Source organism: Rhea pennata, chromosome 1 (genome assembly GCF_028389875.1).
Source record: "Rhea pennata isolate bPtePen1 chromosome 1, bPtePen1.pri, whole genome shotgun sequence".
NCBI classification, from domain to species: Eukaryota; Metazoa; Chordata; class Aves; order Rheiformes; family Rheidae; genus Rhea; species Rhea pennata.
The window spans coordinates 187,174,355-187,318,533 of NC_084663.1; the positions used below are offsets into that span (position 1 = coordinate 187,174,355).

At 40.3% G+C, this 144,179-nt stretch overlaps 2 protein-coding genes across 3 annotated transcripts in view; one reads left to right on the forward strand and one right to left on the reverse strand.

The window, feature by feature from the left end:
- Positions 1-44,831: 44,831 nt before the first annotated feature.
- RNASEH2B (ribonuclease H2 subunit B) lies at positions 44,832-91,031 on the forward strand. 2 transcript variants are annotated; one of them, XM_062567055.1, is made up of 11 exons: positions 44,832-44,956; positions 57,435-57,506; positions 60,488-60,595; positions 63,525-63,601; positions 66,206-66,323; positions 72,070-72,134; positions 73,496-73,601; positions 76,743-76,821; positions 78,288-78,330; positions 82,984-83,064; positions 85,076-85,199. In XM_062567055.1, exons 1-11 carry the CDS (start codon positions 44,893-44,895, stop codon positions 85,181-85,183), a joined length of 921 nt encoding a protein of 306 aa, XP_062423039.1. In that variant the 5' UTR covers positions 44,832-44,892; the 3' UTR covers positions 85,184-85,199. The 2 variants fall into 2 exon arrangements, with proteins under 2 accessions (XP_062423039.1, XP_062423040.1); XM_062567056.1 differs by lacking the exons at positions 82,984-83,064; positions 85,076-85,199 and adding an exon at positions 89,124-91,031.
- A 48,351-nt stretch (positions 91,032-139,382) lies between these two features.
- The window catches only part of C1H13orf42 (chromosome 1 C13orf42 homolog), a 5,537-nt gene continuing 740 nt past the window's right edge, over positions 139,383-144,179 (reverse strand). Inside the window, exons 2-3 of the mRNA XM_062576545.1 lie at positions 140,974-141,121; positions 139,383-139,624 (exon numbers count right to left, since the gene is read on the reverse strand). Of these exons, the coding sequence (XP_062432529.1) occupies positions 139,383-139,624; positions 140,974-141,121 (390 nt within the window). The remainder of the gene's footprint in view (positions 139,625-140,973; positions 141,122-144,179) is intronic.

Consider the following 144,179-nt stretch of genomic DNA (forward strand, 5'->3'; position numbering starts at 1 on the left):
AATGTGTTAAAAATACTCAATTTCTAGCTGTGGTGGTCCAACAGATTGCACACAGAGCCTGGCATCGATCTAGAACCAAATATTTGGAGCTGTCTGTGAAGGAAACACTATAATGTTTGAAAAACAAGCAGCCATGAAGTAGGAGCAATTTGAAGCTGCTCAGCAATTTGGAATGCTAAAGCAGTTTCAGAAATACAGATTCATGAGCGCAGGTGTGCTGCTTTAAGGTGAATGACAGGTATAATTTATTGAAGGGATATTAAAATGTTACCTAGATGATAGGACTGGCCAAACCCCAAAATAACACCTTCTGGAAAAATGTTCCAGATTTCTTTTCAATTTTAAATCTCATTTTCAAGCAGCTGAAATAAAATGCAAGGCGGTTGGTGTACAGTTTATTAAGGAAAACAATTAATGAAAAATCATTAACTTTTTTTGTAATTGATTTTTTCAGTCTTGAATTTTCATCAATATTTATATTTTGGAAATAAAATTCAAGTAGCTCTACATATGTAGTAAAAGAAGGTGTATAATAAAAGGGTTTTTTATTACCATACTACATACATTTTCTGTTTTCCTGGAGTACTTTGCCACATTTGTTAACCTGAGCCTCACTTGCTGATAATACAAAAATCCATTTATCAGATAGAATTGCTGATACAGTCATGATCCAGGTTTCTTTGCTGGTTCAGATTCTTATACACTAACTTTCTGATGTAGCCAGTGTATCCTGTGCTTTGAACCTGGTATACTGGTGGGGAACACCTTTATCCTTTAGATATCCTTGTGAGGAGACCCACTGCAAGCAACAGAGTATGCATTCAAACAAGGACTGCTCACCTGAGTAAGGATTGGAGTCGTCAGAGCCCACAGCACTGTTGAAGAGGAGGAAGCTGTTCATCAGAAGCCCTGGCAGCAGAGGATCTAAGTCCATAACTCAGCCACACAGGCAGATTTTGTGGCTCTTAGGCAGAGCAGCTCTGCTAAATCAGGTGATGCTGTTTGCAGAGCTTAACAGAAAAGATGCATATGGAGAGCTTTGAGACACTGCTGCTCTGGAGCCAAATGCCAGGATGGGTATATGAAATCACAGAGGTGCCATCAGAACCCAAAGTGAAGTATTTTAGCATGGAAAAATTCAGCTTTGGAGGCTGCTTCCGTGACAGCAGTGCGTGTAATGTGTGAGCTGAGCAACCACTGCTGAGCAAGAGCAGCTCGGTCTGGGTGGCAGGTTCCCTTGCACATCAGGCAGCCCTTCCTTCCTGTGTCAGAGGCAGGAAGGGGCATTTTGAGTCATTCTCTCCGATGCTCTGAATTTTGTCTATTGGCCAGCAAACACGATGCTCCACACAATACAGCCTGCACCCCTGCTCAAGGGCTGTTTGCCACGACAAAGGTCCATCAGCACACGGGCCACAACATGAGGCTAGCTGAGGTTCCCACAGCTGGGGCGTGTTGGATGCTAAAATCTTTCTCTAACTTAATCTCAATTACAGTATGATTAAACAAGACCTCGAACCTCAAACATGCTAATGGATAACTTGATATCCATATGCAAGTGCGTTGATCTCCTGGAAACGGATGAGCTGCACGTTTTACAATTAGGATGATCTAATTGTAAGGCAGTTGAGGCAGTTGCCACACCTCAGCTGTTGGGTGGTAACTTATTAAACCACAGTAATGTGAGCACGTTGAGTCATGAAACCATACCCAAACTGCAGATTCAGGGCTTGAGAAACCATTGCCCTCTGATTCAGTTGCACAGCCATCCTGAAGACACGAAAAAGAATTAGAAACCTGTGCTATGTAATCAAATGTAGGATGAAGTTTCCCAAGGGATTCTTAAATATCTAGCCAGAATTTCAATGAATTTAACAATGTTTTCTTTTTAAGTGACCTTGACTCAAAATATTCATTTTAAGTGGGAATGTTTGGGAAAGAAAGAGTTCTGGAAATTTTCAACATAAACAGTAATTCTTGTAAAAGACAGGAAAGGTCATGTTCAGAAGGCTTAAATTTCCCCTAAGTCCATGGGTCTACGTTTTTCACCTGCTAGAGATCTCTGCAGGCCTAGAGCCATCTAGCAGGGAAGCTTTCTAATTTGATGGAACTGTGGCTGGAGTATTTTTTTAGATGTAATGTACTTTTAAGCTGTAGCATTTCGTAGTTTCTTAGAAGCTTGAAGAGAAAACTACCTGCCAAATGCTTTCATTTCTCTGCACTTGGTCATTAATTTTCTGTAAATATGCATGTGACTGTGCAAAGGGAGTTGAGATCTTGTTGTTAGTTGTTCTTTTTCAGAGCCTTCATGATGCCATTCCTGTTAGCAACACCAATGATGTGAGATTTGACCTTGAGAGCATAGATCAAATTCTGGCTCTAGTGAAGACAATGGAAATTTTGCTATTATTTTTTTGAGACCAGGTTTTCAATGCACTGAATTGGGTGAAAATGAGTGGTGTAGAATCCTTGGGGAAGCTTTACTTTTAAATGACTTTTTAATGAAATTGGAGATGAAAACATTTGTGTTCAGGGCTAGTGTCCTGCAGTAACTGTAACACAAACACTGTAATATTGTCCTTGTTTGTGAGAGTGGATTGAGTGGGACTGGCAGAAACAACTGTGGAAACTCAGAAAAGGAACTGCCTAAATGATGGAGAATAAAGAAACATTGCTCTCACGGCCGTGCTGGAGGAGAGACAGACAGCGCCAACTGGGCTCCAGTGGGTGACTGGCACACCAAGGTGGGGGCACAGTGGCATCACTTTGGAGAGCGCAAAGTGGGAGGATGTCAGGGCTGCAGCCTCCTCCAGCACCTCCACCCCAGCTGCCTTCACCCAGGTATTGCCCCCTGGCCTCTCTGCTGCCCACAGGTCTTTCCTTCAAGGGGACAGCATTAAAAAAATCACCTAAGGACATACTTCACAGAACTTCTTCAGGCTTCTGTCCCTTTGCTATGAAGGGTGGTGCCAATTGCAGTATATGTATATATATGTATATATGTATATGTATATATATGTGTATATATATATACATACTCATAAATACTTACAGAGGGATGCATATAACACCTTTGTGTGAATCCAGCCTAGAGAGATCCTTCGTTTGTTTGCTGTCTGCCTTTCAGCTCAGCGTTGCCCTGGAGATGACAACATTTTGGCAAACACCACTGTATTCTGCTATCAATGTAGCCCTTTTCCCCACCTCCCTTTAAGGAGGGAGGCACCCTTAAAACAAAACCAAAAAAGAGATATCTGGTTTTGGCCAAGTCTTCATGGATTTTCTTCCCATTTCTAAATGAATTCTAACCTGAGACACCCCAGGCAAGATTTCAACTTAGGGCACTTGTCTGCAATCACAGTAAGAACCAGTGAATAAGTGTTTTGAGGTAGCCTTAATTACAGCTGTGAGAATGACACCAGTGTAATATTTAAAGTGTGAACATAAAATATGGCAAATCAATCAGAATATGGAACCACACTCGGAAAGAATTCAGCTGATGATGTTCATGATTACACATAAAAAAAAAAAAAAAAAAAAAGAAGAAGAAGAAGAAAAATCACATGTGGAAATTCACTCCTCCAGCCAATGGAAAGAGATACTTTTCTATCTCATAGTCTACAAAATTCCCTCACCTACTACCCAAATCACAGTTAAAAGGAGCTTAATTTATCCTTCTGAAAAAAAAAATTAACAAGCCGTTATTGCTGCTCAGCAATCACACAGACATTAAATCTTATTGCAAAAAAAGTGGGGGGAATGCCTCTTTTCAGCATTACAGCTGCAGCTGTTTGACAGAAGTGAGTGACTTCATAAACTCTCCTGATTTGGCAGTAGGAGAGCAGGATTTTATGCTGTCTGCTACACAGTTACAGAGGCTGAGAAAGCTCTGCAAAGCAATCTTCACAAATGTTTCACCTCAGTTTATAAATACCTTTCCTTCACTGTGTTAATGCCCTTTTTGCTTTGCTTTCCAGTCCCCTCCACTGGATCATCTACCAAGACCTTTTATTGCTTTAAAGCAATTGATCCCACTGGTCCCACATATTTCTTTTTTTTTTCTTTTAGAGCAGAAGATCATACACTTTCACCTTTCCATTGATTTGTTGGTTTACTACAGTAAAATGTGGTGCAGAGTTAGCAGTCTATCTTTATTTGTGCTATAATCAGGCTGTATACCTTGTGTGTCTTCTCATGAAAGGGCCTACACTTAAGTGCTATATTTTTTCTGTCTTTCTCAAGTGTGCACTCCATAAGGAATTGCTTGAAAACACATTTTCCCAAGCTGTGATGAAAATAGACAGATTTCTGATGGTTGTATTCTCAGTTTCCTCCTTTTTGTTTTCATTTTGAGACTTTATTTAAGAATGCATTCTTGTTCCTCTAGAACAACTTCTTGAGATGATTCCAGCTCCCATTAATACGACTTTGATATGAGTAAGATATGAGAAGGCTATTCTGTACTTTGCAGGAATGTCATCTCCATTAGGAAATCTTCACTGATGTAAAGTCAGCAGGATTCTTGCTATAGTAAGATCTTCAGGATTCACCTTTCAAGTTATTTGTTATTTTTATAGGACCATTACAGCTTTTATGGATTCCTAGTGCCTTCGCCAAATATCCTTCTGTTTTAAATTGCCCGGAGATTTTGTAGGATTTGTCTCAGAGCAGATCGTACTGGGATATAAGACTGAGGGAAAAATTGCCAGTGAACAAATGAATTTCTCAATGATGATCTTCAAACACTAGTGGGCTTCATATAAGTCTCTATCAAGTTGCTGTCCTTCTTTTTGTAAAGCCATATGACTACAGATGTTTCTAAACTCAGTGCTATCTTAAAGCAAGCAAAAAGAAGTGAGTGAAAAATAATGTTTCTCAAGTTTTCTAAGCACAGTTTTCTAGGCAGAAATTTCCTAGCCTGAAAGTTCATCTCTGATTTAGTGCGAAACAACTTTGGTTTTGAGATATATGTGATGTAACTATTAAATACTGCTGCAAACTGTCTTGATAGGAATTCTTGGGTGACAGTTTCACCTGCTCACATTTAAAGGTCACCTGCCTTCCCCAGACATCAGCAATTATTTTTTTTTAATCCTGTTTCTACCAGACAGAACTTTTGTGGTTGTCCTCAGCAATTTAATGGCTCCAACCCTGACATGAAAGGGTGGGACCTCAGGCAAATGTTGTATTCCAGATGTCTCAGAAGAGCTCTCAGTGGCTTCCAAGGTGACTTCATCTGTGGCTGTGACCCTTGCTGAAGCATCACTTCTGTGTGGGGTCCCTCATCTGTGAGGTGACTGAAATCACCAGTGAGGGAGGTGACCTCAACAGCTCTAACGGTTACACAACATGATGAAGCATGAAGACTTCCTGGTCCCTTGGATATATCCCTTGGTATAGCCTGCAGCATGTGACAAGTGCTGCTCTGAGGCCTGTGTGTGGTAGAGAAATGCACTGAGCGAGGCAAATGTATTCATATAACCCATTCCAACCAATGTCACACTTTGCAATTTGTCAAAACCCCTGTCTGCTGCATTTGAAAAAAGCTAAGTGGAGCCTGTTCATCCCAAAGAACCCTCTAATGCTGCTGGCTGTAGGACCTTGTCTACAGCAGGGGCAACCTTCTGCCTGCCATTGAGCTGGGCCAGTACAGTTTCATGAGCCTTGTAATGTGGTGCAGGCTGACACATCTACTAAAATAAAAATGTCTTTCTCTACCCCATCTGCTCCTACTTCTGCCTTAAAAACGGATGGAAGCAGATGGCAGCAGTGGAGTATTAACCCATGAGGGTCGCATGGCCTGGTTCACTCTACAAAAGGGCTGTGTCAGCACAGAGGAAGGAGCATCTCAGTGGTCAGAATGAACAGCTGGATGTGAAGAAGATAGGACATCTTGTTCCGGCAGCAGAGTCCGCTTCTGCCAGCCTAAAGTTAATGTGTGAGTGTGGTCTTAGTGACAACCTATACCTTTGCAAACTCCCTCGTGCAATGGACGCTTCTGGAAAAACTGTAGGGGATGAGGGAGCCCTATTCCATAGCATGTCGCACACATGAGATTTTGGCATCTGTTACCTCCTTCAGGTGATGTGTTTACACTTTAGTAGCAGCCTGTGCTTTTGGCTGAGAGGAAATTGAGTTCCAATGTTATTCTTAAAAAAAGTCAAGTTCAGACTTCTTACGGGTTTTACCCTTGTTATTAAAACAAACAAAGAAATGAGTTTTTAAAACTCCATTTCACTTAGACAAGCTGAGCTCCATAACAGTAAAAGCAAAAAGGATTTGCAATTGAAGCGTTAGAATGTGTGTTAACACTGAATCTTGTCCCAGATGACTGCCTCAACGGGCAAATAGAAGGCATTCAGCATGGAAATAACTGAACTAACCATCCAACACTGTTCTTGGGCCCTTAACTGCTGTATGATAGCAGTTGTGGGTCTGCTGTGGGCAAGGCAAACTCATCACTCTGGTACGCCCTGGCATTGAAAAGCCAGGGAGTCTTGAGTCAGAAGGTTAGCTGAAAAGCAGCTTTTTTTCACATAAATTTCCAAAGTTTCCCTTTTCAGAAAGATTTTGATGTTTCCTTTGAAGGTCACCTTTCAAATCTCTTCTGTAAAGTTGCCTTAGGTATAAAATCCTTACTCAAATATATTAAAAGGTCAAATAAATTGCTCTAAGTAAACAAGCTAGCTTTGCTAGCTTTTGCAGGTGTCCAGCACATGGGAGCTTTAGGATACATGACAGAGAATAAAAACTTGACTTATCTCTCTCCTTTCAGTAAAACTGAGCGGTAACTTACTGAAGCAGAAGAAAAAATTTCAGACTAGAAATTTTTTCCGTTTTAACTTCAGGAAATAGGGCCCTCGTGAGCTGAGCTGATAGAGAGCCACAGTTCATGTGGTATTTTGCCATTTAAGAGGAGCTAACAGGAATATCTGCAGTGATTTGATTTTAAGTATTTTCAGTTGCAGGACAGTAGCATATCCTCCCTGCAGCTTCATTTGTCAAGATCCTTATGTTTAGATAGATGAGTTAATAAAGAACCTCCCCTAGAATAAAAACAGCATCGCCTACTAGTTTCAAGGCTCTTTAATTTATGGCTTAAAATTTTCCACTGCTCTGGGTCTCTTTCATGCAGTTGTCACTCAGTGGTAGGCTGAAGTTTCAGGATGTTTCTGATGGCTCAGCCTTTATTTTTGAACCTTAACATAAAATTGATATTATCCACCAAGTTGCTTTGAGTTTATGAAGAGGGCACTTTCATAAAGACTCCCTCAGAGAAGATACAGACCACTTTTCCATCTTTTACTTTACTCTGAAATGCCAACCTGACCCATCAAACAGATTCCTACAGCTGGCTCTTACAGACAGTTGCCTTTTTCTTTACTATGCTCAAATTTTAGACTTGGCCTGCTGCCAACACTCAACATTTTTTCTTAATCTCGCTGTGCCCTGGTAAACAAAATTTCCACTGAAGGCAGAGTGGCAGTGGTGATGCCTTGGCTCAGAGACTGACGCTTCCCGCAGCCAATGGGCCAAAATTTGGGAGGTATGGTTGAAGTGCCAAAGTTCCTAATGTCCATTCCTAGTAACTCAGCACCCCCACCTCCCCAACCACTTTCATATTATAAATATAAATATATTAATTTATATATTCAATTATATATATATATATATATATAATTATTTTAATATACACTTTTTCCCTAAGAATTTCTCAGGATGACTGAACTTCTGGAGGAATACAATGGTGATTTAGAAAGAGATTCCTGTGGCATCACTTGGGCACATAGTAGTCTAAGCCTTAGCTTCCTCCATCTAAGCCTTAGTTTCCTCCATGAGTCTTTCCATGTGGTCAGTAAGGAGCAATTGGGGCAGTTTATCTGACCCATCATAAATACCTGTTTTAGGAAGAACTAGTGCTTCCTTCTCTCTGATTACTCTAAATGGAGCCTAGCTTGAGTAGCTTGGACCCAGCTAATGCCAGAAAGCCTCCACAGGGCAGACGAGCCCCACCTCAAGTCTGTATCCATCACTCATCCCCTGGCTTCTGAAATAGTTGTGTTTGGAAGATTTCTCCTAAGAGTTGCATCTCCAAGAATGGTGGAATTATTAATAATTCCTTGTAAAGTCACTATTTCTGTGGAAAAAAAAAAAAAAAGGACCTAAACCTCTACTGTAGCTCATTCTGCGGTTTTCTGTCGTAAAGCCTCTTTCTAACACAGCAGGTGTGGATGCATGCAGAGTGCAGCACTAGAATATTATTAAATTGGAACCTCCTAAGCATATTTCCCCCATGCTTCCATAAAGATCTTGGAGACAATTCCTCACTTGAAGAACTTCAAATTGTCCGTTTGTCAGTATTTTAAAAATATCCACACAAACTAGTATTAATGTCTACAGCTTGCAAATAACTTTATGGAGGGTGAGACAATTTTTTCCAGGATCACTCTTCATATTAATTACTTTTAAAAATGAACATTCAAAGCTATTAGGTCCAGGAATAACTTCATAATATCAGTGGCTGCAAAATGAAGAACATGTATGCTGGCACATTTGTTTAATCCATGGTGGCAAGCAAGGATTCTGCTGCTATTTTATACGAATTTTAATGAAGGAAATTTATCTCATTTCCATCACCCTCTACGCCATTATTTATGAATCAGTCTTCAGATCTCTTGCATAAGGAAGAATTTTGGTAGTGGAAACCAATCTCCGATTTGTGCCAGAAAATCAGCAATCAGAAAACAAACCTACTAAGTACCATTAGAAATGTCATCTAGCAACATGGTTCCATATTCCTCCCCATAAAATATGCAAATCCCGTGGGCGCAGAGCTCTGTGCTTATGCTGTGCTGAGCAGCTGGCAGAGACGTCTGGCTATAGCAGCCCTTGCTGTCTGCTTCAGGATCTGCCGTGGAGAAGGACCTCTCCAGGTCTCCAGTTTGCACGCAGCCTAAGTCAGTGATGCCCAACGGTGAGATGCTGCTTCCTTGCCCGTTGTTTGGCTTGCATGAACTTTGTTCCCCAGGCATGAGTCTCAAAATAGCAGGAAAACGAAACCTCCAGCTGGCACTGCTGTGGGCAGTTTCAGCAGAGGGAATATGCCATGCCCCTGGTTCTGCCTGCCTGCGGGAAGTCCAGCACGGCCGCCCTGATGCCGCTACTGGAGTCTTGATGAAGTGACTCACTCTTGATACCAATTAAGTGCCCCCGGACTGATTTCACAGGAGCTGCACTGTTACCCCAAAATGAGGTCTAGGACAAGGAGGCTACAGGTAGATGTACAGGTCTGCTGAGGCTGACCCTCTCCGTTAGGAGTACAGAGTCTGCCACCCTGACTTTCTCCTTTCCCCATACCAAGCAGAGCAGGGGCACTGTAGCACAGGGGCAGGAGAAACTTGCAGAATCAGAAGTTTTTTTATTATCCCACCCTGCCAATCTGGCACCTTTTATGGCCACTATTTTCTTTTCCCCTTTAAAGAAAATACCATGATTTTTTTTTGCAAATGGGATGGCTATTTTAACTTCTTAGCATGATTTATATTCCATTCCCTGCTGGCTGCCATCAAGGTTGGCCCAGTCCAATCTGCTACACACTTCTGATTTAGTACCATTCTAGCGACCCCTCAGTAACTCCAGTGAAGGAGACAGGATGTTATCAAAAAGCCGGAGAAATGCATAGCTGCACCTGAGCAGAACCAGGGCAAGCCGCACACAGCTATTTTGGGACGCTTTATACCTTTTATTTTTCCTTTTCAAATGCACTCAAACTGCTGCTTAAAATACAGGATCTCTCTCCGTTAAAAAAAAAGGCCAATCTGTTTGCCTCAGCAGTGCATAATTATGGGAGAGAGAAATGTAGACATTATTACAGGGCGTCTTTGTGGAGTCAGAAGGTACTAGGAGTTTGCCTGTGGGTGACAATGCCAGTAAACAGCTGGTTAGCCATGGGGTGATGTCTGGGTCCCAGGCTAGGGGGGAAGAAAGGCCCCTCACTTTTCTCCATCTTCTCATGGACCCTTTGGCTAAGGAGTTGTACTGTCTGCAAAATCAATGGCACTCTTGCTGTCATTTAAAAAGGATTCACTCCAGGTTCGTGCAAGGATGTCCCTTTCCAACATCCTCCTTTTAGTTGTTGTGGACCATCATTGTCTAATGTGCACTGCTACTTAGCAAAAAACATTCTTTCTAGTATCTACAGGGCCTGCACTACATGTTTTACCCTTCCAGTTCCTTGAATCTATTTTTTATTCAAGCCTTCATATGTCTATTTTGGGCTGTTTTATAGAGTGACTTTTCAAACCAGTTCAGCCTATAAACCAGTAAAAAGAAAATAAAGAACAATCCCTAAACAAATCAGAAACAGGAAAGCTAGGATTGTCAGGATAGAGTTAAAAGAGACTACATTGTAGCAAGAAATCAGAGTAAGTGTCGAATACTGACTACCAGCATCTGTTGAGTATCTCTGAGACATAAAATGAGTTAGAGCTTTCCTTCAAAACCACTGACTAGAGGGACATGCTACCAAGGGTGGCCATTTCGGAGGGGTTTTGGCCAAAATCATTGGCTTAGTGTTATTTTTAAAGGCTTGTTCATCTGAATTTCCCAATGGGTTGTAAAATAAATCTTGGAATCCAAATTACTTAAAAATCATTTCTGCAGCAGTGAAATTGCTCACCGCTAAAGGGGCTGGTTATCAGTGATGCAGATTCTGCAGAAACCTAGTGCAGAATTTATGTAACCTCGCTGTAAAAAAGAAGGCTTAGAAGTCCCAGAGCCCCACTGGTCATGATAATGGGTTTGCAGTGAAAAAAGATCAAACTTTCCTTCATGTAGAATACGAAAATCAGATTCCAAAGTAAACTGTATTCCCAATGGCATCTAAACACATACTTTCACACAGACATATATTAAAGCAGTTCTGGGAAAGAGGAGGAAGAAAATAAAACCTGGTTGCATTTGGTCGAGCTAGCATTTGTTTGTACAAAAAACCAAATGCCATTGGTCTTGCTTATTTTAAATTATGAGCAATGAAGAAGTCTTACTGGAAAACTGGTTTTACTGAAGTTCTGTCCATCACAGTACTCTCATTTTTCAAAAGTAATATCTAACAATTTTAGCTGATTTTTATCTTGTTCTTTTCATATCATGCACAGCGTCCAACATTGTCCTTTCTATTTCTAGGTGAGTTTATTCCTAGTAAACTCTTTGACTGCTATTCCTGGAGACTAAATCTGGATCCAAATTTTCAAAGATCATATCTAATTTTTGGTGATTGAGTTTGTAAGGGAGTTTTATCTTAACTTGAGGTAACCTGGATTTGTTTCTTCACAAATTGCAAGCAATCACAAACCCAGCTGGATTCAATACATTGATCTAGCATTCTCAAAATGATGACCTTGCAATATCTCAGATTCATCACTCAGACACTGAGAAACCTGTGGTCAAATCAAAATTTTGTTCCCAAGTATTTAGCAAACTGATGAGACTGTAAGGGGCTACAACTTTGCTGTTCCAGTCTTCCTAAACATCCCACATGGTGCTGGTCTGTGCTGGGAAGGTCAGGCTGCAAATAAAAGGGTAGCTTCTAGTTTTAGCTCAATTGGTCTGGCAATTGGTGCCAACCAGTAACAGTGTTTCTGTGATCTACACCTTTGCTACTAAAAATGGATGAGGGCTGCCGTCTTGTTCCACATGGTATACCCCCAAACTTATCGCAAGATAACAGCTTTTGGTCAATGCTAAGGACCAAAGTTCTAAGTTGGCATGAGAGATGTTGGACTCCTTAACCAACGATGAAACTCATGAGTTGCAAGCCCATGCCTAGACTTGTCCTTGTCTATAAAAGGGGCAACAAGAGTTCTTCCTGGGGTACTACCAGTAATCATTATATTTATCAGAAAATGGAAGAGTTCTTTATTATATATTCATTGGGACTCACACACCGGGTATTATAGTGTCATTACAGAACAGCCATGGGCTCAGTTGGTCCTTCAAGTCTCATGAGTTACTGGTCATCTCTGCATTTCGTCTTGTCTTTGGCTCTTTTAGAGTTGCAGAATAGCAATTTAAGACTTTGTATATATAAATTTATAGAAATTTAGACACATAAAACTAACTTCTGAGAAAGCTCTAAATAATCTTTCCAGGCTCTGTGGCATGTGAGTAAACCTTCATTCTGCCAAAAGCACTTTTATCTCCCAAACCCTTGTGATGCCGATACGGTCAATATTTTGCAGACTATGCACGATTACTTAAATTCCCCAGGCTGGGGAAGAGCTTGCTCCCCGCTTGCTGCTTCCCCGTGAGGCTTTTCCCCCAGGGCTTTTCTGTCTGCCTCCAGCCCCCAGGTCCAGCATGACCCGCATGCCTCTCCCAGGCCATGCCGAGATCCATCAGACGTTTGGAGGAGCTGCAGGGTCTGGAGACCCTCCAGCTGGTGACTGATGAAGGCCAGCAAAGCCGCCCGTCCCGCCATGGCCCCGCTGCCTCTGCTCCCTCAGCCTCTTCCCTCCCGCGCTCCCGGCCACTCTGCTCCCGCTGCGGGTGGCCACTCCTGGCTCCCTGGCCCCCGGCGCACCATGCAGTGGGCGATTCCCCCCTCCACACGTTCCTTGGCCCCAAGCGCCGGCCCGGCGGCGGCAGCGCGTTTTTGCACAGGGCGGTGTAAATCCCCTCCCGCGGCCCCCGCGGGGATGGGGCTGCCCTCGACAGCGGCCGTCAGACGGCAGTGCTGCAGGGCCCGCTGCTGCAGGCTTTGCAGCCTGCTTCGACGAGTAATTTAAATGGAGAGCAAGGGCCCCGGCACCAAACTGTTGCCTTCAAACCACCCCCTGCGGGCTTAAAATCCTGCCAGACCCGAGCAGAGGTGGCCCATGGGTTTCGACCAACAAGCTACAATTGTTAAGTTAAAACTTCCCAAAGTTACAAGTTCCCAACATCTCCTTGTTTTCTATTATTATTAATGACCCCAAAATGCACCAAATGCATCCAGACCTGTCAGTTTGACAGTACAGCTTTTGGAGCATGGAAAAAAAAAAGAAAAAAAAAAGACTCAAGTAGGAAAACAGTGGGTTGGAAACGGGAAGGTTGAATGAGCCCCACCTGAAATAACTCCAAAAAAAGGCATTTCTGGCTTTGGCAAGGCAGCCAGAAGGATCCTATATGTTTTTGTATATGGTTCCCAGAGGATTTAAAACTGTAAGATTTGATGCTAAACCTATTTCTGTGCTGTGAAACCAGGGACAGCTGTACAAATATTTGCTGTTTTTAATTAAACCTAACATTGCTACTTCCTTGATTTAAGTTAGGTCAAAGGACTGGCAATTTTATGCTTTGATAGATGAAGAAAAACAGTCGTGGGTGTTGTGTTTTAGAAATATGTTATAAAATAAGAAATCTGAGGGAAAAGGCCTCAGAGGCTATAATAGCTCTCCTCTTGTGCTTTCTTCTCAGAGATATTTTACTTGTCAAATATTTTGCCTTATCCATATAGCAACTGTTTCTGCAGTAATTCTGCTTATTATTTTTCCTAGAAAGACTTTTACCTAAACTTTCCATTTGCTGTCCAGTTAAACTTTAGATAGCATTTTCTCAGTTTTGTGTTCTTTATGAATTTAAATAAATTTGCTTTGTTAAGGAGAAGTGAGGAGGAAAGTGCCCAGTCCCACCTCTTTGGACCCCTAGACGTCACCTGAACCACTCAGCAAAATATCTCACAGAAATTTTCTCAGGAGAATTGCCAGTCTTCGCTGCCACTCCTCAGGACACGGTTTTACTACCACAGTCTCTTCCAAAATCAGATATATCTATTCTGTCTCAGTGCTAGAACTAAACTATCACCTCAGAGGCCCATTTTTTTGTCACATAGCAAAGAAGTCAGAGCATCAACCCAGGACTCAGGAGAGTAAAGTTCTCATTTCAGCTCTATGGTTGATTTGCTACTTGTCCTGAGGTAAGTGCCTTGGTCTTCCACTATGGGAAATGAGGACAATCATACTGACTCCCATAGCAAGGCGGTTTGGAATCTGTACAGTAAAAAAGCCATATATTATAGTTTCTCAGTCTTTTAGAGGTCAAAGACAACTTCAAATTAAGCAGGAATTTTCCCCCAAACTCTCCTTTTGTCAAAAAAATCCCAATTTATCAATATAGATTGTCTGTTGTAAAACATCCTTTTTCATCATCTTTTGTTTTAAAAATGAGGAAAAGGTTGCTAGAAAGATATTCATTTAAAATGCATTTAAAAATCTAACAATATAGTATATGATTTTTTAATACAATTTTTTTTTCAGTCTACATTTAAGCCAAGCTAAAGACAAAAGACTTCAAGGAGGAGTTAGATAAATGTTTTGCTTGTCCTGACCCATATTTTGCTTTTTTAAAAATTATTATTATTTGTAGGGTGTGATTTCTTTTAGATTTTGATTGATAAAGATTTTTGAGATTTCAACTTTAATCCTCAGTGAAAATCTCATTTTTCATTTCTGTGGAAGAAGTTATCCATTTCTTCCCCTTTGGTACATATAACAGAAAGAGTGGTTGGATTGTCCCTACTACCTAGTATAATGTTATTTCTACTTTAATATTCACATTTCCCACTGTGTTAAATTTTCACTTAAGTGAAAACTAAGTTTTACTTAGTATTATAGAACCTAAAGATACTTCAATATAATTTCAGTAAAGTTCTTTGTTATTATCATCAAAATTATTATTATATTACTACTACTGCTAATTTTATTGCCACTGTTGCTGTAGTGCCCAATGTTAGTATTGATTTTAAAGGATATTTTGCTCCTTTTCTAAAGATGTAGCCCCCATAATAGATAGATAGATCTCTCTTCCTATAGCGGATGATCAGACTAGACCAGCACTAGTGCAGGACCCACACCACGCACTCAACAACTCAAACCCAACTCAACTCAGCAACTCAACCCAAAACAACTACAACTGAGGTAAAAGAGCAGAGAAGCGTGTGTAAGAGAGTGGAGATGAACAGATGCATTTGCTGAGTTTATCAGCTTGCTCACATCCTAAGTACTACAAATACGGCTTCCATAATGGTGCAAAGTTTTCATAGAATCATAGAATCAGTAAGGTTGGAAGGGACCTCTGGAGATCATCTAGTGCAACCTCCCTGCTCAGCAGGGTCACCTAGAGCATGGTAGACAGGGTTGCATCCAGACGGGCCTTGAAGATCTCCAGAGAAGGAGACTCCACAACCTCTCTGGGCAACCTGTGCCAGTGCTCCGTCACTCTCACAGGGAAGAAATCCCCCCTCACGTTCAAACAGAACTTCCTGTGCAAGGTGGAGGTTGGGGTGGAATAATATTCTACAAAATTTTTTGTATAAAAACCTAAAAAACTCCAAACTCTCTAATAAGCCCTTATCAGGAATTTTGTTAGAGAAACATTATATTGGGACCATAGAAAAAATGAAGAGTGTAATTCAGTCTTTGTTTCCAGCATCTACCTCCCTGTCTGTTTATTGTTTGTTTATGTACCATGTGGCATCCTAAAGACACTGAGCTATCAATCAAGGAGAGAGTAAACCAAGAAGAGATACTTCATGAATTGATGTTAAAGAAATCATATAGTGTGACAGCTATCTTTGTTACCGTTAGTACCTCTCACCTCAGAACTAAAACTATGGCAAGATGGGTCTATTGCCTGCTTTTAACAAGGTTCTGGTGTGTATTCATAAATCCAGAGGTTCTCTTCCTGACACTGATTCTGGCCTATCTGCTTTTCAGCATATGTGCAAAGGGACAGGAACAAATGTAGGAGATTCTACCCCTTAATCCAATCTGTACAAGGAAATGCCAGGTTTGTCCCTACTGTGCTTGTGCTATGTATTTTTTATAGTCAATTACTTTTTCTCAATGAGTTAACCATCCTTTCAAAAGAATAAGATGAATAGCTACTTATTTTAATCTGGCAGCACTTTGAGCAAATACAGCATTTTCTTCTGTCTCAAATAGCTCAAGGATAAAAACCCAAAGAGCAAGAAAACTGCTCTTTCTCTCCCTCTTTCCAAATGAAAGTCAAGGTTTTGTGGGATTCGGCAAAATCCATGGGATTTATGCTGCACCTGTTGAATTCTCACAAGAAAAATCAATTAAAGTATTGTAACTTTGGAAGAAACATAGGAAATCTGCTGGGAGACTAGCTCCATGGATTTTCTGCACCTGCAGCTCTCTGCAGTCCCAGCTCAGTGCCTCTCGGGTAAGGAGGGGCTCTTGGGCCAATGCCACATGCCACTCGTTTTCCCTCGGCACACAGGGAAAAGCCCACTTCTCTGATCTGCTCCTTGTTTGCTCTCTCTTGTTTGAGTTGGCATCTGCTGATGGTGTATGGATGATGAGGCCTTCCAGATGCAGCATTAGAGCATTTGGTCGTGCAGCTTTGGGACTCTGTAGTGGATGTGGCTGGCAGTTGTAAGAGGGTTTCACTGCTCTTGAGTGTCTGGCCAGCAAGGGAGGAGCCAAGAGGCTGAGATCTTGTAGCAGTTAGCTCCAAAACCTAACTAAACCTGATAATAATTTTTAAAAAGCTTGAATGGCAGTGAGCCCGTAAGCCTTCATCCCCAGCTGGCTACAGTGGGATTCATCAGGAATGCTTGGGGCATTGCCGCTGGTTATTACTATTGCTATTTGCAAGTTAGAGTACTCATGGGATGGCACTGGGAGAGCAGGGACATAGGGACTGTATAGTTTTGGAAGAGAGTGTATGTCCAGGAAATATGCTACATATGTTCCCCGAATGCATTGATCTAATTTGTATATAAACAATAAGTAGCAAACAGGAATATATATCTGACTGTCCTAATCGTGTCTTTTTTTTTTTTTTTTTTTTTTTTTTTATGTGAATGTTATTAAGGAGAACTCTAGACTGTTATAGAGATAAAATGAACATTCATAAAAGACATAAGCCCACCAGCTTCAGCACAAAATCCAACCAAGAACTCATGAGGATTAGGAAGAACTTTGTCTCTGAGGAGAAGAAAATTCCATGTTGTCTCTTTATAGTATGTCTTGCACTTTTCTTTTCTAGTGCACATTATGGTCAAGGAAGGAGGCATAGTCCCATCCAGGTGGCTCAGGCCAGGCTCACTAAAGGATCTGGGTTTATAAGGCTCATTGCTACAGTTAATAGTTTATAGAGCAACCCATACTGTTAGTACATGAACAGTTTCAACCTTCATCTCTCACAAGTGTGACGTTCCTATGAGCTGGTAAGATATTTGGGGAAATAATGTTCTATCTCTTCATGCTGTATGAGAAAAGGATTCAATGCCTACCTGGAGAAAGAGGAGAAGGGAATGTGGTTTTTTAGCCTAAAGAAGGGAACATGATATTGTATGTAGTCTTGCCATTCTGGGAAGAGTGGGTGCGGGATTCCAGTCTATATGCTAGGTGTCTGGACCCTCCCTATATATTGCCCTTCCTGTGCCCTAGCTGATTGCCACAAACACTTTGCTCCCCACTCATACTGGTTTCTGGAGTGGGAAAATATTTCCAGCAATGCAGCATTGTCAGATGGAAGGAGAAGGACTGGTGCAAGGTTTTGGGGTGCACACTCGCAGGAGCCCTCGCAAGGGCAAAGCAAGAGGGACATCCCCACTGTGCCTCCCTCCAATGGGGCAGGGGGCACAGACAGGAGAGGGCAAATATGCCTGAGCTCTGTTGTAGCTGCTGCAAGATGGAGGGATGGACAGCGAGAATAAGCATTTCATTTATTCCTGCATTATGGGAAGGAGTTAAAATCCCCTCATCTGGAGGACTTACTGAAACCCTAGTCCCTCTCTTTCCTGATGAGGATATTTACAACCAGACTACAAGAGGGTAGAGGAGGAACCCTCTGGATCAACACTGTAAACAAAAGAGGGCCAAGGAGGCCTTCTGCACTGCTGAACTGCCAATTTGGTCCCTCCTCAGTAGCAGCTTTGCTGTGAAACCAGCCAAGTAGCAACCATTTTTCCCCACCATGATACAAAGGAGTGTGGAAGCTACTGCTGTCCCAGTGTGGAGGCCAGGCCTGCTGGAGGAAGCTTTGCTGCTGCACCACTGCCCACAGGGACAAGCTGCATGGGTATTTAGGCAGGGAAATACCTGGATACTGGATATTAATGGAGCTTAGGAATAAGCCAGACACTGAGCAACTGCAGATGCTCAAGAAACTTTCAGACACCTGTGTAAAATACTCATTGCTAGCAGGCAGAGGTTTTTAGGAGCACAGTTTTGAGCACAGGCATGTATGTAAATTCTCCTGTTTAATTGTGAATTGTGACCGGATGATGAACCTCAGAACACCTGTAGTGGTTTAGATCAGTGTACACCTAGTCTATATTTTGCCTCCAAAAGTAGCAGGAGATGCTCCCATGCTTTTTCCTGAGTGATGCTCATCCCCTCCACTCCGCATGTGCTGACTCCACACCTGCCTCCAAAGCAGGCAATTTGCCTGTCCAGATTGTGGACAGGGTGCAGGCAATGGCAAACCATGTTCATACTCCCTCCTGGAGAAAAGGAAACCAGTGAACACAACTGGATGCCTGATGATGAATGAGGAAAGGCAAGTAAGCTGTAGAATTTTTCTACCTAGTATTTCCACAGCCTTGGACCCTTATAAGCTAGGGGTATTTTTGTGCTTGTGGTGGTTTCTTTGTTTAGTAACCCATACTGGGTCACTCCTCCAAGTGATTGTCAATACTCCCTTTAAATCCATGTAAAACCGTTGTAGCCCCAAAGTCTTTTGGCAAGGAGGCTCACAAGTATACCTACTTATTGCTTGAAGAAACACTTCCTTCCATTTGTTTTCAGCCTGGCTCCCTTATGACCAATATTTTTGTAAAAGAAACTGAGTAGTCAGTTCTCCACGGCAGCCAGAGTTTTGCAGATTTCTATCATATTTCCCCTAAATTACCACTTTTCCAGGCTGGACAACCATGGCCTACTCGGTCACGGAAGATACTTCATAACTTTGATTATCCTGGTTGTTCTTCTTTGAGCCTCCACCTTTCTGAGGAAAGGACAGCAGAAGAGCAGGCAGGAATCAAGCTGCCCCAGATTTAAACACATTCACTGCTGAAACAGCCCTTGAGATGTTACTGCTCCTTCCTGGCTTCTTCCCATTCTCCTGCTGGAGGTTATTGCCCCTACAGAGGGCCAGATGGGAATATCGTTTGTCCCAAAAGTATGAAGTCAGCTAGGTTGAAGACAAAAATATTTTCATGCTTGAACATGTTCAAGGGAGACATTTTGCCCTTAGAACCGACCTTAACAGCAACTAAATACACGTTTCATCTAAGTGGAGATACTTTGTTAGAAATAAATATGCTTATAAGCATTTGGAAGCATAAAGGTGATATTTATAAAGCAATCAGAACACCCACCATGTGCTGCATAAGCCAGTGAAAATAACAGCTGCTGAGTTTTATCAGCTTTAGAGGAACACAGGAGCAGCACACGGACCGGTTAATCTGTGATGTGCCGGTGCTGAGCCCAGCTGACTAATGTACTGCTGTGGCTAAAGACAGACTGATCATATGTAGACTATAAGTAGATGATAAAATGAGATGTAGTTTTGTGGCTTTTCAAATGCTTCCTCCTAATATGCACATCTGTACTGTATTTGTGAGAGTAAAAGCAATGAAAATTCCTGCAGGTCAAAATAACTTTATTCTTAAGAGTATACCTAGGGTGTTGTCTTCCCTCCACCCAGTGGTAAACATGTTGATGTTGGAGTAAAGAAAGGGCTGGTATTTTTCCTAGGCAAGTGAAGTACAGCTTTATCATTCTGCATTAACTCTTTCAGGTGCTGTATATACTTTTTAAACTGTTGAACTGTCCTCTGACTGTTTATAATTCATAAAATGCTTTTTTTGATTTCTGAAACCACCAAGATCAGAGTAAAATCTGACAGGAACTGGAGAAGATATAACTACCTGAAGTGAAAGTCTTACTCTCAGAACAGACTCCACCATGGAATGGCATTATTTTTTTAATTTTCTAGATCTTTGGAAGAGATGGGACTTGCTTTTTCCTTAAGGGCAAACCTTCAGGTAAACTAATTGGTGCTGCAGTTTAATAGATGCTGCAGATCAGTTTGAAGCGACATCAGTGCTGAGAGATAGTCCCAGACTGGGGAAATATGGCGATTACTTTTCTTAGCAGCAATATTAGCTTTTTTTTTTTTATTAGCTGTGGTGTTCTTCAGGCTGCTACTACAGCTAATGTAACAGTAACAAAAATTAATTTCAGCCAGGAATAACCATGAATTGTTATTTATTTATAAAAACTACAAATAAATATAATTCTATATGTTTAAAGCAGGGATAACAGAATGGTTCTTCTAAAAATCTAAATACACATTATTTGGCATGAAGTGACTTGCCATGGGCTCAGTCTCACCTGAGTTAGCTACAGTTCACTTTGCAGATGTGCTGAGGGATGGTTCGTGTGTTAAGAGCAAGTGACTCATAATTGGACCTTCTGGGAAACATTACGGGTCACCTAAAATCAGCAAGGAGTTTGGGGAGAGGAAATCAAGCTTAAAAGAGCTGAGAGACTTGAGCTTGCACTGCACACGGGATATCAGGTGGCAGGAGGAGGAACTGCCTCTGACCAGAGGGGATTGGAAACAAGCTTGTCTTGGTAGGGACAGACCTGAGAGCCTCCCAGCAAGCATGTGAACTGGCTAGGGAGGTGGGAGGGTGTCTCTGGATAATTTTGAACATTATGTTAATAAACCTGGTTTCCAAAGCAGGAAAGTTCTTGGGAAAACAGGAAGAGAAAAAGGTTGAGGCAGAGCCAAAATTAGAGGGAGAGCCAAAATTAGACTGGGTGAACAACAGGATTCATAAATCTGCGTGCAGTTTTCACCTGCTCTTAAAGAATCCCAGCCACAAAAGAAACTCAACATTTCTCATTTGCAATCTGCATAGCAGCATGTGAGCAGTTTATATGGGTGAATGCTCAGCTGAGCATCCAAATGGGAGACTGAATGTTGGTCAAAGAGTTACAGACTGCAAAACAGAGCTGTTTTTGTAACTGAGGAAAAATGGCATACAAATGTCTTGTTAAAGAAAAAAGGTCAGGTCCGATAAATCAGGTAGATAAGACATACTGTTCAGCTAATGAAAGATGCTGAGTTTGGCCGTTGAATTAAGACGGGGATGAAGGTGCATATAAACATTCACACTAATAAATCTCTCTGTCAGTATTGTACCCTGGCTTGCTGTTACGTGTGTAAGTTGGGTAAGTGGCCTGCTAAGTACACATGTAGTGGCAGACTGATATTTCCTAATTTTAGCTCTGTAAAACCTAGGTGTCCCCGTATAGAGTCCTCTACATTTTCCCTTCTGTCAACGGAGAGAGAGAAGCAACCCCGGAGGATGATTCACTCCATTGCAGAACAGATATGAAGCTTCCTTTAAATGATGTTCCTAAATGAATGGCTTAGACCAGGAATGTATTTTCTACATAGTTGAAGTCAGGTAGGTGAATCCCAGCTGTAGAAGCTAATTTGCTTTTCATAGTCATTGTGGAAGTCTTCAAAATGCAAAACTCCCATGTCTGAGAAGCTGAATGTAACTTGCAGTCACAAATATTGATCTGTAAGTACATTTCCATCTTCCCCAAATTATTTATTCCTGGATCCACAACATCATCTACATTTATGATGGCAGCTCCCCCTAGATTTGACCAAAGAAGTATTGTTTTGCCATTGAGGCTCCCATGATACATGAGTTCATCAGTGTACTGTTTGAAACAAGCATACGAGGGGCCAACTCATGGAGCACAATTTATTCCAGATCTTTGAGAAAATATACGATGCTCTTGAGCCCATACAGATGTGTAGCCAATAGGGAGCTGTCTGGCTACACAAGTTTTTTATATATTTTTCAACTAAATCAGAAATCCAAATGCAAAAGTCAGCACTCAGGGATGTCTACATGGATTTGTGACTCTCCTGCCTCAGTTTTAAGGCTATAAACCAATGAAGGGATTAAACTCATACATACTTTTTTTTCTTTATGTGACAGACCTAACATGCATAACATTGCTCATTTACAGAATCAGAGAACATTTAGATGGCAAAGACTTCTTCAGGCAGTCAAGGTAAAATCCTGATCTTATTGAAGGCAGTTTTGAGACTGGTTTTGATAGCATTCAATGTCACCATTTTTCACTGAAGGACATCTCTTCTGCCAGCTTTGCTCTTTCCCTTGTGCATTTTATAGGGCCTACTTCTGAAAAATACCCAGAAATGGGACATATGGAAGGCAATCCTGAGGCATTTACTAACATAAATTTAATAGAACTATAATATAATTCATTTTATTCAGTTATTAGAAAACCATGTGTGAAAAAAATACAGAATGGAGTAGCAAAATGATGCTGTTGGCAGTGAGCGCACAGTGTGTCTGAATCCACAGTAATGGGAAAGGTTCAAGAAGGATTATAGCTCTGTATACATACACATTATGCACCTAAATCCTGTCATGCCCATCTCTGTGACCCCAGTGTTGCCTTCATCGGAGGTGAAAATCAGAGTCACCAACAGCTAAGCAGGTCCTAAGCCAAATACATGCAGGTTGTGTCACACCTGCTGCAGAGACCTTGTGCGAAAGGGGGGCTCCGAACTTGCAGTGGGCACATCCGGCTGAAGTGGGAGCATTAGCACACAGAGTGACTTAGATTATGGCTTAGAAAAGCATGGGAGCTTGATGGATAAGTGCCCCTACTTGCAATGAGATGGGGGGGGGGGGGGGGGAATGCTAAATTATTGTGTTCTCTTCCACTCCTGCCCTTGCTGCTGGACAACTGCTTTGAGCTGGAGGACAGCACAGGGCACTGGCACTCATCAAGGCAATGCAAGATCCCTTTGTATCAAGGCACAAGTAGCACAGCTCAAATTTAGCAGTGGTGTGGAACATTTGGCCCAGTGCGCCTTATAGGCTGGCCCTCCTTGTCGGCAGACCTTACCTGCTGGCAGCAGACATGAACTGAGTGATGGCATCTCTGAGTATTATTATGGCACTAAATAAAAGAGGACCAGGAGTGAGCCTGAGGCTTGGACCCTCAATTGTACCCACTGCCTACTGGTTTATCCTCTCCCTGGATTTATTTTAGACCTCTCCAAATAGCTCTCTGCAGGACAGTGCATGCAGCTTTGGATAAGCCTGTGCCAGGTGTACTTTCCTCCATCTTACAGAGTCCCCTAATGCTATTCCAGTGGGCTTTGCATCCCACAAAGCCTCCGTATGCCTTTATATCACAGCCCAAGGCATGAAACATGGACCCTTGCTGTAAAACTTGACTCTGGTAGGCTGCAGCTTTGTCCTTGCTTTATTTTAGAAACTTTGAGCTGAAAAAGGATACATGGAAAAATAATGACATCTGAGGGCATGAGGCCTGCAGGAGATCCTGAGCCAAGCACAAGGTGGTGCAGATGTAGTTTGCTCCAGAAGGAGCTTGTCCTATGCAGTGTAGATGAAAGCCAGCTGGTGCTTCTTGGCCCTTCACAATTGTTCCTTGGGACCTTCCAGGACTTTAATGCCTGAACTGACATTCTGGAATTGTAGGTAGATGCTAAGAGGAAGCCAGGACAGGAAGATAAACACCAGAGGTTCAGGCTGACCCCAGTGCTCTGGAAATGGCAACCTTGTTCTGCTCTTATCATTGTAGTTGCGAGCTCTGAAGAGAAGAAAGTGAGGAGCTTGTGATGGAGAGCAATAACTACATGCAGAAAAAGGCAACATGAGCAGCTGCTTCTAACCTGATGCCATTAATCCAGTTAGACCTTGTGCTGGGGTCCAGATTGGCAGAAGCTGAAAAAATACCAACATCCTTTCCAACTTTCAGATCACGTGCTGAAGTTCTTTTTTCTAGGTTGCATTTCAAGAAAATCTCAGTTTTTCCTGAGGTGTTGGTTGGAGTCATTGCTGGGAATATAACACAGACCCTAGAGCTGTGGCATGCTGTTGACTAGCGTATAGGGCCACTGACCCGTACCCAGCAAGCTCTAGAAGAGACAGGCCCTGAACTCTGTCATCTCACCATTGCCTAATCACAGAAGAAAGAAGATTTTCTCTTTTATAAATGGCTAGAAGAATCCAGGATGGAGATGTGAAGCAAAAATAAGATCAGCTTGGGAGAAAAATCTTAATTTTTGCAGTTAGTTTCTCAGTGTAGGAACAATTGATGACAGCCTGTTCACTTCTATCCAAAATCCTCTCTCATCTAGTCCTGGGAGAGGATTGGGGTCTCTACATGGGGCACACTATGTTTTTAATCCAATTATAACATGGCTTAGTCCTTTTCCTACAACTCAGGCTGAAGCATGAACATAATAAGGCAGCAACTGAGTTTAGCAGCCATAACCATAAACTTGATGGTTTGCATCATTCAGATAGGGGATTCCTCAGAGATTTCCAGGAAATATTGAAGTTCAGGCTTTGCTTTTGTTTTTTTGTTTACTTACAAAGCCTAAAATGAAGACTCTACAGTTCTTTGGCAGAGGGTACAAATACCTTATAAATAACTGCAGTTTCCTCTAGAAATAGGAGCCTGTGAGGTCCAGTCTTATTTTGCAAACACCATTGTAGTGTGCTATTGATTTCAGTGTGGTGTTTGGCCTTAAATAAGAGTCTTCAGTTTACAAGGTTGGGCCCAGATCCACGGGAATGTATGCAAATCTTTCCCCACACCTATTCTTACCTGCATTCACAGAGCACTTTTCAATCAAATTTGTAACTCAATGTGCAGTTTATACAGACAGGTTAAAGAAACAAAAAAAAAATGTTGGATTCTTTGAGGGTGAAAGTCAGGCATGTGTTTAAAAGCAAGGGTAAAAATAATGTTGGTCTCCTGCTCTCATTTGCACTGGCCAGAGTGCCAGTACTCCATGGGGGCATCTGTGTAGCTGCACTGCTGGCCACCACCCTGATCAGAGAAATATCTGACCCTGAAAGTACCTCACAATATAGTCCTTGAAATGAAAAAGAAACTTCAATTACTGACAACTTCCTGGTGCTTGCTCTAGGTGATTTGGCTTTTAATGTCATTAAAAAATTAACATCCCATTACTATAGTACGAAAATTAGCCCAAATCTAATTTTATTTTTTGCTGGATCGTTAATTTACTGGCCATGTATAATATTTTGGCCATGTAAGCATTTTAAAAATGTAATGCAACCAAATTTCTACAGTTACTGTGTGACCATGACCAAAGAGCACCAACTTCCTTAACACACACCTTTAGACAAAACACAGTGTCTTATTGTTAAGGCAATGTGCCAAAAAGAATCAGGTTCTATTAGATGTGGTAAGAAGGTTGTAAGACATATATACATGTTTTGGTCTTGTTCATATAGGCAAGATGTTACCATTTTCTTAAATAGTTGAAGGAAGTGGTTAGTTTTCCCTATGTAGACCTTCATTTGCACGTTTTTGAAGTTGTAATGGGCCTTTCACAATGAATCCTCTGTATCTTCACTCACCTGAATGCCCCATGGTCAAACTGAAAGTTAGCTGGAAGTCCAAGGATGTAATTTTCTACTTTCCACTACAGGAGAAAAGGGAAATTTTACTTTCTGGCAGACTTTATTTGAACCAGTTCTAATTTTACTCACCTGTAGATTCATTCCATGTGGTGGTTTATTTAGAGTCAATATTATGGATGGTTATACTTAATGCAAGAACATTTGTAAAAAAGACATGTGCTTTGGATACAATACCCAGTCTATCTCTTCCCAAGAAGAAAAAACTTACAGAAATCTTCCTCCCTCCCCTCTCTAAAGATCTGGGACTCTCTCCAGGTATCTGTCTGGTTTTGCTCCTAATTTTCCATCCAGAGCTTGTGAAATGTATGTAAAGCTATTTCTGTGGGCCATTCTCATGGCAGAGCTGAAACTAGTTACATGTAGCTCCCAAACCAGACTGGGCAGTCAGCTAAGCGGGTGAATAGGAAACCAGACATCTGCTGTAGCAGAACAGGCAGACATATGCCAGGTTTCTCCAACTTCACCTTTGACTTCCACTGAAGGTACATTGATGAATGAGTTTCAGCTCAGGGCCTCAAAGAGCGAAGGGGAAGAATTGGCCTAGGGTGAGCTGTATGTCCAAGGACGATGACATGCTGTGAAGTATTTGAAGACATTCACATAGGGCTGACAGACGACACACAGACTATGGCAGAGCTGTGCTCTAGAGGAACAGCAGCTGGAAACCAGGTGAGGTTATATTTAGGCAATGGCATGGATTTCCTAGAATTTTCTTAAAACAATTTGTAATCAAAATTTCCAGGTGAGTTAAAATTAAAAAAAAAAAAAAAAAAAGAAAACCTAGACCAGTTAAATAAATAAGCTCAAATGACATATTTAATTAAAATTTTCCAAAAAGAAAATTTCATTTTTTTTTTTTACAAAATCAGCATTTTCCAGTGGAAATGTGTTGGTTTTGCAGAAACTACCCTTTCCTGTGTGGAAGGTCATTCCAAGTAGAAAATTTCCAACAACCTCTAGGTCTATTGTGTGTTTTTTTCAGTCTCTAAGACCCTGAAAAGTACAGGCTGAAACTACCATGGCTTTTCATAGCATTTCATACTGGCTCATTTGTCTCATTGTTTGTGTAGATAGGGGGCTGCTAAGAAGTCTTTTTTGGAACTTCCCATCTCAGATGTCTGGGACACTTTTTACTCCTTCATTTTGAAATCAGAATGAAAGGTTCTTTTCTGCTCTCTTTTCAGTTCTTATCATCATGCCAAAAGCTGTCTTAAATTATGCAGCTTTTGTAAAACGCCTTGAAATGTGTTTATATAAGAACAAACCGTAGAAATTGAAGTGAAAGGACCAAATCCTGCACTGCACTTGCTATCCATTGATGAGGTATTCAGGGAAAGCCTGAATGGCAGCATATGAATACGGGTAGAACAGAGATTAAATTATTCTCTAGGGGAAGAGAGGCACCATGGGCAGGCAATGCAGATCCTTAACATATTCCTTATGGAACCAATATATAATGATAGAATGATAGTTCATTCATGACACTGACACAAAATAAAGATCAAACTTCTTACCCACTTTGCATGACAAACTCTTGAGGTAGCTTACAGCCATTTTTGCAGCAGTCACACTTTGCAAATTCAAACGTTGGTAAACAAAACACACTTACCCTTCTCTTTAACAACTGGTTTCTCCATGGATAGTGCATTAGCACTGCCCAGTATGTGGTGCATACTGTGTCATGTCTGGGAACAGACTGTGAAAGAGCAAGTCAGTCCCCTATATGTGGGCAACATCCTACTGGAACAAATACACCCAGGTCTGTAAATACTCTCCAAAACTAGAAGTCTTGAAGGTCACTGGAGTTCTTTTCCTCTCATGTCCATTGACACAGTCATTGCTGCCACTCAAGTGATCATCGTATTTTGGTATATTTTTTAACTAAAATAAAATCACTAGAATCTCATTGTTGTAAATACTGCCTTCAGACCTCAGCCAATGAGTCCCCCTCTGCCTTTTTCCAGGGAATGGGCAACAAATAATCTTGGGATGTGGAAAATGTATAAAATCCAGGGACTTAGGGTCTCCCCAGAGAGGACAGATTGCTCCAAAATTAAAATTTATCTTTTAAAACCTCAGGGCCTGGTCAACAATTTATGGAAACAGACATGCTTGCATAAGCATGCAGGAGGATTTCTGCCAGAGAAAGGACTGGGTCTAGAATTTGAGCTGTTTTGAAGGTGTCCTTAGCAACACAGATCTGAGCTTATTCTTTTGTGCATTAAGGATCACGTTCCTTTACTGTGTTGATAAATCTCCCAGTCAGTTTCCTGAACACAACAGAAAAAGTAACATTCTCTTCTCCTTCTGGAGTTTACTATGAAGCCAGTATCTGAGACTTAAATATTCATTTTGTTAAACATTTAATTTATTATATCAGAAGTATTCAGATAACATGTTTTGAGGGTGAGTTTTCGTCACGTTTGATGTTCTATTTGTTCCAAAGAAACTAGGATAACTAGGTGGTCATCCTAAATACAAAAAAAATAAAATTTACCTTCTGTATTCATGTATTTCTTTTTTGTACTAAGGATCATTACTCCTTTTCACCCCATCTTTATAGGAGATGCTCTACAGCAAAGTATAAATGTGCAATAGCATAATTTAAATGTTTTGAATACCCCATCCCCTGAATTTCCCGTATGAAATAACAGCTCAGCCATACCATTTACATAGCTCCCAAAGCATCCAAACATTTTTAAGATGAGTTTTAAGCCTGACTCTCACCCAAGAGAGTTTATACCATAAAAGTAATTGGCACCAGCCACATCTCTACCTTCCAGCTTCACATTGGAGCTGTCCTACAGAGAAGACTGTAGCCCTTTTTGGCTTGAACAGCCTCCCTTGTAGAAACAATGAAGGTTTGTCTTTAGTAGAAACCTATTTGGGAGACAAACCACTCCTGCTCCAGGGTGATACCTTATTCCTTTAAAACTGGTTGGCCTCAGCTCACCCTCTGCTCTCACTCCAAGGACACATTATGGAGATTATTAAGGATCTCACATTTCTGCAGTAATGGGAGACTGAAACTGCAAAGGGTTGCATGACTTTCGTGTCCTCCTCTGTAGCTGTTCATTCCCATCGTATCAGTGGAGCACAACATCAGCATGGGACAGACCCTCTCTAGTGTCTCTCACCCCCATGCAGAGCTGCTCTGGGTAGTGATAAGAAGCTTCCCTACTTCTTACTGTCTTATAAACAGAGGATACAGTTTGGCCTTATGAATGTGACTGTTGCTGATTTTTGAGATACTGACACAATGTATATTTGCAAAGACTGTTCCTTCCTCTGGCCATCCAAGTACAGTATTTCAGAGACTGTTTATATTTGGATATGTAAGAATTAGGCGAACAAAGGCTTCAGCAGAAAAACAATAAATATAACACACTTGTGAGAACTAAACACATTTGAAAGCACAATGAATACAAGGAAAAATACAGATTCCTGTGCTACTGTATATGCGAAGGAAGAGAGTAGACATAGATACAACAGTTTAGCACAAAGATTGCATGCTGTGGACTCCAAATCAGTTGTAATACTACATCCATCAGTGAATGCAGGAAACAGGATCTGAACTGAGTATTATGAAATCTGTGCATAGAGGGTCTCATCTAACACTCAGAAAAGGTGATGAAAGTTCCCACTGAGCTGTGGAAGGACCTAGAACAAACTGCAAAGATCAAAGATTGCATTTTCCTGACCTGTCAGGTCCTGCACAGTGTTGCCACATGAGATATGCCAGCCTGCTGGCCCAGCACAGCCCTTTCCCTCTGGTACTGAGAAATCGTTGACCTGTCAACCTGCCTTTCACTGAAAGGGAAGAGATTTCAAAGGATTGCTTTTCTGCAAGGCAAGAGAGCACATGGGATTACCAAGATATAATATGTCAGTGGATTTGCAGCAAATATTTGCATGCTGCTCTTCCCTGTGGTACTTTATCTCTGCCTCAGCAGAGTCTAGTGGCAATGCAAAGCAGCAATGCAATTAAACATACAATCCTTTGGGAGGAAAATCCCTCCCAAACTGCTACACATACTGCATTATCCCTCAATTACCTCTTAACTTTGTCTACTGCTTCATTCTTTCTGAAACAAATAGCATAGCTGTTTGATTCTCACATTTTGTTTCCCACTAAATCTTCCAATTCATTTAACTCAGAAGGGAAAAACTCCTTTGTCCCAGCTGTAAATAAATACTTTGAATGCAACGAACCTTAAAACTGTTCCCTGAAGATCTCTACTGCTGCACCCAGTAAGTTACAGGAACTAGTTTAATTTGGCATTAAAATAGAATGACAGGTACAGGAATGCCTGAATTCATGCACTTTTTAGCTCATAAAGGACAGGGAGGCACAATGCTACCAGGACTCACACCATGAACAGCAGTAATAATATTCACAAAGCGAAATAATGGATATAAAGTAACTAAGTGCACATGCAAGCAGAGTGAGAAATGATTGCTCAGACTAATGCGGAGTAGAGCAAGTAAGACATCTTGAAGTAAGATACATATACAAAAATCAAGATGAGCAGTAAACACGACAACTGACATATCACAGGAATCCAGTGCAGGATTCCATACAGGTCATGTATCTAGGGGCTACGTGCCTTACAAGAATCTGTCAGTTTGGTGCCTAGACGATGGTGGGTCTTATCTACAAACTGCGTGAACATCTGGTCGTTCTGGTTTGCAGTTCATAACAGCGGTATTTCTGAGAGTCTCATTTTATTTGTCATTTCCATTTTCCCACCAAAAAAGCCTAAAATATTTGTCATCATTTTAGTGGGGAAAATTGTAATTTCTCATTCTTTTATGTACTTTCACTATCTTTTCTAACTGTTTCTCTCAAGTATCATCTGTTAGATGAAATATTGTGAAAAATATCAACAGAAGTCAATTTAACAAATACTATGAAATTCAAATAAAAAATACAATGAGTACACAGCTAAGTATTAGTTAAACAACATATAAACCCTGAGAAATATATGAGAGAGGCTCAAATTCAGTTTTTTTGGTTGAGTAAGGCTCGTCAAGAGTCCAGGCTCATGCAGCATGGCCTCCTAATCCTTTCCTCTGAAACATTAAGGATATGGCATATGTACCTTCACAGTAAAGGTGGGTGATGAACCTAGTCTCCTTTAAGTCAGTGCTCAAAACTCTTTTTTTCCAGAAGCCTCCCGACTTACCACTCAAGGTAGGATTTGCCTCCTATGGGTGTCTATATGCAGGTATTTATTTGTGAGCATGCTGTATAAGCTCCTGACGTATCAACAGAAATCTATTCATTACAGTCGCTGGAGCCCAACCGAGGTGCCTAAACATAGGTGTCCAGCTGAGACTCCCTAGTATCATAAGGAGACAACTATACATGGATATATCTGAGGCATCTCTACAAATGCCTGGCAGATATGACACAGGATGTACGCCAAACCATCATCAGCAGCTAGATGTTACAGGAATACACCTGACCATCTAAACTGATCCTTAACTGTGTTTGGGAAACTGAATGAAGCCCAGTGACTTCTGCTTTTGGCTTTAATCTGATTTTAATAATAGTACTTTAAAGTGTATGATGCCTTTATTTAGTCAGCTGGGCCTAATCTCGATGTATAGGACAATTCTAGAGAAGCTGTAAACAAGTTTTTAAAATGGTCATGATGCTCCATGCCACAAAGCAGTGAGTGTGGATAGCTTCTTACAACCAGCTAAGAAAAATATTCAACATTCCTTCAGACTAAAAGCTGCTCTAGTGCTGGTGGTGGTCCTGCTTCAAGAGGGAGGTTGAACTGGATGACCTCCAGAGATCTTTTCCAACACACACTTCTATGATTCTGTGAGCCTGGCTTGTTCAGTCCTACGCTACAGAGCATCTTCCTAATCTCTTCATGAGGTCTGCTCTGTTCTTGAGTTGAAACAGAAGCTAGCATTTTTTTTTAGGGCATTTCTACGTGAGTCTGAGTCAGTTCATCAGCTCCCCAGGACATGGGCTGTGTCTCTATTTACATTTATAAAGGGTCTAACACACCCTCTGAACCAAACAAAAACTATGTCAAGAGTCTGCAACTGTTCTTCAACTATGCAGAGGCCTTATATCAAGAAATCACACTCACATCAACCTAAGAAAAAGTCGAGCATATATTTTAGTGGTTTCCAGTACATGATAATAAACAAAATAATAAATACTGTTTTCTAACCAGACCGAGACACTTGCTCTGTGAGCAGCAAAGCCTCCCTGACTGTGAGAAGGGAAGGATAATAAGAGCACCCCAGTGTGCCCCTGTAAGGGCAGCCTGGGAGCTCTGCCGAAATGGCATCATCATGACTGGCGGCATGGCTAGGACAGACCCATCAGCACCAACACAAGAGAAAGGCCCAGAACAGGGGATTTACGTGTGGTTTATCCTTTTCATCTGAGAAATCAGTTTCAGAACAGGATGAAGTAACTGGATGTAACCGAACAGACATCTAGCTGAATACTTGTCTTTATAATATCCAATAACTATATATATTTTGGAGAACATGGTGCTGGATTCTCAATTGACTCATTCATTGTACAAGCATCTATTAGATTTCCAGCCACTGAGATTTATTTCTTTTCATTAAAAGTCCACATTATTATTTATATAGTCAAGGACATAAGTAATGTTGGAAAAAATAAGTATTAAAGTTGAAGAAAAAATAACCAAGTCAATAATAACAGAAGAAAAGAAAAATATGTAGTACATATTAAAAATGAAAACAATTGTTATAAATATAATGGCCTTAAATGTTTGCTTTTATGTGACAGATGTTTTTAACAAAATGTCTGTGTTGGCAGTTTGAGCACACTTATGATTTTAATTTGTGTAATATTCCCTTTTAGTATTGATGTCTATTTACAACATCTGTGAAGGGTCTGTAACCTGACTGTGACAGGGAAAAACTAACAGACTGCTGTTGGAATCTTTCCACTGGGTCCATGTAACAGACTATTAACAAAAATCTTAAATAGCTATTCTAATCATCAACAGCAATCTTACGCAAATTATATCAGACCCAAAGGACACGATTAACTTTAAAATGCCTAACAGACCTGAAACATAAATTTTGCTCCTCAGCGGAGTCAGAATCAGATCATATCATATGCACCAGTTTTAGCTAGGCACACACAAAATCAGTATGCAAGGCAGCCTGCAGACACGCAGGCAGGGTTCCATTTTCATGACAAGGAGAGCACATTTCTGAGCATTGAAATTAAATGTAGTCCTCTTTTTTTTTTTTCTCTGTTGCTCTTCTATAAATCTCCAGCTGGAATTCTCATTCCATAACAACTCTTTTAACCAGCTGGAACTTGGACAAAATCCTGGCACAGGGAGGCATTAATATGTCAATGCAGAGCTGCTGTTAAAGTGATACCACTGATAGAGGTAGATAGAGGATTTCTGCTTGAGCAAAGCCAAATCTCACTGACCGAGATGCAGCGGCAGAGTATGCAGTTTGCTCTTGGAAAAGTGTGAATGAGAGAACATGGGTTGTCCTTTGCTATTAATTGCTTAATAGTTGCACCAAACTTTGAAATGTTAAGTATTATCAGGTTTTGTCCCAGAGGTCTTATCCACAGAGTTCTTGCTTGTTCACTCCTTCTAAATCAGGAGCCAAGATTTCCTCCACCTTTTGCCACTTAGGCCTTCTCTTCCCTTCCCTCCCACACATACCCTTTGTTTGACCCCATCTATACTACAATAACTATTTAATTAACAACAGTTGTTAAATTTGTTTATGGCCTGACCTTATAACGCAGTTTGGCTGGCCACTTTGGATGGAGCCACACTGTTTTATATCTAGGTTAAGAAAAATGACTAGGTAGAGAACTAAACTAAAGAGCTTTTCTATAAGAAATAAAAACCAAAACACAACAAAAAAAATAATTACATTTATATCACCATTTGGCCTTACTCACACTGGCAGTCCAGGCTGCATTATAACCAAGTCTTTGATGAGGGAGTCCTACAGGCATTGCTTAAGTTAACCGTTTTTCATACTGTGGAGGAGAGAGGAGGATAGTTCTTTAAGAGCTTTTACTATGGCACTTCCTTTCAAAGCAACAAGGCAAAAAAGCTCCCTTCATCCTTTATCCCTGTTTTCCTTGATGCTTAGAAGATAGGTCCAACTTCTGGCAAGAGAACTCCAAAGTTTCTGACAAATCCAGGTCTCAGCTGGGTACAACTGCTTACTTCTGAGCAAATGACATGATCATAGGATAAAAAATTTCTAGTATTACCTGCAGTAATTTTTTCCTTCTCTCACACTAGCCATATTTAATTTCTTTTTTTTCATTTTTATTTTCATTCATTCTTTTTCCTTTTCTTATCATATTTTTTTGGCTGCTTTGCCAAAATGCCTCCTTTCTTGTATTTTCATTTCCCTTTTTCTTTTTCTTCTTTTGGTCTTTGTCCCTCAGGATTTCCACATGAATGCCCTTAGGAATGGGAAAGCACCGAGTAGAGTAGCAAAGCCTTAGTATATATATATATATATATATATTTATATATATATAAAGAGAGAGAAGTTATCTTTTGCCTGCTACTTTAAAGTCCTTTGAATGTGAAATTCCTTAGGATAGAACTAAGAAATCATGAACCACAGAAGGGTTGAGGTTTGAATGGACCTCTTGGAGATCAGCTAGTCCAACCTCCCTCCTAAAGGCTGACACTTTCTAGGTGTATTCTATGTAATTCACAAATTATATATTAGACAAATAAAGATATGGATGTTTTCTACATCATTTAGGCTTTCTTCTTGTTCAGAAGCATTCATGTAATGGATTTAGTATCTGTAGTATCTTTAATAGGCCAGTGCAAATCTTCTTCTCTCAGAGTCCAAAACTTTTCCTCAAGCATTCTGCTACAAAAGGAAGGACGACTCTGAAAATTTTATTTCCTCTCTCTCTGTGAAGCAAAAAGTGACCTCAGATGGGTCTCTGTCCAGACCATCAGAGTCAGATGGTATTTGCACATCTGAGAAGGAAAGAATCAAGGCCTCACTGTGTGTATAGAAGCCTAATGAACATATCTTTTTGCCCTTTGAAGGGAGGTTGGTTATATAATAGGGAGAATGTTCTTGGTTGTGCCAATGTCTCAGAGAATAGATGGGGATTCAGCCCTGCTGCGGATGTTGCCTCTAAGACAAAGCAAATCCAAGCTATTAAAGATTCCTTAGCACGTTTCCTGAATGTGTTCTTGCCAAACTGGCACTCATTTTGGAAAAAAAAAAAAAAAAAAAAAAAAAAAAAAAAAAAAAAAAAAAAAAAAGAGCATACTAAGAATAGGTAGCAAAATGGACAAATGATCCATATTGTAAATGTCAGGGTTTTATAGTAAAGTCTTCAAAGATCAAAAATTCACTGAAGAAAACTATGTATGCTCACTCCCAAACACCCACACTTCTTTCATCTGCACAGCTGAACTAGAAATGGATTCCCTGTGAGATTTCATTCATTTCACATTTGTGTTTGCGTTAGAGCTAGCATAGTAGTGGAAATACTATCAGAGTATGTCTTTATTCCTACTTCACCTCAACAGAGCAAATAGGCACAAAACAGAATTTTATATTGTAGTCTTTGTTTAACTGAATACAAAAAAAGATTTCAGCTTCAAATTGGTCAGATTTTTGGATACTGGCTCAGACTGTTTCTTATTTTATCCAAACTGACCTATTTGAAATTCTGTTAATGTCCTCTTGAACTAGTTCATGTTCTCCTGCTCTCTTTGTGTAATGAACTGTATGTGTTCCAAAACAGTTGAGTGCAGTTAAATCATAAAACCATGGATCTCTGCTGAACCTGAGTGTCAAGCAAAAATTAAAAACATATTTCTGAGAAAGGTTAAGGAATCACATCAGCCACCAATCTGGGTAGATTCAGAAGACTTAGGAATATTAATAAACTGTCTGAGTTCAACTGTTAATGCATAGCTTTTCCACAGAAGTTTCTGTTCAAAAAATGTTTTAGTCTTCTGTTCAGTTCACTTATGATGTATGTAGCAAAATTAGTTCACATACCCAAACAGACATCTTGGACTGAACTGTTCTATATTTCTTGAATTAAACTGTTCCAGGTAGACATAATTTTTGGACTGTTATTCACCTATTCATAAAAAATTTTTAATGGTACTAAATGAGAATTTATTGTATTCTTTGCAATATTTTTTCAACATTATCTATAATGATCTTAAAGCAGATAAATCACTATATTAAATACACATGTTTCCTAAATGCTAGTATTTTTAGCTTGGTTTCCCATAATTCCTGCAATTGGGCAGTCTCTTCTGAACTTAGTGGCAAGTTTCAACCAAATTATAAAGAAGAGTAAGGGCCTAAGAATGTTATCATAGGTACCTAACTTGAACCAAAATTTCGGGTAATTGGAGAAGAAGCCCCCCTAGAGCAAGGATTCTCTCTACAGTCAGTGGAGACAGGTAAATGCTTTTAGAAGCCTCCAAAGGCAGACCTTGTCTGCCAGGTTTATGTGTCTAGACTTAGGCAGACGACAGGCACTGCTGTCCTTCTGTTGTTGGTAGTCAGGACAGAACCACTGTAAAAAGACTGCTCACTAGTTTCCTTGAATTTAATTTCAGGTTAGGTCCCTATTTAGGGACTTGATCCCATCCTAAGTACCTACAGAAAAATAAGAACTACCTGGAGCACAGAGGTAAAAGACACAGGAGCTGCTCTCACCAAGGGAAATGCACTGAATTTAGCTTTTGCGTGGTCTGTTCAGTGGCCAGAGGGCCAACAGCATTTGCACAGCTCTAGACTAGCTGCAGCATATGCTGAATCTTGGCAAATTGAAATGCTGAAAAGGAACTGGGCAGGGGATCTAGGGTTACTATGGAAGGAAAAGTTGGAGAATAAAGGATAGAAATCCATAAGAAACAATTTGCTCCTACTAGAATTTTATTCTATTTGTTGGTTCTGCTGCTCACAAAATAACTTATTTAAGTATGTCAAATGCTTTTGTTTACTCTTTTAAGCTCAAGATGCATTTGAAATTCAACTGTGCTGGAGTAACTGGTAACACTGTCCTTGTCCTACCAACTGCTTTTCCAGGACATCACATGCAAACTCTGTATTGTAGGAATATATATTTTGTGGGAGATATTGCAGTCTAAATGCCTAACTCTTACAGGAACAACCATTGCACTGACTCTTGCTTACATTTTTAATCTTTCTTTGGCTTCTGGCCATTTTCTAAACAAATGAAACATGCCTGTATTGTTCTGTCCAGCAGGCAAATGATAAAAAGTCTGTTTCAGACTATAGGCAAGCTAGTCTTCAGCCAGTCACTTCTAAAGACATGGAACAAGTATAGCAGTCTTTAAGTTTAATATTGCCCTTTCACATTTTAAATCAATTTACAATCTTTCTTTGTAATCAGCTTGGTTCCTTCCCAAAACCAGTATGAGTTATGATTTATTGCCCATTTTTCACTTCTGGTATGATGCTCTTGATAAGGGTTATGTCAAAGACAATACTTCTTGATTCATACAGAACTTTTGATATAGCATCTCACACAGGCTCTTTGTTTAAGTAAAGCTCTAGATGGTGGATGTACCTTAACAAGTAATTTTTGTAATGATCTGCTTTGGAGGTCGCAAAATACTGTTAATGATGTTTCAAATAACAATGACCCTTTGCCTTCTAGAATTCCCCTTGAGTACATACTTGGCTGAAATCTATTTTTATGCATATTAACAATATAATCTCTTTGCAGCACTCACAAAATAATAGACTTACTTGCATTAGCGAAGACACAACACTTCATAAGCCAACATACAATTCAACTGAGCTTTCTGATTTTCAGTCAGACTTAGAAGTAACTTTAGAATAGAGCTATTTTCTATATCATTAACACATGCAGGAAGCTAAGAAATCACCAAATACCTAATTTCCAGTAAGATTTATTCTGCTCATGAATTCAGAATACTTTTAAAAGATAAATGAAAAACTGTTGTGAAGTGAAAAGCTTTATATAATGAGAGCCATTAACTCAGGATCAATTCAATTAAAAAAAAAACACCTAAGTTAGGTATACCTGCGTATTTCCACAGACTCTTTTTCCACCTAGAAATTTTGTAGCATCAGAAAAACATGGTCACTTATCAAGGATTTCTGCGTGTTTGTCAGTTCATTTGGAGCGACAGCAATAGCTCTGACCAGGCTGTCAGTTCTGGGCAAACAGCCACTATGCATGCACCAGTATCCACACTCCTGTGCAGCTGTTATACAGTCTATTTGCACACATTACTGATGCAGCTGTACAGTGTGCTTTCTGCATGTGCAATAAGCCCAGATCTCCAGAAATGTCAGACTTACTATGCATGAGCTGGCTACCTCCTCACACTATTCATCCACAACTCCTAAATAGAAGAGCCTTATAAAGTTTATTTGAATATTGACCTCTTGTTCTTGCTTGCAGTAGACCTACTCGGCAAAAATCCTCACTGGCCCCATTATGACACATATATTGAAGCTAAGTTGTGTCTATACTAATAAATCAAACAGGCCCAGGCCCCTTCCCTGGCCCCAAGGGAAGAAGCAGGCATGTGTCCATGATGCTGTACTCTTTCTCCTTAAGACAGAGTGGCTCTGTTCAGACAGCCCACTGGGAACAGTCATGTAGCCCCTTAAGTTGTGCCATGCTAGATGGCATGGGGCAAAGCTTTGCCAGGAGATGCTGAGAATTAGACAATACAGACAGTGTCAGGAGAGTGTAGAGGCCATGTTCTCACCCTGTTTGTTTTACCTCTCCTGATGTCACCCATGGTTACAGTAAAACAGTCAGAACTGCAGAATAGGCAAGCGAAGCAGTCAGCCTCCACTTACTGAGGGAGGACTCTCAGGCGTTTTTAGTTACACACTGTAAGCTCCCGCAAACCTTGTTTCCTTGGGACATTGGATATAAATGCCACTCAGAGCTTTTATAATTATTTTTCTGTTGTGGCTAGTTTCCAATCTAAAAATAGACTGGGTAGAGAACAGAGACCCTCTACCCAACCTAAAGGAGGATTAGTATGCCATTTCTAGAGACAGAAATTCAGTGGATCAGTTAGGCGTCAAGTCTGCTTTTTGAAGCACATGAATGACTATCTTTGGCACTAGCAGACTGGCACATCGTATTTGCTAGGACATTGAGATGCCTCTAAAGGAAGCTTTTTAAATAGTGCTGACCTTGGAGATCCCACCTGGAGGGTTTCCTCTAAGAGCATAACTCTTGGTTTATATTCGTATGACTGAAAGCAGAATTTGACTATTTAAGTTTTGTAGTTAACCGTGATGGAACTCTGTAATGACTTCTGAACATAGAATACTGTCTTGACTATTGGTGGATATTAAAATTATGAATATGTTAGTTTAATAACAAGTTTGCTGTCAAGAAAAAGCAGAGTGGAAAAAAATGGCAGAAAGTAAGCCATTAAACACACAGTGATTGTTCAGAGAGAATTCCTCAAACGGGAGAAATGGAAGATCAAAGGGAATTAAAGCTGTTTGAAGAAGGATGAGGGGAAGGAGAGAAGGCATTTTCTGGACTAAAGGAATAGCATTCTGGGATAAATAGTGCTGATTTGTCTGAGAAATCCAGCCTTTTTCTCTACATCAAAAAGGATGAAGCCTCAGGTCCAATAAACTGGTATATAGACTTATGAAACATTTTGGTGCGCATGCACAAAGGCACAAACACACAAACACTACATATATATGCATATCTATAGCATACATTTTTGTATATAAATTATATAGTTATTGAATGTATATGTGTCTGTATATAGTTACATATGCATAAGTGTTGGTGTAGGTGAACTGTGATAGCAATATTGTTTCCAGTTTTTTACTTCAAAGTTACTACATTTACTGTTGATACTATGGAAGATACCCAAGTACTGTTGGATTATAGTAACAATCCTATTGCATCATACTTGTGAGGCTAACTATATAACATTCAAACTCAAGGATTGTCTCATTGCTTACCAACCTGGATGTCTTTTCTTTTCTGATCTGTTCTGTTGGGCATAATTTCTTTTCTTACTCTGCTTATCAAGTGAGCACTCGTTTTCAGAGTCTCCTGATGGTACTGAGAGATCCCTTGAAATCCACAGTATATGTAGGCAGGGTTAATATGACCACAGTAAGTTTTGAAGTAACGTCTTTTAATTTGAGAAAAAAAAAGTCTCTATATGTTTTTTGAAGCATGTGTTAGTGTTTTCTTTTTCTTTCTTTTTTTTCTTTTTTTTTCTTTTCTTTTTTTTTTTTTTTTTTTTGGTCAGTGTCTGAGTCATAATCTGGAGGATATTTTGCAGTAACTTACTGCTATGGATGAACGTATTATGCACATTAAACAAATGTTGTTACTGTTCACTTCAAGCCAGCTCAAAATCTGCATGCTCATTCAACTTTTTCTACAAACAGTATACATCACACTAAGTAGTTTCTATAAACAGACCAAGTTCTGCTTGCTACAGCAACACACCCCCAAAAAGTGAATTTTCTAGTTATTTAAACAGAGAAGGAAAAAAATTCTCAGGTGCTCTGAAAGAAAAATGTGAAGTTGCAGTGTTCTTGGGTCAACAGCTATCTATTTCTGCTAACACCACAGTAAAATCCTCTCCATCCTTACAGTATGAAGGATTTACAAAGACAGAGATAATAACAACTATGTGTAAAATGGAGTCTAGTAAAGAAAAAAAGGAAAGAAGGAAGGGGTTCATATCTGCTAACTGAGACATTCACAGTCTGGATATCTACCTCTAGCTAGTTGGCTTCCTCTGAGATAAACTTATAAAGCAGGTTCAATGAATAGCCAGTTGGTTTCTTTCCATTTCACAAAGTGACGTTAACTGACCAGCTTGAAGGTAGGCATTTACAGCCTGGATGCCTAAAATTGGGCAATACTAATCTCATAGTTTTTATGGGTGTGCCTATCTTTTCTGTTTTCCTTCTTTTTTCCATCTCTTATCCCTATTAAAACTGACATACAGACAAAATTTGGAATGAACTGGGTTATCTCCATTAAGGCAAAAATTGATGATAATCATCTATAGATGTGATACAACCTTGATTAGTACCAAGAACAGAGAAATTCTAGCTCAGAGCTGATTAGATTTTTTTTTCATTACTGTTATTTAAATGCTTCTATATAAATACTGCTGTTTTATTCAAAATGGAATAACTTCAATAAAAGAGCACTTGTTTAGATTACCACTATCATGAAAAAACTATTTTAAATGATTATTTTTCAGCTTGGAAAAGTGATTTAGAATTTCAGTTAAAAAATAAAACAGTTTTGAGAGTTATTTTATAAACTCCTAATGTTTATATTAGTGTGTATGTTCTTTTCGGCCAAGGCATCTCTATTTTAGGCCTACGTATGTTCTTCTGAGTTGCAGCTGACCATTCTAAGGTGCCTAGGATTTAAATGGAGGGATTAACCAGCTCTTAAGTATTTCTGAAGTTATAAACCTGAGATCGGAAAATTGTTATCTGAGTCAAGCAAACCAATCTTGGAGGATAGGAGTACCACATAGCTTGTTTTCTTCCCTCTTATATGACAGGATGTGTTTCATGCAACCAAAATGGCATTTTTTTTCCTGCTACAGGATGAGACTATGCCAAGGCATGTGAGAAGAGATGATCCTGTTCTTGAATTCAGGGAAATGGATACTGAATTTTGGTCACATCAGGAAGTACTTTTAGTCACATGACGAGGAAGAACTATGATTTATTTTGGTGGGTCAGAACAGAGATACATCATCGTTTTATGCTCTGTTAAATTATGCTAAGAATATACCATTTGTCATTTAAATGAGCTTATTTTAATGTATAATGAAGCATGATTCATGTTTCTTGATACAGTTTTATTAGGCTTTTCAGCTTTTATATATATCTAATGTTTTCTTTTTTGTACGTATCCATCATTAGTCATGAGGGTGAAGGGGCGTAATTCTTGTCTAATACTAAGAAAATAATGAAAATAAAGATTGAATAAAATATTTTCAAATAGTTTCAACCCCACATGTATTTTGTTTTCAGTAAAGCCAAACAAAATAATAATTTGACTTGTAATGAACAGAGAGCAGTATTTCAAACTAGACAATTTTAAATGAATCATAATTACTTTTATATTCTGGTACATCAACTCAAGTTACATGTAACAATAGGCATCCTACTGGGATGAAATATAATGCTGTTACATGGATACAGCTGACCCTTAAACATGCACGTCAATAGATTTAAAGTTATGCATATAAATGCCTGAAGCACCAAAGCATAAAACAGCTAAATTTGGCTCATAATTTTAATTTGTTTGTTGAAACATTGTAAAGTGAAACATAATCATAAGTGGAAACATTTTTGTCTTTTAAATGACAACCTTAGCTTAAGAAAGAATCACACTTCTTTCTAAACAGCGTTTCAGCTCTCCCTCCAAGCAATATTTAAAAGTTACTTGTGTAGCTGAGGAGGAAGGGATAAATTCCACAGCTGAAGGTGGGCAAAAGTAGCATTTCTTTGGCAACAGAAAGTAAGTAATTTTTGTTTAGCGAAAAGAGATGCTTGCATTTGCACAGATATTTGGATTATTAGAAGCAGCCCTAGCAAAAATGAAGGAAGGGACATAGTGCAGGTGATGTTTGAATGCATATCAACTGGTTCTGAAATGTGTTAAACAATTGTCCTCAGATAGGATGAAATCCCATATTGCATGCATTTAGGTTTCTGCATGTGATGAGTCATACTGACCCAAATCAGACTATCCATGTGTGTAAAATTAAGATTTGAATTTTACAGTGATATCACCACAGCAGTTCAGATCAGTCTAAGGTTTAAACTTCAGCATTTGTTTTGCAGTGGATATTACTAGGTAAGAAACGTTGGCAAGCCTGCAGAGAAAATATTTAATTCTTATGCAAATAAGATTTTAGCTTTATCATCAGCTCCTGAAAAAAATCCTTAATTAGTATATTTTAATATTTGTTTATAAAGGCAGATAGTCTATCTCAAACTTCCATGATTAAGAACAGAAAGTTGTAAATATTTAGCATGTATAAATCACTGCATTATTTTTGTTCCACAGCTGATATAATTTTAAAACTTTATTAAAGCTCATTTGAGAATTGCAGTTTAGGGCATTCTGGAATATCTGAGGAAAACATTTCCAACTGGAAGTTCTTGAAAAAGTACACAGTAGGTCTCAGGGCCAATATACATCTAGAAATTGTGGGAGATGTTTATAAACCAAAAGAAATGAACAACTGGAACCTTCATTCATTTCAATTGATGTTAGGCATACTCAGGGCTTCTGCAAATGAGTTTGCTTATCAGGTGCCTAAATAAGGATGGATTGGTGCAAGGAAAAAAATAAGAGCTTAATAACTCCGTTTTGCAAATGTGCAGCAATATTTGCTGTAAAATTTCCATCATATATGGTCTTGCACACACTGAAGTCAATGGAGGAAACAGGATCTTTGTGCATGCAACAACTGCAGGGTTGTACCTGTGGACCTGACCCTGACATATACAGTATATCTGGAGGTTTGCAGGGTTGGATTCCTAGCTTTTTTTGAGCTTTATTAAACTCAGCAGTGTAAAACAGCTAACTATGCACTGTATTTTGCATGATTGGGAGCCAAATCAATGTTGTTATTTACTAAAAACTTTTTATCCTCATGGAAATCTTTCCTTATTGAAAGATTTCAAACACAGCAACCTGTCCTGTTCTTCTCTCCCACTGCTCTTGTACAGATTACAGTAGAACAGTTGGGAGTTTCTTTTTCTCTTTGCTAATGTAAGCGTTGAAGAGGGTTTTACAACATCCATCAGTAAATGTTGCAATCCAGGCATATGCTATGGCAACTTGCAATCATTTTGAAAGTAGAACTTCCCTGTGATTTCAGTGGGGACTTCTCCTTCAAAACACATGGTGTGGTGTGGTCTTTGGCACTTATATTCTGTCCCACTTCAGGCAGAAAAAAAGGGAAAATTAAAATAAAACAAATTTAGATTAATGTAATCTCAGAGTTATGAATGTATATGCTCAAATTTCAAGAAAGGATATTTTTCAGCCTCACATCAACTCAGCTGTTTTGCATATGTTGGCCTTGGTTAGTTCTGTTCTGTTTAGGGGCATAAATGTTAGTATGTTTTTAATATTTGTTTCATATCTCTTAGATTTGCATTTGACATGTATACTTTAATACTTCTGATATCGCGTAATATTTGTCTCTTAAATTCCTGGGACAGTGGCCATCAACCCAGCCTCGTGTTGGCGAAGTTATGTATGTATGTCTACTTATGTATATATATAGGCACATGAAGATATACGTATGTACAGATTTTATTTGGAGACCGGGGCTCCTTGGCGTTATCCGTAAGTATAGGAAATATTTAACAGGGTCGTTTTACACCACGAAGAATGACAGTTATAAGGAAGCTGTGGATCTCCCCACGCCCAGCTTCGGAGGACTGGAATTTCACACAATTGTTTCACAGGGTCGCTGAAGTCAGAAGGGACCTTTGGAGATCACCTACTCCAACCCCCTTGCTCAAAGCAAGGCCAGCTAAAGGAGGTTGCTCAGGACTATGTCCAGCTGAGTGTTAAGCACTTCCAGGAACAGACACTCTACAGCCTCTCTGGGCAATTTCTAGCATTTAACCACCCTCAGAGTAAAAGCTTTCATGCGTTTCAGTGGAATTCCCTGTATTTCCGTTTGTGTCCATCTCCCTCTGGTTCTGTCCCTGGGCACTACTGAGAGGAGTCTGGCTCCTTCCTCTTTACACTCTCCCTTCAGGTATCTATGCACATTGACAAGAATCCTCTTTGAGCCTTCTCTTTGCCAGGCTAAACTGCCCCAGCTCTCCCAGCCTCCGCTGCCACCCCTCCATCACCCTCGAGGCGCTGCACTGCTGCGGGCAGAGCGACCCCTCCCCGCGCCCACGCGCCCAACGGCCAGCCGACCGCCGGCAGCGCCTGGGGAGGAGCTTTGGCGGCCTCGTTCCCGCCCGCAGCGGCTCGTACCATTCCGGGGAGCGGGACGGGGTTGCGGAAGCGACAGCGCAGCCGCAGCGCTCTATGCGGCCCGTTGCCGCCCGCTCCCCTCCCCCCCCCCCCCCCCCGCCTCTCGCTGCGTGGAGGCGCCCCGCCGCCGCGCGCCGGGTCCCGTGGCGCGCGGCCGCGGGGGGCACGCGGCGCTGCTTCCCGCTTCTCCTCTCGCTGCGCGGCCCCGCCCCGGCCGCCATGTTGTGGCGGCAGCGGCGGCGGCGGCGGCGGGAGCGCGGGCGGCGGCCGGGGGGCACGGAGCATGCACGGCGCGGAGCAGCGTCCCAGGGACGCGCACCCCGGCCAGTGGGTGCTCATTGCACCAGGTAACCCGCGGGGCTCGGCGGCGGGACAGGCTCTGCCGCCGCGCTGCTTCTCTCGCTCGCCTCCGCGCCTCGCTGCCTGGCCCCGGCGGTGCTCGCGCTCCGCGCGGCGGAGCTGGGGCCGTCGCTCGGGCAGGAGATGGGCGCCCTTCTCCCAGGGCTGGCGCCGGTCTCCAGGCTGCTGTGTGCAGCCGGCCCCGGTCCTGGTGTGACACGGACGTCTTGTGACAGAGCCCTCACACAAGCCCCGACAGAGCGTCTCCTCCCCCGACGCCGTTTCTCTCACAGCATCTGGGCGTTGTGTTTTTCTGTGGTAGCGGGGCTTTACAAAGGTCAGCTGGCCCTTGGCTTGCAAACGGCATTGGGAAGCCTGGAGAGACGAGCTGTACGAGAGCAGTCTTGTCACCCAGGTCCCTCGAGGAGCCTTGCCGCTGTCTCCTTGCTGCTGGCTGCCTCACCTCCACCCTCTTTGTCCGTTCCTGTGTTTCCCGGAGAAAATGGTTTACTGCCCTAAGCATCAGCTTTAAAACAAATTCCTTGGAAACTGTAAATCCTGATCCGGAGTGAGATCCGCTCATCTCTTTACAGGCTAAACAAGCAGCGCTCCACATAGCAGCTCTGCGGATGTGATGGACACAAGGCCTTAAGCACTGTGTAGGCTGCATTTCTCTTGCTTGGTGTTGAATAAACGTGAAGTTGCCTTTCCTCCTTTATGTTTGTTTCTGTCTAGCGTCAGATTTTAAAATTCTAAATTCACTGCCCACAAAAGGTTTTGTGTTAAAGAGTATGAGCAAAGCGGGACATGTTCAAACTCCAAGCCAATAATAGGAGAGAGGCATGTCAAAGGTGGAGGGTTTTTTTAGCTCATATTCTTAAGGAAACGCGACTTACCCAGTTGCATTATCAATGGGTCTGCTTTGAACAGTGCCTTTTTCTTACACCACTGAAAACTTTTGAGCCTCTTTGCTAGTTTCGATCAAATTTGATAAAGAGGAGGTCTATTAGGGGTATTTTAGAGCTTTGTGAAAAAGGCAGCTGTGAAAATGGGCCATATGTAGTATGGCATGAGCTTAGTTCAGCAAGGGTTTAAAATGAGGCAGGAGCTCAAGACTGAGACACGCATCCTTCAGAAACCAGACTTCTTTAGTTACATGAGCACCAGAACCAATTCTTATGATTTGCTGATTCCTCTCTTCCTCTGGTTTTAACTTTTCTGTTCCACCCTTTTGGTATCTGACGTGGTTGATGCCTAAGAAAGGAATTTATAAGTGAGGAATTCTTTTTTTTTTAATATTGATTCTCTGCTCTAGGATTTAAAGCTAAATCTTGTCTCAGGTGACAGGCTATGTGAACAGATGTCCATACTGTGCAAATATTTGCAAATATGCTTAACTTAAGCACAAGTAGTCGGTTCTATGCACTAAGTTAAATTCTTAAGTGTTTGCAGGATTGGAGCCAGAGCTTGTAACTTTCTTAAAGCCAGACAGTTTGTACTACCAATTATGCTAGCGCAGCTCTGAAAAATTTATATAGTACCCCAGACCTGTAAGAAAGTTTATTAAGCTTTAGTAGAACCTCAAAGCACATAGTGATAAAAAAAAAAACTGCAAACAGTAACTTCATAGCTCAACTGCTGATGAAACTTTGCTATCAAATGAATGGGTCTGCTGAGCTGAAATAGATTGAATGATTTTAATGATTTTTAAAGTTATATGTTTCATCTTTCAGGGTTTTGCATTTCTAAACTGGATTTTCTGATTAATCTCAATTCTCTGTTGTTTAGCTGAATTTGTAATAGGAAGACCTGATTTCTTTAGGAAAATAAGATGGGCAAAGTTGCTTTTTTGTATCTTTACATTTAGGCAAAAAGCTTTTTGTTTGATGTTAATTTTTATTCATTCAGCAATCCATAGTAATCATAATTTCTGCATGATATTATGCTATATACATGCGTAAGAATGACTTCTGTAAATAATTGCCTGTGATATCTGACTCTGGGTGCAAGTTTAGTACCATGTACTAAAGGTAAGGTGTCTATCAACACCTTTGTAGACCTAAATAGTGTGTTTATAATCTTGTATCTGTGGCAATTATCCTGAGCATAATGTGAAGAAGGAGAAAGATAACATTGTTAGTGCTACACAAGAAGCTCCAGTGATAGTTTTCGTGTAAGAAAAGAGTATTTTAAGGCCCCAGTTTCAATCCTTAAATTAGCTTGTAACTACTCACTGGATATTCTGCCTACCAGAACAGCTTATGAGGTCAATAATGTTTTGTACCATCCTACACGACCTAATGGAATCTCCACTTAGCTGTGTCATTCATCTTCCTCCGCTTATGACATCTCAAAAGTTCCTGTATGGCTGGAGATAATGACTAGTTCTGCAAAGAGACTAGAAATCTTAGTCTCAGACTCTGAGGTCTGTCAGTATAAAATCAAAGCAATGGGAGTGGACTTGCTTCCCTAAGTATCTGTATTTCTCAGTCCCCTAAACCTTCAAAAGCACAACAGTGGCTTCCTAGAACAAGGCAAGGATATGGCTGGAGTTTTGAACAATGCTTTTGCTCTTCTGATCCTGTAGTTATGCCACTGGACTGAAAATGGATCTCTTGATTTTACAGAAGTGTAAAGCCAGGGTTTTGCTGCTAATGTGGCATATAGAAACACCTAACTAGATGTAAAATCATATGTAAGAAGAAGGTAAAGTACTTTTTCTCCTTTAGACTTCCACAGTTGGCAACATTGGGTTGATACTTGCAACTCAGCAGCTCGAAAAAAGGTAGATTTCATTTTCTAATCTTCCTTAGAAAGTAAGCAAAGTCTATTTATGTGCTTTAGGACTGAGGTCTATAAAGTGATTATTTATTTCCTTGTTTCACTACACATATATACAATACATCATACTGTGTAGATAATAAATTGCTGGTGTATTGTTTGGAGCATGATTGATGATTGAGAAAATGAATTTCAATGTTAGTTCTGATTTTTTATTTTTATATTTATTTCAGTGTTCTAGAATCAGCTCAAAAACAAGGATCTCCTGTGCCACATGGAATTGCCCATGGTCTTTGTTAGAGTCTTGATTGTAACTAGAGGAATAACGCAGTTGGAGTGGTTGCTCAATATATACAGTTCCAACCTTCCTGAAAAATTCTAGAAGGTCAGACTCAACCGTTTTGTGTTACAAATGATTAATTGTATCATTATATTTCCAGTACTCTAAAACTTTAACCACTGGTGTCCAGCTCATGCCACACACAGGACAGAGCTACAAAACACACAGCTCAGGGAGTATTTTGTGTGGATTACAGAGGTGAGTGATGATTCAAATGAGAGTAAAAGTGCCTGAGCTGACAGAGCTGATGTCCATTCAGCAGGCCAGATGTCCTGTGCTTCATCTCAGTCTGCCTTTGTCTACCTTAATTCCTTCCTATGGCAAGGAAAGAACCTCTGTCACAGTTCTTATCAGTAGCAGCCTTAGCAACCAGCCCTCTGTTGTGCCCAAACCTTCAGGCCTGCATGGCACGGGGCAGTCGCACAAGGGAGGTGCAAATAGGAAAGGGGAAAGAAGAAGAACCTTGGACACTCACATGTGGGCTGGCAGGTAAGCAGTTTTAAGGAGAAATAGCAGATTTTACTCTTAGAACTGGTAGCTTCCCCTGGTGAGAGATGTAATGATGTAGTAGTTTTTACTGATACTGCTGCTCATACAGTTCTTTTTCCATGGAGGCAGGATGATTTGCTATATCAATGCAACCATCTTTTTATTTAGTTTTTATAGGTGTAATTGTTCCCATGTTAGAGATTGAAAGGCCAAGGGCAGGGAGAAGGGGGCAGCCTTGGCTTGAGAGTCAGCAACAGAAGAGTTAGAAAGCATCAATCTGATGGAGAGGATGGGACAAGAAGAAGAAGGTGGTGGCTGTGATAATCACTTCTGAAAGACCGGGAGCCACCAGTGTACATTGTGCAGTCTTATCACGGACATTTAGAAGAACGTTGAGAAATAAAGGTCAACAGTCAAGAGATAAAAGGATGAACAATCGGGGAGAGTGGTATGTAGTAGATGGAGTGAGGTGATGAGAACAGAAAACTTGGGCATAAAGGTCAGAGTAGAGCTGTGCATGCTGGGCCAGAATTAGAGTTCACTCTTTCAGCAGTTTCTGCAGTTGCAGATTAACTATGCTGTAGAAATACAGGCACCAGATTTGGCCTAGAGCAGACTCAGCTCAGCACTAACAGGGTTTATTAGTTCAAGTGCTGTGCCATGTTAACACATCTCTGCTGTTTCCAGGACCAGCTCTGCAGTGCAGCTGCTTTCAGACAGTGTCTGAGCTAATAAGTCCTTATGGACCCAAGCTGGCTCTGTGCTGACCCACTTGAGTGTTTCTGCACTGTGCTCCATGTTCCAGGGGATTTTATTAGCTTGGCTGGAAAACTGGATCTGAACTTGCTTTGTCCAGGCTAGTTGGTGTCGACAGCTCAGAAGACCTCCCGAATCTGGAGCTCCTGAGGAGCCATTGTACAGAGATATCAAAGTACTAATATGTCCTGAAGGACCTATGTGGTTATCACTAGTGAGTGCCTCGAGTTTCCAGACTCTGCTCTTCTGCATTTCTTGTAGCACTTAGATAAGCAGGTTTGTTAAATTATCTATGTATCCAAGACCCCTTTACCCTGGATAAGGTGAAGCTTCTTGTTGTATTGGTAAATAGATACAAGGAGAAAAAATGACTCTTAAGGATTAGAACCTGGCCATCTCATGGCTAGACAAGTGCTAATGCCATGCTTTAATAGAAGACATTCTTTACGTGTTTGCTTAGTATTTTTTTTAATCACACTACTTAGATCAATGACTTTTTTATGTGCATATGGATATTTCTACTTGTATTGTGGAATTGAGCGTGTGGAACTACCATTTTGAAGCTTTTTTTCTGAAGCCGTAAGGACTAGAAATTTTTCCTCAGAAAAAGAAATGCTGTTCAGATCCCACCTAGCTGTCAGGTTCTAAGAGTAGTGGCTCTAACAAAACCCTCATATACTGTGATGAAATCAGTGTGTGACATAGACCTGGTCTGTGTATAACAAATCTGATCTGTGTATAACAAACGTCCCTTTTGACGTAGTGGCTTCAAATTAGTCTTACCAATAGCAACTAAAATCACACACTGGCTGCTTAACAGGATGTGTATGAAGCACGGTCTCTTTGCCATAATGTTTTTCAGGGATAGGTATTGTGTCAGAACTGGAACTGTTTATAACCTTTGCAAGTTTTAGCAAAGAGGTCAGCGACTGAAGACAATTTGCTAAGATTGTTCCATTCTACACCTAAGGTTAAGACTGTTGTACTTAATTTGTTCCCTGTTTATCTGTATTAGTAAAAGAAGTAGGGGTTAGCTGCAGACTGAAAATTAATTTCAACCTTTAGTTTCCAAACTAGACAAATGTAGATTTTCAGCCTGCTATTTTCTTAAACAGTAAATTCATTAGTTTTTTTTATTGTTTTATGTAACATGAATGTATTTGAATGGCATTGGAAGGGGGGAGGGAAATTTAACAATCCTATTATTTTTAGGAATTACTCATTTAAAAATAAAAAGAGCAGTTTCACATGAGACTTGGCAAGTTTTCTGAGCAAATCTCATATATGCCAAAAGTCAGATGGAGGCAGGAATAAATGGACCGCATTGCCAAACCATAGGGCATCAGCATGCATTAAATTAATCCTTAGTGCTTTTAAATGAGACTAAGGAACTTTTGTCTCTGTGCAACAATAGAGGAAGCATTTGACTTAGCAATTTTGGGTCATATTGAGAGAAGATGTCATATTAAAAGAAGCTCTAGAATACATAATGCATAAAATGTAGTTTTCTTTAAAGCCTTACGTTGACACTTTTTATTCTTTTCCATTCTTGCACTTTGCACTTAAAAACATTTTGACACATGCTTTTATTTAATATTACAAAAATTAGTTCAATTTACATGCTACAAAATAGACTGCAAGGCTGTTAGAAAGTTTGATTCAGAAATTTTAATGAATGTCAAAATTTAGCTGGGCACTTGAACACTAATAGTTCCAGAATAAATTAGGTAAAGATTTTTGAAATAACATTTGCAACAAAGCAATATGTACTTAATGGCTGACTTAAAACATTACAAAGATTGTATGAATACATATGCATGTATTTGTAGAGCTTCTTAATAAAATGACTGTGAATACTCTTATTTTAAAAGTTATCACTCTGTTGGTATATTTTACTTAACCTTCCCCTAAACTGGCATTTGTATTCCTAAACAAAGCCTTTTGCCTGCAGGTAATTTGCACCATTTCTTATATGTCATCTCTTAAAAGGGTGTACAGAGCTCAGATGCATATAAAGCAGATATAACTGGCAAGCTAAGGAGCCAGAAGGAAGCAGAGCAAATAAAATAACTGAAAAGAGATGTTTTAATGTGTAACACCATCTCCTACTTCTGCTTTCTGCCATCTGGCTTGGAACAGACCAAGTTATGCCAACTTAGGCCTCTCTGCACATGGGAATAGGGCTGATTCAGCCAGTAATACAGCTGCACCAGTTTTGACCCCATAAATACTGAGAAGGGAAGTCTGAAGTATTTATCCTTCAAGTGATAGCTTGTGCTTGAACTTCTCAAGATTGACCTCTCTTTTAGTCTGCACAAACGCCTGCATCACCTATCATCTTGATTTCGATAATTGCTGAATTAATACTGTCGATTGCTGCCAGTGAGACCATGAGCATGTTTTTTGGCCTATGTACCAGCATAAGATGAAGCCAAAGGAGGCTCTCACACAGGAGTAAAAGCTAGCTGTGTACAGGAGTAAAAGACTACTCAAAGCATCTGGTAGCATTTCTCTGTGAATTTTTGCTCAGGATAGAGATCTTAGTGCCATTTTTAAATGGCAATATATTGTATGTTTTAGGATTTCCAGGTGAGATGTGAGGCACTGAGAATTTAAGGGATGTAACTTACACCACATTAAACATTATTTGTTTTATGGCATCAAATAATAAGTAAATAATAAATAAAATTGTGATTACTAACCTGACAACCATTCTAGCTTTGACAACAGGCATTGTAGAAGTCCCCTTTCACTGAAGCTAGTATGGTCAAGGAAAGCATGAGGTGTTCAGATAACATCCGGCAATGAATCATAATTGAGTAACGACTGAGAAGACAACATTTCCAAGAAGCAAGGGGGTGCACGTGCATTTGTATGTAAGCACCTGAAAATTTCCTTCCCCCCCCCCACCTCGCCCCTGCTGTTTGCAGAGGTAATCAAGCTGTGTACTATTTTATATAATGTAAGTGTTGTGAGACAAGGAAGCAACAGTATAGTTTTGTATGCTGACTTGCTTTCCCATCTCTTTAAAGTCAGGTGAGATCTAGCTGTCTGATCGGCTTAAGCTGAAAGACACCATTGTCATATCAAGAGTAAGTTATTTTGCATGTCATCTGCCCCGGCATGGGTTATTTCCTGTATCATGTAACCATATGGTGAGTCAGAATAGCTTACAGTTCTGGCTGAAAATTAGTACTTCTTTTTTGTGACTGGTTACTTCTTAGCTGGATCAGTGAACTCATCCAGTTCGTCATGTGTCCATAAGATTGCTAGCTTTGATTGAAAGAAAGCAAAAGAGGTGTGCAATGGGGAGGGAGAAGAGGTAGGGACTACATGTTTTAATGGTGTGTGGTCTTAGGTTGGTTGAAGTCAGTTGTGAAACTGCATCCTAAATCTATGCATATCTGAATTTATTCATTATACTAACACATAATTACCTTGTAACTTAAAGAAATTGTTAAAGTTTGGATGATAAAAAGTACTGGATTTATTAATTAATTTTCATCGTGCACCAGGATATGGTGTAGGATGGAGGACACCTTGCTCATATATCATTAACCCAGGCACAGAATTAAAATCATTTACTTAAGAGTTCGCTGAATTTACAAAGAACATAAATAAAGTGAATTTATTAGATCTAACATCTACAGCTTTAGACTATGTAGTTTAAAGTCTTCCATACAATGTCCATTAAATAAGCTCTATCATAATGTCTCCGTCTGACACACCTTTTGTGCACAACTAGAAGTTCAGGAGGGAATGGAAAAGACTTGTGTAGGTGACGTATGGTTTAATATCTGTTTTTAAATGAAATCTTAACTTTATATTTCCAGACTGTTAAATGATTCTGTTTTTTTCCAGGGTGATGGTGGTGGGGAAATTTGTACTCTCAATGGGTTTTTTCCTTTTATGCAATAGACAGTTATTTACAGCCTTTTTGCTTTCATGTCTGGCGGCTTTTTGCATGGGAATTTCATATAATGTGATATTAGTCTGTTATATATAGTATTCTGTAAGCCGTTAAAAAAGGTGAATAGACTTTGCATCATCTGTAACAGTTTCATAGATCTTAGTGGGAGTTTTATGTTCTTTTCCTGTTTATTCACGTAGCAATACCAGCTAATGCTTTTTTTTTTTTTTTTTTTTTTTTTTTTTTTTTTTTTTTTCAATAGCCAGGTTCATTAATGCCTTGTATCTATCCATTGTGGAAGAAATTATTGCCAGATCCTTTGACAGCTGGTTCATTTTCACTTTGTTCTGTTTATATATTTCATGGAATTTGCCTGGTTGTATGTTTGACCTCCACGAAATATGATAGGCTTTCCTCCTTTTTTTGTAGTGGAAAGCTGCTTTTAAGCTTTTATAGTCTCTTTAACTCAGCTTCAGGATTCTGAGGTTCCCTTTGTAGACTCCATTACAGCTGATGGATCTATCACCCACATTTTTAAACGGCCTTAGTGTAATCTGATTAATAAAGAATAAATAGTAAACTATAACTAAAGCAAGTTATACATTAGTATTAGCCCCATGTTGACAGTGTTTTAATTGTCCTGCACTGGGTTTACATCAGAACTCCCTCTTCAGGTGTCGCTGTGGCAGTACTGTGGCCCAGATTCATTCTGCCTTGCTGAAGGTATCTGTAAGAGGGAGACATGTACTTGCAGGGGATGATTCAGGCTTTTGTTGGGTTCAGCTGCCTCCTGGAAGTTTCTGTTTTCCTTGGCCATTTAGTTGCCTACCAACTGAGGTGCCTCCTTGGGACAGAATTAACTGAGCCTCTCTCTATCTTTATATCAGTTTTTGTATCCTTATAGTGAATGATGTCCTAGTACAAAAGCATGCTGTCTTATCTGATAATAAACTAACTTGTGCTGGCTGTGTTACCTGCAAGACAGTTGGTAGAGGCTATAAAGTTTTGTAATAAAGATCATATTCACTGTCACATATTATTTCTTTGGATGAAGCACATTTCCCAGGGCTGAGCTGTGGTAGCTATTGTAGTAAGTGTGATGGCAGTCATCTGATGTTTTCCTTTAGGATTTAACAAAAGAGCTCTTCCTGTATTTCCCTTTGGTATGCTTATTTTCTGTAGGATTGTTTCTTATCTTCCTGTTAATCTTAAAACTCAAAAAAAAAATGTAGTTTAACTCTTAGTTTTACTGGTAAATTGCTACAATACTACTTTTTAAGAAGTCTTTGTTTATTTAGCTATAAAATATCCTTGCCTGAATACAAAGGCTGATAAGTGTAATGACATTAAAGAAATCCACTTACCTTTCCTGGCTGAAGGACAGAATACACACAGGAAAGGATTTGGGCACCTAACTCCAAAAATCTTTTGCTCAGCATTTTCCTAATCTTTAAATTCAGATATATAGAGACTTCTTCATTCATGAAGCCAAATTGGTATTGCATCCAGTTTTCTAAGCAGGCACTCTCCTAGTTGTCTCTTTTTATTTGCCAACTTGATTTTTAGAAGGGCCAATCTCTAATGAAAATATACTTCAGCTGCCCCTGGAAATGAAGTAGGAAAACTGAGATTACAAGAAACTTGGAGAAACACCGTTTGTGTTTGCCGACCGCTTCGCTTCTTGATACGTGTGTGAGAGCATGGTTGTGTGTGCCCATTCTGCATGAAGACTGTGACATTTACGTTGATCCCGTGCACAAGAGATGTTGGGGCTGATGGCTGCAACTTGGACTGTGTTTGTTAGGGGCCAACTGGTAGGAGCTGCTTTTGTCTGCGTCATGATGAACCATGATGAGCTGGGAGAAGGAGGGGAGAACTAACTGGGCAGAGCTGTCTTTTCTTCACATGGAGATCCAGGGCCCCTGGCTGAGCCATGCTAGCTGCGGGGCCAGGCTGCATATACAGTGGAGGAATCTCTGTCAGGCTGGGGGGGTGCTGCACAGGGCAGGGGGATGTTATCTGCCTAGGGAAGGCAGAGAATCAGCAAGGCAGTGGGTGGGGGGGCACCGTAGCCCTTGGCTCTGTTGCATCGAGCGCTCCTTGCATGGAGGTATCATCCCATCTGAGTTGGGATGGATACATTCAGCGTGTTAATAGAAGATTAGGAAAAGGACAGGTCAACTAAATGAAGATGTGAACTTCATTAAAAACAGCTACGTTAGGAAGGGCTGTCTACTTAATTGTTCACATTATACAAGATGCAACTTAGGGCTCAGCTGGACTCCTTCCCAGTGTTCATAAATCTATTCATGAAGAAAGCAGAGCAAGTGAGCGCTAAAAGTTCCTTTGGGGGTTTCTTTTGTTTTGCTTTTTGTTTTAAATTCTAAATCTCACATTTAGTATGTATATTTTAACATGTTCATGTGAAACATATCAAAGTAAACACATGGAGTATGTTACTTTTACTGTCATTAATCACTGCAGTGATTTAAAAAGTAACAAAAAGTACACTGATGTTAAACTGTGGTCAAGAATCGAAATATACACAACTTTAAAAAATTGAAGTTCTCATTTGCCAGGACAAATGTAGCTTGACAACTCTGTGTGTGTTTTATATATGAGCATATGAAGCAAGTCTGGTTAGAAAATGTGGACATTTTTTCCATTTAAAAACCAACATTTTCAAGCCACCTGTAGACTTGACTGAAAATTCAAGGAAGGAAAATGACTGCAAATTCTCCAGCTTTGAGAACTGTTATCCTCTAATACATTACCACAATGCACACTTGCTCTTTAAGCTCTGCCTATGCCTTTATCCAGGCAATCTCTATTTGTGGCACAATTGAATAGCCAGGAGCAGATATGAAAGATAAGGGTTATTGGGGGCTTTTCTGTCACTGAGGTACCAGTGAACAGACTTGAGAGAAGTCCACCTTTCCTTTTCTTCTGTATTGGACTTTCAGCCAGGTATTCTTGGTTGTATTTGAGGTTCCTACCTCCCTGTTGCCCATAGAAAAGCACTGTGTTGTTCCCACCATCTTACGAAACCTCCTAGATGACACTGGAAGGTAAAGGAATTGTATTCCTTTCAGCCCCCCTGGTGAATAGCTGTATATCCCACCTCTTCTGCTTCTCTTCTGCTTTCCTCAGCAGCATCATAACCCAGATGTCAGCCTGGTCCCTGTCACTCCTCTCTCTTGGGGTTTGCAAGTTGGTTATATATATGAAATGCTTTAGTAATTTTCCTTGCTCTGATGAATGCCTTTATGAGAGGAATTGGAACAGAACTGGCAGTCTACAGGCTAAGAAAGATGATGCTGTCATGTTGCTCTTCACTCAGATGTGAGAAGTTGTTTTCATAAATGTAAGTTAGACTTTCCCTACAAAGAAAACTTGGATAGAGTATAATTAACCGGGGACTCTCACAGAATCTTTTTCAGACTTGAATCAGTATTCTTATGGGAGCTGTTTCCTTATTTTATTTTTTTTTTCACAGAGTAGTAGTACTGTTCTGGCTCTGCTTTTTATTTGACTCTTTTTTTTTCTTTAAGATACAGAAATGAGAACTGTCAGGGGCCTAAGCTAGAGGTGCTGTACTCTCTCAGCTTCTTTTTCCTGAGGAGAGAATTAGATGTACTCTTTATTTTTCAGGATTATACGTAACAGATAAACAAGCATGCATATTTTTCACAGAAATAACAGCCACTCAGAAAATTTCTGACCCACGTATAGGCTGAGTCCTGAAAGCCAAGCTTTAAAGGACCACTATTTCTTCCTACAAATATTCTCCCTTCTGCACTTTAGCTTTTTAATGCCACATGCTATGCTTAATCTAATTTACCAGAGTGTTTTCGTCATCTTTCAGACTAATCAGGGCTACACATCTGTTCATGTCACTTCACTGAGATATCAAAGTTAAGAGCTCTGTCACCTGAGGCTCTTTCTGGGGGAGTGGTTTTCAAAATCTAAGTCATCCCCAGGTGTATGTCTCTTTCCTGTGGCAAACAGAGTGCCAGGATGTCTGGAATCATGATTTAGGTGCCTTGGTCATTTTGGATGAATTTTGGCTGTTACATATAGCTTTTAGCAGAAAATACATGTGCTTTCAGAAAGTGTCAATACAGCTAATTCTGAGTGTCTTGGAGAAGCATAGCAGAGCATGAAATATTTCTCAATTTACAAGTTCATAACTTTTTCCTTCTCCCAACAGAGGCTGCTACTGACCTGCCTAAGACACCTGACAGTGAACCTTTGTTTACAAGACTACGCAATCCAAGCACAGGCAAGTTTTGGAATTGTGACATGAGCCTGTTAATGTTCTGGCTGATTTCCTCCATCACCAAAATATTCATATTTTGCAAGCTGAAATAATGATGATAGTGTAAGTCCTGTGTGCCAAAGATACTGCTGGTGATGCCAGGTAGTTAATGCTGTGCAAACATTTAGGATTTCTTTTATAATTTTAATTGGTTGGACTGTTTATTCATCAGGAGTATTGGCAGCACAAAAAAGAGGTGTAATTTAAGTTTGGGTTTTAGGTGCAGTAGTTTTGGGGAACTTTCAGTGTAGGGAGTTGAGCCTGGGCTTTTTTTTTTTTTTTTTAATCCAAATTTAGCATAGCTGTTCAATTTATGCTATAAAATAAATAATTGGGGTTAGAAGAAGTGATTCAATTATGCTTACCAAGTTTTCTGAGACTTTTTTATTTTTAAATCTAATTTTCTTCTTTCCTTGGTCCAAAGGGTGATATCTCTTTTCTTGTTAATAGATGATGAGGCACTTTGAATTAAAAACACATTGGAAAGACCAGCTAATGCTGGCAGTTTAATGACCTTCCCTCCATCCTACTGACAGTCACTTTCTTTATTCAAATTACCTTTTTTTGTCAAGGATTTGTTACTGTTAGATGAGCAATGTAATAATTGCAGCATGAAATACAGCAACAGAAACTTGCAATAAACCTAGCTTACAATTAACATATGTTGTTTTAAAAAATAGTTTGTACAGTTATTTTCTCTTTTCATAAGCTCATTTGTTTCGTATAGAATTAAGGTGTATGTTTTTGTTTTGAAATTCACTGCTGTATTAATTTATGTTTGTAACAGAAGTCTTCAGGTACATTTTAGTATCACAGTATAATAATTGCTACTTGTTCTGTAAAGAGGAGAATAACTTAATAGATACAGAATGTGAAATAATTTATTCTCATCATGGTATCTGTTTTTTTGATTGCTCAGAATTTACAGGAAAAATATATAGCACAGATATTTTCCACCTGCTATATTATACTGGTTTTGTAATTTATTATGTTTGAAAAAGCATAGATGTTAATTTGCATTTTGCTATGGAAGAAGAGCTCTATTTAGCTTATAGAATCAGAGATCTTGGGAAAGATTTCTGGAGAAAACCTAAAGTACAATGATTTGACTGAAAGCCTGGGTGTGTTCCTTCAGAATTCACAGAAGCTTATTTATAGACCTGCATAAACCTTTAGTTATGTAGCCTATTAGAAGCATAGGGTTTGAAAATGGAAGGACTGAGAACACCCTATTAATGTCTTTTCCTTACATTTAGGTTTAATAGATGAATTGTTGATGCCAGATATTGCATAAATACCCACTGAAGGACTCAGCATGCTATAGAATTCATGCTAACCACTTTATTAAATAAAACTACTCATGGTCCTTTTTATAGACAGGTAAAAAGAGCAAAGTCTCTATTCCTTACAGAAACTGTAAACTAGGGTTTCAGCCTGCAAGAAATGTTTGTCAAAGTGCTGAACTAAAAGAAGGGGAATACCCATACCACTTGATTTAAGCAGCTAATTGAAGTCCTGAAGTTGGGAGCAAAGCTGCCCTAGGTTCTCTCTGCAGCCCCTGGAGTTTCTGTCTAGTGACACTGTTTGGAACGGATACAGACCTTTTAAAATAAGAAAATAAATTAAGGAGCTGAAGTTAGGCAGAAGGAATGCTCTCTTTCCCCACATTCTCCAGCTCTCCACCGCATTTGGCTCGTGTGCTCACTGGTAGGAGTCTTAAATTGTTCAATGAGCACTTCTGTGAATAGTTTGATGTCTGGTGCTGGTCAGACCCTTCACTGAGAAGCACGTGGTAGTGATTGAAACCTCTGCTCCCCTTTCCATCTACTCTTCAGTCCTCCTTTCCTCCCCTCCCCAAAAGAAAAATGATGATCAGAGGATTGAAACTATATCCTTAGGTGAGGTTAAACATCTGGTCAGCCTTTTGGATAAAGGGGGAAAAAAGCATCATCAGTCATTTCTGTGAAGAGATGTGTCTGCCTATTTTAGCTGGCCTTCCTCTGCATCTGGGGGTCTCTAGAGACTGAGAGCAGCAGTGCTGACATCAGCTTGTAGAAGCCTGCACTGAGACTTTCTTGAGCCAGCCCATGATCTGCAAGTCAGTGCAGCCTTGCATTTTATGTATTATAAGCAGGATTGCCATGCTAAGTTGCTCTTGCCTTACCCCACTTTCTTTGTTTTTCTCAAAAGTAGATTGATAGCCTAGAGAACATGAGTCAAGCCAACAGATTCAACACACCAGATTTTAGTGGCCCCTTCTGTAGTTTTGATGACTTCCTGTCTCAGATGTGGAAAATGCCAATTCTATTTGCAACATCCCCATCATCCCCAGAACTAATGTGAAATGGCAGAGCTATGCTATCAGTGGTCTAAAACAAAGTTTTTCTTTTCTTTTCTTTCCAAAGTATAGATACAGATGAGCACTTTGAAGCAACTTTCTTCAGCTTCCTTCTTCAGCTTATTTGTCTCCCTAAACTGAGTCATCTGCAGTCCATTTCAATTAATATACAAAAATTACTTCAAATTGTCACTTGAAAGTTTGAGAATTTTGTTCCCCTACTCCTGAGTCTGATATCTCAGAAACTGGCATGAGGAAAGGAGAAGTTTTCTGGTTATCCACCTTCCCTCTTCAGTACAGGCAAAAGCTAGTTTCTTGTGTGATTTTGATTTGGATTTGGATCAAAGGTTTTCTGTTGTAAGATGAACTATTCACACATCTTATTTATTGATTCAAATTCAGTTTGGTTTATAGAGCTGCTAAATGAACATCTGTATGTAATAGTTTTCTTTGTTTGAGCTTTCTTTGTAGTGAGTTTATGTAGAATGTGTGTATGATTGTGTGTGTGTGTGTGTGTGTGTGTGTAAGGCACATTCTTCCAACGTATTGGGTATTCTTTTGATTTTTGTGAAAGCTTACAAACACAAACCAGATTTCTTTTCAACAGGAGAAGCAACCCTTTACTTATTCAATAGCGGTGCACAGCAGCTGTTTGAAGTAAAATCTTTTCAGGAGGAATATCATTCCTGGTTTATAGGTCAGACTGTTCAACAAGGTGGGTAATATAATGTATCCTTTCCCCAACTGTAACTAATGTTCATACTCAGACCTTCTCTCTCTCTTATAATAAATTTACAGGTGTTTCTCCTAGTTGTTGAAGCATGCTGCATCACATGCCCATCTTCTGACATGCTTGTTTACCATCTGGACTCAACCAGGGCTGGGCTTTGTGGTCTCCTTTTAAAAGACTGCCTTTGGCAGCCTGAATTAGACAGATGTTCATTTGTCTTTTAGGAGAGAGTCATTCAATTGTGTTAAAACTGAAATTCCATAAAGTACTTTGCTTGCCTTGTCAATCAAACCAGCCAATCCTCCATGTAAGTAAAATATATTTTATTCTAGAAAAGAAAAGAGGCTGGATGGCCTGAGCTACTTGAACAGAGCAGTGTGTTAGAGCTCCAAGCACTGCAATGTATGTTACTGCTTTTACTTACTGCTCTAGTCTCTTGTGTGAGTGCTGGGATCTTTAGATGGGGCTGCTGTCTGAAGTGCCATTTCAGAGTTTTGTTGCCTGAAGTGAGCTCATGTATAGAGTCCCAGCCATTTCCTGATCCTAGCTTGACTTTCTGAGTATGAGACAAGAGATTTCTGTAACTGCTTATAACAGCTGTAACAAGCCTTTATCAATAAGGATGTTGCTGGAGTATTGTTTCTCCCTGATGCTCTCTGTAGACCAAGCAGTAGGTATTAATTTTGCTTGCATGTGCTGATCTATATCAGTTTGTCATAAATGCACAATGCCTTATGTTTTTCGGTTTCACCCAGCTCACATTGAGCACTGGACCCACTTTTGGAGACCATCACCTTTAAGCTTAGGTTTTGACTACAGGAGATAAAACTATACTTGTTTTGTCCTTTCTTTAACTAGAAAAAGACCATTTATAATAATAAATAAATAAAAAGCAACCCCACCGAAGGTATGCCTTCTTTAATCGTAATATCCCAAAGTGTGTGTTAACTTTCAAACATCCTTTGCAGGTGCATATAGCAATGCAAGTGGTATGTCTGTGAACTTTGCCGTGCTCCATCTGGGGATGAGCCAAGAGACTTAGTCCCTGTTCCCGATTATGTCTGCATTGTATTCTCCTCCTCCCTTTTTAACCTCTTCTTTTGGCCTTGGGAAATGGTTGCCTTAAGGAGTCATCACCTAAGTTTTCTTTAAGAGATACAGGGGAAAAGTTGTTCCTGAATGTTAGGGCTGCTGCATTTCTGAAATGCTTACGGGAAGAACAAAACACAAAAGCTGCATGTTTGCAGTTAAAGCAAATTATCTAGTTACATACAGGGAAGGGCAGAGGGCTTTATAAACATACAGTGTCTGTGTGGTGGAGATGCAGTGGAAAGTATTTACATAGGAGCTTTGGGAAAGTGGCTAGTGATTTTTTCTTCCAGTTTTGTCATCAAAACTTTCAGTTTTGTGAGTAAGAAGTCTAGGTACTTTCTTTGCTTATGGCTGTGTATTTGAGATTGAGATTGAGAACACACTTTGCCTGATTCTTGTCCAGGGAATATATCCTCTTATGGCTAGGAACTTTGCACGTGGCAGTACCAGGACAGATCACAAACTCACTTAGCTGGTGAAAAATTCCAGCCACTGAATGCCCAAGACTCACCTTTGTTTTGCTTGCATATGCTGATCTGTATCAGTTTGTCATAAATGCACAGTGCCTTATGTTTTTCGGTTTCACCCAGCTCACATTGAGCACTAGACCCACTTTTGGAGGCCATCACATTTAAGCTTAGGTCTTGACTACAGAATTGCAAAAGGGGAATGGCAGAGGGCAGTCTAAGAGTCTGCTCCAGCCTTGTTTCCTAGGTGTCATTTAGGATCCTTGAGGATTGTGCTCTCATAGGAAAACTCCTCGATGTTCTCTCCAGAGAAAAGAAATGAAATTAGCTTCTGGATAAATGTGAACTGGATCTCCAAGCTAATCTGTCTATATGGCTTTATTGCAGAAACCTCATGTTTCATGTATCATGTTAGTAATACGGATATTTGACTGGGTGCCTGCTTTGCCCAAACACCTTCTTTTCACCACGTTTTTGTCAGTTTTAGGGCCATCACAGTAGGATTCCTTTTTTTTTCAATCGTCTTAATGATGTTAACTAGAAGTACTCCATCTCTATTTGCTTCTGGTTTGCTAATTAATGTCAAATTGTCATCAGTTACTGGATCTCACTAGTTCACTTCCTTCATGTTGCATTGTTTGCAGTTGTCTGCATTTATATGAAAAGCCTGACTAAACTACTGTCCTGCAGTGAACTCCATATGGGCAGAGGTGTCTGTTTTATTGGGAGACCAAGACCTTTCCTTATCCACAATTTTGACCTCACTGAGTTGTATTTTCTGACCTATTTTAAGTTTGTTCTTTCCTATTAAGAAACTGCATGGCCATTCTCCCCTTGCAAATGATATGTCTTACCCTTGCAAAGCAGGTAGAGGCAGCTCAAACTGATCAAGATCTTGAAATTATTTTTTGAACAAAGTGTGTCTTCTGCCAGCATAGCATCTCTTGCCCCGTATTTGGGGTGGAGTGTACCAAGCAGAACCGATGTACCAAAACAACGGTGTGTTATGCCCAATTCTGCCAATAGAGGGCAGCTTTAATTTTGGCATTATTAATGTAGTCCAGAAAAAGACAAAACTGAGTAAGAGTGTTTGAAGCCAGCAAACCTGCAGCAGAGTTTATGCTTTGGTTTAGCACAGCTGACGCCTGAGCGTGCTCTACATTTTTAATATAAAGTCATGATTACCATTTTCCTTCCTATTTTATTGAAACATTTTATGTAAAAAAAAAAAAAAAAAAAAACACCCCCACCCTCCTGAAGAACATCCTTACCAAAAAAAAAAAAAAAAAAAAGTGGTTAAGCCACATACTTTTGCTTCTTGGTGCTAAGCTTTCTTTTACATGTCTGACACTTAGATGGACGTCTACTGTTTGTGACACCGATGGATCCCTTATTTCTGATACTTTATTACCTCATAAAGGCAGACAAAGAGGTAAGCCTGCTTTATCTTTTTGCTGGAATTCTTAGGTGGAAATATTATTTCTAACTTGATTTTCTGCAGGAGATATTTTAATTTTATAAAGAGGAAAAAAGGACTTCCATTGTATGGGAAATTTAATTTTTGTTTAGAGCAGGGATATCCACCACAGAAGTATTTTTGTTTTCATCAACTTATCTTGATCAGAAGGTATGTTCAAGGAATCATCTTGCAATCTGAACAAATACTAATCCTCTGCTTGTAAGAGAAGCAGAGAATCTGTTTTGTCCTTTTGTGAGAGCCTATCCCCAAACTATTGAATTTAAAGTCATCAGAGTACAAAAAATTGATGCCCATTCTGCAGCATCAGTAGATGAGTCATTCTGGGGAAGAGAGGAAGAAAGAAAGATGATCTGGATGCTGTGGGGTAGGAAGAAGAAATATTTATGTGGCAGACTGATCTTAGAAGGAGAAGTTGCCTTTTTAAAAACAGTACTTGTAGAGATGGTTTATCATAGAATGGCAAAGTAATGATGAAGTATTCAAAAGATAGATGATTAATAAATTGGTTCATCGTGAGTATCGCAAAACCTCATGTAAATTTAAGAAGTATCTCAAAAGGCATAGGCAATGCTTTTGATTTATTGATTATAATTTTGTGCTTGTGAACAAAAGGGCATAAAAGAAAATGTAAATGTCAGTCTTTGATTCTTTCTTGATGGAGGCAGTAATTTCACTTTATGCATCCTAACAGCTTTTGTTCTAACAGCATTTCTTATGAGGTTGCTTGCTATTTTCCGCTTTAGTTTGCAAGTAGAGAATGCAGGAAAACAATTTTTGTATGCTGAAGAAATAAAGTCCTGTTAGAAATTTGTAATAATAATCTATTGCTCTATAATTATTTTTAAATTTTTTATGATATAGTGTATTCAAATGTGTTCTATATTTCTGTGATCTGTCCCTGCCTCAGGGTAGCCCATGAGAAGTCATTTCACAGCAACAGTTTAGCTGTTTCTCTGCATACTATGTTCTACTTGCATTTAGCATCCCTTTGAAAGCTTTATACCAAACTTAAATTATGGAAACAGTAAATCTCCTCCGTCTATGTGATAGAGTGCTGAGGTAGCCTGAATAAAGGAAGAACATTACTGCTCTTTCTGTGCATGGGAAGAGTCCTGTACTGCCCTTTACTTCCTAAGTACTTGGTTCTGGGAAGGTTTTCTAGGGCAGACATGGTGCTAGATAAGTGCACAGAGCTGGACTGGGTACGATATCAGGACAAACATATTCCTGCAGTGCCATGCACAAATTAGCATATTCCCCAGTAAAAGGAAGTCTGAAGGACTGTGATCCAGATACCTCGTGTGAGACCAGCTTGAATGCAGCCCTGTTGCTTCTTGGCTTGAACTAACAGGGATGTTACGTTTCCTACTGGGTAGTTTTGAATCATCCTTTGCTCCATTCTTTGGTTCTGATAGTGTAATGCAGGGTTGCCTAAGTGTCCCTGAGCAGAGCCGGCTTCTATCTAGCAGGGCTTCTTAGCTTAGGCTCTGTACCACTGCACAAGGTGAATATTGGCTGTATTGCTTCCAGACATAAGCTAACTTGTGCAGGTAAGTTTTCTATGGGTAACAAAAGAGTTGCAGCTTTGTTATTGCCTCTTACAATCTTCTTTTTGCCATTGTAATTTAATCTTTACCTCTTCCATAGGAAAAAATTAAAATTAGTATTGTTTTTTACCTGATTTAACTGTGGATGCTTATTTTTATTAGGCCTCTGACTGTTTAGTAGGAGGATTGATTAATAATGAAAGCAGTTTACCCAGGTGCTTTTTTTAATGCTGACCAGTGAAATCATTTCACCTTTGGATCCCTGAAACCATGCACTCTGTCAGAATGGAGAGCTCACCGAATCTTTGTACTGATGTGCTAAAGGATCTTTCCAAGGGGAAGGCTGCCAGTTGTGCCAAACTGTGCTGAATGATTATGCATTATTTGGCAACAGCAGGATTTGTTTGATGGTTCTGTCATGTGTGGGGCTATTTAAGTTGTGCCAAAATCACTTTATATACATACTCTGGCCAAACTGGAATTGACTTTGCAGAGGTGAAAGGTTAATACTGTGTTCCAGAAGCTGCCCTGCTCCTTTGAGATTTATCTTTATGGAAGGAAAAGCAAAATTTGAATGGAAGTTATGACACTGGGTTTATTCCAGCAGGTTTTGATCTAAAACACTGTTGGCACACACTAACTACTGTGTCTTCTGTCATCTTCCAAAAAATCCCCCTGTACTTCACATTAGTTTCTCCCCATATTGTTTTAAATTTGGGCTTTTAAGAGCATTAATTGAGGAGTTCAGCATTTTGCAGGTATTTACTGGTTTGAAATAAATATTTATAGTTGCTTTGTAATCAGTTTCTGAATATGTCATGTGGTACCATTTGAAATACGACCTTCTCTAAATACTTTATTTTAAAGCTATGACTACTGCCTGCATATATATACACACACACAGAGACACACATATATTTTTATATATATATATGGCTTAACAACGGCTTACTCTTAGTCTGTTGTTATTTATGATAATGCTTTTAGAATCCTTTTGATGTTTTTTCAGAAAGGAAAGTTCCAGCCACTGGATCAAGTTGTGCTAGACTCTGAGTATCCTTGCTGCTCATTGTTGTTGAAGTGTGCGGATGTTAAACAGTCCATACATCATGTAACAGAAGAAAAAGGTAAAAAAAAAAAAAAAAAAAAAAAAAAAAAAAGCCTGAGTTTATTAGTTCCACTAACAAATTAAATATAAGCAATAGTTTAGATTGTGCAAAGTGAAGTGCTTCAACTGATCTGTCTGCTAGGAGAGGAGAAGCCACTTATTTGCAAGACAGATTTAAGACTGGTTCCATGCATCTTTAAAATTATACTGCTGTATGCTACACAGTTGTGTTGATAGTGCTAAATTTGTGTTATCTCATTTTGATTGGGCTACATTTGCAGAACAAAGAGTGAGCTTGATTTTGTTCTTTGTATGCCTATGTTTTAGATGCCAAATTAAGCTTGTTGAGCAGGTCTTTAGAAGAATCATTTTTTTGTTCATTAAAATAGATACGTTTTAGGTGATTAAAAAATAATGTGCATACCTTCTCTCCTCTCACTTGATCTTCTGTGTTAGCCATCTAGACATTTTCTATATATTTAGTGGTAGAGAAGAAATACTTCTTGAAAATGATTCATTCATCTATATTAATCAGCTTTCTCAGACTGGGAAGAATCACCATTTGAACGGTATCTTTCCCTCAGATGGCTACAGATAGAACCTAGACTCCTGTGGCTGGGTAGGGTGAATCCTGCTGCTGTTGTCGTTGCACTTTGCCTTTTCCAGGTTGGAGCAGTACTGTAATTGTAGAAGCTTATGCGTAAGAGTCTTAATTGCAGTATTATAAGTGGTAATATGTGGGTCTCAGATTATTTGCTGTAGCTCTAAAATTGTTCTGCAGTCTTACAGTCTTGTTGGTTTGTGGTGTAAAAATGATAAAGTAGTCGGGGTTGGCTTCTTAGGCCTTACTGTATATGCTGTGAAATGCCTTTTGCTGAAAATTGCACAACTCTGAATTCTTTCTTTAGGGTAGGATGGTCTGGTATGGAAGAAGTGAACCACTGTCCACGTGGCCCTTTTTCACCCTTTTTAGCAGTGTGTTCAAACAATAAGTAGGCAAAAGCTGGAAAAGGGCAAATATGCTGCTGAGAAAGGCAAGCAGTTTTCTAGTTTGGCATAATTTGATGTTGTGGACTTTGCGTAATTTGACGCGTATTCAAAGACTTAAAGTTTTTTTAAAATAAGAACCTTGTTTGGGATATACAAGTGTACGTGAGAGAAAACCTAAGTGGTATATATTCTGCCCTCAACCTTTTTCCAGATTACTCTTTTCTATAGAGGGCATTTTTTTTTTTTTGAGGATAGGATAGAGAAAACAACATTACATAATCTTTGCAGCTTGGCAAACCTGCAAAAGGTGTAAGATTTCACTTTTTAAATTTAGTCTTTTGAAGAGGATTGTCTTTCTGTTGTACTGAGTTCCTGATAGTGAATGAAAATCTAACTGTGTACAGGAAGGGATACAGGAGTCTGAGAACATGGAATCTCTGTTGGGTTTCCCTTTTCTTCTCTACCACCAAGTGAAAAGCAACTGAACTCTCTGACCCGTATGTGTGTAGAGCTGCTGTAAGGGATTGAGGTGTATGGATTAGAAGCCAGAGAATATGCTTTCACAAAGCACTCAGCTCTTGTCGCTGGTATCTACAAGAAGAAATGCTTAGGTGTTCTACAGATAACTGGAAAATGGCTGAGATAGGTTGTTGGAGGAATAAACACCCTGATAAGAAGTAAATCACTGTACCACTATGTGGTACACCACATTAATGCATAGGACATCAACACGGGGGAGGTGTAAATTTTCCCTGAAAGATTTAGACACATGAATTTAAATTTTTCCTGTATGAAATGGTGCATATGTAGTAATGTGAAGCAATTACTTCCCCCAAAAATCAAATTGAATTTAGAATAGAACGTGTTCCTGTTGAAAATAATCATCTTATCTTAAAAGTGGAGTAGGAAATTTGTGCAACAAAACAATTGTTACCTTTTGCTGGGACTGGGATAGCTGGAATTGTGTGCTGCTGTGATACTTCCAGATTTCCAAAAAACTTTCAGAAAACATTAAGCTATGTTCAGTATCACTGGGAGCAAGCAACCCTTTTCTTACGGTGAGTTATGACTTTTGAGAAGGCTTGTCTGAGACAGATACATCTCAGTTGCAGTTACTTTCTGCTTTTGCCTTTCCAGGAAGTGCTAAATGCTTCCAATAAAAACTGATAGTAAAGTTGTAAGCAATGGCTGTCCCCTACAACTCGCTGATACTGCCTTGGGAGCTAAGGATAAGAGTGGGGGTACTAGTGTTCCACTCACCAGTTCAAGAAGTCCAGTTGAGAAGCTCAAATAGAAATATAGGACAAGGCCAGGAATTTCTTTTTTCTTTTGGAGGGGCACTTCCTGTGAACAACTGTGCTGTCTTTGGGCGATATTTATGTCTTCCTCTTAACAGCAAAGGAAAATTAAAAAAAAAAAAACAGTCTTTGCCTTAGAAAAGATCTTACATCCTGTTCTAACCTCATTCTGGAAATCGGATTTGCAGTTGTTATCCACTGGAGCGTCCTGTGAAAGTGCACTCCATTAGACAATTGAAAATGCCTTACCTCTTGGTTTTGATTTTTGTTTTGTTTTTTTTAAATAACTTATTGTGTATGCCTGTAAGCTTGGATTGTCTTTTCAATCACTGATATTTGCCATTCAATAAATTATTTTCACTTCCTGTTATGTATTAAAAATATATAATATAGATATACATAAATATATATAATAAATATAAAAATTGATATTGACATTAATACTGCAGGCACATACACACGCTGACTGTACATGATATTCTTGGATGTCCCTGAACATGTACCTGCTGCTTTTTGTCTTATTTGGGTTTGGTTTGGGTTGAAAGTATCAGCAGAATTTTTAAAATATTTTAGAACACCAAGAGTATTGTTATGCAACAACCTCGTTGGAGCTTGCTTCACCCTTCTCTTCAATCTGTTTCTCTCTCTTTGGTATTCTCATGTCTGTAATTACCTGTAAAAATATCAGTATTATGACTAATGTACTCTTTTTAAGAATGCTTGTCCTTTTCTAGCTTTATGACCTGTTGTCTGCTTTGTAGCCTTTCTTGTTTAAGGCATACAGTCTTAGGGTAAGAAGTGTCTGTGGTATTGAGTTGTCTGCAGCTCTGATCTGTTTGGCAGAACCTAACAACGTAAATTTCTTAATTTAATCTCAAGGCATTTAACATCTGTATAACAAATTCTTACCCTGGAGCACATGGAGTTTACACATACTGGATTAGCAGAAAGTCCACCTTCTCTGGCCTCTGTGGTGAAGAATAATGAACATTCATTTTGCTGGATAAAATTCCCATTTACCTGCTTTAGTAGTTGGGGAAAGGGTGTGTTCCAGCTAGCTAAATCTGGGTGAGGCAGGTTGTTTGCTAATAAATTCAAACACAGGGTAGCGAGTAGAACAGAGAAGGTTTAAGAAAAGGGTGATGAACTCCAGTTCCAGAGCATTACTCTTTGTTTCATTTTGCAAGGCAAATCTGTGCTATGATCTTGTCTGATGTGATTAACATGAAGAGCCAAGAAAACTTACCTGATTAGAATAACTAAGTAATATTGCCAAGCTTGTATTCCCAGAAGGTAGGAAAAAAGGGGCCATAAGAGTTTCTGAGTTATGGAAAACACTGAGAAAATGGATGTTAAAATGTGCTTTAGGCAGTTTGCTCAACAATACATCAGGGAAACTTCCAAGTCTACATAGCGATTACCCGATCGCTGAACATATTATTTAATTGTAGAACCACTTATATTCCATCTGTATTTCTCAAACGCAATCTTTCCAGATGTCTCAGACCAGTTTTATAGGCACCAGACACATTAGGGAACAAAAGACTTTCCAATATATACTCATATTATCAAACATAGTCGCTAACTCTCACCAATATCAAATGTGCATCACATGTTAAATCCACGTTCCAATATTGAATCCTTTTGTCAGCAGTTTGTGACTTTCATAACTCACTTTAATTCTTCAGAGGTCTCAAATATTGTCAGTTTCTAGAGTTTAATAGTCAAAACTGTCAAGCACACAAAATATTTTCAAACAAAGTGATCTCTGAAGGGTTTGGCATAATTATTTTTCACATATTTTAATGAAAATGGCTTCACAGTTCTGCATTTCCTTTCCCTAATTGAGTCACTCTGAATCATGCTGTTGTGGGGGAGTCTGCCTGGGAATCTGGACTAGAATTACTTTTCAGCACGGTTTGGGGGATGGTGGCAGGAGGATGTCCCTTCCTCGAACTTTCTCAGATAAGAGAGGAATCTAGGAATCGTACTCACTGTACTTGGACCTAAACCATGTTAGCTCTTTGAGAAGCAGGTTCACGTATCCAGAGTCTCTCCCCCATTTTCCCTGCTTCTTTTCTTTTAGAACCATTTAGAAATGTTTAAGTCCTAAAGGCTGCAGCCGGCTATGTCACAACTAATTACTTTACCTGCAACTCATCAGCTTCATGAAGCAAAGCTTATTAGTGTTTTTTTTTCCTTTTTTGCTCTGAAGAATTTTTGCTTTTCACTTTATCTTGTGTGCAGCTTTCCCCAACCTCTTAAACCCCCCTGCCATGCAGAAACAAAGAACACATAATAGTTAGATATTTGTAAGCAATTTGAAAGAGCCAAAATAAACCCCAAAGAAGGAAATCATAAATAATATGTTGTTGATTGTTTGCAAAGGGGAAGAAAGAAACTCCATGAACCCAGTGCTAGAATATGAAATTGGATCAGTAAATGACATGAAACAGATGTAGGTGTCTATGGGAATGGTATACAGGAGATTAAAACTTACTGAATACCCGTTGAAGAACAAGACTGAAACACAGTGGACTCTGAAATCTCCTGTGTAATCTTATTAGGCATTTCATTCCATTTCAGAAATGTAGCTGTAAATTAATACTCAGTAATTTTTATCATGAAATTTCTGTGAGCCTCTGTAGTTTTTTCTCCTCTTTGCCTCAGCATCCTGAGCTCACATACCTCCAGATAACTGATCATATGTGAATAGTGAATGTTTGTGGTACCCTAGTTATCACAGGGGAACCACTTTCTGAAATTCTTATATCATCAAGTTAATTTACATTGCTCAATAAATCATAAATGAATTATATACTTCCTCCCACAAGGAGTGTGTTTCACTATTTTGAGTTCTGGGTTTTCTTTTGACATTATATTAAAGTATGTAATATGGGGATGGAAGTAAATGCTTTGCTGTAGTTAACCTGTGAAGTGAGAGGAGGGAATTGATAGGAAAAGGGATTATTGAAAGGACAGGTGGTTTATCTTCACTAACCATCTTTCTCTTGGCCCCGTTACTAAGTGCTGGAATTCATAAAGATTTAAGGCTTTTTTTTTGGGGGGGGGGGAAGGAGAAGCAGGCATGGACCCAGCATTTTATGTTACAAACGGGATAGTTAAAATGAGCAGTCTGGTGATACAGGGCAGTAAAGACTATGCTACGGACTACAAAAGCTTGAGAAGAGTCTTACTCTATGCAGTCTAGGGTTACATACATATGATTAAAATATATGCTTTGATGTATTAGAGCCTAGTTAGAGAATTATCAAGTTGTTGAAACTTGCAAATATGAGCTCAGTCTGTTTATTTTTCCATTTTTCAATATTTTTGAAACTTATTACCCTGACATGAAAGAGGTACAAGTCACAAATTAACTTCCATGCTATATCTGCATCTTACAAGCTTTTAAATATATTGAAAATGCAAACTTAATCACTCATTATTTTTCTTCCTCTTATTGGTTTGTCTCAGAGATTGGCAGTCAGAAATTTCACAAATACAGTCAAGAGAAGACATTAAAGTGGTTGAAGAAAAAGGTATTGTGATTTTCTTTTCCTTTAAAATTTGCTTTTTGTTCAAAATGAAAATGTTCATTAACTTGTCCATATCTGTATTTGACTCATGTAGCATGCCTCAGTTCAAGGTCCTTGTTTCATCCAAGAACAGACACTGCATTAAAGCTGTTGAACTTGGGAATGTGATGAAGTATTATGGAAGTGCTAAGTTTGCTACAGTCCTCTTTTTAGTGGTGCTGGCGTACAAGGGAATCATGGAGGATAGGTGGGGGCAGAGGAAGGAGCTGAAGTTATCTATAACTGTATTCTGTATGCTTTACACAAGATGAAGGGCTTCATCCACTTCATAGATGGGCTAGAGGGAGGCTCCAACTGTTCCCCCTCACAGCTTCTGAATTCTACTGTGCAGTAAAGCTGAATAGATATACTTTGGTTTTGTGCTATAAATGTGTTCCCTCATGAAGTCTCAGCAGTATCTCCCAGATTGGTACTGTTACGGTTGCTACTATCTTGATGCCGTCACACTGTAAAAGAAGCTAGTACAGTATGCTGAAAATAAACTGGTACTATAGCTAAGCTTAGTGTAGTCTATACTTTGACATAAAGAAGATGAATCTCATGTTACACACACACACACACGCACACACACACACACACACACTGTGATGGGTCTATGTAGGAAAAGACTGTGTGCATCATGTGATACGAGGAAGCCTTCTCATTTCAATTAGTCAACCCAAGCACAAAATCTGTTCTACTTTCTGCCATAATGATGGAGCTCTGGAAAAATATTACTACTTTTCTTTCCTGTTACTGCCTTTTATGGGCTGTTAAAAATACTACATGGCTGTGATAAGGGACAAAAACAATTCTAGAATCCAGTTGAGGCATTGAGATATCTTCTTTTTCAGTGAATGCGATGTGAATGTTTGAACAGGTACGTGTTTGTGTTGTTGAAAATTCCTTGTTCTGACAATGATTTCTGAGTCAGATCCAGTATAACAGTGCCATTTAGTGTCCTGAAACTTAGATTGCTGTCAGGACTGCCTTTGCAATCCACCTGAACACAAGCATTCTCTGCTCTCCTAACAGGTGTATTTCTCACCTGTGTAATCATGGCTGTTGCGTCTGAATTGCTCAGCTCATCTTAGGGTGCTGCAAAACTGGTACTGTGTTGCCAAAGCAACATGTTCAAAGACATGCTAGTTTCTTTGGAGTTTTTGAGCTCATATGCTAGTCATTACAAATGTATATTAAATTTCACCACAGTCCATAACTTGAGTGTTTTATAGGCTTGAAACAAAATTACAAGAGCTTTGTCACTGCATTAACATGTGCCTAACAACACTGATACAGACATTTCATTCTGTGGTTTCCTATAGGTCAATCAAACAGTGAAAGCACTTAAAAGCAGCAATGTAATTGTAGGTGAAAGGGTACAGTCAGCTACATTTATCAGCGGTAAACAAATCACAGATGCTGAAGAAGGTAAGAAAACTAAGCGTTGTAATGAATTGCATTTTTGTGAAATAACATACCTTGAGATAAAACACATGATTAGAATCTAAAACTTACTGAAAATGGCCTTTGCCACAAACATATTTCTTGCACAGAAAAAATCCGTACATGCTGTGACTATGTGTCTTGACTGTTCTGAGTTCTTTGATATCTTTGTTAGGTAAAGTTATAATTAACACTAGATCTTTGCTGGAGTTCTTTTAGCTCCTCCATAGTTCAGGGAAGGGACATCTGTTGTCAGTGAAATATATGTGGAAGTGCTTTGCTGAACTGAGACCATTTTGGATAATATAGCACATGTGTATGACATGTATGAATATTCACACAATAAGTGTGAGTGTATTAGAACAGACATTTTTTACTATTATTAGCATGCAAACGTGCTTCATAGAATTCTCCAAAAAGAAAAAAGATCTTAGGGAGTTACAGGCTGCATGCTTCTGACCCAAACATGATTGCTTTATATGACAAATTTATTGAATTACACAAATGTGTGTTTATTAAGGGCAAAAACTTTAATAATGTGTATGTTAAATCTCCCTGAAAGTGATAGTGCTGGTACCAGAAAGTCTAAAGTAATCCTGTTTGCTTCTGGTCACCTTTTTCCTGGGGAGGGCAATATCCTGAATGTCTCTAGGTTACGAAGTTATCTAAAGAAATCTACCTGAAAATGAACTCTACTAAGAAAATACTATGACATGATAATGAAAATGAAGACAGTTTAGAACAAGATGAGCAAAAGCAAATTATTTCTGATTATTAAGATATTCAGAAGTCTGCCTGCAATTCAGAAATAAGGAGAAACAAAGCAACTTGCTGACAAAGTGGAAAATGAGTTACCAAGTAATGATATCAAAGGAAACAACATAAATGAGATTTAAGAGGCAGCTAGACAGTTTTATAGAGCAAAGATTATAATATATGGTTTTTGAAAAGAGGCAAAGCTGTAAAACTTATAAGTGTCTTTATCTTTACAGTAGCTTTTTATCCTTTCCCAACCCCCTCTTTTTAAAGGCGGGCGAAAATGACCTGTCCAGACAATCTTATCTGTACTTAAATATTTTATCTCTGAAATTTGTAATTAAATGGCTAAACTGCAGTGGTTTTTTTTCTGCCTTCCTCCTTTCTTATACTAGCATGTGTATACTTACCTTCTTAGAATGTTTTAGAATTGAAAGAGCTCATTTGGACAATATTGGGGGTTAAAAATAGCTAAGTTTTGGAGGCAATCCCTTTGTATGTAGCAAGGTGAATGACAAGAAATCAAATGGACCTTACCCAACATTTATTTTAATAAGCCTAATTTTCTTGTCTGGTCCTTTCACTACCGTGACAGTACAATTTATTTCATAGAATCATAGAATCAGTAAGGTTGGAAGGGATCTCTGGAGATCGTCTAGTCCAACCTCCCTGCTCAGCAGGGTCACCTAGAGCATGTTAGAGGGGTTGCATCCAGGCGGGCCTTGAAGATCTCCAGAGAAGGAGACTCCACATTATGAAATGAAATTTCATATTGTGTTCATAAGGTATCATGAAATTTCAATACCTTATAAATGTGTGGGTATTTGTAGTTAGTATCTACAGATGTGGTAGGAAAAAAAACTTGAGAGCATATAGTGAGTGCCAAGGGGAAAGGAGGAAAGGTTTGCTATTTGGGACCTGAGTACTTCTTTAGGAAGAAAAAGAAGGGAGGTTTGCAAATATTCCTGATCTCTGACAGGAGATTAATAACGGAGCAAGGTTGGGGCAAGAGTGCAAAGTCCCTGGAAGGCAAACAGTGGTATCTTAAAATGGGTAAAGGAAGTCAATGAAGATTACTTCATGGCAAAAAAGCAAAGAAAATGGATTTTGTATTTGAATTATAACATTGGTTGACTTGGCCTCACCATTCAGTATCATAAAGCAAAGAATGTGATGATGAGAATATTTTTCTTAAGAGATAAATTGGATAGAGAAAGTGCTGAGATGAATTTGTCTTGGTTTGAAATCATTGTTGTTCTCTCCTGCCCCTAAAGTGGACTTAGGGAGTGACAAATACTTGATGGATGTAGGCAGTGGAAGGAGAAGTGCAGACAGGAATTACTGAATTTTATGCCAGTCTAGTTGGAATGTGTATGCTGGTTTCAGCTTATTACTGCTTTCTGCTTCAATGCCATTTTACATTGAACTTCTTAGATAAAAATAGAAGAAACTGACATCGAAGAAATAGTTCTTTAGATGCCGGTCTACCATGTGCTTCTGAACTCTGAGCATGTAGGAGTATGAACAGCTAGAGCTGGCTATTTTAGATGGAATTCAGAGGTGAGATTTCAGCTCAGTGTCTATCTGGCAAGTACTTCTTGTCCATGGGTAAAGTTACTTGCAAGCAGCCCTGAAAACAGCAACTTTAAAAAATCCAGCCCATGATTAGTAAGTGCTTGTGTAGAATGGGACCAGAAAATGTGTTTTAGGACTTCATGTTATAAAAGGGTCACTTTTTCTTCCCCTTTTTCAGAAAAACATTTAAGTGCCCTGTACTGAAAACAGCTTCTAGTAGTTCATATTTCCACAGATAATTATCCTGTCTTGCCAGTGATGTTTAGATAGGCCTTGGCATTTTCCATAAAGTACTGAAATTAAGTACAAGACTTTGAAATAGACTCATTGTCTCATCTAATTGTTTTCAGTTGAAGCCAGAAAATGTACTTTATTACTAAAGCCCATGCCAAATAATTGTAAGATCCAGATGCTTTAAAATTAATGATTGCCTGTTCTGTTGAGTCAGCTTTTTACTCTTGCAGGTTTTTAAAATTTAATTTCTTCAGAAAAATACATGATATCTAGTATTCTCAGAAAGTGAACAGCTTTTGTAAAGTACATACAGCAGAGATTAATAACATGTGCTGACAAAGTGAGTGTAGTAAGTCTTTACTTCTTAAATAAACCTACAAGTGTCATATAACATAAACTACTCAACACAGAGAAGCATCACAGTGTATCCATTAGAAGTCTCTTACTATTAGCTCAACCGTATGATTTATGATAGCACACACAGCATGGCTAAGACAGCATGACCATATAATGTGAATGTTCTTTTTCTCCTTCTTTCCATTCCCTGCCCTGTTCCCGAAGACTATATACGGTATGCCCACGGGTTAATATCAGAATATATTCCTGAAGATCTGAGTAAGGAGTTGTCAAAATATTTGGAGTAAGTATTGTTCCAGCTTCTAGTTTTATGTGGTATACAGTAATGATCTTCTGGTCATTTCTATTGAATACTGAAATTTAGTCATCAAGGTTACAGTGAATTCAGAGAGATTATATTTACCACACTTTAGAAGTGATGTTTTCAGATATGAGTTGTGGATGTATTATTTCTGTATTGTTTTTGTGATCACAGAATCACAGAATGGTTGAGGTTGGAAGGGACCTCTGGAGATCATCTAGTCTAACCCCCCTGCTCAAGCAGGGTCACCTAGAGCACGTCTCACAGGATCATGTCCAGGCAGGTTTTGAGTATCTCCAGAGGAGACTCCACAACCTCTCTGGCCAACCTGTCCCGGTGCTGTGTCAGTTGACTTCACAGTAAAGACGGTTTTCCTCATATTCAGGTGGAACTTCCTATGTTTCAGTTTGTGCCTGTTCCCTCTTGTCCTGTCACTTGGCACCACTGAAAATAGTCTGGCCCCATCCTCTTGATACCCTCCCTTAAGGTATTTATAAACATTGATAAGATCCCCTCTCAGTCTTCTCTTCTCCACTCTAAACAGGCCTGGCACTCTCAGCCTTTCCTCATAGGAGACATGCTCGATTCCTCTGATCATCTTTGTAGACCTGCGCCGGACTCTCTCCAGAGTCTCTCTTGTACTAGGGAGCCTAGAATTGGACACAGTACTCCAAATGATGCTAAAAAGCATGGGCTGGAGGAGAGACATAATAATAGCTGAGTCTGTTATGTCTTTTATCACAGTCTCATCATAAAACTCCAAGGAATTTAATCCCCTTTTAAAGGAGAGAAAATGGAAATCCAAAGAGTTAGAGTGGATTGTCCAGAATTGTCAAGCACGAGAAGCGGAGCCAGCAATAGAATCCCAGACCCTCTGTCCCCCTATGTCCTTTTGCATTCTCACTAAGTGCTGCTGGGGTTTGAGTTCATATATCTAACCTGTGTTACTTCATACTTAAATCTGGAAGGTGAGCCAGGATCCTAACCCTGGTGTTTGTTTTCTGCCTGCAGATTTCGCTTGAAGCATCATTGGGACTCTGTATGTGCCCTCGGTTCAGTTGTATTATTGTGGCCTAGGAAAAAAATGTGCAATTTTCATCTCAGAAGTTTCACAGTATAACAGAGATGGCATATAATATCATCTTACTAATTATAGCAAAGGTTATCAGAAGTAGTGTGGGGTTCTCCTGTTTTGATTGCCAGACTTAACTTTTAAAAGAGCCCATGGGTTTTTTTCGTTTGTTTGTTTGTTTTTTGGTGCCTAGCTCTGTTTTAGATATCTAAGTCAGGCATACAATGTCTGTGAGCCACTTTTTTGCAAACACATGCCATGTGTGAGCAGCTGATATCCAGAGCATCCTTTATGGGGAAGGAATTAGCTTCAGGTTGTGTCATTCAGAAGTTTTATTCAGTTGTCCAAAGTTACACTGTAATCTTCTGTTCTGCAGGCTCTCAGAACTCACAAGCCCAGCACCGGAGCCAGAGATGAAGGTAGGAGGATATTAAGAAGATATTGACACATATTATGTTGAAGGCTAATTTCTCTGTGTTATTATTAAAGCTAGACTAGGCCAAGCACTGTGTACAGTACAATGAGTAAAGTAAATTGGCCGTGTAAAAAGTCAGTCTGAAATAACACCAGAAAGTTAACAGGTACTTTTATATTTCTTATTAAGCAATATTTTAGTTGGTTTTCCTATTTAAAAAAAAAAAAAGGAGAGAAGAAGAAAGAGACATTTTATGTTTTTGGTCAGCAGTCTTTTTTTACTTGGTTTGCTCATTTAGTTTTATTGAGGTTGATGGGACAATATGACCTCATAGGTTTTCTTTCATATGTAATTTATGAGGACCCTGGAATGGTCCACCAACTATGGTGGATAATCTCTCATACACTGACCGTTCTCCACTCTAAGTCTCATTAGAATTTTTATTTCCATTACTTCTCTTGGAAGGCTGTTCTATAACCTCATTCTTCTGATGCTCAGAAGCCTTCCTGTAAATTCCACCTTGAATTTATTTGTGACCAATTTATTCCCCTGCATTTTTGTGCTAACTTTATCATGTTTTTTTTTTTTTAAAATTGAAATGGCTCTTTTCCTTCCCTAACACTAATCCTCTCAGTGTGTAAAGGGAAAACATACATTGTCCCTGTTTTCATTTTGTGAAGCCAGTCTTGGTTATTTAGGATGAATTCTGCATTCCCTCCTCATCGCTTGTTCCAAGCAATTCAATTCTTTGAACAGAGGTGACCAGAGTTATGTATGATTTATTCAGGATAAAATCTTTACCAGTGCAATACGATAGCATTCATCCCTTCTTGTCTGTCTTCTTGTCTTAACTAGAAGGATTTTATTTCACTACGTCTTAGAATCCCAGTTGCCTCTCTTGTGTGATGTAGCAGATAACTCATAGTCATGCTGTGAACAGTTAAGACATAGAGGTCTTTTTACTCTACTGCGATTTCTAATTGATCAGCATTCAGGTTATTCCAGAAATTTATGCAGTAGTTGTTACGTAGATGACCTTATTCATCTGTACATTTCATCCTCAGTCTTCAAGGTTCTGTGGCTTTTCCTTTGCAGTGTTACAAGTTCTTTAGGTATTCATAATACTTCTCAGTGATGTATACTCAACAAATGTTAGCATTCTGCTATCTTTAATTAACAATTAATGAACATTTGAATAAACATTATTCATGGAACTCCAATAGTAATCTTCACGTAACCGAATGTCTTCCTTTTCTGCATTACCTGCTTTTGTTTCCCCTTCACTCAGTTTCTTACCTGACTTCCAATTTTTATGCAATCTTCATTTTCTCTTAATTTCAGGTTTTTAGGTGGCACTGTGTCAAATCCTCTGGTAATCCCTTACACCTTCACAAAATGTGTTATCTTTGAGAAAAAAGACAAGGCATTACCTACATTTAGTTTTTCATTTACTCCATATCTTTAATTACTCCTCATACCTTCAGCTTTTTTTCCGCTTCTGTTCTGCTGCAGTCCAGTGAAAGGGCCTGTTACTGACTAAATCACTTTTTCCTCCTTATATGTAGATGAGTGTTGTGCTATTCTGCAGCAATATGGTTCCTACGTTTGGCAGGTCTTGCTTCTGGACTTAGGATTTCTGAGGCAGTCTCCCACCAGCTTTAGCATATTGAGTTTTACTTCTATCCTGAATAGAGCGATTTCCATTCTCTTTTCTGTCCCTGCATTTAACCTCTTCATTCTTATTGAAAACATTTTACTGACTACTTCATTTTGCAGTTCTATCTAGATTAGGTTTAATATCTGACCGATCTTTTATTGCATAGCAGCCTTGCTTTGCCTTTTTTGATTCTCTTTTTGCTTCTATGGCTAAACAACTTCTACTATTTGTTTTAATTTCCTTTCCAAGGTCTAACTCAGGATGGCTTTTTGGCAGCTTTCACTTTATCCGTATATTACCTGATCCCTGAAACAAATTTCTTTTTTTATCAAACTTCTTTTTCCATTCATCGTAGGCTTTCTGCTTACTTCTAATACCTTTTTTTCTTTTTTCTTGGAGGGGATGTGTTTGTATCTGTGTGAGTGTGTATAGGGGGAGGATTCATCCAGTTTAGTCTGAAACACTCTTTCCTACAGGACTTTTCACCTTATTTGAAGTAAAAGATCCCAAACCACTTTTTCTGTCTTTTTTCCTTATGCATTTCAAGCGGCCCCTTGACACATCAAATCCTTTACTGTGGCTTTGAGAATTAAGGAGAATGGTTTGCAAAGTTTGACCCTCTGGAATCAGGAGCCCTACTTTTGATTATCCTTTTCATTTAATTGAAACTGAGACACCCTATTTCACTGAAACTGGGTTACTTACTGCAGTGACCTTTTCCGCAATGTCCCTGCTACTTACCGAAACCAAGTTTAAAATAACATCATTGCTGGCTGTTTAGTGACTGTTTTGTTAAGCAATATGTCAGCTAGCACATGCAGGAATAATTGGGCCCTACTGTTATTAATAGCATTTGTTCTCCAATCTATATCCATGGATATAAGTTATTTCCATGTGGTTGGACAGTTGTTCTGGCTGCACAGTTACTTGGCCCTTTGATTCTGTTAAGAATTATCTTTATGTATTGTAAGAAATATTAAACACACATTAAGAGCCAACTGATATTCATCAGCCATATAAGCATGTTACAACAACTATATTAAACTACATGTGATGTGCATTACATATTATGTACGAATAGTTTTTATACCGTTGGGATAGTTCTGAGAATCTATTTTTAAAAATAGTTTTATTTCAGCAGTTAGGTTACAGAGGAAATGAGGCTTAGAACTGTGTTCATTTGTTGGGCAGTGAAATCTTTCTGAGCATCCCATTAATTTCCAGAGGACTGACTAGGGTGTGCATGATGCATTTGTGTGTAAGTCTTTGCAGCTCCAGAGCTTAAAACACTCCTCTATTTCACAACCTCAGAGGAGAAACGCAAGCTTTTACTCTGAAATCTGTAGTCTCCTTTAGACCTGTTTTTATTTGCCTGCATTTAAATTTCTCTTAATGAAGGCAAGGTGTGTATATGCAGTATATGATTATTATAAAAAAAGAAGGATTCAACATATATTCTTATTATAGGAAAGAAAATGCATGTTCACAAATAATGTTAAAATAAATTTTGAAGGGAGGAGAGATTTAGAAACTTTAATACTTGACAGAAAAGCTACAACAGATTCTCTTATATACTACAAGAGTAAACTGGGTACAATCTAGAGTTTGTGATTTAATGATTAAATCAAAATTACATGTTAATCTTTGTTATAATTGTCAGCCATTGATCTTGTGTTATAATCATCGTACTGTCCGACCTTTCAGCATAGGGAATCTGGCCATCGGCAGATCATAACAGAATATGTAGGATCTGCTACAACCAAACGCTCTGCTGAAACTCAAATGTTTTATTATAAGGTTTAAAAAGTTGTTTATCAGATTCCAAAAAGAGGAGAATAGTCGTAATTCTTTAGGTTGTCATTTGAAAATGTAATCACAGTGCAGTAAACAGCCTCCCAAAGAGGCTGATCCAGATCCCATTGAAATCAAAAGAAAAGGCTGCTGCTGGATCTGGTTCTAAGAGCTGAGAAATCTAAGCTGCAGACCTGGCTTCTGTGCCAAAGAGAGAGAGAGAGGAATGGAGGGAGGGAGAGGGAGAGATCAGAAGTGCCATAAACAAAATGAATATAACAGGGGCTTAAAATGGTATGGTACCATCCAAGTTGCTTGCAAAATCACTGTCTTTGGCACAAAAACTTGGAAAGCCACAGCTTAGATTTCACAGGATATTAAGGACAGGGTAGTAACATCAGATCTATAATAATAATACAGCATTGTAAAATACTACATACTTTTTTTTTCCCTTTTGGAAACATACCAGAAATTTTTCACCTTTAAACTAAACACATGCTCATAGTTTATGGAAAGAAATATTCATTCTTACGGCCTGATCATGTGAAGTGCAGAGAACCCTTAACTTCCATTACGGCTGAATTTAGAAGGCACCCAATACACACAGCGTCAAGCTTCTTAATGTGCTGTTGAATTCAAGTGATAAAGCAGTCAGTAGATCTGTGTCAGTGTTCCACTGTTGCTGAACTGTAGAAACTAATTACTCTGAGAGGTTGTGCACGAACAGATAGAGACTAGATGATAATCTACTGGTGTTGGCAGATAGCAATAACACTGCAGTTCCTGGTCCTTCATGGTTCCATGAGACCATGGGCACTGGATTGTAACTTCCTGGTTGTTAGACAGTAGCTTCCAACAGCTGCTCCACAAAGGCTCTCCACACAGACTTTGAAACTAAAGTCAAAATCATGAAAGTTGAAAACCGTATTGAATTTATTTCTGTAAGTCATTCCACAGAAGGCTAAAAAGAAGAAAATGCCTCCCATAACATTAAATAATCTCTTCTAAATACTGGAGAGATGCTATATGTTCATGCCTAAAGAAGACAATGATGAGAAGAGATCTACCGCTGTTACTGCATATTCCTCAGATGGTTCCAAGCCTTGTTTTGGTGCTATGGTTACATTATAAAACCAAAGTTTTAAATTCCGTGTGTGTACATCATAACAGTGGTTGACAGAGCAACTTCATCACTCTTTAACATTTCAGAAAAGGAAATTATCAGATGTCCCTGTGGAAGCAGAAGAAGACTATACTAAGTTTAACAGCAGCAATCTGAAAAAGAAAAAGGTAAGCAAACCTTGCACTCATGCATGTTTTGCCAAAGCATAGATTAGTACCCAGTAGTTGAAGGCACACGGTCCCTTCTTTTCTCCTCCAAACACGTCAGAAAAACAAACACAAAATGACAGATGTCTGCAGCTGTATTCTACTTGGCTGTGACTCAAGACAACGCTCTTCACTTTTTACATGGCCTCAACATAGCGATTTTTCTGAATCAGTGTTTTGAAATGTTTGGTGGTGGCCAGTTTAAGTAGGAGATATCTAAAAATGGGAAAATGGTAACATTTCCTATCTCTTTTAAAGCTATGGTTAGTGATACTGATTTCAGAGTGCTGGGAGAAACACAGAACTGACAATACTATCTCCTTGAACTTTTCTTTCAATTTTAATTTGACCTTGATGCTCTTAGTATCCCCCTCTGAACTCCTCTGTACTGTCACTATTTGAATATATTTTATCTATGAAACTTCTAGTGAACCTCTCAGCTAATGTTTGCAAAACTCTGAGTTCTTTAGATGAGAAATCCTGCAGCTTAGTGTTAGCAACTGTTAAATTTCAGTTATTTGAAAAAGAAACGAAGATGGCAGCATTCACTTAAATTCACAGGGATTTTAAGACAGGCCTTATTTTTACCAGAAATGTTGCTTGTGAACTTATTTATGTCAATTTAATGAAGTTAACACGAAGCTTGCTGATTGCCAACTTCAGCACAAGTTTTGAGGCCAGTTCAAATCTGAGTCCAGTGGTGTCTGCCACTGTATCATTCCTAGGGGAGCAACAGAGATGTGAAAAGAAATGGATTCTGTTTGTATATGCCAAGCTTATGAGGCTTGCACTGGGTTGTTTCTCTGAACACTGAAGGAAAAGGAATCCTTCTCCAGTCCATTGGGAACCAAAAAGGCACTCTGCACTGCTCTTGTGACCTTCAGACAAATGCTGACTACTTTTTATTTCTTTAGAAAGAGCAGCAGCTGGTGACAGATGCATTCCTCCCCTTCTGCCCACCCTGCCCCCAAACTTTTTTGTATGTGGGGCACACACTAGTTTTGAAGTGAGAAAAGGATTGCCCCCTTGGTGAAGGAGATAAATAGTTTAAAATATGCATGTTTTTTCCATCTTCTCCCCATAATGTACTTGAATTCTGTACAGTATACCACTCTTTTCTAAACACTTAGGCAGAGTTTTTGTTTGTACAGTAAGCAACACAGACAATTATACTGTAGTTGCATATCTCTATCCTATCCAGAACCTTCGAGCTGATCCAAAGAAGTGGAATTATGAAGTCCTACGGTCTGAGATGTATCATAGGAAAAGGTCGAGGCAAAGATTTCTTAATAGGGAAAGCAGCTAGAGATTTAAAATGTAACATTTCAAAATGTAAGAAAGAAAAGAGGTCAGCTCTATAAAACGTGGCTCATAAAATGTGTTAGGTGTAAAAGTCTGGGAAGTTATCCCAGTGGCCTCAAAGTGTTTTGCAAGTGTCGGTTACCTTCTTCAGTCTTAGTTCTTCTGTCTCTTTTCCCTTTATTTCACTGTACTGGGAGACTTTCATAATAATTCTGTGTGAATTATTCATCATCTCTAATGCAAGGCTGTAATTCAGCCTGCTGACAACATAATCATGAGATTGAGTCGGAGGGTACAGTATGCATCTGTTATATTGGATGCATTATTCCTCTTAATGTACACTCAGGGATTATTCCAAAGTAAATGTTTGAGTCGGGATACCTCATTCTGCAGAAGGGAAAGATGTTTCACCTCCTTGTCCTTGTAATTGATTCCTGTCTTTGAGGTTAAGTAATTCATGACAAGTATTTTTCTATTTGAATAATCTCAAATTTGTTTTGTAAGGTTTTTCCCTTGCAAATTAATATCCTATATAACATTATCTTTACTGCTGCATACTAAAAAAGTACTTCAACTTCTTGCTTGACTTCTGTATCTAAGAGTTTATAGCTTACACTCCCCTCCTATGGAGATGCTGCTTAACTTTCTCTGTTTTTCATTTCACTAACAGGCAAACAGCAAGATGTCTGCAGCTCAGAAGGCTCTGGCCAAAGTTGATAAGAGTGGAATGAAATCCATTTCTGCTTTCTTCAGCTCCAAACCTAAGGCATCAAAATAAAGGCTTGTTCCTGAAACAGTTTTATACAGTGTTTTTTTTTACATTAAGCTGAAGAGATTTTTGTTGTTAGTATATTCAGGGTATATCTGCATACACAATGGAATGCAATGAAGAGATGTGTGAGCTAGTGCAGGCAGAGCTTTTATGTCTCATCGGTTCAAGGCAGTGCCGTGCAGACATCCAGCCTGGGTCTGGAAGAGAGCGTAGCTGCGTTAGAGTGGTGCTGTGTGCTGAGAAGCAGGGCTTAGCATGGCACCATACAGTGTGGCTGTACTGCTTCTTATCCCAGGGCAAGCTCAGTCAAAGCCGCCACCACAGAGTTTTCTCCATTGCACTCCATTCTGTGCAGGAGACCTGCCCTTCCTTGTGATATATTTTAGAGGAGAGTGTTTTGATTCATTAGTAGCATTATTTTTGAGACTGTTACGCCAAGTGTAAGACCAGAGTGGGATGGCATATTCAGATTTCTATGCTGACCCCAAATCTAAATGCTGATGTAAGCATTGCTTTTGGTGGCAATTTATTCAGGCAAACAGAATACTTATGTTGAGATTTTGATTTTGATTTTGCCAAAAACAAATTGTAATAAGTGTCAGTATGAATATAATACAATAAACTGCTTTATGTAACAAATTTGTGCATGTTGTGCTTACTGTTTGTTTCGAGAGTTCAGTTACGCTTCAGGACATTAGTTATGGGCTTTTGGTATTTCCCTGTGTGTAAATCTTTAATCTTTAAAGACTTAAAATATCACGGTGGTCTTACGTGATAAATATCTTGACACATAACAATCTAGAGGTATTTTTACGTTTAGTTCCAAGGTGCATAGGTCCTTACAAAAATAATGAGAAGAAGATCTATTTAAAGACAAAGCTGAGCATTTTGAAGACATCTATCTGGAGCTGGATGCATAGTTCAAAAGCTTAAGCGTGGATGTCTTAGATAAGATTTAGCTTTAGGAAGAAATGCACAAGATAAGATCATTATTTAAAAAGCCGTATTCGCTCTTGGGTGTATTCCTCCCTCATTATAGAGTATTCCTGTATAGGCAAGAGGATAGTTACCTGCTATGTTGTAACTTCCTCAGTTCACAGAAATGAAAAGAAAGGGAGCCACTGGGATCATTTATCTAGATCGACCCGCAGTCCGGCACAATACTGGCTCTTAGTCTCGTCCAGCAGTTCTTCCATTGAGCCTTAACTGTGGATGAATTACAATGCGTGTTTTAAAAGGACAGCCAACTTCAAATACTTCGTTATTTGCTTCTTCAACTCAGTAGAGCATCTGCTTGTATCCCTTGACAATGGGAGTTTCAGAGAAAGTAAGAATTTCTTCATTCTTAATAATTATACCATTTTTCCACTTCAAACTTATTTGTCCACAGTTTACAACCATTGCATTACCGTGTTCATCTGATAAGTTAAAGAGCTCTGTGGCATTTTTTTTCCAACTACAAATGAATGAAAACCTTTGCTGAGTATTGTGCACTGTTTTTCAGTTGCAGTTTGTTGTGGTTTGTATGGCTTCCAAACTAGTGCTTTCTAAAGTTTTGTATGTAGTTTGTTAATTTGGAAGTCAGTATGGATGGAGTTTCAGATAGAGGATAATATTTGGAAATCTGCTTTAAAATCATTCTCTCTGATTATGGGAAAATTTGTGGATGCCCTCTTAAAGGTATTGAGTCATATATTCCCAATGAAATTAGACTGAACAGAGAACAAGTATATAAATAATGCTCCTAGTTTTTAAAATGTTTGTCTGAAGTGGATTATCTGGACCTAAAATTAAGTTGCTTAATAAAATGCTTTTTGGTCATTCTGAGGAATCATTACTGTAAGTCTTCTTTATCTCTGAAAATCAGCCCATAGTATCAAAGTGTTTGAATGTAGATCAAAAAGTCTGTGATTTAGATGCAGAGATTTTATTGATAGTTCAGATAAAATCATTTCCCCAAGTCATTTGGTGTTTTAATAAAATTCTACTCATTAATGATAACTTTTTAAAACAATGTAAGAGATGGGAGCAAAAGGGGACAGAAGAACATGGGAAGTGCTATATTGAGCCATAGGAAAATTCCTGTTATACCACGTTGCCTTGGTCTTCAGCTATCTTAACCAGAATTTCAGCAGCTCTATCAGTAGAGTTTCCTATTCTGACATTAGTTATCAGACAAGTTTAAAAATTAGTGACAAGTGTTATTGCATGTGACATTTTTCTATGTGCGCTGCCTTAAGAATTGCTATCTTGCTTTTTTCTACCTTACTTGTCTAGGCTGTAAGTCAGGGCCTGCTCTGTAGCAGCATATATTGCATTAACACATAGGTCCTTGATATGAATTGGAAATAGCTAGCATTTGGTGAGCCCAGAATCAGCAAATGTGCTCATAAACTAGAAAGGTGAGATTTTGAAAAGCGTTCAGCCTAATCCAGCAGTTCCCTTTGAAGTCTTCTTCTCCCCCTGTCCCAATTCAGATCAGCTGGAGAAGAGATCCACTAAGGGTGTATCCCTTCCTTTGAAAATCACCATTCGAATTACAAGACAATATTATGAAAAAAAAATGGTACATACTGTCATTTTAGTAGAGAAGTGTGCAGTAAACAGCATGTTAGGGAGTTTTTTGGTAAATGACAAGAAATGAATTGTGTTTCTGTTAATGAAAAAGCAATTTCAGGCACTGGAAGATGATGAGAAAGCAAGCAAGCATAGGATGACATTTGAATGGAAAACCAAGAAAGGTAGATAGTTGCACTAGAAACCAGGAGCTGTGAGGTGAGACAGATGCATGCTAGTTTTAAGATTTTGGTTTTAACAAGTCAAATATTTTGTGAAATAAATTTTAGAAACATAGCTTGTGACTGACTGAACAGTTTGAGAACGTTTCTGCTAATAATAAAGGTGCTGCTTCTCTGGAAGGAGGACAATCCTGATACAGATGGAAGGGCTTTATTTTGACTTCTGATCTTTGATACTTTTTTTTTCTGTATATGACTTTCACATCCCTCTGAGGACTAGTCTAGAGTTCTTCCTCCATGCATAGATGCTTTGTGCTTTAGTGTGTCACATCTCAACTTCCAACTGTCAGCTATGCCATAACTTACAACAGTAGTAATTTTATTAGTGATTGTGTCTCTGGTTGAGTAGAAATTTGTGAATGACAAAAAAACACAAGCTGTTCCCAAGAACCATTAGAGCTTTCACTTGAAAACAAAAACTCTTCTCCCTTTAGAAAAGAATGAAATACGTTTAGTAACTTTGAAACTTCCTTTGCATGTAGCTGTAAGAAGTTATGAAAAGCATGTGGTGCCAAATGCACAAAACAATATTTTCTACCACAATGAGGATTTAAATATAGTTACTATGACTGGCCAGCAGTAGCAGCAGTCATTATGAAGTGCTGCTTTGCTATTTCTTGCTTGGTTAGTTTAGTATGAAACAACATGCTGGCACCATTGTAGAAATGTGGTCTTATTTTATTTCTTTTCCAGGATTAACATGTTGTCTGTGTGTGTTCATGTAAATATCTGATGACTTGTGTTGCTTTTATGGTTGCTGTTTGGGAATTAAGCAGCTCTTACATTTGCACTTTTTTAGACTTCTCATTGTAAAAGAATTGACATCACTGGGTATGGAAAACTTCATACAGAAATACCAATACTGACTTGGGGACATTTCAGAGTTGGACACACATCGTTTTCAGTCTTAAGTAGTAAACTTAGTTCTATTTGTAGAAGTGCCTGTTGGTGACTTGAATATTTTCAGTGGAAGAGGTGGCACAATTGGCAAAATTTGGATTCAAATCTGAAAGTTAGGAGGATTCGGTGATTCTTGTTTTCAGGTATTCAATTGTATCTGCCTTTAAGCTTTTTAGAAGGAAACAATGCATGGGTGCTTATTTGAGTAGATTGATATTTATGCCTAGGGTTTTTTCTTCTCTTTTTAGATGCCTGTGGAAAGACGTTCAAAGAAGAAGTGAAAGGAGCATAAGGAGACTTGCTAATATTGTTTTAACTCGCCATAATCTCAAAGCAGCCTTTAAAGGCTTTTTTTACGCACTTTCTGAAAATAAATGCTTAAAGTTAGACATGTCCTGTTCCAAGAAAAAGCAAATCTCAGCAGATTAGCATTTTTAAATATGCACTGTGTTAAACATACACTGCTTCAAATTTTATAGCTCATACACTATTGGTCTATCGGGCCCTTCCAGGAAAGCACTTACGAGCATGCCTAATGTTAAGCACATGAGCAGTGATCTTAAAGTCAGCAGTGTTGTTCATGTGGGTAAGTGCTTTGCTGGATCAGCGCCTAAAGTCCTGTTAGGTGCTGAGCATCCTGATCTATATCCAGCAAAGCACTTACGTCCATGCTTATCTTGAAGTGGAAGAGCCGGTCTAACTAATATTTGTGCATTAGTGTTCTCCATAAAATCTCTCTTGGCACAATGACTCACATGCTTAAAGTTAAGCACCTGCCTAAATATTTTGCAAGGTCAGACTAACAGCATCTTCAAGTCTTAAATAATTACTTGATTTTGTATTATTTTTATTTGTTGTATTTTAGGAGGGTATATGATTTTGGTGGCCATAATTTCAAGTTTTGGAAGCTACATAATAAAATACGTTTTATGCAATTTTCCAATTTTTTTTTCCAAAATTAGCCAAATTCAGCAAAATGCCCTTTTAGACTAAAAAGTCCAAATATTCAGTCTTAGAATAATCAAAAAAAATATTTCTAAGATATTTCAGTTTTTCTGACCACTATTTCACTGAATTTTACCTGAATAGTTTTGGCCAACCCTGACTTGTTATCCAGAAAATGTCACCTAGCTCTGACTCTGTGAGCTGTCTGATTCTTGAAGTGCTAAGTCTTAAGCTAGGATATGTGTTGAGAAGGGAAACTGTATAAAAATAACAAAAAGGATGGAGAAGTTTTTATTTTACTTTATTTTTAAGAGATTGGTACCTAAACATGCATAGAATATTTGTACATTTTGTGTTGAGAATCAGAAGGTTTCATTTTTATTTTTGAGAACAACTAATAGTGTGTTTCTTTCGGTTCTTGTTGTCCTATGAATCTTGCAAGTAAAAAAAAAAAAAGAGACTTAATTATACTATTTTATTTTTTTCTCATAAGTGAGACACTTTCAAAGGAGTGTACTTCAACCAAAATGTCAGTGTGAAACTACAGAAAGCTAACAGGAAATAATAATGCTTATGAGATGCTTAACTGCTCTGTCAGATGCATAATCTTGATATTTTTAACTTAAATACCTGGTTACCATTCATATCTAAATCTTTGTTAAATGACTATTTTTTTAAAGTAATATTAGATAGGATTTTAGGTGTGTATTTCTGTAAACTTTAACTATGACCCTACATTCACAGACGTGTACAGCAGATGGCCAAAATGTTAATGTAAAACTTAATTATATTTGAAGCATTCCAGATAAAATGTATTTTGCTTCCACTCTAGCAAATCCTGCCTAACTTCATTAAAGTCACGTGAGAGTTCAGAATATAATTTATTAGGATATTTCTGAAAACTAAATTCCAAGAGGTAGGGGCAATAGCTTATTCAGATTTCTTTTCAGTTTCTGATCAACTTCAGTTTGGAATATGAAAGAACTGAGCTGTTGACCATATAGGAATCATGTATGAAAATAAGTGTAATGCTTACTGAATGCTGAATGCTTACTTAGAAAATCTACCCTGAATTTTCTCTGTTACCTTTACACTTGTCCGGTTAAGCGATGTGCACTATCCCTTTTCAATGAAAAAAATACTTATTTTTATATAGGTTTCTAAGCACTACTACAGGAATATTAAATAGATGCGAGTTGAAATTTCTCTTTTTCTAGCCTATATTCAAAAAATATTTGAAGTCTAAATAAGATTATATATTTCAATAAAGAATGTGGTTAAATTTTTATTTCAGAGTTTCTTTTTTAATTCATGTGAAACAAAGAAATACCTTTGGAATAATTTTATTGATTATTATTTCATTAATTTCGCAGAGAAGTACAGTGCAATCAAACTGCTAGTGCTGCTAGTCTCCGCAAGTTAATGGGTAAATAATTCTTTCAGTTGAGGGGGAAAAATTAGTTCTGAGATAAATAGATCTAAATCTAAAAGTTCATTAAGGCAGATTCAGTGCAGCCGTTAGGCTAATCCTTGAGGACCTTATTGTACAGATGTTCTAGTGAAAATTTGTTTGTATGTACATATATTACAGTTGTTGGCCTGTGTACATTGGCCATTTTGTTTCTTATGAACATGGTAGTAAATCTAAGGGGTAAGGGGGTGAGAAGAGTGGACACGGAGAGAATTAAGCAGTATTTGGTCATTTTTTTACATACTTCACCATCACATACGTAGTACATGGGTGTTCAGCCACAGGACTGTGCAGAAATGATAGCCAGTTCTCTCCCCTGGTTTTTGTAACCAGACAGTTAATCAGACACAGGGGACAAGTTGTTCTTTTGCCAAAACACTTTGGTGTTTACATGATGCTGTGTGAAGCGCTGACATGAGGTATCAAGACACTTAGGAGATTTAATTTATTGCCATCTCATTTGAAAAAGCCAGAGAACAAGGAGCAAAGCAAAGGTGGCAGTGGTGTTTATTCGGTGGTAGAGTGTGTTTATTGGTTTTACTGAGAACCAAGCAGGAAACACAGTTTTGTACCTTTTCATAAACCCATCACCCACCTGCACTTACCTGTAGAAACAGAATTACCAGTGCTACAGACAAAGCACTAAGGCAGCTTCTATTTTAACATGAAATAGCATTTACACTGCTGAGCTCAATAAAGTCAATTCTCTAAGTAATGCAAAGACTAAAGAAAATAGCACGTTGCTTTTACATCTTCAAAGAATTGCCACAGCTCGAGTGTCTAAGCTTAGCTCTCCAGTATCCTCTTTGTGCACAGCAGTTAAGTCTCTTAGGGTCAGTTATACTGCAAATTGCCTTAATTTTTCCAAAAATCTCTTTTAAAGTATGTTTGGTACCTTGAGCAAAGGTACCAAATGGTTGCAAAGCAAAGCAAGCGGTGTTGTCCCAGCTAAAACAATGCCCCAGTGAGGCTCAGCAGTCTCAAAGGGGGAAGCTAATAGAAGAGTGAAAAGGGTTTTTTCTCAGAAGATGCTAAATTGGTGCAGCCCCAGCTCCCCCAACTTCAGGCAGGCTGAGCAGACTTACTTAAAACAGGCAACCACATTTATCAAAATAACCAAAATCGAAGCTTGCCTCAAGCCTGCAAACGAGCAGAACTGGTCCTGGCTGTGAGTGGAGCCACCAGCCACTTCATTTAGCCTCACTCTTGGAAGTCCCTGTTCGCAATCAGCATCACTGTAGGTTCTTCACAAGCTGTTCAAGCTTGATACAATAGCAGTTGAACCAGCACAAAGTGGTTGGTGTACTGTCTGATCTCGTAGGCCTACATCTGGGAAGCTGAGCAGAATGCTTACAGAGATTGGTAGCTAATGAGGATTGAAGATTCATCCTTGGGAGGTTTTGGTGTTGACAAACACAACATACGCAGCACACACGCATCTCCATGACTTAGGAACAGAAAAACGAACACTGAAAAGATACTGGCAATGAATTAGATGGTGCCTTGGTTCCTTATTTGTTACAAAACAGGAAGCATCACTACATACTGGTAGGTTTGCCTTTCTCAAATGTAGCATATAGGTTAAAAAAAGTAGCTCATTTGACAAAGACAGGAAGGCTGGCTCTTTGGTAAAGGGATGCATTGGGGTGTGAGAGATTCCAGGTCTTAATCTTCCAAAGATTACGTACCTGGCTTGTAGTAAGTCATTAAGGAGTCATTCCACCTCATTTTAACCCTCTGAAAGTTAGGTATCTACTCACAACATCGTTTCTCTGTTATTAATAGAGAGCACCCTGAAAAGGTGACTTTTGTTATTCCAGAAAGAATCATCCACTGGAGCTATGGCTTTTTCTCATTTACTGTAAGATGAGCCTAGACAACTTTGTGTGCCTGCACACAAAATTTGTAGATGGCTGTCTGCAGTATCACTGTACTTGTCTTCAAGAGTTGGAGACAGTCCTGTATTTGAGGTATTGAATTTACCTCCAGGCTGGACAGACTGAACAATATAGGAAAGTCTCTCAAGATCTCATTAGCTTGCCAGTAAGTATTCTCTCTCTCTCCCAATCTCTCTCTCCCCCTCTGTGTGTGTGTGTGTGTGTGTCTCTTTTTATAAATGCATAATCAACTTAATTTTTAACCTGTTCCATTGGGAGGGGAAACCTTCACCCTCTACCCACCAGATCTTGTGCGGTGTTGCCATGTGATTTCCCTTTACAGCACAATAAAAACGATCATTCAGACTTTGCCCTATTACTTTTGTTCCCCCATGTTACACTTTTGTGTGTCAGAGGGAAAAAAATTGTTTGTAATAATTTTGCAGTCCACTTTCAAATGCCTAAAATGCTTCCATTCGCCCACAAGCGCTAAGAAACCAGACTAAACTATTTGCTTAATTTGCAGGTGGTGAGGTTAGGCAAGTTGGTCTGGACCCCGCTTTCCAGATGTACTCTTGTGACTGATTTTAAGGAGTTTTAGCTCCCTAATTTCCAGTTACTGTTTCTCAGCTGTTAACTGTCCCCCACCCCTTTGGCTGCGATGCTGTGACTTACTGTGTGAGGTACGGTCAGCCCTTCAGTGTGAACTGAAATAGCAACCAACAGCCAAAGGATTGTAACTGTTTAAGCTGTTAATGCCTAACTGAAAGAGTATATCCAAGTGTACCTTTAAACTCTGTCCCTCAGCCTTCCATCTATAAACTGTGAATTATGTCTCCCTGCCTCATCACGGTAAGTTGTGACAGTTGCTAGCTCACAGGATTACAGCTTAAATGAAAATATATTTAAAATTGAATCCAGTGAACTCAACCTGAACTTTTCTGAATTCCCATATGCCTACCAAAAGGAAAAATACCTCTTTGGAGAACAGAGCTGCGCAGACACATTGATTTGCTCTAATTTTGGACAAGGCAAGATTACCTCTTCGTTCATAGCACTCTGAGGGAGACAACCTGTACAGAGTAACTGAGTCCTGACCCAGGCCCCCAAAATCTTGGTGGAGGGAAGTTTTTTTCTAGATCCAGGTTCTGAGTTACAGGTATAGGCTGGACTCTATAAGATTTGCAGAGGAGGATTTAGTGCTACAATTTGTTCCCACAAACAAAGGCTCCTATAGTTCTTGTGCTGCCTTGGTATGGTTGTGGCTTTAGTAAGCACAGATTTTAGCTTTTTGCCTTCTCAAAGTATGTTCCTCCTCCAGAGTACACAGTGGTTGTTGTGATCCCATGGCATGGGATCATACCATGAACCCAGCAAAGATCACGTTCACAAGGCTGTAGCAGAGTGGTTGTTCCCAAGATACCATATTGACTGACACATTAACTGGGCAACTTGCAAGATCTCTGAAGTCAGGGAGAGATTTCCTCTGCAACCCCTCCCAGGCAGGACAGGATTTTAACCTTTGCAATCGATCCACACCCAGCACAGGCATAAGCTCTAAGAGCCATCAGGTGGAGAATTGGAGTTAAATTAAAATAGAGAAGTAGAAATTGAATAAGGTGGGGAAATCTGTGATGGAGGTATTGCAACAGTGATGTGCTGAGTTTGCTGCCCTTTTTCTCCAACAATTTGGTTGCAAAGTGCAGCTTTGGCAGAGAAATGCCCTCAGGGAGGGTTGTCTGTTGAGTTCTTATTTCCAGGCTATGTTGTCACTGCTTATGGGGAGGTTGAAAAGATTGAAATTTCCCTTTCAGTGCTACTGCTTAGTGGCCTGTAGCATGGGACAAATACTCTCCTACAGGGTTCAGAGTATGCTTTATAGGCTGTTAAGGGGGGTAAAAGGCTCAAGATACAAAATGAAGGAGCAGAGGCAGGAAGGGCAGATGGCAGAGAGAGAGCTTGAACAGCACAAGGGAGAGAAGAACTCATTTTAGCTCCTTTCCATCGTCTGATTCTGTGTAGGAGTTGTGCAGTAAATGTTCTCTACTAATGCCAAGGGTATATGAAAACCACTAGTTATCAGAAAAATACTGAAAAACAGTAACTTACTAGAATGGACATGCTTCCATGGCAGGAAGAAAATGTTAGTGGACTTTTTAAAATTAAAACAACTACAGGAATTAGTTTGCCAGTAGCACTTACACGTATCAGAGAAATTCTGGGTCCAGAGTTTTCCTGAGCTCTTTTCAGCAGTTCTTCATACAGGACAGTTTATCTTCACAGCGTAGAAAAACATCCTGCTTGGCTTTGAAGACAACTGAGAAGATTCCTTTGGAACTGAGCTATCTGTTCCAAAGGAATTGCAGAATAATTCCAGACAGTGACATTTTCAGCGTTCCCATAGTTGTCTCCATGTGTTCTGCTGTACATGTGTGTTACAGTGTTTTCAACTTTGGCAAAATTTATCCACACAAATCTTACTGAATGGAACAGGAGTTGTGTGGCTAAATTCTGTCATGGGGTTTGGAAGTATTGACTTTAAAGGAATACTTGGTATTAACATACTGCTAGTATGTTTATAGATTGGCAGAGCCTAAGCCATTATACTCAAGATGGTCTCTGTCAGTGGAGGGGAAAGGCTTAGGGAGGAGTAGAGGTATCCTGTAGGTCAACACCCATTTGCACACCTGGTGTTATCAACAGGGATTTGGCATTTACAGCCATGGACTGACTCTGAGGACTGAGGACTGCTTGGGAGAGGTGGAATACACCTGACAAAGGGATGCAAAAGCATCTTTGCCAACAGCCTGGCCAACCTGGTGAGGAGAACTTTGAACCAGGAAGGATAGGGAAGGGAGATGATGACCCACAGGCAAGTGAAGTAGCAGTGTACAGGGCTCAAAAGCAAAATGTCCAGGGTCTTGGGTACAAGAAAGACTTCAGGAAATGAGAAAGCAGGACAAAGAGACATCCATCTCAATGATGTGTATAAGCAGGAGGAACTAGAGTTCTGGAGTCATGTGATGGACTGATAAAAGCTCTTCAGGAAAGACAAGCAGGAAAGATGAGAAGGGGGACTATCCTCTCTATGTGAGGGAGCAGCTCAGATGTATGGAGCTCCTTTATGGGACTGATGACAGGCCAGCGGAGAGCTTGTGTGTTAGGACCAGAAGAAAGATCAGTAAGTGTGACATCGTGGTGGGAATGTGTACAGAACACCTGATAAGGGAAAGGAAACCTATGAAGGCTTCCTTGTCTAAACAATTTGAGGAAACCGCTGAGTTCTCATGGGGGACTTTAACCTTCCTGACATCTACTAGAAGGGCAACTCAGATGGATGCAAGCAGTTAAGAGGATTTCGGGATGGTGTCCAGGAGAACTCTTTGTTACAGGAATTGGATGGGCCAAGCAGTGATGATGCACAGCTGGATCTGCTGATCTCTAACAAAGAAGATCTGGCTGTGGATGTGGTAATCAATGGCAGCTTTGAGTGTAACGGTTGTGATTCAAGATCCTGTTGGAAGTGAAGAAAGAGAGTTGCAGAGTACAGGCCCTGGACTTCAGGCAGGCGGAATTCAGTTTATTCTGGGAACTGGTAAGTGAGATCCCATGGGGGCTGCTCTGCAGGGCAATGGAGTTCAGGAAAGCTGGCAGGTCTTTAAGGACAACATCCTCCAAGCACAGGAACAGGTCATTGCAAAGCTCTTGAAACCAGGCAGACATGTCAGGAGACTGGCCTGGCTAATTGGGGAACTCCTGGCACAGCTCCCAATGCAAAAGACAGCATACAGGAAATAGAGGCAGGGCAGACAACCAGGGAGGAATTCAGAAACGTTGCCAAGGCATGTGGAGATGGTGTCAGAAAAAACAAAACATAACTGGAATTGACACTTGCAAGAGACATGACAGACAAGAGCTTCTACCGTGACATTGGTAGTAAAAGGCTGAACAAAGAAAATGTTGGCTCATTGCTGAATGGGGCGGATGATTTAGTGACAGCAGATACCAACAGGGCTGAGGTGCTCTATGGCTTCTTTGCATTAGTCTTCACGGAAAAAAGGTCTCCCAGACCTCAGCACTTAATGAAAGGGCTCAAAAAGGAGGAAAACAACCACGAGTACATGACTGAGTCAGGGATTACTTGAGTGAACCCAACCCATACAAGTCCATGGGACCAACAGGCTGCATTCAAGGAGACTGAGAGATTTGGCTGATGTCCCTGCAAGGCCTCTCTCTGTCAATTTGGAAAGGCAGTTGGGACTGAAGGAGGTCTCCCAGATGAAGGCAAATGTCACACCAATCTTCAAAAATAGCTGAAACAGCAATCTGGGAAACTACAAGCAGGTTGGGCTCACTGCAATTCCAGGAAAAATTAGGGAGCAAGTCCTTCTGGAGCATATTTCTCATCACATGAAGGAGAAGATGATGGGGACCAATCAGCATGGATTTACCAATAGTAAATCTTGCCTGACAATGATCAGATTTGTGGTTGAGGGAAGAGCAGTGATGTCATTTATCTTGACTTTAGCAAGGCTTTTGACACCATCTTCTACAGTATTACTGTATCCAGTCGGGACACTATGGTCTGGATGGGTGAACAACCAGCTAGTTAAAAACGTGGTTGGACAGCCAGGCTCAGAGGGTTGTGCTTAATGGATTGTATCCTACCTAGATGTTTGTGAAAGTGGGGTACTGCTGGGGTCTATTCTGAGATCTGCCATGTTTAACAGTTTCGTCAGTGACTGGGAGGAGGTGAAGGAGTATGTTCTCATGAAGTTTGCAGCTGACACCAGACTGGGAGGATGAGTTGATACGCTTCAGGGAGGCTGCCATTCAGAGGCACCGGGACATCCCGGAGGAATGGGCTGACAGGAACCTTTTGAAATTCAATAAGGACAAATGCAAAGTCCTGCCACCTGAAGGAAGAGTCCCCTGCAGTGACACAGGGAGGGATGGCCTGGCTGGGGACCAGCTTTACGGAAAGTACCTGGGGGCCAGGGAACAGTGAGCTGCATGGGAGCCGGCAGCATGGCACCACAGAAGGACAACAGCATCCTGGGCTGCATTGACAGGAGGAGAGCAGCTACAGCGAGGGGGATTACCCCCCTCTAATCATCAGTCATTAGACCGTGTCTGGATACTGCATCCAGTTTGGTTCCCTCAGGACAAGAAAGATGTCAGCAAACTAGAGCAAGTCCAGCAGAGGCCACCAAGCTGTTTGGGGGCTGGAGCACTTCCCTTTGAGGAAAGAGCAAGAGAGCTGGACTAGTTCAGCCTGGAGAAGAGACAGCTTCAGTGGGACCCAGCAGCAGCCTCATGCATTCAGGGAGTTCATCGAGAGGATGGAGCCAGCCTCTTCACCATGGTAAAAAACAAAAGAAAACAAAAGTCTATGGACACAAGAGTGTTTCTGACTGCATGTAAGGAAAAACTTTTTTCCCCATGAGGACGGTCCTGCACTGGAACAGGAAAGAGGTTGTGAAATCTCCACCCTTGAAAGTTTCAAGACCTGACTGAATAAAACCCTGAGCAACCTGATCTGATCTCACAGCTGGCCCTGTTTGAGCAGGAGATTGGACTAGAAACCTCCTGAGGTCCCTCCCAACCTGAATTTTCCTGTGGTCCTATGATAATATAGGACCTGGATGGACTTCCATGTAAATTAAACTACCATTATTAGGAGAATAAGAAGCATCCAACATTGATTTGCTCATACAGTCCTTGGCGAGGTGTTCTTGTGCTTAAAGACCCTAACAGTTAGAAGTATGCACTTTATTTTTATCCTAAATATTTTAGGCTTTACCTTCCAGTCACTGGATTTCTTCTTCCTTTGTGGAAAACATATTACTGCTCTTACGTGTTGTCATCTCTCAACTTCCTTCAGGGAAGCTGATAGATTACAGACTTTCATCATTAAAACCTATTTTCTTGCTCTCTGGGTTCTCGTGGTCTTGGGCCACAATGCTGCATGGGTTACAACAGTATATCAACAGTCCAACCAGCCACACACCGTGCGATTTTTTCTGATTCGCTGCTTCCCACGATGGCGTGAGCTCTTCGTTCCCTGTTCCGCAGTGGCAGCGCTACCACCTGTATTGACTGTTTGTGGCCCCTTGTCTTGACAGTCGGTGTCACTGACTTGTTGGTCTTTTTAAGCACTCTATGAGACATTGTATCAGTTGAAAATATTCCTAGGAAAGATTTAGTGCATTTTGCCGACTTGTTGGTAAAATACATCTTTGCAGAGGGCCAAAAAAGTCCTTCTGCCTCCCTCCTACCTCACTAGAAAGAAGCCCAGCTGATGCTGATGGCACTTCTGCACTTGCAGAGAGCTCTGTTGTTTAAATTTGTTTGTTACTTTATCCACCTACTCTGTGGCGCATCAATTTTCCTTCCTTTTTTATGGAACCCTGTGGTGTTAATCCAGTGGTTTAATTGGATGCTTAGTTTTGTATTTACACTGCTATACTGCTTTACTGCCCTTGCTGTATAACACGTGTGTGTACCGGTGAATATTTGATTGAAACATTAAAAAATATTTTATTTTTCAACGTACTCTGTTCCTTGGCCCCCAGGTTCCTGTTGATTTCCGCTGGATGGGAGCACAGCCCCTCGTCTGCACTCGCTGGCTGCCGGCTTCCTACTGCTGTTGGTCTATTACGCCCTGGGGAGTAGTAGGAAGCTAATGACCAAGGGCAGAGGAGAGTTACACAAAAGACTGCTGAATAAAGCCCGTAAAAAAAAAATGACTAGGGGAAGGAGAGGAGGAGGAGGAGGAGGGAGGGCAGGCTGTGCAGCACGAGGTTCTGGGCCGGCGCTGCGTGCTGCATTACAACGACGCAAGCCGCAGGGGTAAGCAGAAAGCACCCGCGACCGCGTAGCAGACGGCGCGCGCGGTTCTTGCCGGACGAGTGATCCCGAGTTCCCTGCCCCGAGGAAGCTACGCTGCTAGCAGAGCTGGAGAGCTGATCTGCGACAAACCGGGAGGCAGCACGGCTCCCAGCTCATACAGCTACTTAAACCAATTCCTAGCAAAACGGTGCAAATAGCAAACACACAGTAGCATCCTGGTTTAACCTGGAGTGGAGGCGAAGATAGAGTTGAAAGCATTTATTGGTGTCTTAAAAGGCTACTCGAAACCGCCTTTTCCAGGATGCGTTAAGCAGTCTTGTTGTCCTGTCATTACTGCATTTTGAAGTTAAACAGCTACGTGATCTATGAACTCAAATCACACAGTTAATTACCCCTGCTTTCCCCCTCCTTGCTCCCTTCCCCTTCCCGCTCCGCTCTTGAAATACATTATATTTCTTTGACAGTCCGCCGAGAACAATGTCTGCTTTTGTGACAGCGACATTGCCAGTGGTGTAAAAATCTATGCGTCTGTCAGGTTTCCCCATGTGAAACATAATTGCTTAATTTCCATTTGAAAGTACATCCCTGACATTAGAACAACGTAGACACACCAAGGATAACAATGATTTCCTGACACCTACAATGGGGCATAATGCGGTAATAAATATGTGTGCAAAATGAATGCTCTGCACACAGAGGGAGCAGGTCTGAATTTACAGCTGCAGATGAAGTGTTCCTCAGGAAAAAAAATAATAAAGAGAAAGAAACCAACAGATTAGCATCAGTGTGAGTCTATGTCAACCAGATGGCTTGCTATGGAAAAAGAGCTTCCCTGCTTTATTCCAGTAACTCTGGCTAGCAGGCTGAATGTCTGAGATGAGAAGAGAAAAATGATCTCATTCAGCTATTTTTTTTCCTCTTGCATACATACAGCTTGAGCTGGAGCAGAGAAACAGGTCTGAAAAGAACACAGAAGTTGTCCCTTAACAGTGGTGTGTGAGACGAGATGGACCAGGAAAGCCAGCAGCAAGGGTTCAAACATGCAGAAAGCATAATGTGAAAGCACTGAGATTACGAGGGGAGAGCTGAGAGTGCAGGGAGGAGGGGAGCCCGCGTGTTACTTCCGCTGTGTCTTTAGCACTTCCAGGGACCCCTCAGAGGAGCGGTTCGCCCAAGACGTAACGGGACGCGCGGCACCTTGGGGCAGCCGTACCGTTTGGAGACAAGCTCAGGAGTGCAGCAGTGGCAGTGCGCTGGCTGGGTGCCCATGCTCACAGTTGGAGCAGAAGCCTTGTCGAAGCACAGCCTTACCTGAGCAAGCCTTGGCGCAGCCATCGGGTGTGGATACCAGGACTGCTATCTATGCTTGAAGGGGTGATAAGCTTTTCCTCCTACTTCTCTCACATTTGTGTAACCCCTAAACCATTCAGAGGTGAGGCCACCTTCCCTGGCCCTGGTTGTGCTCTTTAGCTGCTAAAGCGATGGCAGAGGCACCTAGACTTTTATAAAGTGGTCCTCATTCACCAAGGTACTTGGTCATGGCAAAGGAGCATATAGGCAGTTCATGTGGAGGCAGTCACATGAGTTTATTGTGTGGTCCAAGGTTATCCCACCTCTTTTTAGGCATTTAACTGGAATGCTCATGTTAGGAGCTCAGTTCCCTCTTTGAGTCACTGGAGACAGAAACATGTCTTCAGCTGAGTGCTGATGGAGGCCTTTTTGTAGTACATCTTTCTATTGACTGTGGGGAAAAAGTCTCAGTGTAATAACACTCTCAGTCTGGTCTGAAGTTAAACAGGATGAATCCAGGCTCAAATGTCAACCTTCAGGGCAGCGATGTCTCCCCTTTGCAGGTCAGGATGCCCTCACGAGCAGGCTATCTGAATTACACAGCACTTCTCATTGAAGACAGCACAGGTTTGACAGCTAAGTGAGGGACCTGTAATTGGCAGTTTGAAGAAGGCCAGCTGTTCTTATCTTTACAGTCTTTTGAGACCTAATACTAGATTTATGGCAATGGCCTGCTGCTAAACTGTGATTTCAAGAAAACTCTGATACAGTGGTTTCTGGGTCAGGCATCTTCTTTGGACGATGTGCTTTGCAGAGTGGGCAATTTGGCTTGGAGTTTATGGATTCCAGTGAGAATGAAATGCATTTTAGTGACAGTGTGATGAGCACTGTTCTACAGGGAGGTTGTAAAAGTAATCAGGGTGGTTTGACCTGTCTTATCTGCAACAAAGGATGAGATATGAGAAGGCAACAATAAACAGGAGTTGAGTCCTCCTTCTTATTGGAGAAAGTGTAACATCATTTGTCAAATCTGCATCAAGGCTGGAGTATGATTCACAGAGCAAGAGCTGAATAGTTTTTTTTTTCTTTGTTTAAATTCTGTGCCCAGTGGAAACTTCTCACTGTGAGGGAGGATGTTTAACTTCAGTTGGGTCTATGGTAGAATTAATGCGCATGGAATATCCAGGCCTTGATTCTTTGCTTGTCTTTGGCAGTGACTGAATATCTGTCATTGCAAATGTCTACAAAATTACTATTTTAATGACCTGTTTGCTTCAATTAAGGCCTGGCTATTATCTTTCCAAGAGACAGAGGGCTGGGGAGGGGGAGACAGAGTGAGAGAGAAAGAACTGATCACTAGGACGTGTGAGCAGAACATTTAAGAGGCCAGCTGAAACAGAGAGTCGATTTGGAAAGGCTGTGTGATGAATCTGTGACATTGCAATATTTCAATCATCACGTTTCAGATTCTGGTTCATGCATCATTTGCTATGAAAGTTTTGAGATTTTAATCAGTGTTTCAAGAGTAAATTGATACAGCCTAATCATTTAGAATCTCTGGCACAAAACCAAAGTGTATTATGTTAAGTGTATGTTATGTATTATAAAAGCTGCTTGCTGAAAATTAATTGAGTATTCCCGTGCTAGATAATGTTTCTCCATTCCCCAGAGCCCATCCCTTTGCGTGCGAGTGTTTTCCCAAGTGCAATGCAGATGCCAGAGAAAAGGTGAATATATAACATATGTAAAAGACTGGCTCAGTTAAACACAGCACAGTATCAAGGCTGCTAACCTCCCTTGCTAGATTATATGGCTGTTTATTTGTCTGCACAATGTGTAGGATGAAAACTGTTGGGTACAAAATAAAATAACAATTATTTTCCATACAAGCAAAGTGTAAGAGAGCCTATGCTATGACTCTGCTTCACATAAAAAATTGGAAATGTGTTTGTATTTCTCCTGATGACTTATGTGAACTTGGCAGAACAAGCAACCGAACTAAACGACACAGCCTCCAGTGAGCCTAGGTAATAAATGAACATGCCATCACACTGTGTTTTCAAAGGCTCTGTCACTTCCCATGTTATGCTTGTCCTTTATTTTATATCTGAGACGATGCTGGTGAAAAGAATGTGTAAGGAGTTGGACACACCTTTAATTTGCCAAATGCCCGCAGCGGGTGGCCACCGACGTTATTTATGCTCAGTGCTGACATTTCCACTATGACCCATTTCCATCTGAAGAGGCAGCTTTCCCAGGAGGACTTGGATCCCCTTTGCAATGGGGGGTTGTTGTTGGAGCTCCCCACGGCCTCCTAGCGCGCAGGCAACAGGTTCAAATGCTTTTGATCTGAGTTAAAATGCCTTTGCTGCCTGATTCAGACCAGGGCTCTGAACAGAGGCTCCCCGACTGAATCCTCTCACCATCAGTATATTCTTCCCAGTGTCCTGGCTGAAGCCAATGGGATTCGATTCTAGTTTTCAATCGTTCTTGGTGGCAGGTGCAAGAACTTCCCTGGAGCTCACGTCCTTCGGTTCCAGCTTCAAGTTATCCTCACACATTTGCTTCCTCCTGCCCTTCAAGTAACTATTTTTAGAAACTGGAAAAACATCAGCACTCAATGGGTGTGTCCATTTTATCACCCTCTCCTGAGATACCAATGCAAATCCTCTAGTCTGAACAGCACAGACCAAAGATTTGAAGCTTATTCATCCATCTCCCAGGCAAGAGCCCCAATCACTACTGTTTAGGACCTTTAGCCACAAACTGGGGAGAAAGCAACATTTCTTTCAATGGCTTTGCCTAGGCACCAAACCATCCCATTTGACTATCTTTTTTTGCCTCATTTTAAACCCTGAACAATGAAAGAAAAACATTTGTTTGGGCTCACTTTAGTCTGTCAGAATTAATTATTTCAATTTGCTAAATATTTGAGAAATTTTTCTTTTTGTTTCAGTTCCATCCACATTCTCCCCTGCCAAGTGGAAAATCAGTTATTCTCAGTAGTTGTCAACAGAGTACAGTCATTACCAGGCTACTATTTGGTAAAGGTCTGATATGGTCCACAGGATGGAAGGGTAGATGGGTGGGAAGGTGTCTTTCTGCTCTGCTGAGCAGAGAACATCCCAAGGCACTCCAGCTATTCCTTTCTAGTTAGAAGGTATGTAGTCCCTTGGCTCCAAGAGGACTCTAATGGCCCAAGCTCATTGAGGCCACCACAAAAGGGTTGTGAGCAAATATTGTGGGTGTAAACGTACTGAATTTCATTTTCCAAGTAGGCAAATCCCACAGCCAGCTTCCCCTTCAGGACCTAGTCATTTTGCAGCCTCAGCCATAAGTCACACATTTGCAGTGCTGCTCTGTAGTGCTCTCCCACTCTCTGATCTCCCTTTCCAAGGGCAAGCTGTGAGCAGCTTATCTTCATCCTGTGGCCACAAAACAGCTGAGGGTTATCCTGTTAATGAGCTCCTGACTCCCAGAGGAGTCCTCCTGCAAGCTAAGGCTGCAGCCTTTGCTCTATCACCTGACTAGTCAATGATGTGCCATGTTTTGTTAGTACAGAAGGTATTTTTAAGTCCAGTGAGAGAGGTTTCATGCTCATGGTAACACATGATTTAATATTGCAATTTAATAGTGCAGCTTAACTATCAGCTGTGTTAAAAATAGCAGAAATAATTCAAATATTTAATCATCATTTCTCTTGTAGGACATCAAGGAGAAAATAGGAATGGGGTATCCTAGAAGGTAAAATACCCTTAAGGTTCACAGCTAATATCCCTCTTCAACACTGAGGTGGAGATGGGCTCTTTAGGAATAAGTGCTTGCTTTAGTGATGGTGAAATCCTCATCTTCTTTCCTTGTGTCATTTGGATGTAGATAACATTCCTCCAAGGATGGGAGGACAGGCTATCTTCACATAGGTTATGGAACAGCTTGAGGAACTTCCTTGGAATAGCCTTCAAAATGGTCTTTACACTGGGTGGTAGAAGATACAGATGATCATTTAACACATATGTAAAATGACTCAAGCAGGCTTAAAGTCTAACAAATAGGCAGAAGTTCTGGGCTGCAGGAGGTGAATGTCTCAATCTCCTACCTAAAGAAGTTCAGGGTCCATCACTTACTTCCTGCTGCTGGCTGCTTATTCACCAAAGTGCAATGGCCATCCAAGCATACTTGGTCCTGTTTACTGTGACTCTCCACAGTTAGCCTGTGACTTGCGATCTCACTGAATAGCCACGAAGAATTCAAACGAACTAGCAAACTGGCAGCCTTGAGCCAGGTGTGGTCTCGCAGGGAGCCTCCTTCCAAACTCCTTCCTCCTCCCTCCCCTGTCCTCTTGCATAGTCTCTAGCATGGGAATTGCTATGATCCACACTAATGCTATTGATAGGTCTCCTGCTGCTCTAGCCCCGTTAAAGCCCATAAACCCTCCCAAGGCAAGGCCCTATTCACTTCTCAGCTCACACCTACATTATTCAGAAGTACAAAGGGATGAGGTGAGATGGCAACTTTCCCTCTCTCCCCTGTTCCCTGCGTCCTTTATCTGGGTCAGATAAATATTCTGCTGCTAAATCCCCAACCTATTGCATGCAGTGATATCAGCGAGGGTATGGCTATATGATCTGTTGTGGGCTGGGGCACGTGGCTCTGCCAGCCTCCAAACTGGTTGGAAGTTGTATGGATGCTGTTAACGCAGTGAGCTAAAGCAGCCCATAATAATAATCCCCGCTCAGCGCTAAATTCACATGATTTTTAGCCAGGAAGGGTGTAATGAACTCATGGCCAAATGGAGATAGGATGGAGTGAGTTAATGTTTCCCTGTTCCAGAGGATATGAACACTTTTGTCTTCTAATATCTTCCAGGGCCAGGCCTACATGTGCTTGTGGGGCCTTTTTTCCAGATTACCACACAAAATGGAAGGGATTGTGGATGTTGAGAGCCCCAGCTCTTTCCCTTGTTCAGATCCTGACCTTTGCCAAGTCATTTGTGGAGGTCCAAGAGAGCTGGTTAATATTCAAGCATCACTTCCTCCAAGCTCAAGAGTGGTGCATCCCTATGAGTAAGAAGTCAAGCAAAGGGGGCAGGAGACCTGCATGGATGAGCAAGGAGCTCTTGGCAAAATTCAGACAGAAGAAGAAAATACACAGAATGTGGAAAAAGGGACAGGCCACTTGGAGGATTTTAAGAATGTTGTCAGAGTATGCAGGGACGCAATGAGAAAGACTAAGGCCCATTTGTAATTAAATCCAGCAAGGACAACAAGAAGAGCTTCTTCAAATACATCAGCAACAAGAGGAGGACTCGGGAAAATGTGGGCCTGCTACTGAATGGGGCGGGAGCCCTGGTGACAAAGGGTACGGAGAAGGCAGAGTTACTGAATGCCTCCTTTGCTTCAGTCTTCACTGCTAAGGGCGGCCCTCAGGAATCTCAGAGCCTGGAGATGAGAAAGTCTGGAGAAAGGAAGACTTTCCTTTGACTGAGGAGGATAGGATTAGAGATCATTTAGGCAAACCTGACACCCACAAATCTATGGGCCCGGATGGGAAGCACCCACCAGTGTTGAGGTAGCTGGCGGATGTTGTTGCCAGGCCGCTCTCCATCATCTTTGAAAGGTCCTGGAGAAATGGAGAGGTGCCTGAGGACTGGAAGAAAGCCAGTGTCACTCCAGTCTTCAAAAAGGGCAAGAAGGAGGCAACTATATAGGCAGCTATAGGCAACTATAGGCCAGTCAGCCTCACCTCCATCCTTGGAAAGGTGATGGAACAGCTCATTTTGGATGTCATCTCCAGGCATATAGAGGAAAAGAAGGTGATCAGGAGTAGTCAGCATGGATTCACCAAGGGGAAATCCTGCTTAACCAATCTGATAAACTTCTAGGATGGAGTGACTGGCTGGGTAGATGAGGACAGAGCAGTGGACGTTGTGTACCTTGACTTCAGCAAGGCTTTTGACACTGTCTCCCATAACATCCTCCTAGGCAAGTTCAGGAAGTGTGGGTTAGATGAGTGGACAGTGAGGTGGATTGAGAACTGTCTGAAAGGCAGAGCTCAGAGAGTTGTCATCAGTGGCGTGGAGTCTAGTTGGAGGCCTGTGGCAAGTGGCGCCCCCCAGGGCTCAGTACTGGGTCCCATCCTGTTCAACTTCTTCATCAATGACCTGGATGAGGAGACAGAGTGCCTCCTCAGCAAGTTTGCTGATGATCCCAAGCTGGGAGGAGTGGCTGATACACCAGAGGGCTGTGCTGCCATTCAGAGAGAGCTGGACAGGCTGGAGAGTTGGGTGGAGAGGAATCTCATGAAATTCAGCACAGGGAAGTGCAAGGTCCTGAACCTAGAGAGGAATAATGACAGGCACCTGTATAGGCTGGGGATTGACCTGTTGGAAAGCAGCTCTGCAGAGAAGGACCTGGGAGTGCTGGTGGATGACAAATTGACCATGAGCCAGCAATGTGCCCTTGTGGCCAGGAAGGCCAATTGGTCTCCTGGGGTGCATTGGGAAGAGTGTTGCCAGCAGGTGGAGGGAGGTGATCCTGCCCCTCTCCTCAGCCCTGGGGAGGCCTCATCTCGAGTCGTGTGTCCAGTTCTGGGCTCCCCAGGACAAGAGAGACATGGAGCTCCTGGAGAGAGTCCAGCGTAGGGCTACAAAGATGATCGGAGGGCTGGAGCATCTGCCCTATGAGGAACGGCTGAGAGAGCTGGGCCTCTTCAGCCTGGGGAAGAGAAGACTGAGGGGGATATCTTGTCAGTGTACACAAATACCTTAAGGCAGGGTAGCAAGAGAATGGGGCCAGACTCTTTTCAGTAGTGCCATGCGACAGGACAAGAGGCAATGGGCACAAATTGAAACACAAACTCAAGTTCCATTAGAACATGAGGAAAATCTTCTCTACTGTGAGTGACAGAGCACTGGCACAGGTTGCCCAGAGAGGTTGTGGAGTCTCATTCTCTGATGATATTTAAAACCCACCTGGTTGTGATCCTGTGCAACGTGCTCTAGGTGACCCTGCTTGAGCAGGGGGGTAGACTAGGTGATCTCCAGAGACCCCTCCCAACCACAACCATTCTGTGATTGTGTGATTTTTGTCTTTGTCTGCTTCCTCTTGCACTAAAACAAACAGTGCTTATGCAGTTTAATGAGGCATCTGGTGCTCTTACAATGAAAGGGACTAAATTGTGTCAAGGAGTAACCAAGGTACCGAGAGCTGTTTATTAGAACTGACCTTAGGAACATGTGCAGAAGGAAAAAAAAATTAAAAAATCACAGGCAAAATACTCAGATGGGTTGTCCAGACATAAGGTGGGGACAGACCCCATCGTCATGGAATTGAAGAAAATGTTAGGGCCAGAAATCATAGCTTTACTTAATTCTGTAAATTTGTGGTTTCCAACCTTTTGCTTCCCTGTTTGCAGACCCCCTAGAAGTTTTTCTATAGGAAGGACATATTGCTGTTTAGGGAATTTAAGTCCATGCACAAAAGGCATTCCTCATTTCCATAGGTCACAGAGAACCCAGGCTGAAAATATCTGCAATAGCTGTAAGTAATAAGTCTTGGGTACTCGCTGTTCCAGACCTCAGAGGAGGACACAATCATGGATTCTTAGCCAAAGTATTACATGGGCTGTCTACTACCGGATCTCTGGCTCCCCATGCTCAACTTCATGCTGTGCTTCACTTGTGAATGAAATCAAGCATAAGGCGCCAAAGTCCTTGGTCAGTGTTACCTCTGAATCTTCTGTATAAAGCAGAGGACTTGAATTATGAATCCAGATCCAGCTTACAGATACCTGCCCTTATTCTCTATGTTTTATATTAAAATAGTCTCAGTGAATGTCATACTGGTAAACCAAGATTCAAGGGCTCTTTCCTCATTTAAAAGGCAATTGCTGTGTCATAGCATCATATCTCATCATCTTTATATTAACAGCCAAAAAGAAAGGCCCTAGACTGTATTCACTTTTTTAAAAATAAATAATAAAACATCATCTTTTTTCATTCTGGGGTTCTGTAGCAAAAGCACTGAACATTGCTGTTTACCTTTTCTTATTACATAATATTGGCATTCTTAAAGCCTGGACTGAAAACTCACTATCTTTTTTTCATTAAAGTTCTCAATATCGGGTTTTCTGCATTTTATTGTTCCTTATTTACCATGTATTACAACAAAACACAAAAGCTAGGATATCTGTTGCCATCGCAAAAATGCTGTGTTCTTGTCTGATTGGAAAGCCACTCTTCATTGTTCCCTTTCGTACACTCTCCATTAAGCCAACTGGCTTCAGCTTCTGACAGATAACAAGTGAGGACTAAAAGAGGTGTAAAAAAAAAGAGCCAGGAAAATCTCCAAGCAGTTCTCAGTGTGAACAGATCTAGCTTGTTAGTCATCCCAGCAGAAAACCCAGCGAAGCTGACAATCCCCTTTCTTAGATGCCTGTGCTCTCCCGGGAGAATTGTTTATTCTCCTGGTCATGGCTGGTGCTTTGAGTACAGCTTTATCTGACAGAGCTGTTACTTCACTTCTGATTTCTACTGTCATCTACCACATTGCACATTCTGCAGACCATGTAGCAAAAAAAGCAATGACAAAACCAGAAGCCTCAGAGCAAAAGTGTGTTAGAAACTCGCTTATGGGAGAAGGAAGAAGACAAGAAGGCTGGAACAAAACAACGGACAGAAAGTGAGTGTGAAGGGAACTGAAGAAAGGCACCAGAATATAAAAGCAGAGGACAAAATCCTGAGGATAATTCCCCTCCTGCTTAGCAATGTTTCCCCAGCACAGCAGAGGTGAGGATGATGGGCTGAGGAATAATATTACAAAAACATAGGACATCTGCATTCTTACATCCCATTTTCTTTTTTGAATTTGTACTGACTCATCTGTCTCCATTTCACCATGAAGCCAATAGTGATTGTATGATGTTCCTAGCAGATTTGTTCCACGTGTCAGGAAGAGACATGTGGAATAAACAAAAAAACTCTTTAAAACTCAGTGATAAAGATGACTCATGATTTTGAAGGGAGGTTGCTGCAGGGCAAATGACTGTTTGGGAGGCAGGTGATTTGACATTTGCGTGACCGGCTGCTGCTGCAGCCTGGCAGGTGACGGTTTGTTCTACACGAAAGTAAATGACCCTCATAGTAACTCAGCATCAACCTATAAAAGTCTGAGCTCTGCTGTGACCAGACCAGATTACTGCTGCATTTGATGATAGCAGCATTCAGAGTGAATAAGGCCAAATCAGCTTATAAAACTGCTTTAACTTGTGTTAGAGGTCCCATTCAGGGCAATCTGGCTTTTAGCACAGGTTGCTATGGTGGGAACATAGTAGTGATACCCCTTAGCTACAGTTGGGTTTGACAAAACCCCCTGCTGTCAAACTCCATTGCTGCTGTGCCAGCCCATCAGGCTGAAGCACCACTTTTACTGGCATCGAAGTCACGAATATTTGCGCTGGGAACAGCCAGGGACCAGGTGCAAATTCAAGTCAGAAAACAAAGCTACAGCTTCTGCCAGCAACACGCAGAGGTAAATCGGCAGGGATGTGGGTGCTCCAGTCGCAAAGCCTAAAGGCCAGATTTTTAAAGGGACTTAGCTGCCTCTCTCCCAGGGCAATCAGGTAGACTGCAGCACATAAATGCTTTGGAAAAAATCTGGCCACCGGGGTACTATTTGCCATGGTAACCAGATGAGGTATGACCTGGCTTTTACTAGGCTCATCTGGATCATCTTCAGCCCACCTCCCCTTGTGTGAAATAGAGTGTCAGGACCATTTAAAAATGAGCCTTTGACATACTGACTGCCGGCAGTGCCACTTGTGGTGAGCAGCTGGTCATCATCAGTGTGCTTCATAACAGTGACCATCTTACTGCTGCAGATTCCCACAGCATCTGCCTCTAGGAGCGAGAGGAGGAAGAAAGCAGAGGTGACAACAAGTGCACTCCATAGTAGGCTGAGGAGCTTAGAAACCAAGGCCTGAAAGCCTGAAAAGAGGAGTGAGAGGAAAGGAAGGCTCTTAAGGGCCAGACTTTTTTCTGTTTTTGTTTTATTTTAACAAGCACAGGCTTGCTTGGATTCTCACATACACACAAGGGCGTGTGTGTAGTTGCCAAGTTGCGTTTGTGTGTTCAGCTATCACAGAGTTATGAAGTAATGGGTCCAAGAAGGGATTAGACAAATTCAGAGAGGGTAAGTCCATGGTGGCTCTTAAACTTGGTGGTCTGGACACAACCCCAGGCCTAGAGAGTCTTTAAGTTGATGGCTGCTGAAAGCCAGGAGAGTATGCCAAGTAGAGCCTCAGTCTCTGCATTTCCCATTCTTAAGGATCTTCCCTAAGGATTTTCCGCTGGCCCCTATTAGGATACTCATTTAGATGGACCTTTGATCTGACCATGTTCCTCTGCCTTCATGCTGTTATTTTCTTATGTAACTTGGGCACGAAAGCGGGAAATGAGCTTAGCTGTCCTCTGTTTTCTGAGCATCAATCCCAGCTCTATTGCCGGCATGCCCAGGCACCACAGGCTTAGCATTGGCTGGCTAAAGGTTAACAGCTACATGCATCAAGGAGGAATTCATAAATCTGTTACTGTTTTCACACTCCTGAGGTTTAAAATGTAGTTTTTGCCAGAAACAATAGTCTTTTCGTTTCACTGGATGGGAAGTGGGATCCTATTGACTTGCTTTCTGCCATGGATGTTCCCACTCTGTCAGTAGTTCACTCTTTCAGTGTGGCGAAGTCCCATCTTTTTCATGGAGTGAAGAATGAGCCAATGAACAGGCAAAGCGATTGCATCTGGACTAAGGTTCACAGGCTACTTCATGGCATGTTGCTGACATTTTGTTTTCTCCTTGTTTACCGCAGAGTAGGAACAAATATCCCATTGATAGACATTTCGAAGACAAGCAGCTGAGCTCATTCTGAAGTGAAATCCCCTCCTCTCCATGGCAGAGGTGTGCTAGCCATGGATTTTGCCTGGCTCCTGCTGGCAGAGGCAGACTGATGATGTACGGAGTGCAAACAATGTGCAGCCCAGGGAGACGTGCCTTTCTTGGCAAACACACATGTTGATTTTGTATTGTGTCCTCCAGTTCCAAGTCCTCTCTTTGGCTCTGTTTTAGGCCAGGAGAGCATTTCCTTTTTTATGTAAATGGTTTCTCAAACATGGGGAGGTATATATCTAATTCCACGTCTACTGCTTACATTTACTTTTCCATCTACTTTAAAAACATACCCTGCTACCTCCATCCGAACTGCTTACTGACAGCCAAAGGGGAAGGGAAAAGCAAGGTCTATCTGGCTGCTGTGATGTAAATTGAATTCCTTGAAGGATTTTCTTTGAACCTTAAATGAAGAATGACTGAATTACCTGAGACTTTTAAAAAAATGAGCTTGCTACTGTTTCCTGGAATTCAGAGCAATATTGTTTTATCTGTGGCATACTGGGCTGGCAGGCTCCCTCTGCATCCTGTTCTGGTCAGCCTGTCTGTGGTGAGGCTCTTTCTTTCTCCCCATGATTTTTGCTTGCATGTAGATTCTTCCTCCGGAAGCATGTGGTCATTTTACCTTTCACTTCAGTTTCTCTTCTTACCTATTTTGGAGCCTTGGTTTTGCACAGATCGGCACAATAAAAAACACAGTGCTTAGGACAAAGAGGCCTACAGTGACTCTGGGACCGAGAATGATCAAAAGGAGATTAAAAACAAAATGACAGTACAGAATCATTAGTACTGGATACAGTCTGATGGTCAGAACAACGGTACTCAGAGTAATAGTTTATTGTTCTAAGTTGGCTACCTGTGCTGCAATCGGTTCTGGGTGCTATAGCTCCCTCTGTACTATATCCTTTTTCATAGCATTATATAAAAGCACCTAATAGTACATAAAAGCCCCACTCCTCCAAGTCCTCAATATACCACAGATTCCTACTTTCAATAAGGGCCCAGCTGGACTGGAAGAGATGTCAGAAGTTTGTTTACTTTGAGAAGGAAGACAATTTTTGAAACGCTGGAGGGAGAGTGGGTTCTCCTGATATTAAATAGCTGTGGAGATGAATTCAAGCCATGTTCCAAACAGAAAGCCCCAAAGCCTAGTTCATCATGTACAGCACATGAGTAGACAGCTAAACCACATGGAGCCTCCTGTTTCCCTCCCTGTGCATGGGGTAGTACTCTGCCCAAGTGTTACGTGTTGCAGGATAGGGGTTCGGTGAATCCTTCTGCAATGGCATATTTGATTTAAGAATCCAAAATCCACACATAAAACAAAAGAAAAAAAGAAAAAAGAAAAAAGAAAAACAAGCCTGTAACAAAAGAGTGTGAGGGTCCACTTTGGTGGCTTCTAATGTGATTTGCCCGTTTTTTAACCAAGAAATCTCTTTTGGGAATGCCAGCTCTGCAACTCTGCTCTCTTCTGGCTCGTGTATCATCACCAGTAATAAAAAATATTGCAACTGGAACTTAACAATTCCACTGCGAGGCATGAATCAGAAAGGAATCTAGAGTTCTTTCCTAGAGCTCCATTAGCTCTGCAGTGCTAATAAAAATTATTTCTTGTTAGCAATTTTTTTGAGCAGAGAAAAGCTTTGCAAGATTTCTCAGAGAGGGATCTGGTCTGAGCATTTAAGACTTCATTTGCACACTTCTTTTGCTCTTTGACATTACACTTTACAGAAGTTGTTTCTGGTGTGAAATATGTGGAGTTGTTATATGTATAGCACCTAGCATGCAAAGTTTCTTGGTTCTATATTTAATGAGTATTTCTGTGTTTTCAGGGGAGCCCATGTCTAATACACAATGCGAGTCGAAGAGGCTCTATGCTGCTGAACACTCAAATCGCATTGCAATAGCATTTTTCCTGTTTTGAGTAACAACAAGTAAATGTTAAGATCTGACAAACAATGCATTGTTTTTCCTGCATTGTTTTAAAGCCAGCAGCAATCATTCTGGGTTGTACAATGTGAAGCGATGCCTGAAGTGACTACAGTGTAAGATAGCCAGTTGAGGAGGGAGCTGAGCAGACTATTTTCAATCAGCAATGTCACAATTATGACAACTGTTGAACATATTTTAGCCTAATTAGGCGAAAGTCTCATTAACTCCAACAGAAATTCTGAGTATGGAATGCAGAGTAGGACTCTTTATTTGTTCACTAGGGGAGGAAGTAATGCTACAGGAAGAAAACTGTTCTTATAAGTTATTTATTGCTGAGTTTAGGGTTGGTTAGGACTAGTGCCAGGTACTAAATCACTGCAGGTCATGGAAATTTTATTTTTAAGCATTGAATGCCCCAAAATTGCTTTAGCTGTGAATTATTTTGAAAGACCATGACCAATAAAAATGTGAGAACCATAAATCAGAGCCAACATGTTCTTACTGGAGAACCTAAGTATAAAATAGGAAACCAAAATCAGGAGTATTAGGATATAACTGGGGAGGAAGGGATTCCTTTTTCTTCTGCAGGTACAGATGTGTAAATTCTGAGGGTGAGTTTTCAAAGGGGTCACCTCGATTATTTCACAGAAGATGCTTGCAAAAAAGTGCAAGTTTATATGCCCACAGTACTCCCCTACATCCTCTATTTATTTTGCATCCTTGTTCCCTCTATTCCGTGCTCTCAGTTTACTGTGTGTACACAGAAAACCTGGTTCCAGCTTATTGCCCCACATTTAGCACTACTGTAATGCAGCTAATCTTCTTCTGTGCTGCCCTAGAGAGGACAAGGCCAAGTTGTTCAAGGACTCTCTAGATTATCCGTAGCTCAACTTTCTCCAGGTAAAAGCTTGTATAGAAAGAGAAGGACGGATAAGGCAGTGGATGTTATACTCTTTCTAAGTTAATATTTCATTCAGTACAGCCTGTTGCTCTGGCTTTTGGGCTTTCTGTTGTTGGGCTTTGAGCCCAAGAAAATCTATCCAGACAGGGAAACACACTACAAAGGTCTGGATCTTTCAGCCAACAATTGACTCATGTGTGTGTACAGCATTTTCTAGGATTTTTACAAGGTAAGGGTTAGTAGAATCTTGCTCCTCTGTTTAAACGTCCGGATTTTAGGTGGTGGATGGAGATATTAAGCAATGTGAAAATAGTGCTGTTTGTATGCATGTTTGTCTGTGGGTGGCAGCATTCATACTTCCACTTAAGAATCCCCCGAGGTTTCTCTTAGATATTCTGGATTGTCCTCCAGAAGCACTTACTTTTTTCCACTGATTCAAGTGTTGACTGATGTTCTAAACCATCCTAAGTGACATCTCCAAAGTAGCCTGCTGTAAGTAATACCAAAACCTCCCATGTTAAACTGCTCTAGGCAGAAATGATGGAGAAGAAAATACTCAGGTTGGCTTTGTTTCATTTGATACTTTTTTACCCTACTTAAACACTGCTGAGCTGATACGGATGCTGTTGGGAAGGCTGTGACTCTCCATCTGTGCAGCTGTGTTGACAGTGTCTCCACACAAGCAGTACCTTGGCATTTTCTTACCAGCAGCCCCAGCCAGGACTGGTCCAGAGTGGATCTCACTTCTGATCTGTCATTATGATTCAAATAGTAAATCTGGTTGATGGAACTGGCTTCTCATCGTCACTAACTAGAATACTTTAGCAGTCATTCTTGAGCCACCATGCCAGGCACAACCTCGAGCAGACTCTTCTCCACCTCCCATTCTGGGGACTAAACAGCAGCTTACTCATCCACATGAATCCATGCTCTTGCTCACAGAAGCCAGAATATAGCCCTGGGCTGTTGGTAGAGATTGCGTTGTTTGTAAGGAGTAGAAGAGGATGAAGAAGTGTTGGGAAGCAGTTTAGCTGTTTCCCAATTCTGTGACCTCCCTGGTCTTGTGATTGTCGCACTGGTGGTAGTAATCAGCAGAGAGAGAGAGAGAGAAAAAAAAAATTACAGCCTCACTGTATCCATGGTAAATACTACTTTGGACACCTTTACACTGAACTGTTTCTTTCTTCCCATTATCTAGTTCCTCAAAGTCTGTGCTCTGTGTAATATACAGTTAATGTTATGCTACTATGGTGAGTCAATGAAGTGTTGTAAAAATGTATATTATCAATGAACAATTTAATACCTGCCCTTGTTCAAGCAGCTTTTACAAAAGAGAAGCAAGTTCAAGATAAATTGTCAAGGCAATTATTTTTGTGTGCACATAGAAGTTACTAAGAGACTTTCTAATTATCTCTGAACACAAATTCCAATAAAGAGTACTCACTTCTTGAAGTTGTCAGTGAACTGACTACTACTGTTAAATGCATGCTTCTGTATTATTACTGGATTCTAGACTGCAAAGTTCTGCTTGCTGCAAAATTAAAGCACCATAGTTTGAACTCGGCAAAGCATTTATGTTAATATTAACATGAAGCATAATTCTATTGACTTTCAGTGGAACTTGAGGTCTTCCTTAAAGCATCTACTGACATATAGCATATATTTCAAGGTAATACTTCACCAATCCCTACCTAAAAGGGCTCCTCAGTGATGGGATTCATCATCTCTTGAGATACAACTGCTATAGTAAGCACTAGATTGGCTACTCTTGCTGTACAGCTAGTGATGGGGAATGGGACTTCTCTGACCTGACCACCATATATGTATCTGCTATTGTTTCAAACTGACAGACAGCAAGAAATAATACAGTCATAAAATGTCTGATATCTACAACTCACTGAAGTCAATGGAAAAGCTCCCATAGATGTAAGAAGGACTTACATCTGGGCCAAGTACCTCCATCTTGCTTTGATGGTGTGGATGTTCACTTACTTACAGGAGGAAGTGACCTGTATCTTGGAGATACAAAGATATTTTCTTACTCTTTCAAAGATCCCCCAGTGACAAATTTTTAGTTTCTTTTAGTTTATGTGCTCTCTGTGGCCATAGGAAAGACTCCCATCCTCCTCTGCTTTTGTTGGCACCTGGATTATACTGACTTGAGGTGTGGACACCTCACTTTTCAAATTTCTTTTGACATCCTAGCTTGATTATTCTAACATACTGAGATATATTGGACAGCATTTGAGTCATTTCTACTTTGCATCCATTTACAAAGCTACCTGTTCAGATAGAATTCTTTTTAAGAAGTGCTAGTGGCTAGAGCCACAGATCAGACCTCATGTTGTGCTGTGGAGGTGTGCTGCGGAGTCACAGACTAAGGAGCTAGGGATGAGCTAACAAGATAGCTCAGTTCTTTCCTGGATCTGTGATTTTTTCTCTCTGTGGAAACCAGTGAGTTGGGGGTGGGGTGAAGATAGGGAAGATGATTTGTGCATGTTGTGGAGTTGGGAAGGACCAGGACACAGATCTGGATCCAGAAATTACAAGCACTCTTTGCCTCCCAGTTTATCCCTTATCAGAGAATCTCTTTGAACCCCTATTTTCAGTGAAGAAGTAAAGGAGCAAATTTTCAGAAGTAACTCCAAATTCATAGTTACCATTTTGTGCAGTCAAGCTTTGAAACACAGAGTTTCAAGGCAAATAAGCCCATGCAAACTGGGCAGCAAAATACATATGCTAAGGAGCAGACATCTCTCTGGAGTGGCTAGAAAAGTATTTGCTTAGCAAGTGTTGGATAGGACTTCGCTGAGCTAGTAGATTCCAGATTGAAAATAAAGCAACACATACTCTGCAAATGCCCTCCTTTCCTGCTGCAAACTAGGTCTCCACTTCTTCACAACAGGGCTCTCTCTTTAAAGCTTTATATTGATAGTATTCAGGCTTGAATTTATGAAGGGCCCTTACCCATAGCTGTAGTTCACAGACAAGGCACACTTTTCATGTGCAGCCATCTGTGCTCTATCATTACAGCTGTAAGGGTCCCTGATGATGCTTATATTCTCTCTGCATTGTAAAATATCACCTAGAAAAAGAGACTACTCTGTTACTACATTGTTATAAAGGGAGCTGCAGAGTTTCAGATCAGACACACTAGAACGATAAGAGAAGAATAGAAAGTAAACTCCAGTACTGGCATCCACCTTTTTCCCTTCCTTATGTTGACTGGCAGTATGTTTTGGCAGCATGGCATACAGTAAATTCTCTGTCATCTTCTTTTCTGACTCTGAATTCTTGGAAAAGCTCCTGAGCTCTTCCTTCTGTCCAGCTGGCTGGACATCTCTGACTCTGTCCGGTGCAACAGGATAAGCACCTTTACTATGTCATAAGGTGCAATGTCAGAGAGGTACATCTTTAGTTCCTCCAGTTCCTCAAAAAACCTGTGGAGCCTGGGGGAGCACAAGTAAATCACGCATGGGCCAATGACATTACCGACACATACATTTTCTCCTTTACACCTCACAAACCTGTGGATTAGTCTATGATAGAAAAAAACATACACAATCTAGCAAAGTTTAGTATTTTTCAGACACGTCTCGTATTGCTTCTCAAGACATACTGAGACTGGAAAGCTGCAGTAACAGGCTAGTATAAATAACTCAATCATGCCTCCTGCACAGGCTGAGGCATAGCCTTGACTTCCTGTCATCACACTCTGCCACAGACAGAGCTATACCTCATCCACCAGCAACACAATGCTGTCTCCCAGTTTCCATGTCATAGATACATTTGGGCTGCTACATCTGGCCATGGAATACACCATGATCAGCCATCTAGGAGCAGCTTCCTACACCAAAGAGCCTTCCAAAGAAACCCGTCTACCCTTGGTGCAACCTAGCATTTTCAGTCCCTGCCCTATCACTTAACCAATGCAGGATCTGTCTCATGGAGTAGAGAGAAAAGACACTTGGAAAGATTTTGAGATGTTTTAACAAACATCTATTATCTTCAAGGAAAGAAGGACAAGGTGTCATTTAAAAGAAACTATCAGGAATAAGATGAGTGCTAACACCACTGTAACAATACATTAATGAAAGGTTTTTCCAGTGTGTTCATGGGTGAGTTGCCTTGTTCCCACCGAAGTCAGCACTAAAATGCTCACTGGGAGAGCTCCGGCAACGCAAAGAGAATCTGAACATACCAGAAAATGATATTTGGGATTTTGGGTGCTTGGGAATGGAGGAGGCTAACAAGAACAAAATCTCCAGAAGGTTTGATACACTATGTTAGGCTTTTTTTTTTCCAACAAGACATACATTCACAAAAGTTCAACTTGCTCCATGTTTCTTTTTTTTTTCTTTTTTTAAATTTTCTCCTCTCCCTGCTTTCAGTCCACAAAGACAGCAGTACAACAAGATCTCTGAGCTTCAGCACAGATTGGTTTCTCCATGATTTAGATGAATTTTTCTCCTTTTGTTTTGAAAACAAACTAACCATTGATGCTTATTGATCCTTATGCTGAAAATGGTGATGGTATCTTGTAGATGGATGATGGCAAAATATTTATTTAAATAGATTGCTGGGTTCCGTATTCCTGATATGAACTTCTGAATATTCACACATGCTTGCCTGATCTACAGCTAAGGGAAAGAATTCTAATTATGAATACAGATAAAAAAAAGTCCTCTTTCAAAAGGAGCGTAAGATAATACCACAATGTGTGTCTGCAGATGTTTGTAGAAAGAAGAGAAAAGCGTAAGATCATGGTTAGAGAGGGAAGGAAGACACTCCAGACGGTGTGCAACTCTGTTTCTCATCTTCACTTTGAGAGAAGAGTTTGCCGCTATTATTGCCTCAAGGAATATCTCAGGGGTCAGATATTTATATCAGGACTGCTCACACCAAACTAAGGCACTTAATGTAGGGATATGGTCACTCTAAGTTCCCTGTGCAGTCAAGGGATAAAGACGGGCACCTAAAGAGGGTGGTGCCTCAGCTGATCTACTCTACTTCTGAGTAGAGTATTCTGGAGATCTCTCCCCCCTCTGACTATAGCGCAGCCCTCAGGTGATGAAACTCTTAACTTTTGTCCTTCAACTTTTGACAGATTCATGATTTCACAGATGCCATAGCTCTGCTTTGGCCTCAGCCCCTTTGTTTGGGAGTCACGACTGTAGCATTTAATGGTGAAGATCACAAAGCCCCAGCCTCCCTGGAGGGGAAGCAGATCTCCATCTGAGAACATCACCTCAACTAGTTTTCATTTCCCTTTTTAATTATACAAATGCAAGCATCAAGTCAACAGTGTGACACTGTGTTCAGACCAAGAAAGCTGCTTTACTGCTTGATTAAACACAAGAAGGAAAGGAAAAGCACAGCAGAATGTTATTTCTTCAACCCAAAGCCTCTCTGGATAAACAGGATCAAAAATAAGTAACAAGTTCTCAGTTAAACAACAAAACAAGACAAAATAGACACTGTGTGGACAAGAAGAGGATTTTAAAAGGCATAAATGGTGCCAAGGCAAAAAAAAACTTGCTGAATTTGAAAAGATATTTGATGCCTTTCTGCTCTTATGTCTTCAGAAACCATCTTTATCTATAATAAACTAGTCACAGAGAATCAGATAATTAATCAAGAAATAATTTTATTTTCCAAAAACCAAAAAAAAATCTTAACAAGAAGAGACTTGTCAAACTTTTCCATGGGTGATTTTTATGGGACAATTGAAAATATTTTTGTTTTCAGATATTCGGATATTTCAGATTTCAGTATACCTTCATTTTACTTTACTTGCAGAAATATTTTTGTTACACCTTTCATCAAAGGAATGAATTGAAAATGTAGCTAGCTAATATATTCTGAGAGAGAAACACAAGCTAATGCAATTGTTTGAAATATTTACATTTAGGAGGCTGAATGTGATTTTTTTTCAATTGTTTTGACAAGGTACAGGTATATTGTCTTATTTTTGAAGAATGTAGACTTTAAAGTGTCAGGTTCATACTGGTGCTCCAAGGAAGAGCCATAAAAGCATCACAGGGAAGATGAAATCTGTGCCTGCCTGAACCAAGGCAGAGTCATATGCAATTTAGCAATGACCAAATTAATTTTAATTTCTCAAAGTAAAAATAAAAACAAAACACTAGAAAGCCATAGTTATCATGCTGAAACTGCTCCTCTGATACCACATTTCTCCTAACAGCATGGTTTTATGGAAAATGTAGTAAGTTCAGAACATAAGTTTTGTGAAAATGCTGTCAGAAAAAGATCCTGCCCCTAATAATACAAACAGGATTATTATTGCTAGGCAAAACTGCTTTGTGTAACACCCGAGGCTACCTCAGTGACTTCTGAGATGATACTTTTGTCATTATAAATGTTCTAGAGAACACAGAAAGGCATTAGTAGCAATTCATGTGGCTTGGGAGGAACGGCAATAACTTGGCACCCTTTTGAAATCCTTGGCTCCTATTAAAATCCTGTGGCTGACCAAGAGTGGAGTTATTTTCTCATTGCCAGTGGAGGAGTTCAAAGAGAAGCCAAAGAGAGTCCCAAACAAACACAGAACTGCAGCACATCTGGGATTAAGCATCCAGGGAGTGAATTAGTCCCTTAGCTTTTCACCTCCTGGCATCCTGTCTCCCGCTACTAAGGAGAACAAAGTGATGGTTTTACCCTAGTTAGGGCCCACAGTACCTGCAGAACAGCTGACTGCCTTGCATTAAAAAAGACTCGGATTTATCCCAATTGAAGAAGCGAATAGGGAGATGCCTATAGAAAATGGATATGAAGACTGTTCCAACTATACCATGCATTAGTGTTACTATAGCATCAGTGTTAAAAACTACATTTATACACTTTGTTTTTGTTGTATATGAATTCAGCCATGCTGTAGACCCATGCCCCTCAAAACTGAGATCTCATCTTTAGCTAGCGTACACATATTTATATATACTGGCAGCGGTAGTAGACAATGCATCAATACTTCAAATCCGATATATGAGGGGCTATCATTCTGATGAGGAAAGAACTGGTCCTTCCTCTTCATCATCTTTCCAAACATCAGTATCTCCTCTGAGACCACTATCAAAGATGCTGTCTGTGTTCCATTTCTTTTCACTTCGGACACTTCTCTGGAAAGCTAAATGAAACAGTTCTTGTGTCCCCTGGTTGTATAAGCAACCACAGCTATTATTATGTAACTGCTGAAAAACCAATCCTCTTTCAGGGCAAAATGTACATAAAATATTGAAAGAAACAAAAGGAGATCTAGAATATATATTTTTTCTCAGTGACTAACTCAATGCATCTCAGTATACAAACGAAAATGAAGCAAAAGATCTACTACAAACAGAAAAAAATAAACTCACTGCATATCATAGTCTGGCTGTATTTAGACAAGAAAACCTCTCCCACCAAATCCAAACTGCAGTCCCTGCATAAATCAATGACATCATCTTTAGTGACTCACTGCCTACAATATTTATATTCAGCAGGCTGTCTCCCTCATGGGAAAGTGTCTGTACAGCTGAGACCCATATCTCACTCTCATCCCTGTAGAAGAGGTAAAGAGGATGTACTCTCACCTTGTCTTAATTTCACAACACTTTTTGCACAATATCCCGGTAGGATTTCTTCTCTCAATTTCATTACATTGTGAACAGTTCTTTGTCTGCTGAGAAGCTTCATCTTGTGCTGTTTAAGGACTAGCATACGGAAAAACATATGTGAGTGTGCTCATGTGTGTCATGTGTATGACATGCATCATCTTGGTAGACTTTTTTAACATGATACACTAGGATAACATAAAGGCTGAAAGATAAGCACTCACTAAGCATGAAATGGCATCAATGCATGCAACATTCATTTTGCTTCAGTCTGTGAAGGAGTGGTGATGCTTTCTATCATTACATGCTCATATGCTCTTTCTCAAATATTCTCTCACATTTTTTGTTATGCTTTCCTATTATCTGAGCTGGTTACTGCAGGCACCCTTTACAGTCAGTAAGAAGAAACAGGCACTTTTACAGTGCAATTCATCTTATCTGAAAATAGATGTCTAAAATATGACAGATGAATCGCACTTGAAAAGTACCCTTCAGTCATCTACACCTGCATAAAATATTGTCATTTGGCCTCATTTAGCTTACAGGCAATTCCTCTGTGTGAACAGCAAGATAAAGGACAATCATCTGAATCGTCCATCTCCACCTCTCTTTAAACTTCAAGTCTGTAACATGTTATCTCTTAAATATTTCTGATAGATGAAAAGAAAGCCAAACTGGCACAGAAATTGTAAGCAATTTTCCTGATTTCTGTAAATCATTGAATGCACCTCATTATCTTTATGAAAGGCTCCACTTTCTGAATTTGTATCCATTCTTGTTTTCCTCTCTGGGCTGTTAAACTTCTGCAGCACAAGGAATATCACTTGCTCCTTTTCCCCTGTATGCTCCTTTTCTTCTCCTTGATTAAGAATTACCATTGTCACTTCTCTGGCAACTGACTAGGATATCTGATTTAAAAAGAATCACAGCTTTGTATTGTGCCCTAATAATTTAAGCAACATTATCCTACAATAAACCCTTCCATTTTTTATATTTATTTATGAAATATCTTTTCTCTCTCTGGCTTAGCCTGCATTTCTCAGTAATCTCTGCTGTTATCTAGCTCAGCAACAGCATTATTTGATATAAAATATGCTCTATAAAGGAGAATTATAACCAGATTCAATACTGATTTACATTCTTGCAACTTTGTAAATCTTAAAGAATTTTAGCCAAGGCAGAATAATTCCAGATTTACACCAGAAGAACCGAAGTCAGCATCTGGCTCAGAATTTAATTCAGAGTAAGAATGGTCCAAAATGGGAAGCTTCTATTGGCATATGTTGATGGGGGTGGAAAGAGCAAGAAAATGTGTGACTTTTTCAAATGAAATCACTGGGCAATTTTATAATTACATTATTAAAAGCTGGGAAAACAAGTTGTGTATCCTACACTCAACATAAGATTTTAAACCCCAAACACAATATTCTTCTGACTTTTTAAAGGCTATTTCAATTATTTTCTATCTAACTATGGTATTTATCAAGTTTCTGTCACTGCACACAGGCACCAGCTGCAAAACCCCAGCACTTTGGATATGATCAAGTCAAAGCCGTAGCACTAAGAGGAGTAATCATTAGTTTCTGTTACAATTCCCAGTGCCCACAACAATGCGATGCTCACAGTAACACATACATACGTACAGAAACTAAATCCTGACCTTCAGATGAACAATCTTATTGCATGACAGTGCTACCTCCTTGCAGGTGGATAGGTCTTAAATACTAACAAAGATCTAGTTTCTCAGGCACATTCTGAGGACAGATAATGCAAAAGCATGTGTTGAATCCAATGCAGAGCATTTCTAGACAGAGAGCAGCTTAAAGTTGGTTTATACAGCCTCTTCCAGTTGCAGTTGTGCTTATAAAGGGACCAGCCTGCCCAAAAAGTGTATCACCATCCCACCTGCAGGTCAGATCTGCCAGCTGGGCTGCTTCTATGATTGCTCTCTATATATTTCATCCAAGCCAGACATGTAGAAACAGCTTGCCAATTCAGAAGGAAAAAAAAAGACGGAACAGTAGTGGGGATCTCAGTGGTAAAAGAATTAAGTATTTTAGCATATAGATCTCCGCATGTAACTGCACCATCTCCAAAAGTGTCCTTTATTCACAGGTTTCCCCGAAGCAAGGGCATGCCTGGCCAGGTGCAATGCCGGTGAGATAGCACTTCTGTCCATCCTACTTGGCATGATAGGACAAAGGCCTCCTCTGTCAGAATGTAGTAGAGAATTGCTCCGTCTGTGCTCTTTTCCATGTGAAATGATGGTGCATTCATTTTCTAGTGCAGAAAGGTAAGAAGATCCAGATTTTTTCACAGAAAAACTTCATAACCTTTCCAAAGGACTACAGACACTAAAAATATCTTGGGCACATCATTTGATGGTGAAATTAGCATAGCACTTTTTTGATCTGCAAAGACAAGATGCCTTGACCAAAGGTCAGAAAAATAATTTAACTTAGTGGAATAAGGCATCCTCTTTTGTTTACTTCATGGACTTCATCTGTATTTTGAGATATTACTAATGAAATTCAAGGCTAATTTGGGGCAGACCTCACAAAACTGCTGCCTATCTGTCACGAGCTCCTATTGTTGCCAGGGAGACATAGAGAAGGCCTTGGAATTAGTGAAAGTGTGAATCCAGAGAATGAGGCACTGCCTCTTCATGCAGAGGTGCTGACCTGATCATTAGCCTGACTGGGCCATGTTGTCCAATTCTCCATCATGCTGTAGGGGTGGTCTCGAGAATGGGCTCCAAGGGATACTCACTGCCCACCCTTTAGCAAGGTAGCTATAAAGGGATTCTAGTTTCTCAGTGAATTCTTCCAGGTTCTCTCCCAGTGTCTGCAGCATTCAGTCATATCCTGAGGTCTTAGAGAAGTGATGAAGTATTCTCAGAAGTTTTGTAATATCTTCTTTAGACATATCTGTGTAAAGCAGATGCTCAGAACGATAGCTCTGACTTAACTAGCCACATCTTTTTTCATTGAAGTGCTTTTGGGGGCTGAATGAGATATGGACAAACAGGTTAGATGCCGAATGTGATCTACAATCTTTCTAGCAATAGTTTTCTTAACTGTTATTAATGTAGCTGGTTTTCCTGAAGGTAGTCAGGAAGCCCTGTGGAAAATGGAAAATACTGGGATCTATTTTATAACTGCAGGAATTGCACTGAGTTTGGTAGAGTTAAACCTTGTTTACATCTATATAAACAAGATCAAAATTAGACCTGAGAAGCAATCTTCTTTAGTTTATGTCTGTTTTCTCCCAGTCAAACAGATCTATGGGCAGGATTAAAGCCAGCTTTAAGGCACCTTCATTTAGTGTTTATGCGCAGGTTTCTGCTTGTGACCTAGATTCTAAAATAAACTCCCATGAGAGTCAACAGAGAGTTCAGGCTTTTTCCATGCCTGAGCATAGGTGTTTAGTGAAATTTAAGATATCCTAGGTTCCCACTTGGCCTGCCACTGCTGCTCCAGAGTGTGAGTATCACACAGATTGTGTGCCATATTCTCCAGCATGTGTGAACATGCCTGGGATATTAAGAACATCTCAAATGAAAGAAGGTGCCTAATTGAACTGAGCTCCTAGTCAATGAGTAAACAGAGGAGTTGAATAGTAGCAGTCTGGAGAGCTATTCAGCTAACCTGCAGGAAGATATGTACATTCAGTCAGTTGAATAACTGCAGACTCCATGAGCTCAGTTGACTATATCTCCACTGGGAGATGTAGTGTCACATCATGGGAACTTTGTCATCTAACTTACGTGTGGACATCTCCATACAGACATCTAAACTTAAGTGGGTAAAATCTGAAGTTGCAGCCTACACTTTGGGCTAAGTTCAGTTGCCAACTCATTGGTGTCTCATGCCATTTAGGTGCTGTAGGGTGTGTGAAACATCCACATATTGTGGACAGGTATGACACAGCTGTGGGAGCCCTGTGGGTCTCTGGGAGCTGACCTTTTAGAATAGCAGCTGGAGGCTAGGAAGCACACCCCAAGGCACCTGAAACAAAAGCAGACATCTTGATGTGGACAACTGAAAAGAGCTCTTTGGGTCCTTAGCAATTAATATGTCCTTGTTTAGAACCTGGTAAAGCAGCTCTGTGTAAACTCTAGAAACAAAGCATAACGATTCTTTGAAATGAGTTCCATGGAAGAGGTTTCAAAGGAAGCAGGTGTAGGCCAAGTAACCTAGCTGGTATGAGCAACAGTTAGCATAATAATCCATAATTATTATAACTTATTATCCATAATTTGTTATGCATAGATTTCTCCCCACCAAGTAACAAGAAGAGTAACTGCCATGGGATAACTCCCTAAGCAGAAGGCAATGGGGTAAGGAAAGCTGACAGAGGTGTCTTTGGAAAGATAAAGAAGGGAATGTTACTGCTGAAGCAGGAAAAGCAACTGATGAGGTAAGCAGAGAAGATAAGGCCAGGTAAGCAGGCCTCAGACAGAGAACTGAAATGATAAAGCATGACAGGAATAAACAATCTGTGAATACTTTTGGACTTGGGAACACTGAGCAATCAGGACAGAGCTCTGAAGAATACCATATTCAGGATTATATTCCAAGGGTGTCTGGCCAACAGACAGGAAAGATTTTATGAATGGGGGCTATATTTCACTGCTTAGTTTTGCACAGTAGTGATGATGTCCTGTGAAACTTATCTGTAAGAGAAATAATTACTCGGCTGCTGGCCATCTAGTTGTATCACTCTGGCAACAGAGGGAAAGGCCTGGGACCTTGCAGGGTCTAATGCAAAGGCTCCTTTGCAAAGGAGCAAAGGGAGAATATATATCCTACCTCTACAGTCCACGTCCTTTGCATATCCTCTCTTTCTGGAGTGCAAATCCTCACAAGGCTTGCCCTGGAATGGGAAATGATTTCTCTTGCCCTTAGAGAGAGGCTATGGCAGATCTACCACAATCTTGGCATAACAGCAAGGTTTACCAGGAGGCCCGGAGCTGGATGTTAGTATTCTTTAAACCATAGAGAAGCAGTGAGAAGTCTTCACTTTTAGCAACTCACAGGCTTCTTGAATCAGTCAGAGTATCACATAGCATCATCATACACAATACAAGTCATGAAGATGTTTTTGATTCCTGCCTGGGTTCTGAAAAATACAGATGGTGATGACTTCAGGTAACATAAAGGAAAAATCATCCAGCCTAGTTTCCTCTTGAAAATGAGGCAGCTATTGATAGGACTGAACAGAGAAGAACCAGAAAGCATCATACTCTAAACTCCTTGATTATAAAAGCAAATCCCAAGGAGCTAAAAGGAAAATGAATAATCCCTGCCAAGAAATTTCTGGAGTGGTGGCTACAGAGAATTTCAGGAGGGTGAAAGCGCTGCTCTGTGCTTTGTCCAGGAGGTACAGTTCCTAAAACAGAAATGCAGGTAGAACAAAGGTCAGATGTGCCTCCAAAAGGAAAGTACAGTTCTTTAGCCTTATCTCTCTAGAGTGCAGATTTTATCTCTGTTCATCCTAGGCATTCTCATCTGGGTACAGAGCTCTCTATTCTTTCCCTATTAATAAAAAAGTCCCTAGATGCTCTAGTTAAGAAAACTAGGCAGAAAGCCATAAACAATAATTGCTCAGAGAATCTGGGTAGCCTGCATTCCTCTGCATCTCCTGCACTTGTACTCATCTAGGGGGCTCAACCAAGACACTGAAGACACTGACACTGGTGTGTCAGATGCTACAACACATGCATAAGAGAGAGCCTCTGGCCTGGTGGGGGCAGGCAGAGGCTGAGAAGACAGATATGCATGAGTTTAGAGGAGTGATTACCACCAAGGTTCAAAACCAGGTTTCTGACTCTGACTCCTAGTTTGAAATATTTCAAAGGCCCTGATCAGCAAGTGTCTTAAGCTGAACCACCAAAATTACTAGAAGTTTTGAAAAACCTTGACCTATACCACTGTGTTATGATCAGCAAAAGTCAAACATTAATATTTCCTCTACACAGGGAACATTCAGGATCAAATGCTCATCTGCCTTACCCTACATTAAATTTTACTCATATCTTCCTAGGGAAGCTTCTGATGGAGTTTCATGATTACTCTCTAGATCTGAGCAAATAATGACATAAAGCAGCCATCAGTAAATTCATATTTCTTCCCAGGGAAGCTACTGAGGTTGATCTAAATTTCAATCCTTTACTGCTGTCCCTGTAAGCATCATAAAAGCAGCATGAAAACTACAGAGAAAGGGACAGAGGTATATTCAGACCACCCACAGCAGAGTTCTAATTTAAGCATATGACATCCTTTCTACTTACGCTCAAGAGGATTGGATTTGAGCAGCTCTGGGCAGCAGGCAAGCTGAATGGTGCATTGCTTTAGATGTTGCAAAGACAAATTTGCCATTTGTTTCAACTAACTGTAGCTAGCTAAAGCTTATACATATAGTTTGAGCTAATTGGCCAGATCTTTTTATAGGCTGTGAGAGAGAGGTATTTTCAGAAGGTGATTCATCCTACCCTAAGACAGGTGCCTCAGCGAGGCAGGATGAATAGCCTGTGAGAATGGCTGTCAGCCTCCAGTAACTGCACAGGGGGCCTAAGCTCCCTGTCCCTTAGACTAGGTGCATAAAATGTTAGGTAGTAAGAGTCATCCTAGCCAGAGCTAGATGAGCTGAATCCCATCTAGCTCTGAATGTGAAGAAGGCCCATGTACCCTGCTCAGAAGAGTCCAGGCATAGGCATTTTCTTATATTTAATAGAGAATGCTTATACAAATCGCTCCTTTTTCTCTCCACGCTCTTTTATTTGGCTACATCTATCATTACATTTCCCCTCCCATTCTGCTGACCTCAGTGCTGTAACACAACCAGAGAAATACAGTTGTACTGGGAGAAGGAGGAAGAATAAAACACAATCAAATACAAATAGCTGTGTGTAAACCCATTTCAGAGGTTGAGAGCAGAAAATCAGAGTACAGGCAGAACAGTCTGCATGTTTCTGGCATGCTTGCAGGCACAACACTAGTAAATATCTGAAAGACAAAACTACTATCAGCTCAGCATAGAAAGAGTTTGCCAGATTCAGACAAAAATGAGTGCGAGGCCCAACCTAAGCATGTGTGTGCATACTGAAAGGAGCCAGGAAATCTCTACAAATGTCACTATCCACTCCGTTTTACTATACAGGCCCCAGAGGCCAAGAACTTCACTCTCGGATCTTTTTGTGCAAACTGTGACAACTCAGACTCACATCAAGAGCTCTCTATATGTTTTGGCTCAGTATCTGCTCCCAGTTATGTTGGTGGAAGGAACTCCAGATTCACACCAACCTAACAGAGTTTATTTTGCCATCTGTCTGTGTTTAGTCTTCATATTAATAATTAAGGCAAGCAATGCAGATTGAGATGGAAATTCTTTCCTGAGGAACAGAGCCGTGTGCCATGCAAACCACCTAGGAGACGCTGAAATTGTTGTTTCAAAATCTATTAGTGATAAAGCTCACTGCTCATTTTTTCACGTTTCTGCAATTCTAGGATGCCCATTTCCATGGGCCTGTTATATAGCATTTCTGCTGAACAAGAACATATAAAAAAAGCAACACGCCCTCTTAATGATATGCTGTGAACCTTGTGATTTTGGGGGGGGTGGGGGCTATAAATATACTTTCCATGGTTTGTTAACAAAATCATCCTTTCTGGCAAAGAACTAAGGTTGCGGGGAGGCAAACTGCATGAGATTTCCCTTATGGAATTTTTCTTAGCCTGTTCCACCAGGGGCTTCCAGATCCATCCTCCTTGCTTTACACACACACACACACACACACACACACACACACACACACACACACACAGAGTCTCTGTTCTGCCAGTAGCTGCATAGGCAGTAAGAGTCCTGCTAGAGGCACAGTGCAAGGCTATCTGCACGGAGGCCCCTACCGCTTCGCTGGTTCAGAAAATCCTTCTCGTCAATGGCCACATAATCCTAAAACAAGCTCTGCATTTAGTGTGGCCTTGGCTTACCGTTTTCCCCCACCCAAGACAGCAGTGGAAGGTCACTACCAAGCTAGCAGGGTCTCTATCAGCTGTTCACCGCTTTCCAGTGCATGTTGTAAAGGAGGAGATCTGAAGAAATAAGTCTGTTTTATGATATGCAACAAATTTAATACCAGAGGGGATAAAACAAATGTGGTAAAAGGTAAAGGCATTATTAATCTCATGGAAAAATGTACCTGTCACCACTGATGTGGGATGTCTTTGCTTCTTCTGGTTCTTTCCAGATTTATGCCAGCTTCTGTGGGGATATGACTCAGCACTGAATTTTGGCACAGGTTGCTCATAATTAATTATAATTGTGAAGTACAGAACTGTGGGGCCCCCAATTCTATTGATAAAACTTTTCACACCATAATCAGATTTTAATCCCATTCAATCTGAAAGTCTTCATCCAGAAACAGTGTTTCTCCTCTGAAGGACAAAATACTTTTTCCCCAGGTCTCTCTAACAAATCTCTCTATAATAAGAAATTTCAGACAGAAATTGATAAATCCTTCCTAAAAGGAGGAAAAACAAGATATTACACTCATGGAATAGAAGGGAAAAGAACAGAGCTCTTTAAGTGCTAGTTAAAGAAAATGTAATGGCAATCCTTTAAAAGAAACAATAATGTCCTCATTTTGTATGCATTTGGGTTTTTTTAATAGCTCTGCTCATTTTTACACCCAATCTTAAATTCTTCACATAATTAATTACAGTTTCCATAGAGGAGATATATTAAATTTTGAAGACAGAGTGTAATTAAAGATAGTTACAAGGAAATCATCCCTGGGCAATTTGAATCCTTTTACAACCAATATGGCTAAACTTCTGACAGGATAAAAAGGGGAAATTAATGGATCTCATATCAGACTTGGGTGAAAGGCAACTGTTTTGTTTGGTAAAACCATACTGCAATTGGCATTTAAATCTGACTTACAAAGCTTGCTATTGAATTTTTTTAAGTGTTCTCTCACTGTATATTTTCATCTTAAGCAGTGATGCTGAAAGAAGCTTACCATGGTTTGGCTGTCTGCTCTCAGCTTCTGCAAGGCAGCTGCTCTTGGCTCTCTGCAGCAAATGAATTGCTCCTGCTTGTTGCTGTTCTGCCACACCAACTGTGAGGGTTTTTTTCTTCTTTATTCTTCATTTAAGTGTATCAATTTTGAATGTCTAGAGCCCATGGTACACAGGACTGAAAGATTCATAGGGATATAAAACTCCCAACATTTGCCTTTCTGTATATCCTTTTCCAAGAAAGCAGAACATATTGCTCTGAAGAAAACAGAGAGAAGAGTATTTCTCTTTGTCTGAGTTTGAACTAAGTGTTTCAAGGTAAAAACCTAAACTTACTTAGGAGTTACTTGTGCTCATGATGGTGTCTATCACTAATAGAATAGTCTGTTTGGAAATCCATGGATTCTGGGAGCATGCTGCTCATCCTTTTAAGTGCTGCTGTTAAGCTGGATCAAATGTTGTTCATTTGTGCCTGTCTCAGGGTATGTCTGTCCAGGTGGGTGCAGGTCATTGCTTGCCCAGCCTCTCAGCTGATCAGATACTATCCAGAAGCCAAGCAGGTGCACACCAAATGCATCTGGTAGGTTCTGCTGATACTTGCCTCTCATATCATGTAAGAAGTAAAAAGACCAAATACTGTGTTTAAAAACACAATTATTTGCACTGAATCTCTTCATCTTTGGATCTTTCCCTAGGTGAATTTATTCCTTCCTGTCCTCTATTTCCTTTTAGCCTCCTGAAGGCAACAGAAGAGATTCAGATTTACCATAGTAACAGTGATCAGAATCTGCTCCTTAATACCTGACTTTGCTGTAGAATAACAAATCTGAAATCTTCCCCTGATGAAAGGGATGTGTGGTGATATTGCCCTAATGGGACAGCAGGTCTGTGGAAAATGTCGTGCTGCCACATGCAAGTATCTCCTGGCAGAGGGTTAGTTTTGTAAGTGCACCTGGACTTAACAGGCAAATATAAGAGCAGTAGCTGTTCTGATATCCACATGGCATTATAGAAGTTCTGCTTTTGAGAGTGATAGCACTTCTAGGAATATTATCAGCAAATCCTGTAGGGCCTAAGCTGCATGAGAGCATCAGAAACAAATAACAGCACCACAGGAAGAAAGTGGTACAGTCTGTGGAAATCTAGCAAAGCTGTGGGATAATCCTTTCTTTCAGAATTACACCACTCCAGAGTTCACATTAGCAGTCTTAGAAACAGACAGAATCGGCTAATTCTGGACTTCTTGTGAGTCCAATCTCATAACTATAAGTGGAGCTGTGTCTGTTGAAACCTGGCTGCAGACCATCTTTTCCAAAAGAAGTCAGGCACCACTGTAATTGTGAGAGTCACCTAACTCCCACTGATGCTAGTTACGTGCCTTTTGAAAAATCTCACTAAGGACCACTGAAATTCTGGCCCTGAGTATACTCACGTCAGTTTACTCAGCTGTAATTATGGGTCAGCTCTGCTCACACTGGAGTCCTTCCATTGAACTGCTCACTTTCCTGGCACAGCAAAGATTTATACCATTGTGGTGAGGGGGCAAAAATTAATTCTGCATATTGGAAACTGAAAAGTGAATCTATTGAAGGATAAGAATGTGATGAATCAGTTCTATACAGTGAAGTGATACTAAAGCTAGTTCTAACTTATGAATAGCACAAAGTATTTTATTGTTCATCAATCCCCTTCTCCCTTTGCTGTTCCCCATGCAAATATCTGGAGACAACGGTACTGTGTTTGTTAGTTAACAAGGACACAGTGTCATACATCAAACCAGAGGCAAGCCCAGGCTGAAAGCCTGCATGTGAGCAGTCCCAGGGCTGAGGTCATACCTGGGCCTTATTAATGCAGAGAACCTCATTAATCTGAACACTTTGGGACCACAGAACCGTCTGAATTAATGAAAGTTCCTGTTGCTGGTGTGTAGTCATAACTAGCGCCAGGGCATATTCCTTTTTTTCTGCAAATGAGTATTTTGGCATAAAACAAAGCAAAAAACCTCAAGAAGTTTAGAGGGTGTGCACTAAATATAAACATTCTCCTGGAAGCCACAGCAGGAGCTGACGCAGGAGCAGGTTAGCTTTTGACTAATTGAGCTGCTTGGATTAGTGAATTCTGGAATAATGGTATTGTAGGCTCTAAGAAGCTGGAAACCTCAGATATTGATTCTCACGGACTTTGGAAGGACCTTCAGAATCAGGTCAGAAACTCTTAGCTAAGACCTTTTTCAAGACTGAACTTTTGAATATTCAAATCATCTGCTCATTATTTTTAATCTATCTCCATATTTTCTGGGTCAAAAAGTTTACTGTTTTTGGCAGTGGCAATACTTCCTCCATTTGCTTCCAGACACAGTCAGAGGCAAGTGGTCAGCATCTCGGAAATGATTTACTGAGGTCTCAGTGTCTCCTATGATGTCATGTTTATTTATTTCCTTTGGAAATCATCTCCTTGGAAGATTAAGCTCATTTAAAGAACTAATGTAAATTGCAAACTGCCCAATAAACACTTATGAAGAAGTGAATAATAGACATACACACTGATCTTCTGTTGATGAAGCAGGACAGAACACTTCAATTTCCCTATTATTTTCAGTTCTCTTGCTGATCATAGAAATAGGAGGGCTACAGAATAGCTAGGAATGAAGTGCCACCATGTGGCCAAGTGACAGCTCTAGCTATTTTATAGAAATCTACAAGAGTTGTTACTCTAAGAGCAATAGCAGTCCAGAGCACTTACTAGTGAAAGATCTCTACTTATTCACTTACTTCACTTCAGTAGTACTTGCTGTGTGGTGGCTCATTAGCAGTGACCACAGCCTTCTTTGTGGGGGTCTTACTCCTTTCTTATTCTCATTTGAAGAAGTGGAATGTATATCCTTTTATTCTATAAATCCTTTTTATATTGTCTCTAACGGGTCCTTTCACTTCTTGCCAGGTTTCAAGGTATCATAATCACTGAGCCATTTAAGTGATGATGCCTAGTCTTGCTTAGGAAAGACTGATGAATTTTTAATATGACATTCTTACTAGAAGGAAACTTCCCACAATGCACTAAATAACTCCTAATTGAGTAACAGACTCTACTCTCTCCTTCTCAGCCCAGTTGGAAGCATCTGAGCTCACATCCTCTGATTTACCCTCAAAATTCTTTCAGAACAGAATGCTGTTCTAGCTCAAAACAAGTCAAGAGTAACTCCACTTATTTGATGCAACTTGGTTCCACTTCACCATGGTCAAAACTCAGAGCTAAAGGCCTGAAAGGTGACAAAGGCCCCTAAACAAAGGCTGCTGTGGCTGTCCAGCTTTGTATTGCCTACATCTCTGTGTGGACTTGCCCAGTCACGGAAACAGAACTGGTGTACTCCTGAACGTGCACAACAAGGATTAGGAAGGGCCCCACAGTTGACAGAATTTTGAATACAGCTGCTAAGTGCTAATCTAATATTTTTCACACATCCCACTCACTCCTGAGCAGCAGATAACCATATATCTTTGTTATGCATTACCTTGGAGGACTTCCTGCATTGCTTAATGCAGTGCTGACACCTTCTGCCTTCATTATAACTTTATGGCACTGAAAGATTCAAACCAGAGTGCACATCTTGTCCAGTTGCCAAATTTCCATTAGCTGCCTATGTTTCTTCGTTTCTGTCAAAGAGACACTTATGATTTCGGCTCACTTACGTGCTTACACCATCATGGTTACAGTAAGTTACTGGACACAAAAAGACATTATAAATAAAATGATTTTGAATCCCTCAGGACATGATTTCTTCAACAGACTTCATCTCTCTTTAAATTATTGGATTCTTGTGTACAGTGTCTTTAGTTTCTCACAGATGGTTGGAGATGTGGCATGAGAGAAATTCATAGTCAGCAGCCCTCCAGTGCTAGTGCTCTAGCTAGAGGAACTTGAAATATCCCAGTACTTCAGCTGAGCTGGACTCTAAACAACAAAATAAGAGATGCTCTCCTAAAGATTTTGCCTATTACTCCAATGCATTGTGGGAAACAGCTTTTGGAAATTAGTGCTACAAGGAATGCTCACACACAGCAGCCTTAATCAACAGAGCTCCTAGTTTATGCACTTCATTATCAGAGCCTGGGGATATGAATGAAAAAGCTCACCAATAATCTCTGCAAGGGATCTAGGTCATATAGAGATCTGCTGGTCATGAATAATTCTGCTGTATGATTTGCATAGTCAGAGCACCTGCAGTAAGTACTTAATTTCAACATTGCAATACCTCAAAACAGCTGCATGTCACCACAAGGTGATTTAGAAGACAGAGAGATTCCTCAGTCTCCAAAGGCCATACGGAAACAATTCAGAGCAGTAAGTGAGGCACCTTTGTAGGACAACTGACTGCTCCTGGAAACGTAGTTGGAAGCTGTCTAGAGCATGTTAGGCAGAGGCATGTTTCTGTCTCAGGGCAAGACAGAGGGTGCTTACATCCACAGCAAATCCTTCTCTGAGGAGGCAGCTAACATTGTCTGGGAGATGAGAGAACTGTCCCCTTTTCCTCTCACCCACTCCCCTTCTGCACAGCAGCCCCATTCCAGCACGGGAGTGGGCGGCCTGCCTCCTGGGCTCTTTTTGGCTAGTTTGAGCCCTCAGCTCCCACCCTCCAGAAACTGTCCTAATTAACAGGCTAGGGCCACTCTCCATAGCTCTATTGGAGCTGGGCCATGTCCCTCTAGGAGCGCAGTAGAGGTTCAGAAGCCAGACAGAAAACAAAGAGGCCTGAGTTTGTGGGCTAGGATGCAGAAGATGTCCTCAAAGATATATTTATTTTCCTTGCTTAATTTAAATTTCCTAAGATAATAATAGGTTTGAAGTGAGCTTTAAGAAAAGAACAAAAACAAGGAAACATAGAATCCAAAATAAAATTACAAATATTTTTTTCTCTGTCTCTTATTCATAACAGTAAACACATATTTCACACTGGAATTTGTGTGCTGGACAGCAGGGGGACCCTTACTCTCTGCCACAGCAATAGTGACCAGAGATACCTCAGCTTACAAGGACAAACAAGAAGTTGCAGGGCAGATTCAACTGCTGGAGTGGTCTGGTTTTGCATGTCATAGCGCATCCTTAAATCAACAGCAAAAAGGTTGACCATTCCAATGAGTAAAACTTTGGCACTATGAGTAAGAAGCACAGCCCAGGGTAGAACACCACTGGAAACCTTCTTTCATCAATATTTTAATGACATACATAGAATCATAGAATCGGTAAGACTGGAAGGGACCTCTGGAGATCATCTAGTCCAACCCGCAAGCGAGTGGCCCGTATGGGGATCGAACCCACAACCTTGGCATTATTAGCACCATGCTCTAACCAACAGAGCTAAATCAATTGACCTTATACATGTCTAATTCTGCTATAGTTCTTCAAAACGATGGTGAGGTTTTCTGTCAACATCCCTGTTGCAGGTTCTAGTAGCAGAAAAGGTGACCATAGACTCATTAAAAGTGTTCCTCAAAAATTTCAGCATGAGATTCTGAGAGGGATTTCAGGGTGTTAGAGTTTCCAAAATAATGCAGCTTTAAGTATCCTCCTCCTTCTCACACACAGAGCTCCAGCCTTGAGGCACCCCAGGAAGACAAGGGTTTTGGAGCATGTTGTGCTCTGACCATCCAATCTAGCTGAGTTGTCTTGAACAGACATATGTCAAAGCTGGAACAGCTTTAAGAACAGTTATGATGTTCAGTTCAGGGCAGCAAGGACAGAACTGAGGAGTTACAAAGGCAGCAGCACCAACTGCATATAGAAAACTGATTAGCTGAGAAGCACCAATGGTGGGGAAGCAAAAGCAAAGCAAATGAAGCAAGACCTTCATTTCAACTTTTCACCATGATGTATCAATGATGTTAGTTAAACTGGTCATTTTGAGGAGGATATAGGCTAGAGTGAGAGTTGCAAGAGCACTTCTAGAACTCAAGAATTACAGAAATATTTTCCCCCTCCCCTTCATGAACACCACTAGAAAAAGAACAAAAAGTTTTATTCAGTCAGGAGATGACAGTTCTAAATAGATGAACACATATTATCTTGGCACTTTCCTATCTCATGACAGAAAGTGTCCCAGATCAGCAAGATTTGAGAAAGGTACTTCCACCTAATGGCAGAAATGCTGGTTGAATAACTCAGTCCCAAAGATTAAGAACATAGATCAACAAAAATTGCCATCTGCCAAATGTTCTGTGTAGAGGGCACAAGGTTTATGAAGACTATGATATATCAGATGGGTTACATTAATGGTTAGTGCCTTAGAAATTTATCCAAGTGTTTGGACACAAAAACTACTGAACATAGAAACAGGAAATCCCCAGTGAATCATTAGCTGGTTTTATCAGTGTTGCCATGATCATTCTGCCACAGAGCAACACGGACTGAACACCAGTTGAAAAAAAAAATTGTATCTGAGTAAACAAAGGCTTGCTCCCAAACATCTCAGCAAATTCTTAAGACAAAGCTTGAGCTGGGGGATTTGGCTCAGACTGATGCCAGTGATTTACAAATGGTACTGCCCTATCTGAAGGGCAGCAAGTTAGTACTTCTGCAGGATTCTAGGTCCTTGCCGCAGTCCATGCATTTTTAAACTGCTGTACCTCAGTGAAATAGGCAGAGAACAAGGCATAACAATTCCAAGTTCACATCAAAGACATCTCACCTCTAAGATGAAAGAGCCTGAAGAGGAACATCTCTTGACTGTGTTTTTCCTAATGTTTAGTCTTTAATGATGAACTATGCAGAAATCCACTACTGGGTATAATCTAATGCTGATGTAATGGGATTTGTCTGTGAATTGCCTCCTGTCCGTGAGAACAACCTATGCTCCAATTTGCTAAAACTGTACTGCTCCAAGATATTAATAAGCTTTTCTAGTGTACACTGGGATGTTTTAGATTCCTAGCATTTAAATAAGGTTAATTCTGGTGTTGAAATAAATGAAAACTAAGAGGGGGTGCAACCATATTAAAAAACGCTGTATAAATTTTTGCATGCAATGAATGCATGTTGCATTCCTTTGATGTTTCATCTGAGAACACAACCTTTCCTGTTAGCAAGTAGAGTACAAGATACCTTGTTTTTTCAAAACACACTGGAGAAATTCCTCAAAAATATTCTTCATTGCTGGTTCCTTCATTGTAGCTCTTTCTGCTTGTACCACAGCCTCTTGTCAGTGCCACTGGATACTCTCAGATCACAGAGTCAATGATGGCACATTCTAATTTTCACGTGCAAAAAAAAGAAAACTCTGCTTTGCTGCTCTGAAGTTGGAGACATTGATGCAAAAGCTTATAATGTATTAGCTGAATTGCTTTGCAGTGCTGGAATCAGAAGAAAAATTACTGCACCAGGCAATCTTTGAATAATTGCTTTCAATAACAGCACTAGAAAAAGGCTTGTCAAGCTGGAGTTCCCCCCAAGCTCGATGATAAAGCAATACTGTTAGGCACAATGAACTCGATGAGTTAAACACTCATATATATGAGTACAAAATTGGAATAACCATGGCTTAGAATATATCCCAAAGAACCTTCAGTGACTGCACGTATCACTTCTACAGAGTAAGATACAGGCCAGTGGTAAAAAAAGAAGCAAGTCTTACACACACAGTCTCATATATATCTTCAGTTGAAGATGGAATAGTCTTTCAAAATTCTTTCTTATGTGTTTTGGGCTTAAATTTTAAAGTGTTATATGCCCCTTCCACAGCTTTGGGCAAGTACATGGGATGTCTTTCCAATCTCTTTCTAGAGCCAGTGGTTCTCCACTGGCTGTTTTCTTGAGATTGGTTTGCAGCCTTTGCTGTTTGGGCAGTATCTTGTGAGTATCGCCGGGGAGCACGAAGGATCCAGTTTGAATGTAAACTGTGTTCACTTGTGCTAGTAGCAACTGAAAGACAGAAGACAATCTGGAGTTAGCAGAGTTCAAGAGTCATATTTCTACATGCACCATGGAAGAACAGGGTGCCTGCTACAACCTTCCTCGAGGTAACACTGAATAACAAACACTTACTAATGGCTTTCAACCTGTTTTCAGTTCAGGATACCCCTTGAGATGAGATTCACCTTATCTAATATTTTGATGCTTGAAGTACAAATGTACTTCAGTATATCAGTCTCTACTACTCTCTTCATAGGCACTTTCAGGGCACAGTTAATCTGACCTATTTCAGATATCTACTTTAGCCTAGGACAAATCACTTACAAATGACTATTTCTCTCCAATGATTATATAGGATGGATGAAGAGCTCAGATGGGCACATCTTCATTTAGTCAGGCAAATCTCATCCTTTCTAATGGAAATACACCATTATTTAACCTACTCTCTAAATGCCTTCTATTCTGCTGGTTGGAGAGAAAATATCCAGCCATTTCTCAATGAGGAAAATGAAAACCAGATGTAGAAAAAATTATCTTTACATTTTTTATAACTCTTCTGCAAAGATGGCTGAGGGTTGAGATGCAAGAGTGGAATTCAGCCCTGGGCAGAAGGTGAACACTACTCCAGCATTCCATATGCTACATTTCCTCATGTAATGGCCACACATAAAATAGTGCACCCTTTCAGTGATGAACAAGCAGTGCACTACTATAGTTTCACATAGATGCACACAGAATCATAGAATCAGTAAGGAAGGGACCTCTGGAGATCATCTAGTCCAACCTCCCTGCTCAGCAGGGTCACCTAGAGCATGGTAGACACGGTTGCATCCAGGTGGGCCATGAGTATCTCCAGAGAAGGAGACTCCACAGCCTCTCTGGGCAACCTGTGCCAGTGCTCCGTCACTCTCACAGGGAAGAAATTCTCCCTCACATTCAGGCGGAACTTCCTGTGCTTCAATTTCTGCCCATTGCCTCTTGTCCTGTCACATGGCACTACTGAAAAGAGTTTGTCCCTGTCCCCTTGACACCCTCCCTTCAGGTACTTGTACACATTGATAAGATCCCCCCTCAGTCTTCTCTTCCCCAGGCTGAAGAGGCCCAGCTCTCGCAGCTGTTCCTCATAGGGCAGGTGCTCCAGCCCTCTGACCATCTTCATAGCCCTATGCTGGACTCTCTCCAGTAGCTCCATGTCTCTCTTGTCCTGGGGAGCCCCCACATAGCGATCCTAGATTTGTGAAGCAAAATTAGGATAGAAATAACTCTATTAAATAAACAAATATGGTCTCACATTACCACCCCTCCCTCTACTCTCTGCTCAGCAAGAGTAATCATATTTTGGCTGTTTTATACTGCACCATCAAAATCAACATCCACATTTGGCAGATCCATGTCAGGAACTCTCCGCCATCTCTCTGAATCCAGGTCTGCAATAACTGAGTCGAAGAAAGCTATTGCTTCTCTTACATCTGAACTGGACTGTGGGACTTTTCTTTCCATAGGTGTCTGTTGAACAGATAGGTAAGAGTTAGCTGACAGTTGGGCAAAGTGAGTGAACTGTACAAAGAAGTTGCAAAAATTGTATTTGATTCTGTATTTTAAGCTGTCAGAAAAGGATACACAGACTACTCCAGTTTGTGGCCATCAAAGAAAGCAGGAGAGCAGTCCATCTTGTCACATGCTTGACACCAAACATTTTCCACTTGAACATTGCTGAACAGGTTTTCTAAAATCCCCCCAAATCCCAATACCAGGCCATTTAATTGGGTGCCTAAGTGACAGCTGAGCTTTGTGGCCAAATTTATTCTGCCTAGCAGTAGGCACCTAATGAGATACACATATTAGAACTGTAGTTACACAGGGTTTCTTCTGTAATTAATGCAAGGCTCCAGTACCTCAGCAGATGAGTCAGGCCTTAGTAGGCTGAATTCCCCTCTGCAGGCAGCTCTTTCTGTTAACTGCAGAGGAATTGTAGGGTAACTTGGTTACTAATTTAAGCACCTCATTAAAATGCCTAGGTTAGGTGAAATGAATCCAGATCTAAATTGCTGGAATCTTTTTGAAATGGAAAAAGACTGTGTACATTAAATACAAGTCATTCAACTCTGCAATGGTAATTCCTACAGGAAAGCCATGGGGTTTAAAATTAGGAGCCTGTCTTAATAAAAAAGCAAAGGCCTGTCTATAAACTCTGAAACAGTCATAAAGCCTTGATTAGCAATTCTGTGGGTCCATGTAGGATGAACTCTTTCTGCCATTCACAGGGGTTCTATCTAATAAAGGGCTGTATATTTTCTCTGAGAGTCCAAGCCAGGCAAATTGCCAGACAGAAATATGAAGTCAGAAAATTACTGCCTTGGGTTTCAAACCTACAAGGAAAAGGTATGTGCTGTATCACATCTCAGAAGGATCAGCTTGCTCCCCATTCTGTGAGATGATGGGGGCAGAGAGATGAACTAGCTTATTCCCTTCCTACTATTACAGGTTGATTGGCATTCTCAGAAGTGCTAAAAGATAATTGTTACCACACTGAGAATAGTGACTGCTATCACAACTAAGCCCTTATTGATTAAAAGACATTTCAAAGAAACGCTTGTTTTTCAAGAATCTGATACAACTCCCTATTTCTCTCTCTCACTAGACCCAAGTAGCAAATTTTGAAGCTACAGTCAGCCTTGAAGCCCAGGCCCCATTCAGAACCCAGGGTTTAGTTCAGCTCATTTTTTATGGAGTAAAATCTTGGGGACCTGAGGATAGGGATGTCTGGACAAAGTACATTCCTATTAATCATGCAGCAGGTATAGAGAAGAAGTGAATTTCCACTGACAGGTAATTTAACACAAACAGGTAGTTAGGTACAAAACCATTCAAGCCTGTTGATAAAATGAACCTTGCAATCTGTGAATGTAAAACAAATTTGCAGTTAGGAATCAAGTGAGACATCTAGATATTCTGGAAGTATTCTTACTCTCTCTCTAATTTTTGCAAAGCTAGCACTGTGCTGCTCTAGACTTGCTATGTGTGTCAGCAAGAATGACTCACTGTACGGCATATCTTGCTGATGTTCCTCTCTGTTCCAGAGGGGTAGGCTGCTGGAGTTACAGTGCCAGCCTGTATCAGGGCTGTTCACACATAAGAGCTAGTCAGCCATAGTTAGATGACAGCCGCAGCCTCTGGGATATTCATTTGTTTGCTAAACTGAAGGTTTTGGCATTTTTTTAAGTGGAATTTTCAGTAGCAAACCTCAGGAAGTCACAATTCTTCATGAAGCCTAGATGTGCACAGTCTGTTTCACAGGATCTTGGCCCATAGTTTGAGTATCCTTTCCCACTCTTTCTTCTCCATCTGGCCCTTTGGTTAGTCACATACTGCTCTGATATATTACCACTGAGCTCACCAGGGGAACTGACATGCTGTAAATCTCCTCTTCATCACGCCCATCTTTGCATAACAGGACACAATGGCAGTTCACAAACACTGTACTGATAGTGTAAGAATCATCTCCTGGCGCCTAGCACCACCATGCAAGCCACTCTTCTATATATCAGTCATTCCTCTAGATGTTTCCCTAGCCCTAAATAATTTTATAAATTGTAAAAACTTTATTTATAAAACTTGTAAAACTTTTTATAAAACATCTTTATAAAAACTATCTCCTCCAGTCCAGAAAGCTAAACATTGTTTCCTACTATTATTCCTAGATTCTGAGAGTCACTGTTCAAAGCATTATAAAGATGACACAAAGCTCAATAAAACTAAACGGAAGATTCCTATTGACTAAATGTGTAGTAGATCAAAATTTAAAATGAAATACGTGATGTCTAGTCCTAAAAATATGAGGCTTGTGCTTTGGCTAATCAATGTCTGTAACAGAGCTCTCTTTCAGCTATTTTGAGATTCTGCAGTAAGAGAACATATAGGTGCAGCAATACCTTTTTGGTAATGCCTACCTGGGCTATTCAGAAAATCAGCCGTATGTCCCTTCTTCCTATTATCCCTATTGGTATGCAGTTTAAGGGCTGCACTGAATATGCTGTGAGTCTGCTGTCAAAGACATGTTTGTGATCATGTAACCAAACAGATCACCCCTCCTGCTGGAATTCCTTCCTTTGTCACCACTGAATCATGTCCAGAGTCAGATCAGCCACTGAACTTTCCAGCCACACGCACTTCATAAAATGCAGTTAGGAGGAAGTTTTGCAGTCATTTCCTCTCTAGCATATATGGAGATATCAAAGACAATATTTCAAAGCTATTTGTGGTGTCGCTATAGTAAAGGGTGAGGAACCACACTGTCTGTCTCAAGACTTCCTGTCAGTTTCTTAACTAACAGAGAAGGGAGCCCTAAGAATGCTTTGTGTCCTACCACCTATCAGTTAAGCTTGCACTCACGATAAAAGTAGCATTGACAAGCTATCTGATGAGTCATAGGAAATCCTACTTGTTTCAATGTATTTAAAACTGCTTTGTGTAAGTAATTTTAAAGCCAATAAAAGGGCTGCCCATATACCCAGGGATTACTATGTTTGTCAGTCAGTAACAGCTATAAATAACCATAGCATAG

Excerpts from the sequence above, each read along its gene's own strand:
- RNASEH2B (XM_062567055.1), top strand. The coding sequence starts at position 44,893 with ATGCACGGCGCGGAGCAGCGTCCCAGGGACGCGCACCCCGGCCAGTGG. Across the intron at positions 66,324-72,069 it reads TCATGTAACAGAAGAAAAAG|AGATTGGCAGTCAGAAATTT; the intron begins GTAAAAAAAAAA and ends GGTTTGTCTCAG. Across the intron at positions 76,822-78,287 it reads GAGTTGTCAAAATATTTGGA|GCTCTCAGAACTCACAAGCC; the intron begins GTAAGTATTGTT and ends TCTGTTCTGCAG.